We start from the raw sequence: 118,810 nt of genomic DNA, 5'->3' as shown, positions 1-118,810 counted from the left end.
GGGGGAGGAAGGAGAGGAGAGAAAGGGGAAGTACTGGGGGCTGAATTAGAGCCAATTATATTCCATGCTTTTATAATTACGTCAAAATGAATCCTAATGTTGTGCATAACTAATAAGAAACAATAGAAAAAGAGCAATCCTGGAGAACAGGAAGAGTTGATCAAAGGTCTATGTTTCTCAGTGACTCTCCAGTCCACTGATCTGTGCTACTGATGGGGACATGAAGATCCCAGGAGGAGATGTTAGTTTCCTGAAGATGAGGTGATTTTTCACTGCCAGGGTCAGAAGAAGCCAGTCCATCCTCCCTGATTTCCCTATTGCCCTTTATTTCCTACTCTCTCTCCTCAAATTGCAAATCCTGAAACTTAAGGGCAGAAAAACTGGGCTCAAGCCTTAGGTATGATTCTTCTTAGCCTTGTGATATTTAATTGCATTAAATTAGGCAACAGATACAAAGCATTTAGCCTGGTGTCTGATATCTATAAGGCATTCCACAAATGATAGCTAGCACCTTTGTTTCTTGATACATCCATGTTTCCCAGAATATAAACCCTATATATTAAGGGACATCTGAGATAATCAGAGGTGATAACTAACCAGAATAGCAATAGAAGATATATAATTAGGAAGCCATTTCCTCCACAGTCCTCTTTCCATTCCAATTTTGTAGAAGAGATAAACTCTGATTGGTGATAGTATCTCTTTTATATATGTCTAATGCTGGTTAATTTGACAAAAAGAAAACACCTAACCCCTCTGATTAATGGTAAATAATTACATCTAATTCAATCCAGTAAACTCAGTTCTATTCAGTAATTTAAACTGCCTACTAAGGAAGCACAATCTCTTTCAAATAAACCCACAGCCTCTCAGATTTGCTTCCTCCTCCACCAACTTTTCTTTCCAAGATGGCGTCTGGCTACCCAAGTTGGGGGTAGTTTATGTGTCCACATGAGTAGAAGAACAGAGGGCACCTGTATCACTTCTTGCAGAGGTTCTTCTATTGTTGTGGTCTCCATAGCAAGTTTTCCTCTAGCCTGGTGTTCCTGAAAACATGACGAATTCTAAAAAGATGGGATCCTGGTCTGTCTTCTTGTCTTGATCAAAGCCCACTGGCCCTCCGTACCCTAATTAGCTTTCAGCACAATGATCCACCCCAGGTCATGCTGTGGTTCCACTCTCTTCTGAAGCCCAAGAAGCGTATCCCCTCCTGGAGCCTGTACTCCGTATTCCCTCCTCCTCATCCAGCTCCCACCAGATCTGCAATCACTTCCAAGTTCCTTTCAAGGCCATGTGGTGATGTCTGAAAAATAGGGGACCCAAGGGAGGTGGGAACATCTTCTCAGATCTTTCTTTCTCCAACTACTTCTACCTTGCTGTGTCTGCCCCAGGTCATCTCAAAGATGACCCCCAAGAGATGACCCCAAGGTCAGCACCTTGGTGCTGCCTCCTCCTGGGTAACCAAGGCTTCCTTGTGCTCTATATAACTCCATTGCTCTATACCTGAGGTGAGGTAGGCCATCATGGGGGAAGAATGTGGTGGAGGAAATTAGCTCAGGAAAGAACACAGAAAGTAGAGAGAGAGCTCTGCTCAACAAGGGTAAAAGACAAGTTTTGAAGGCGCACCCCCAGTGACCCATTTCTTCTATTGACACCCTACCTGACTATAGTTACCACCCAGTTAATCCCAATCAGTGGATTGACATACCGATTATGTTAAAAGCTTTCATAATCCCATCCCTTTACCTCTAAACTTTCTTGTACTATCTCACACATGAGCTTTTGGGGACATCTCATATGTAAACCAAATCAGTTCCCTTCTCCTTTCTAAGATCCATAGTATAGAAGAGGCAGATTTTCAACCTTGTCTGTTTTGGGGATCCTCTCTCTATATACATGCCCTATCAATTCACCATAATGGTTGCCGGGGAATGGGGAATGACTTTGTGGTATAGAAATGTTGAACATATTTCTCTTCTCTTCAAAACACTATCCTCATTGCATTAGGTACATAAAGTCTTCCTTGATAATAGTTGCTTAAAATGTCAATTTTTAAAAAACACCAAGTAAATGGATAGTCAAGTTGGTAGGGAAAATGACATAAATTGTGAAGATAGGTCAATGACAAAGTTTTGGGAACCACCAGGATGCATGGGCAAAGCTGAGATGGACATTCAGATGAAACATTCTTAAATGGAACATTCCTAGGTGGAAGGAATCATATTCTTCTTTATAGCTTTTTAAAAGCCAGGATGTAGGTGGGTTTTAGTAGGCTAGATTAAGACTCCAGTCTAGCAAACACTATTAACCACCTGTGATCAGAAAATGAGCTGAGTGCTTTGATGTCTACAAAGCTATGAAGGAGGTTGGATTTGATCATTACACTGTATACATGTGTTAAAATATCACTGAATCCCATTAATTGCAATTAATACATGTTAAAAAATAAAATATTTTTAAAAAACTCTATTTGTCTTTGATCCTCTCAATGGCGAACATGTCTGTAAATATGCAGTGAAATATTTTTATGCTCAGTGCTGAATCTAAGCAAGGAAGCCCTGCCAGTAAACTGGAAACATTTCAGAAATTACCACACATCATCCAATCACCCCAAAAGATCCACAGTTACCTCAAAGGTGGATGGTTTGAACATCCAGACAGTTAATATAAACAATCCCTTTCTTTAGATCTAACGCATACATCCTTCATAGGGTCTGTCATCCACTGTTGGTCACTACGCTTCAGGGGAAATTTGAAAGATTTTCAAGGTTAATTAAAACTATAAATAATATTTTTTTGCCAAATTCAGAATCAAACTCTCCTGTAAGATAAGATTCCTCTGAAGTCGTCTTTCCATAATTTGTGGAACTTTCAGCAGTGTATGAAGAGCAGAGATGGAATGGGGAAAGGAGGATTATTTACCAGAGGACAAAGGTTTATGAAGTATCTGCCTTAGGAAAGTGCATTTGTATCCTCTTGTTTCTGGCCTTAAGGAACGTCTTCCCTGCTAGACGCACAGACTTCTATATCCAGTAGGCACAGAACGCCTTCTGTGGCTCCCCATATAAGATCTCATGAGATGATTCTTTTGAGAGATAGTCCCTTTATTTTATTGATGCTTTCCAACCTCATTATTGCCTTTGTTAAATTCTAGGACCCTGTCCCCAAATCTCCAGGGGGTAGGGCTTATGAGTGCATTTTCAACAAGTGTTCCTGATAATTAGGATCTGCCAGTCCAGCCCCCAAGCATTTGAAAGCCCTGTTGTGAGCCCTTTGCTAAGTGAGACAAGGAGCCTGTTGGGCTGCTGGGGGTAGAGTGGTAATGCTTCTGGGTCCTTCCTTGGATTCTCTATCACCCATCAAATCCTTCTGAGAGCATGAACTTATATTGGAAAGAACATCGTGATGCGATGAGTACCCAGAATGCTGAGTACAGATCCTGGCAGAACCAATTCTCTGGGCCGGTTCACTTCTCTGGGCCTAATTTCTGTATTCAAACTGGGAAACCTGGGTTTGATTCGAATTGCAGAGGGCTGACCCAAGACACAATGCAAGCCACTTGAAATGCTACGTTGAGCTCACATTGTGATTTTTTTTTTTTGTTTTGAAATTGAAGCTACATTTAAAAACCAAGAGATGTTACTGACTTCTAGTTTGACCCACCTACACTGTCACAGGACAAATGTTTACTGAAGCTGAGAAGTCACTGCCCCTTTAGACAAAGTATATATTATCAAGTATTCCACAGTCTCCACCATTCCCAATTGTTCCTCCCTAGGAAGCTTCATTCATTCACTGTTTTTCGGCCTTCCTGGCCCCTGGAAGTAGCCAAGTTTGAGGTCCCTGATTTACCAGATCCTAAAAGTCTAAAGCCTACCAAATGCTCTTCCCTAGTACAAGAGTTAATCATCAACTGCTTCTTATGTAAATCAGAACAGGAAAGTCTTGCTTGGTGAAAAATCCTTTGGAGATCTTGTTCTGGTACTATTCTTTATGTATTCTGTGTCCTCTGTTTGTCTGCTCAACATCTGCTTACTATCAAGAAGCCCTTTCTTGTCCAATCTGAAGCTCTCCAAGGCCAGCAGCGGAGTTCATGCAGGCCAGCCAGATGACTGGTGATTGGGTATATCCAGGTCAAGCCCTAATTTGGGCCATTTGGATCCTTGCAACCATCGTCAGGGGTGAGATGTTCAGTGGGAGAGGAAGGCTCGGAGAAGATGGGAGAGAGGGATGGTTTTCCATTGTAGAAATGAAATGATTTCTCAGGAGTCTCTGAGGGCCCATGTAAGTAAGCCCTCTGGGCCCCAAAGTCCTGGTGTTGCTGAAAGCCTGGAAGCCTCCATCCTAGGGGCAGGTAGAGTGTGAAAGACCCTGGTCCTGCCTTGGGCTGTTCACACTCTGAAAGGAGACACATCATTCTGGGAACTGGGGAGGGATGTGGTACGGGACCTGTGCTTCTGGAGTCTTGACTGTGAAGATGGGACTTTCATGAACATAATAACATCATAACAAGTAGTGTCAAGACACTCAGATCTTGCTCACTAAGTCCTGGGAAGTTTCCTTCCCATGGCTCCATAATTCTTGCAGAAAATGAGACACTTGCACACCCAGAGTCCCGAGGTGCCATGTTTAAGCACCTAGAACTGGATGAGTTGATTTCAGGGGGCATCCACATGAGGTATTTCTTATTCATTAGCAAATATTTATTTTCAACACGTATCTACAGCATCCACCTAACTCATCAAAACCACAGTCCTATAGATGTTATCTCCTAGGATTCCTCTAGGTTAAACTTTAAAAGGAGTTTTTAATTTTCAGAAAAATAAGCAGCCGTAGCTGTACAGGTGATGCATAGACATGCCAGCCACAATGCCCTGGGTGCAGACATGATGAAGGGGCGGGACCTTGGGCAGATGATTTGGCTGGGTCCTGGCATCTACAAAGCCCAGCTGGTGTCAGTCCTACAGAAAGGAAAAGCCTTGGTGCAGAAGGGGGACCCCTCCCAAATTTTGTGGCTTATTGATGGGCTTCCAGGGGAATCTGAGTCAGTGCTCTGGTGGGAAGGAAGAGAAGGATACGGATTCTTGGAGAGGGCATCCAGCTACTCCTGTTGCAGGCCTCTGGGTGGAGAAGGAGCATTCCCGAGGGGACCCTGGCTTCCACCGATTCCCTCTCTCTTCCCACCTAACCCCTCATTCTTTCCATCTGTTTCTCAGGGGCCATGGCTGAAATGCCAGAGAGGATCACCAGCATGGGATGGGTCAAGGGGAAGCAAGTCTCTGTGCTGGGAAGCCAAGTGCTTGTGAACGTGTTCCTTGGGATCCCTTATGCTGCACCCCCTGTGGGACCCCTGCGATTTACGGACCCTCAACCTGCAAGTCCCTGGGATGGCTTGCGTAATGCCACCTCCTACCCTCCATTGTAAGACTAGGCTTAGTTCTCTAGGTGGCCTGTGATTCTGGGATTTGGGGGCAGATCACTGACAGGGCAATGAAGGTCATGTAACCCAGGGGACAAGAAGGGAGAACACTGAGGATTAGGAAGATGAGAAGGAGGAAAAGAGGGCCACAGACCTGAACCTTTGCTTCAGCAATCTCGGGGCTTCCACACTGGGTGACCACCAGGACAGTGGAGGCATTGTTAAAAATGTATGTAATCCTGAGTCTCCCTTCCCAACTTCCTGAGTCAGAACATCCTGAACTGGACCCCAAAATATGTGCTATCTGAAAGCTCTCTAGGCATTCTGAGTACCAACCAGAACTTAGAAGTGCTACAGTGGGCTCCTTGAGTCTTTTGGTCAGAAGGAAACTGCCCACGTGTTTCCAAATGACCTCACCTCGTCTCTGGAGTCAGAGAAGAACTACACGAGAGGGATTTTAGCTCACATATTTAAAACTGTTCCCAATGCAATGCCTGGCCCATAGCGGAATCCATAAATACCTGTGGGATGATCAGAATCACATAAATGGCACTGATGCAAGGACTGGAAGGTGAGGAGCTCCCAGTCGCTGCAGGGTTTGAACTTGCATGGATAATCAGTCACCAGGTTAATGGTGGAGGAGATGAAACTTCTGGGTGGGGAGTCAAGACTTTAAAATCCCTAAGAATCTTCTGATTCTTCAGATTTTGTGAAGCCCTAGGTTGGACTACATTAATTCCTGGTATTAAGGTCACAGGCCAAAGGAATACGTTGGAGCTGGATGCTTCCTAAGCCACAGAAAATGACCTCATGTGGCCAGGGTCTGAGAACACTAAGACAAAAGTCATCTGTTCATTGGTTCATTGATTTAATATCCATTGAGAACCAACTCAGTAACTGGCTCTCCATTGCCCTGGGGATGTCAACAGAGAATTATAGATGTTCCTCAACTTATGGCGGGTTATGTTCTGGGAAGCCCACGTAAGTAAAAGGTACATTGAGTACATCTAACCTACAGGACGTCATAGCTCAGCCACACAGAACACTGAGGAGTATGGTTTGTTTCCACTGTGATTATATGGCTGACTGGGAGCTAAGGCTCACTGCCATGGCTGAACTGCAGATATCTAACTCAGGGAATGATCAATCTGAAGTATTTATTTATTTATTTATTTATTTATTTATTTATTTATTTATTTATTGGTACCAGGGATTGAACTCAGGGGCTGAGCCACATCTCCAGCCCTATTTTGTGTTTTATTTAGAGACAGGGTCTCACTGAGTTGCTTAGCACCTCACCTTTGCTGAGGCTGGCTTTGAACTCCTGATCCTCCTGCCTCAGCCTCCCGAGCTGCTGGCCACTGTGCCCGGCTCTGAAGTACGATTTCTATTGAATGCATATTACTCTTGCACTATTGTAAAGCAGAAAAATCATGGGTATGGAACTATTGTTAGTTTCCCTCAAGAAGGGTGGTCATGGAAAGATATAAATAACATTTTGTGGGGAGATGAAAGAAAAGGTGACAAAGCAACTACAGGGATTAGAGAAGGGTATGGAGGGAACATGGAAAACTCAGCTAAACTTTGAGGAAAGCTAGGAGGTAGCTTTGTTGAAAACTGTGAGGCCTGAATTTGTGATAAGCAACATACAAAAAGGCAAAGACACCTACCAGGGGTAGTCTGCAGTGATGGCTTCCCATCACCCATACTGTGGAGTATTCTATTAACAAAACAGCTAATATTAATTGAGCACTTAGTATAGTAGAAATAGTCACACTTGCAACACCACTAAACCTGTACAGAGGTGACTAATACAGAGTCCTGGGTTTTAGCTGCTCACAGTTGAGTTGGGAAAGATGATAATGTTCATGGACAACCCTGGGACAAGTTCTAAAGACAGAACACATAGAATGTGAATGTTTCCAAAGAAAAGTTATGGTCAAACTGGAGAAATCTCAGAAAGCTTCTCAGAGGAGGTGGTCCTTGGCCTGAATCTGAAAGGAAGGGAAGAATGTAAGCTGGCAGATATATCCAGGCAGAGAGAGCTTGAACAGAGCCTGGGTGCTGGGGTCCTCCTGCAAATCTACCTCAGCTGGTTCTTGGTAGGGGAGATATGGAAATATCCCTTTGCTCCTCTGGGGAATTAAAAGCAGCTGTGGAGCAAAGCCTTTGATAGCCAACCCACTGTCCTGCCTGCCACAATCTGGGAACTTGCTGAGCTAGTTTGAGTGTTTGTGTGTCCATATCACAGTGGTGGGTGTGTGCGGTCAATGGTACAATCACTTGGCGGAATGTGCTTTCCTATCTAGGGACCAGATCAAAGAGAATAATAGTTTGCTTTGAAAACTATGGGGGTTGAGGACCATTGGACCTTGTACCAATAGCTCCCAGGTACCTCCCTTGCTCAGAGAAGATGGCCAGGCCTCACTGCTGGTCCCTCCTAGGCAGGGTTTGCTGATAGTACACCTGGGGGCTTTTCTCTCCCTTTCTCCAAGGTGCTTCCAGAACACAGAGTGGCTGTTATCACATCAACACTTTCTCAAGGTGCATTATCCCAAATTTGGAGTGTCGGAAGACTGCCTGTACCTTAACATCTACGCGCCAGCACATGCTGATGGGGGCTCCAATCTCCCTGTAAGGCTCCCTGCTACACCTGGGGCTCCGGCTGGCAGGTCCTTGGTCTGGGATTCAGGCAGGTTGACGGGGCATCTGGAGTCAAACCTAGCCTCACGCTGTCTTGAAAAGTCATTGTATCGATAGATCCACTTCGTCATCTTTTCTGATTGCCAGTAGCTTGGCCTTGGATTTCTATTTCTTTTTCCTCTCCATTGAGTATTGAATGATCCATAAACCTTCTGGAAAGACACGTCTTGAAACCATTCTTTCTTTAATTTGAGAATTCCCACCCCACCCCTGAGGATTTTTTTTTTTTAAACAGAGGATTATAACATCTTCCAACTCTTATGTTTTCCATTAAGACAGTCAGGTTAAGTATATCATTTAAGAACGTAAAAGATCCCTGTAGAAGGGAGTAGGGTGGGAGGTTCAGGGTTATGTTTTTTAGCCACACCCACCCCTTAGCCACACCGTCCACACCCAGCACCGATTCTCCCCATAGCCATGGCTCTGCAATGGGAGACTCATTCTTCTGTGTAGTAACAGCAGCATCTAGTGAGAGCTCCCTATATGCTAGGCACCGATGGTGCTTTATGTCACTTCATTCCTACAATAACCCAGTGCATGAGGACAATCGGACCCATTTTATGTCGAGGAAGATGAGGCACAGGAAGTGAATAAGTGACTTAGTCTGGTGCACACACACTCATGGCAGGGCTGGGTCCTGGCATCAAGGTCCATGCTGTGTCTGGCTGTACTTTCCCTCCATGGCTTTCTTCTCTTTTCTTGCCCATGAGTTACAGTCTCGGACATGAACGGAAGAGAACGGAAGGGAGACTTCTAGAAATAGTGATAACACCATCTGAATAAGGTTTTATGCTCCCTGAGCCCAATTTTTCTCATCAAGATAAAAGGTCAGACCCTACTTAGAAGGAAAAGTGAGATCTTCATAATTCCCTAAGGAAAAAAAAATCCCAACTTTCATGGGAGGGGATGTGGGTGCCTGGTGGCTGAGCAGAGTGTTCCACTCTCTTCCTTAGGTCATGGTGTGGTTTCCGGGCGGTGGCTTCCAGAGCGGCTCAGCCTCCATCTTTGATGGGTCTGCCCTGGCTGCCTATGAGAATGTGCTGATCGTGACCGCCCAGTACCGGCTGGGAATATTTGGCTTCTTCAGGTGAGTCTCCCCAGGTGACTGACATTCCAGATCCTCAAGAGACAGTTGTGCAGTAGCCATGAGCAGTGTCCAAAAACCTAGAGGGAATGAACACATTTGGCCCTCATTAGTTCGGTAATTTTAGCAGCTATAACAGATAAACCTCCAAGCCTTTTAAAACATAAAAAATCTCAAGTAAAGTCCATGTGAATATTCATGATTGACAGACATCCTTCCACATGGGCAGTCAGGGACCACCTGGGTTCTTTCCTTCTTGTGGCTCTGATACAGATTCTCTAGGGCCCAGATCTGCACTTGGCCAGCAGATGGAGCAAGAGAATGGAGGATCGCCTGAGGGCGGCTTTCCTGGGTCAGCCTGAAGGTGGCGCTCATCACTTCTGTTCACATACCACTGGGCAGAACTCAGTCCTTTGGGGACCACAGCCAACTGCCAGGGAGATGTGGAATGTAGCTCAGCCCTGAGATGTGGAAGACAGACAAGTTGTGTGAGCAGTTAGTAGTGTCTACCATAAGACCCCACTTCAAGGCCTCCCTGAGACTAATTCCTCCATGGCACTGGCCTTCCTTCCCCGTGTATATACCTGTCATGTATTTGGACACTCCCTGTGAGTCAGGTAGGATACCATGCACCTGCCTTGTGTTATTTCAACTCACCCTTAAAATGATAGTACGAGGAAGGTTCTGATGTTATTGCCATTTGACAGCTGAAAAATGAAGGTACAGAGAAGTGATAGAACACGGCTGGTCTCTTGATTGCCTGTATTATCCTGCCTAAAACATAGCAGTCTAAATCCAGGATGCAATGTGAGCAAAGAGAGGTAGGGAGAGGTGGGGCCATGGTGCTGTTTGGAGGTGGCTGTCACCCACTGTGGAGAAGGCAGCAATGATTCACATAGGAATCCTATCCCCAGACACTCATAGGCAAGTCGGGGAGATGACGCAGGGATGCTCATATCCACATTTGCAAAACAGGAGTAATTGTCCAAGAGTGAGAGCAAGGGGGTGTGGAAATGAGGAAGGAGATTCCAGGGATCTGGGAGCTTCTGCAGAGAGGTGGCATTTAAGTTGTGCCTTAAAGATGGAGTTGGATTTGGGGAGGAGAGTTTGGGTGTCTGCTTAGCAAAGAGTTCCATAGAAGACTGAATCATAAAAATCACACTAAATACATTTATGACCCTGTGCACCTGTGTCACTGGCAATCTTCCCAATAACCATAGAGAGTGGGCACTGTTATTCTCCTTTCTATTAACCTGGGAACGTTGAGCTTCATCCAGTTAAGTGACTTGCCCAAGATCATCCAGATAACGAATGACCAGGCTCTGACTCCTGTGCTAAAGGCTGAGGTCTTAACCATTAAGTAAAATGCTTCTCAGGATACACAGAAAGGGAGGGATGGAGACCAATGTGGAGCCCACCAAAGAATGGAGGTAAAATTGCAGATCTTGGAGAGATCTGTGAGTGAGCAGGTGTAGGAAGAACCATCCCAGAGGTCATAGGCAGAGAAAGGAACCCAAGGGGGGATCAGTTCAGGGGAGAAAAAAGTGATCCTGAGATTGCTCAGGTTCCGGTGTGCACTGCATGGATGTTTTTGGTTCTGTGGCATATTCCCTTGTACCCTCAGAACAATCCCCTCGGAGTTGTTCATTCATTCTGGGAAACAGGCAGCAGGGGCAGCGACATGGGGCGTGGTTAGGAGCATGGACTCTGGGGCCAGACTCATTGGATCCCAACTCTCCAACGTTCTAGCTCTCTCTAGCAAGGGGATTTAACCTCGGTGCCTGAATTTCCTAGACTGTTTGAGAGAGATTATGTATCCATCAGTATCCTGATGGCAGGCTTCCATACTTCATTAAAGAAAATGAGCATGAGCTTTGGCTGTGGACAAATGTGGCCACTGCCCAAGGCACCCCCAGATGTGGAGGGAACAGAGTGGTGTGGTGAACGTTCAGATCTCTCCACTGCACCCTCAGGCACCTGTCAAAGCCTTCCACTGAGAGCACACAGCTTAAGCCTGGCCTGTGCAAGTCCTAGAGGGCCGCCTTTTAGGAACAGGGCAGAGAAGGCCCAGAGAGACAAAGAGGAAAAGATGCAGAACTACCTGCCTCTCAGATTGTGACCAGAATTAGCCACAAACCCCACAGAGCAGTGTCAGACATACCCTGCTTCTGTGGTGATTGCCATTATTGTTACTAACTTTGTCGTTCATTGGAATCTCTGTGCCCAGGAAGACCTTGAACAATTGGTACAGATCAATCTCAGCAGCGGGAATCTTCTGGATTCCAGGGATTCAGGGAACCTAGGAATTCTCTGGAATCATGTTTCAACATTGTATGTTTCTTTTTTCCTGGGGTGCATAGTTTTCACCAGGTTCTCACAGAAACCCAAATCCCAACAAAGGATAAGAACTAGGCCTGGTTTCCCCAGCTTCTCCCAGCTGACACCTGCCCACAGGCTCTCTGAGAACTTGGGGCTGCAAGAACCAGTGGCCGACTAAAAATTCTCACTCTGCCTCTTGCCCCCCCAGCACACAGGACCAGCATGCCTCAGGGAACTGGGCCTTCAAAGACCAGGTGGCTTCTCTATCCTGGATCCAGGAGAACATCATGTTCTTTGGTGGGAATCCTGGCTCTGTGACCATCTTTGGAGAGTCAGCTGGAGCCATAAGTGTTTCTGGCCTGGTGAGTTTTCTGCTTTGTGACTTGAGTGAACCTTGGTGGGGAAGGTTAGAAGAGTGAGGATGATGACTGACTTCAATTTAATTGGTGCCTTCACTTTGACAAACTACCCGAGACAGGCTCCTGTATAAAGTAAGAGGTTTATTTGGCTCACAGTTTCAGAGGCTCAAAATGAAGGATCAGGCAGCCCCCTTGGTTGGGCCTTTGGGAAGGGTGGTGGACAGCATCACATCATGGCGGAAGTGCACGTAGGAGGAAGTCTTACATCTCAAAACCAGGAAGCCAAGAGAGCTTGGTGGGGTCAGGCTTGCTCCATTATAGCAACCCTCTGGTGAGAACTGACTTAATCCCTTCCAAGGGCAGGGCTGCTAGTGACCTCCCACTGGCCCCACCTCTGAAAGCTTCCATATGATACCAGTTTTCTGATACTGCCACCCTGGGGACCAAGCTTCCAACACCATATCCACCCATAGTCCAAACCATAGCATTGTTCAGTAGAAAAACAGAGCTAAGCATGAAATTACAAAAGATGCGTATGAACATTTTGTTTTAATTGAAAAGACAAAAATGCACATCCCTCACCATGGTTTTATACAGAGTGCTGTTATTATTATTTATGATTTTGGTTGTTGTTGCAGAACTGGAGATTGAATCCATGGGAGCTCTATGACTGAACTACATCACTAGCCCTGTTTTATTTTTTATTTTGAGACAGGATCTCAATCAGTTGCTGAGGCTGGCCTTGATCTTGTGAACCTCCTGCCTCAGCCTCTCAAGTTGCTGGGCTTATGAGTGTGCACCATCATGCCTAGCTAGGGTATGATCTTTTCAGAGATGGTCTGCTCACTAGAGTTCCTCTTACATGAGCCATACAGGCTGGGCAAGTCCTTTGCCACTGAGCTACAACCCCCAGCCCTTCTTAAAATTTAATTTTGAGACAGGATCTTGATTAAACTTGCAATCTTCCTGCCTCAGTCTCCTGAATCTCCGGGATTATAGGTGTGTGCAGTTTTCATTTATTAACAATGAATGTAAGCTTAAAGATGTTGGCAAAGTAGTCTTGCAGCAGCACATTCGGGAGGTTTTTTTTAACTTCCTCCCATCTATTTTACTCTTCTCTCGTCTATACTTAGGGTGACAAAGATACTTTTTGGCCACTCATCTTTTTCAAGGTTTTCTTCCCAGACATAATGTCTTCTTTTTACTTGTATAGCCAAATGGTTTCCATAAGAGCTCAATAATTATGTATAATTAGAATAACAAGTGCAATTGACAAAACAAGTTTGGGAGCAAACACACCTGATGCTCAGCAAACAGAAACATACAGAGGTGCTAGAAGAAGGCCCATTGGCTCTGAGTGGCCAGCATTTCCTTGGCATAAATTAGCACGTCAGTTACAGAAATTGTTTACATGGCAGGGGGTTAAGAAAGCTTCTGCTGTATAGCCCTTGACAATATTTAAGTTATTTTTATATCGTCAAAGTTGCCTTTTAATGCAGACAAGATTAACCTAACTTTACCTATAGGACAACCACCACCTTCATGATTGAAATTGGACCAGGCACTGCGTGAAGACTTCTAAATTGTCTATTTCCCCTCCTCCTCACAACAGTTCTGTGATCTAGGCTGAGTTTCAACTCTAGTTCAACAGTGGAGTAAATTAGTACTTGGAAATATTCTTAACTTGTCTAAAATGACCCAGCTGAGAAGTGAAGGAGCTGGAACTCATGTACTAGAATGTTTGACTGAAATGTTTATGAGGAACCAGAGCCCAAGAGAGGTTAAAGAACTTGCCCAAAGCTTCACATCTATTCTTGAGTCTGACACCAGGGCTCTTTCTCCCACTCTGAGGTTAGAGCCCTTCAGGAGGGATGGATGGTGTGCAGGAAGGGTGGGGATCCCCAAGATAATGTTCCCTGCATGTCCTGTGTTCTCTCTCCAGATTCTGTCCCCCATGAGCAATGGCTTATTCCACAGAGCCATCATGGAGAGTGGAGTGGCCATCATCCCATACCTGAAGTCCCAGGATGTGGAGAGAAAGGAGGATGTAGGTATATGGTAAACGCTTCCTGCCCCCAGCTTAAGATCTGGTGTATGTCAAGCCACCTTCTCATTGTGCGCCTGGTTTTCCTCATGGGCCATGCCCAAGGACCTTGTGCTGGCCTCAGTGGGACCTGTTTCTCCATGGAAGACCTGGCTCAGCAGCAAAGGGATCCAGATACTGAATGCAACATCACTGTTGCACCTGAGTGTGTGTGTATGTGTATTACAGGTCTCACATCTTGTCCACTATTATCTCCCTGAGGACATAATTCAGTTTTGTGAGTCTATGCAGATCATCTTTTATACCTACTCTACTCTATAGGGAATGGCAATGTAGACTACTGTGTTAAGAAAGATTCTGAGGCTGTTTCCAACTCAATGGGAAATAACACTGTGACTGACCATTGGTGTTGGGCATGGGATTTTGAAGGGGGTGAGGTGGGGCGTATGTCCCCAATATTTGCTATCTGTCATCTTGTCTTAGCTCCCTACTTACAGTAAGGACCTGAAGAACAAGGTTTCTCTGTCCTTCATGCCTCAGGCATAATGCCTGGTATATACTAAGCAACCAAAAATGTTTGCTGAATGAACGAAGGGGTGATTGGATGAACTGGCCCATTCAACACACATTAATCAAACACCAGGCTACGGAGCTGTTCCCCGAGTAGTAATCATCTTAGAGGTGCCTGTCTCTTTTTATTTTTATATATATTTTTGAGATGAGATATTTCTGGTTTCCAACTCCTGAGCTCAATTGATCCTTATGTTTCAGCCTCCCAAGTAGCTGGGACTATGGGTGTGTACCACTATGCCTGACATATAGGATGCATTTTCTTAAATATCACATAACCAATAACAGTGAACTCAAAACACAGAAATGTGGAATCACAAAATTGTGAAAATACTCTTGACACAGTTACTTTCAGTTTTCACATGTATTTATTCATTTATGAAACATTGATTGAGTGCCTACTATTTTCCCAAGGCCCTGTGGGTTTATCAGTGGGGAAAGGATGTATAAAACTTGAGAAGACTGATATTTTTATCACAGGTTTCTTTTTTTTAACCTGGTGTCTGTGGGTAGGTGTGGGAGGTGGTCCTTGAATGCTTCAATAGCATGAAGACTCTAGACGCTGTGCACTCTCCCCTGCTAAAGTATTTGCAGCTTACCTTGAATTCTCAGAGTATCCATGACTCCTAGAAGAATAAGCAAGGACAAATTCTACCATTATGGAGGGTTCAATGACAGGGCAATGAGCTAGGCAAGGAAGTGGGGGGATCCCTGGGGTGACAGGAGGTTGTAGGAAGAAGGGGTTTGCGGGGGATGCAATGGTCTGACAGAAAAGCCATTTCAAGAGGAAGGACCTGGGCCTTGAAGAAAGAGAGTGGATAAAAGTAAATAGAAACAAACACAAAGTTTTAAATACAAAACATGGAAAAAAGTAAAAAAAAAAAAAAAAAAAAAAAAAGGAGAAGAAGAAGGAGGAGGAGGAGGAGGAGGAGTGACCCTGGTCTGTAGAGACAGGAAAAAGCCCGGGAGCTGCAGGCTGTGCGAGTAGCTGGGGCTTGAGCAGAATTGACAAGCCAAGCATTCATCTAGAATGGTGCCTCAGCTGATGAGGAAGGAGCTTTCAAAATCACGCATCAATCCTGGGGCTCCTGGCTCCATCTGGGGCCTGGTGCCCATGCAGCTGAGTTCACAAGACTGACTTCTCTGTGGACCAGGAACCTTGATTCCAGTCCACGGCCATGGGCTGTCAAATCCCAGTCTCCATCTCTGGTATTTGCTAAAGAGGACAGGAAGTGCAGGCCAGAGACTAAATATACACTTAATGATACCTTCCAAATAAATGTGTGGGGCTGGGGAAGGGCAGCAGGCTGCTCAGAAGACACTCTCCAACTTTCATTTTGGTCAATGCTTTCAGTGCCATACTCTGACCTGCTCCTTTTCTGGAAATAGATGCAGATCATTGCAGAAGCCTGTGGCTCCAATGCCTCGGACTCCCAGGCCCTACTGAAGTGCCTCAGGGCAAAATCCCCTGAGGAGTTGCTGAATCTCAGCCAGGTAATGAGGGAGGGGCGAGTTTCAGGGTAGGATTGTGCTTTGAATGGATTGATGGAAAATCCTACCCCTCTGTTATTTAGTTTGATTTGGGACTTGGAAAAAAAAAGTGGGGATTCGTGGTAATAACTGTAAAGAACAATGTGGGGTATAGAACATGTATAGGTGACTTAAAGAACTTGATGGGGCATGGATACTGCTTAGCCTGGAAAAGGTCCGGCAAAATACAAGGGTCATCATTAAGACATTGAAGGTGTCTGCCTGGGAAGATGGACAGCTCGTGTTCCACATGCTTCCAGAGGCCAAAGTTGACCTCAAGAGCTGGAGAGTCTATTACCAAGTCATTTTGGTTTCCTATAACTGAGAACTTTCTAAAAACCTCAGTTGTCTGTAAAAGGACCAGGCTGCTTTAAGAGGCAGGGAGGGGCCCACCTCTGAAAATGTTCAAGCCAGGTCTGGCTGACTGTTGGCAAACTCTCCATCACTAGATGGAAAAGTCTGGACTAGATGATGTTTTATGTCCCTTCCAGTTTTGATAATCTTTGCTAGTCCTTGAAAGATCAAGGCGATCATCTGTCAAATTCAAACATGTTAATTATTTGGCATGTGTTGAATATCTGCGTGCTAGAGCCCACGAATGGGTAATACATCCTTGACCTGATGCTGTCGGGCTCTTTTGTGTGTTCTTTTCTGCCTGACTCCCCAAAACAGAAACAAACAAACAAAGCTATGAACACAGTCAGCTGTTGCTTTCTGAGACCCCCCAAAATATCTGCCCTGTCCACAGTACGGTGCTTTGACGTCTCAGGAATTTGGCTGTACCAATCCCTACTGTCCAGGTTATTCCATTCCTCCCCATTTTGCCCACCGAATTTGGCTATGCCTCAGAATCACTGGGAGGATTTGCCACAAGAAGTTTGCTGGGCTGCACTTCCAAAGTGAGAGGCCCAGAGTGAGGCCTGCCAATTTGCATTTCTAACAAATTCCCAGATGATATCAGTACCGCTGGTCTAAGAACCACACTTTGAGAAATCCTGTACAAAGTCATTATTTGTCTTAAATACTATTATTATTCTATTTAGTAGATGAGAAAAAAAATAGAAAAGTTCAGCCTTTCTGCCCAGATAAGTGGCAGGGCTGATTGGAAACTAATACATTGGACTGGGCCAAAATTTTTCCTTTTCTTTTCATGCATTTTGACCACTCCTTGACTAGATCTGTTTGCTGTCCCCAAATCCTGTCTCAAAGGATTTGGGGACAGCAATTTTGGGAACATGAATAGATGCTGATTTTTCTTCTCTTATTGCAGAAAGCAAAACATTTCACTCGAGTGGTTGATGGTAAATTCTTTCCTGAAGACCCACTAGATGTACTGATTCACAAAACATATAAAGCAATTCCTTCTATCATTGGAGTCAATAACCACGAGTGTGGCTTCCTGCTGCCCATGGTGAGAATCCTGGCTGTTCTCCCTGCAGCCACCTCAGCAGTGGCTGGCATTTTCATAGATGACACACAGCGTTATGAGGGCTACAGCCCATCACCATGTACCTGGTGATAATCTGTCTGAAACAGGGCTTCTTTGTCTGTTTGGGTTGCTATGACAGAATACCAGGTACCAGGTAATATAAATGAGAGAGGTGTATGTGGTTTATAATTTCAGTGGATGAAAAGTCCAAACAGTATGGTGCTAGTATTTTGCATTAGTCTCCCTAGCTTTGATACAACAGGGTGGAGAAGTAGAAAGGGAAATTTTGGCTGCGTGCAGAAGGGCCAAGTAAATGAGGTGGACTTGCTTTGAGAGCCAACTGAGTCCTATAAGAACCCAGTGGTGAATCATTTTTATGCATGTAGGCCCCATCTTTAAATGCCAAGTTCTCTGCTTATCTGATTTGTGACATTAGGTGAGTAGCTCAGCCTCTTTAAACATTTGTTCTCTCATCTCTAGGGCTAATTTTAGGACTCACCTCACAGGTACACATCAAATAGCCTGGCATGTAGTAAGTGCTCAGTAAATGCTGGCTATTGGAATTTGTTCTGGTGATGGAATGGGAATTGGTACTCATATCTGCAGAGCTCAAGGGCCTACATGGGTATAAATATTCCATATAAACTTGCAGTTAAACCCATTCCTGGCTGATGGAGACCATAGGTAACCCTCCCAAACCAAATCTCAGATCCTTACTGTACACTGAGGAGTTTTAGTATATAAAATATGTTTGTGGATGTGTTGAATGACACACTGGGTGTTCCCTGAGTTTCCTGAACAAATATCTTCCTGGTGAATCATTCCCCCAAGATTTTCAACAGAAAAGGTACCAAGGAAATTCATTTGATCAGTCAACAGTATTTCTACCCCCTGATGTTTTAAGCTGTATTATTGCCAGGAAATGATCATTTAATAAACAATTACATGAAGCTCTTGCTACATACCAAACATCCTTGAAAATGCTTTATAAATATCAGCTTACTCAGTACTCAACACAGCTCTGTCCTGCGGGGACTTTGCTATCTCCATCTTTATAAACGAGGCATCTAAGGCAAGAAGAGTTAAGTTAGTCCCCAGGTTCACAGCAGGTACATGGCAAGGGAGGGATTCAAATCCAGGTTGTCTGGCTCCACAGCACTTGTGTTCTCAACCACGCTGACTACCTCCCACTGGTGGCTTCTCAGAGGCCCTGGTTGTACAGGTCTTTAGAAGGAGTATAACGAACCACTACCTTTGAGATTTTCTGACTCCTCTTGAAACTTGGTGTCAAAGCCAAATTGTGGCTTGTATTAGTCATCTCAGGCTGCTGTAACAAATAACCATAGACTCAGTAGCTTAGACAACAGAAATATATCTCATAGTTCCAAGATCAAGGTGTCAGTGGGCTTTGCTTTCTTCTGAGGTCGCTCTCCTTGGCTAGTAGATGGCTGCTTTCTAACTTTGTCCTCCCGTAGTCTTGTCCCATGTGTTCAATTTCCTTATCTCTGTGTGTCTGAATTTCACTTCTTATATAAGAACCTGGTCAGACTGTATGAGGTCCCACTGTTGCAGCCTTATTTTAACACAAGCACCTGTTTAAAGGTCCTATTTCCCAATATGGCCATGTACTGAGGTGTTGGCGGAATGGTACCATATGAATTTGAGGAGGGATAAAATAAACTCAGTTTGTAACAGGGACTTTTCTGACCCGTAAGGCCCTGGGTCAGACAGGGAATGGCCGTCAAATGTGAGGAGAAGAAGAAGTTATTAATTATATATCTCACCAAGGCTGCTACATAGCTCCTGGGGCTGAGAGGGTTCCTGCTCTTCCCACCCCATCAGCGTCAGGTGTTCAGGTCTTGAATAAACTGATTTACTTCTGGAAGACCCAATGGCTCACAGAAGATACTCTGCTTCTCTCCTCAGCTGGAGACTCCTGACATCCTCAAAGGCTCCAACAAGACTCATGCTTTTAACTTGCTACAGTCCTTCTTGGTAAGTGAACTGGGATGTGGTGGCTCTCCAGAAATCCATTTGGGAAGTTCATCCCAATTTGCACAAACATTCTTAGAGCATAGACACTGGCATATAGATATTCCTCATTCACTCATTGATTCAACAGAACTTTACTAAGTATATGCCCACAATCCCTTATCCACACTCTCCAAATCCAAAGGGCACCAAAAATCCAAAGGCTTTTTATAACTCAATGGCAGGTTATGGGCTAACCCTGACCTAGACTCATCAGTGGCCAAGCTTTTTTGTCCCAATATGTTCATTCACTGTATTTATCTTACTATTCATGTTTCTATGTGGGCATACTAATGTGGGTGTTGGGGTGTTGCTTCCCACCCCTGCATGTTACATAACACACTGCATAAGTACTGTATTATCTATCTAAAATTTAAAAGGTTCTGAATTCTGAAACCCACATGGGACTAGGGAACCATATTTACTGCATGCTCTCTAGGTATTATGCTATGTTCCAGCCATACCATCATCGAGTCATTCATTCATTTATTACTCAATCATTCACTCAAGTAAGACATGGAAGCATCACGTCTTACTTTAGACATTAGGGTGTAGAGACATATCTCCCTCCTTCCTCTCTTCTCTCCTTCCTTCCAACTTCCTTCTTTCTGTAAATATTTATTTAGCATGTACTCAGTGCTGATTCATTTCATTCACTGATTGAAATGAACGGAACAAATATTTATTGACATGTCCCGGGATTTCCCTAGGCACTGGGGTGCAATGTCAGGTGCACGGACATGACAGTGCATAAGAAGAGCAGAGCCTGAGCCTTTTAGTGCCCATAAGGGGTTCCACTGGAAAGAAGAATTTTAAAGGGTCCTGGGTAAGAGGAGCTTGGGAAGATCCCTGAGGACCACCCGGGAACTAAGGGATCTGCAGAGATCAGCTGAGGGCTGGACAGCAGCAGGCGAAGAGGCTTGAAGCTGTTGGCAGCTGAGAAGGAAGGTGAACTTCCTCCCAAGGTCTGGGAGCAGAATGAAAAGCAAATGATTCCATTTCCACTTTAGAAAGTGCCTTCCGGCCACTAAGTGGGCCCAACCCGGGGGGGGGGGGGGGGGGGGGCAGGAAATCCCTTAGGCCCTAATAAGGCTTGGCAAGGGATGTTTGAGGATTCTTGGCTGTCTGATAATGAGAATTGAGACTAAGTTTGGTTTGAGAGATATTTAAAATATAAGTTGGATGGTGAAATTTCTCTGGCCAGATGGCAGATGCCTCATGGAGGAGATGGTCATTTATCCATTTCTTAGAGCAGGGGAATGCTGGAGAAGGGTGACATTTCAAGCAGAGATGGTATCTTGAGCCAAGTCCCAGGGGCATGGAGTAGGTTGTGTGGGAAGGTGCACGAGGAAGGGAAGGGTGTGATGGCTCTCCTAAGCCTGCCAGAATGCAGGAGCTGCTTTGTAAATGGTAAATAGTTCTCTGATGCAGACCATATAGCCTTTGCTCAGAACCCTAGGGTTGGATGCTAGGTGTTTTAGTTTTTTCACTGCTGTGACTAAACCATCTGACCAGAACAACTGTAAGGAGGAGAAGTTTATTTGAGGGCTCACGGTGTCAGAGGTCTTCTATGGAGAAGGCTGGCTTCATTCCTCGGGGGGGCTCGAGGTGAGGCTGAACATCATGGTAGGAGAGTGTGGCGGAGGGAAGCAGCTCATGTCAGAAGGCAGAGAAAGACTCCACTCTCCACCTACAAAGTATATACCCCATGGCCACGGCCCCAATTTAAGCACTCCTCCAGCCACAACCCACCTGTGGCTAGTTACCACCCAGTTAATCCCATCAGGTATTAATTCACTGATCTGGTTAAAATTCTCATAATCCGATCATTTCTCCTCTCAACCTTCTTGCATTGTCTCACTTGTAAGCTTTGGAGGGACACCTCATACCCAAAGCATAACACTGTGAGAGTCTGTGGGGACTCCACTCCTCACAGCTTCTCTACCCGCTGTGGATGTCTCCAGTACCTCGAGGTCTGCTGGCTGTATGGTTCAAGTGGCCAGGTCCTTTCATGGTGGCCTACATCTGCTGCAGAGCCCACCCTCATTTTAGGCTAGATTAAAAACGATCATCTCTCTGAGGACCTGATAAATGATTCTGAGCAAAACTGCCAGATATGTTATATGTGGCCTCCTCCAAATTCCAAAGAAAACTACCAAGGGTCATGCCACTGAATTATTGGTAGCAGTGTAACTTGCAGCAAATTGTCCAGCATCTCATAGAGCACCAGGCCCCCCACCTAAAGCATCATCAATGAGGGAGACCCTTGAATCCTCAGAAAGTTTACTTTCCACCTTGTACTGTTTGTGCTTGGGGCAAGTTGACGGGGAGAAGACTGAGGCAGGCTGGTGTCAGGTCAAAGAAGGAGGCTCAGGGGAACCAGCAGATCTGAAGACCCACTTTGTGCCAGGAGCATGCTTTTGTCTTCACATCTCAGGCAAATCCTCCAAATACATTCAAGAGACTATCTAGCTCAGGTAAAATGGCAAAGGGCTAGTGGCAGTGCTGGTCCTAGGAGCAGGGCCAGTTTCCTGGATGTGTGGCAGGTGTAGTCATAAAAGGCTTTGCATTCAAAAGGGTCCTCCATGAGATATAGTGCTCCGCCGTTGCCACATTTTCATTTTTCACTAAGCCCCACAAATGATGTAGCTTGTTTTGCTCAGGAGTCACTCTTTCTGAAACATGGAAGAGAGGCATGTGTATTGTGGTTAGGAGCATGGTATTTGGGTGCAAATAGACTTCTAGAGGAATCACGGTTCCACCAACCACTTTGCCTAAGTGTCAGTCTTCTTCTCTGAAATGGAGCTAATTTTGATACTTGGATCATAGGAGGGCTACATGGATTCAATGAGGCAATGATTCTGAATGATGCCTGCCCAGGCTAATGCTTAATGTGTCAGCCATGTCTGTTGACCCGGATCTCCTCTAACCATGACTTTTTACAGAAAATCTCTACCCAATACTTGTACACTGTGTCTAAAGAATACTTCCATGACAAGAACTCCCTGATTGACATCCGAGACAGTCTCCTGGACTTGCTTGGAGATGTGTTCTTTGTGGTCCCTGCTATAGTTACGGCTCAATATCACAGAGGTGAGTCTCTGAACAGCACTCTCCAGGCACACAGCCCCATAAGACCTGTGGCCACAGGGCTCTGTGTTGTCTCCTGACCAGTTGCCTGCTCTGCCCCTCGGTTCCCTCACGGAGGGAAGTTCTCTGGTATGTCTGTGATGGAACCATACCTCCCTGACTTTTGCAATTCCCCTGCCTCACAGAGTCTGGTTACACTGATCAGTGCTTGTTCTATTCCTTCCCCTTCTTTATGATCATGTAGAAAATTTCCATCTCCTTATAAATGTTCTGGGTTTCTGAGTTTCCGCCCCAGGTTTTTGTTCTCTCTCTCTCTCTCTGGAATTGTTTTCACAAATATCTTAGCCATAAGGAGTAATGTAAAAATCAGAAAGATGATGGTATGGTGGGGGCAAACCTTCTCTGCTTCCCCTCCACCCTCCCTCTTTCCTTCCTTCCTTTCTTCCTTTTCTCCCTCCTTCCTTCCTTTTCTTTTCTGTTCCTTCCCTTTTTAAACAAATCTTTTCAAGGGCTTCTTATTTCCCTGGCCCTGTTCTATATCCTGGAGATTTAGTGCACAAAGCAAGGAGACTTGTAACAGATAGACGAGAACATGTGGAGTACGTTAGATGGTGATAAATGTTATGGAAGAAAAGCAGGTCAGGGGTCACCAGTGACACGGTGCTGTGGGAGGCCACTGTTGCACAGGGCTCTCTTAAGGTGACAAGTGAGATGAAGACTGAGAATTGACTGCTGAATGTGGAGACATGAGGGTCACTAGTAACCTGGAGGAGAACTACCTGGATGGAATGACAAGGGAGTAAAGACCTGGTTAAAATGGGCTCCAGAGGAAGTAGGGAAATTTATCTATAAACTCAATGTAATCCCAATATCAATCTAAGCCTCTCCAATAGTCGTAGAGAAATAATCTCATTCCAAAATTTATATGGCAACAAGGATGGTCAAGACAATCCTGAAAAAGAGTAATCCAGTTGAAGGACATATAATTCACCTGATTTTAGAACTTATCTTTGAACTACAGTAATTAAGAAAGTCTGGTACTGGTTGAAGGATAGACAAACAGGATGGAGTCTAGAAGACTCTCTCTTATACGACTAACTCTATACAGTTATGAATGAAGCTGAGGTTGGGTGCATGGCCCACACCTGCAATCTCAGAGTCTTGGGAGATTGAGGCAGGAGGATTGCCAAGTTCAAGGCCAGCCTCAGCAACTTAGTGAGACCCTGTCTCAAAATAAAAAATAAAAAGGTCTGGGAATGTGGCTAAGTGGTTCATGCCCCTGGATTCAATCCCTACCAAAAACAAAAAACAAAAACAAAATGAAGCTGGGATAACTTTATATACATGTGAAAGAAAGAGTGAATCACAGCTCCTAACTCACTCCATACATAAAAACTAATTGGAGATGAATTGTAAATCCAAATATATAAGCTAAAGTTTTACTAAACTAAAATAAAATTAGATTGCTTGTCCAAAGAACCTGTTAATGATGGCAGTAAAAATGGGGGAGTACAGAATTTCAAAAGCCCATTCCCCCACAAAATTAGTGAATAACAGGCAAGGACTGTCTGGGTTAATATTTTTTAGAACTCTACAAAGAGTTTATAGACAGCAGGTGAACATTTAATTAAGACACAAACCTATACATCTCGTTAATAGAGTTTTATGTCATTTTCACTTACTCTTGAAGCACCCCCTGCTACACAGCAAGGCAGTGGTCTTAAATAACCCATATTTAAGGTGTAATATGTTAGTATTGGAAGGAGAAAAATGGACTTTATTCTCAAATAATTGTGGCTGTTTGTTTTGACTTGTCTTGTAGTTCTGTAAATGACTATCTCAAAATTACTACCTAAGACTTTCCTTTATTACATTGAAATCAGGATGAGACAACTACCTGAAAGGTATCATTCAAAAGTTGTTAAAGGTAAGTGCATTTGTCACTGCCACTAGAGGCAAGGGACATTAATTGGTGCAAACAGTAAACAAACTGAAAAGCTTAGGAGAAAAGGCTCAGCAATGGGTAATAAAAGCTTGAACAGCTCCCAATTGTTCCTGGGAATCTAGAAACCTAGGAAAAAAAATCCTAGGAAAAAACCTCAGGAGGCCCTATGTTCTCTCCTCATCCCTGACCTTCAGGCTCTGTTCAAGCAGAAAGAAAAAGCTAATGTAGACTAAAGTTGACTTGGTTAAGGTAAACTACCCTGCCAAGTGTTAAAAGTGTCTTTGAACACACACACACACACACACACACACACACACACACACACTCAGCCTGGCTGAAAAGATATTTATTCATTTGTTTTTCTTTCTTAATTTCTTTCTTTTGTTGGTTGGCGTCAGGCATTTATGTAAATCTCAGCTGACCTGTTAAATCATTAGATTAAACACTACAATAACAGAATGCAGACTTCAATGGCCACACATGATAAAGAGTACAGGCTTTATAAAATTAGCGCAGAGAAACCATCAGTAAACAAATAAACAACAGCAACCATACTGATTAGTAGAAACCCTAGGGAGAAGGAAAAATCTGATGTTCAGAATTTTCATGTTATAATACTTAAAAATATCCAGTTTCTAGCAAAAAAAAAATTCAGGCAAAGAAATAAGAAAGTGTGATTCATATTCAGGGAGGAAAAGAAGAAATTAATAGAAACTGTCTTTGAGGAAGTCCAGACATTGTAATTACTGGGAAAAGACTTTAAATGAACTATTTTAAATATATTTAAATAGCTAAAGAAAACCAAGAAAAAAATACCAAAGGAAATTCTTGAGAATATCTTATCAACAATTAGGGAATATAAATAAAGTGACAGAATTTATAAAGATGTGAAAATAAACCAAAGAAAAATTTTGGAGTGGAAAAGTATAATAATTGAAATGAAATATTTGCTATAGGGAATAAATTGCAGATTTGAGCATACAAAGGAAGAATAATAAAATTGAAGATTGAAATTCTCCAATATGGGAATCACAAAGAAAAAATAACAAATAAAAACAAACAGATCCTAAGAATCCTCTGGAATAACACTGACTATCTCAATATGTCCATAATAGGAGCTCAAGAAGCAGAGGACAGAGAAAAAAGTCAGCAAGAAATGTAAAGGTCACAATACCCCAAATTTGATGAAAGACAGGAATATACATACCCCAAATTTTAGTAAAACCCAAATAAGAAAAACTCAAAGACTGCAAAGACACACATTATAAACAAACAATGAAAGGTCAAAACAAAGATCAACTCATGCAAGCAATAAGAGAGAAGATGCTTGCCATGTACAAAGTAACTTAAATAAGATTAACAGCTGTTTTTTTCACTAGAAACAATGGAGGTCATAAAGCAATGTAATGACATTTTAAAGTGGAGATAGAAAGAACAGAAGGAAGGAAAGAAGGAAGGAAGGAAAAACATCCACAAAGCCTTCCAACCAAGGAATCTATATGTGGCAAACTTATCCTTCACAGGTGAAGGAGAAATTATTATACTCCTGGTTAACACAAATTGACTTTGTAGGTAGTAAACCTACCTGAGAAGAAATACTAAAAAGAATTCTTAAATCTGAAACAAAAACATTGGAACATATCTCAAATCCACAAGAAAGAATAAAGAACACCCCTAAAAGTAACTATATAAGTAAATATAGAAGTCAGTATTAATATGTTTTTGATTTATAATTACTCTTTTTTCTTTATGATTAAAAGACTGCTGAATAAAACTATCATTATAAATCTATTTTAGTGGTACCCAATGTATAAAGATGTAGTTTCTGGATGTTAACAACATAAAGAGGATATGGATCTATATAAGTTTTTTGTGTACTAGTAGAACAAAGTTGATATTCATTTAAACTAGGTTAGTATAAGTTGGTAATTATAATACCCCACAACAATCACTTCAAAAACAAAAAAAAATACAGAAAAAGAAATAAAAAAGGAATCAAAATGATACACTAGAAAATCTCTAACACAAAATGGAGGAACTGAAAAACAAAAATGATGAAAGTTATATAGGAAACAAATAGCAAAATGACAGAAATAAATTCTCCTTATCAATCATTATAGTAAATGTAAATGGATTAACTTCTCAAGACAGAGATTGCAGAATGGACTAAAGAAAACATGATACATGGTGTCTGCAAGAGACTCATTTTAGAACCAAAGATATAAATTGTTCGAAAGTGAAAGAATCGAAGAGCATATTCTGTGCAAAGAGTAACCAAAGAGAGTTGGAGTGATTGCATAAGTCAGAAAAAAATAATTATGAAGGGAGAGGTTTACCTAGGATTGAACCCGGGGGCACTTAACCACTGAACCACATTTCCAATCTTTAAATTTTTAAAAATTTGAAACTTAAGTTGCTTAGGGTCTCTCTAAATTGCTGAAGCTGGCCTGAAACTTGCAATTATCCTGCCTGGCCCTCTGGAGTTGCTGGGATTACAGGCATGTGCCACCACACCCGGCTACACAAAATAGATTTTAAGACAAAAATTGTTATGGTAGAAGGGAAGGATGCTGTAAAAGGATAAAAGGTTGACTCTACTAAGAAGATATCACAATTATGAGCCCTCATGCACCTTACAATATAACCATAAAATCATGAAGTAAAAAGTGATAATGAAAATTTGAAGGGACAAACAGACATTTCTTTTTTTTAAAGAGAGAGTGAGAGAGAGAGGGAGAGAGAGAGAGAATTTTAATATTTATTTTTCAGTATTTGGCAGACACAACATCTTTGTTTGTATGTGGTGCTGAGGATCGAACCCGGGATGCACGCATGCCAGGCGAGCGCGCTACCACTAGAGCCACATCCCCAGACCACAAACAGACATTTTTAAAATAATGTTTTGAAAATGTCAAAATTTCACTTTCAATAGCAGCCCATCTAATATAAAGACCAAAACAGAAGACTTGAACAATACCATAAACTAACCAGAGCAAACAGGTAAAGAACATTGCACCAAAAAAATCAGACTCCATATTCTTCTCAAATGCACATGGAGTATCCTACAGAATAAGCTGTATATTAGGCCACAAAGCAAATTTCAATACATTTAGAAGGGTGAAAATTATACAGAATATCTTTGCTAGCCACAGTGGAATGAAGTTAGAAATAAACAACAAAAAGGCCTAGAAAATTCACCAAATTCACCAACATTGAGAAATTAAACAGCATATTGGTTTTCTTTTACATTAAAAATTGTGATAAAATATGCATAACAAAACATTTACCATTTTAACCATTTTAAAGTTTATTGTTCAGTAGAATCACATTCACATTATTGTGCATCCACCATCACAGTACTCCTCTAGATCTTTTTTATAATCCCAAACTGAAACTCTTATCTAGTTAAAAATATCTCCTCATCCCCTCTAGCTCTGCTTTCTGTACCTATGAGTTTGACTGTTTCAGTTACCTCATTTTTTTTGTTTTGTTTTATGTGACAAAATTTCCTTCCTTCTTAAGGCTGAATAATATTTCGTTTTATGCATACCCATCCATTGTTTGGTTTATTCATTCATTTATCAATGGGCATTTGGTTTATTTCCACCTTTTGGCTATTGTGAATAGTGCAGCTATGAACAGGAGTGTACAAATACCTATTCAAACCCTTCCTTCAATTCTTTCAGATGTATGCCACAGATGGAATTGCTGGATGCTATGGTAATTCTCTATTTTTTTTGAGGGCTACTATGTCATTTTCCACAGTGGCTGCACCCCTAATTTCTCCATATCTTTACCACATTTATTTTCTATAGTTTTTAAAGTAATAACTCTCCTAATGGATGTCAGATTATACCTCATTATGAGTTTTATTTGCATTTCCCTGATGATTGGAGATGTTGGGCATCTTCTCTCATGATTTTTAGATACCTGTATATCTTTCTTTGAAGCAATGTCTACTCAAGTCTTTTGCCCATGTTTAAACTGAGATGTTTTTGTTGTTGAGTTTAGGAATTCTTTATATATTATAGCTATTAATTCTTTATGAGATATATGATTTGCAAATATTTTCTCTCATTCTTTGGGTTGCCTTCTTTTCTGTTGATAATGTGCAATCACTGTGCAATAGTTTTTAGTTTCAAAAAAGTGCAACGTGGCTGTTTTTCCTTTTGTTGACTATGTGCTCAGTGTCAGATCTGAGACTCCATTGCCAAATACAAGACAAGGGAAATTCACCCCTGAGTTATCTTATAAGACTTTAGAAAATTCTAAAGTCTATAAAATTCACAAAATTCACCAGATCACATACATTTATGTCTTTATCTCCTACATTTATGTCTTGGTTCATTTTGACTTAGTTTTTATACATACTATGAGGGAAGAATCCACCTCCATTCTTTTATATGTGTTATCTGCTAAAGTGGCCATCATTTAAACAAAAAACAAATAATAATAATAATAATAATAATAATAATAATAATAAGAAGAAGAAGAAGAAGAAGAAGAAGAAGAAGAAGAAAACACAAAGATTGTTGTGTGAGTCAATTTTCTGTTATTGTAAAAAAAAATCTCTAAGGTAATCAACCTATAAAGTTGAAAGTTTCATTTTGGCTCATGGTTTTGGAGATTTCAGTCAATGATCTGAAAGGCTTGTGGGAACATGTCATGGAAGGAGTAAGGAGCTTAGCAAAACCGTTTACCTCATGTTCTGGAGGTGACAAGGAAGAAGAGGAAGAAACTGGGCCCCACTGTCCCCTTCCAGGGCACACCCTGGGGTCCTGAAGGCCTCTGGCTAGGCCCCACCTGTAAAGATTCCTCCAACTCCTGATAGCAACATGCTGAGGCCCAGCCTTTATCACATGAGTCTTTGTGGAACATTCCAGATCCCAATTATAGCAGCTGTGAAGGCTGTGGAACCCTCATATGCTCTGTGTGGGGACATATGGTGCAGCCACTCTGGAAAACAGTGTGGACATTCTTCAGAAAAGTTACCCAGCTGAGCCCATCCACCCCTAGGAAGCTACACAGGATAATTGAAAACAGGCATTCAAATAAAAATTGTACATGAATGTTCATAGCATCCTTATAATAGTCCCCAGTGGTAACCCAAGTTCCTATTGATGGATGAATAGATTTAAAAATGTTGTATAGTCCTACAATGAATTATTAATGGGCCAAGAAAATGAATGAAATATTGATACATGCTACAACATGGATGAACCTTTGGAACTGTGCTAATTGAAAGAAACCAGACACAAAAAGCTACATGTTGTATGATTCACATGAAATGTCCAGACTGAAAGAATTGTATTCTCCAAGGGCTGAGGAGAGGGGTGAATGGAGAAATTACTTAGTGGATCTGGGGCTTTTGTTTGGAGTGTTGGCAACTTTCCTGGCCTAAAATAGTGGTGATGGTTGAACAATATTCTGAATGGATTAAAAACCGCTGAATTATAGACTTTAAAACAGTTAAAGTGGTGAATTTTATGTTAAGTGTATTTTACCTAAAAACGGCAAGCCACAGACTGGAAGAAAATACTCACAGTACAATTATCTGACAAATAATTCATACCCAAAATAGAAAAAAAAAACGTTTACAGTTCAGTAATAAAAATGTCTTTCCTAATAATGGGTAATGGATTTGAAAAGACACCTCACAAAAGAGAATATGTGAAAGTCTCAAAACCCATGAAAAGGTGTTCAACATCATTAATCATCAGGGAAATGCAAAATAAACCCCAAATGAGGTAACTATGCTCATTAGAATACCTAAGATAAGAGACACCAACCATACCAAGAAGTATTCCCAGGACTGTGAAATGTTCATAGCTCTCAGATCTTTCTTGTGGAAAAGCAAAGTGGTACCACCACTCTGGAAAACTGGCATTTTAAAAATTAGGCTCAACACACCTACCCCATTATTCAACCTTTTTGCTTCTTGCAACTTACTGAAGAAAGGTGAAAGTATATGTCCATTAAAAAAGGACATGAACATGAATGTTCATAGCTGCTTTAATTGTAGTAGCCCCAACTTGGAAACAACCCAAATATCTATCATCAGATGATCGGATAAGCAAATTGTGGTATATCCATGCAATAGCGTAATACTCAGTGATAAAAAGAATCATAAAAAGAATCAATCTGTACGTACACAACATTCATGAAACTCAAAAACATTATGCTGAGCAAAAGAAGCCAGAGAATATATAATAGAGTACCTATTCTATTAACTCAATTATGAGAAGTTCATGAGCAGAAAATTATGTAAGAGGAATAAGACTGGTGGTCTCTCAAGTGCGTGACCAGAAGGAACCTTTCTGGGATGGAGGAAGTACTGGGCTGGAGGTTACTGGACTCCCTAACCATTCGAAAAAACTCACCAAACTCTCCACTTAAGATCTGTGCTTTTTATTATCCACAAATGATACTTCAATAAAAACAGAACCAGAGGAGGGGAAGTGGAGAAAAGTATAAGACAATTGTGTGGTGAGGTCTTGCTGGAAAAGATGCAGATACAAGCCAGTGACTAGAAGGGATAGTGAAACCAAGTGTGTGTGTGTGTGTGTGTGTGTGTGCATGTATGTTGGGAATTCCAGAGCAAGACCTTTAGTAGAAGAGAGGAATTTAGGATGCACGCTCATGGGTTGTCTAGGAAACCAGGAGGTAACCTTACTCTGTCTCCCGACATTTGAACCAGAGTCACTAAGAGGAAGCTGCATCAAGGTAGATCTTGGCTCAGTAGGAAGGAATCTTTTGAGGAGTAGAACTTTTGCCTTCTTAGGCTGCCTGGAGGGGTAGAGGGTTCTTTGTCATGAGGGCTGCTGTAGGAGCAAACTCTAACCTCAAATGTGAAGGGGGAACCTGGGCTAGTCACCTCCTGTCTGCGCTGTCCCACCTGTGGGTATGTAAATCAGGACTTGGTTGCAGGGATGCAGGGCCAGCCCCTTGCTCCACCTGATGCACTCCTGACCGTCCCCAACCTTCTCTCAGATGCTGGTGCCCCTGTGTACTTCTATGAGTTTCAGCACCGGCCTCAGGTCTTTGAAAACACGAAGCCAGCCTTTGTCAAAGCTGACCACACGGATGAAATCCGCTTTGTCTTCGGAGGTCCCTTTCTGAACAACGACATTGTCATGTTTGGTAAGAAACTGGCTGCAGGGGCTTCTGCTCTTGCAGGAAATGTGGAACTTAGGATGAGCTGGGGAGAAATCTGCTGGTGACATAAGACCCTGCTCATCCCAGCTCCGTGCAAGAGCCTGGGCGGGTCATGGGATACTGAGGGGCTGGTTTGCAGTCCTTTCTCTGGAAAAAGCCCACTTGGATTTTTAGAAAGCAAGATGAAAAAGAGCTGCCACCAGTGCTTCATGAGACTTCATGTGCTGAGGCCTGTGGGAAGTGAACTTTGGGACATTCAAATATAGAAAGCCAATTAGATCTGTTTTCTTCCTTTTCCGTGACCACTGGTCTCACCATCCCTATCCTTCCCGGGAAGTTCTCTGAGGAAACATCCAGGATTTTGGAAGGCAGGCTCTAGGCACCCCCTGCACCAGAGAGTAAACCCGGGTCTCCTCACTTGCTAGGCAAGCACTCTGTCACCAATACATCCCCAGCCCAGCACCCATGATTTTTATAGTATTTTTATAATTCCAGCTCCAGATACACTTGTGAACAGTTACCAACAATGTTCACTTATTTATTTTTGAATTTAGGATGTATTCAGTGCCTAAAATAAGCCAACCAGATATAGTCATCACTGAACAAAATCAACAGAAAAATGACACAGTAGGAACTATCACTAAAATATTTAGTTGAAAATATTGCATAATCCAGGCTCCTAACTAATACAAACAGGATGTATTTGTAGACTGTGGTTTATTCGTTGTTCCATTTATTCATCCTCATCTTGTAATTCAGATCATGATAGATCTCTTATGTTGTTAAGAGAATGAAATAATTGTCATAAAGCAAACAGGGAGTGCTTCTTTTTTTTTTGTGTGTGTGTGTGTGTGTGGTGCTGGGGTTTGAACCCCAGGGGCCTTGTGCATGTGAGGCAAGCACTCTACCAACTCAGCTACATCCCCAGTCCCAATGAGTGCTCACTGAACGTCACTGTTCTTACCCAGCAGTCATGACTGAACCTGTACTTTATGATGGCACATGGATCCTCCAAACTGGATAAAATAGCCACCTGTGTATCAAATGATTAAATTCCTAATATCTGGGGGGGGGCTCCTCAAGTTAATAAGAAAAAAAATCCCCAAACCCATCAATAACTGGGAAACACTCAAACAGATGGTTTCTGAAAGGGAAGTAAGTGGCTTTTAACCACGAAAATCCACTCAATCCCACTGCAGATTTGAGAGTTGTGGACTCCCCTTGGCTGAGAAGTCATTTTTCATCCATCAAGGTGGAATGAACAAAGTATTTTTGACAGTGTGTTTCAGCAGACAAAGGAAAAAGACATTTTCATGCATTAATAGAAAAATCTTATTGACCTTTAAAAGGCATGCAGTGTTTAGTGTGGCATTTCTAAGAATTTTTGTGTAATTATACCTCCTCATGTGCAAAAGTGCATGTGCACACTAAAGCATTACTTTAACAAACAAAAGATTGGAAACAAAACAAAGAACTTGAGCATTCTTGCAGGTGTGTCATGGAACAAGACCCTGGGCATACAAGAAACAGCTGTAATGAATTGTTTGTTGAAGTGTGTATATGTATGGGGACAGGGTGGGTAGGAGAGAGGTTTCTGTGTCCCCAAGTAACCTGCAGCCAGATGGAAGAGCGGGGGAGAGACAAGGCCGACTTTCATCACGATTCTTTGCACACATCCCAGTTGCTTCTGGTAGCTGCGTATATGAAATGGGTAGAGTAAGATGGTGAGATTGTTGGGATCTGGCAGGGCGGGAGGCATCATCCCATGGGAGGTGCACTGGGCTCCTGGTGAATCCAGGAGCAGCTAGATATGTGCTTATCTCTTGCAGAAGAACCCACCGAGAAGGAGAAAGTGCTAAGCAGGACCATGATGAAATACTGGGCTAACTTTGCTCGGACTGGGTAGGTGAACCTGCTAGCCTCCCCCACCCAAAGTCCTGGAAGATGAAAATGTCACCTGGCGTCTGTTGTCACTTCCAGGGACCCTAACAGTGATGACCTGCCCCACTGGCCAGCCTATGATGAGCAGGAGCAGTACTTGATGCTGGATTTGAACTTGAAGGTCGGAGAGAGATTGAAAGAGCCCAAAGTGGTGTTTTGGACACAGACCTTCCCCTTGATTATGTCTCCATCTGGAGATCTGCTCAGCCCTCATTCCTTTCTGATCTTCCTTTCTCTGCACATGGCTTTCTTGTTCTCGTTTCCTTCTTAGAAGTCATCTTTGTGTGATTCTGATTTTCCCACTTCTGAGATTCTTCCTCAGATGAGCTGCTTTCTGTGGAGATATTTGTGGAATAAGTGGCGTTAGCTGATGCTTGACGACTTAGGAATTGTCCTTTTGATATTCCTTTCAACACCACCCAATGTAATTGGCCTTGGAAGGCAACAGGATCTCTTCAGTAAGTCTGATGAACAGTGGGCCCCTTAGTTGTTATAATAATGATCTTGTGACTCCTATGAAATAAAATCAGAATGTGAAATATGCACAACAGAATGATTCTGTGCTGATAACTCTCTCTCTGCCCCCAGCATCCAAGATGAAGTAGTTTTTCTATTGTTGTCTGTGTGGTACATAAAATAGGAGTACCCAAAGCCAACCAGGGTAGCTTTTGCCACAAGCCAAAAATGGATATCCCGGATGTCCCTGGGTTTAAGTTGGGTCTCTTTGTCTAGCTGGGCAATCATATGGGGGAGATAGGGATGTTTTGGAGGACATCTTTCTCAGCCATGGAAATTAGACATCATCCAAGGTCAAGGACCAAGAAATAGAACCCTAGACAGCCGGGGCAAAGCAGGGATGCCAAGGAGAAATGAGGTTTCCCTGATGGGGTCAAGATGACGGACCATTCAGTAAACGTGCATCGAGTACTGCTGAGTGTTGGGAGCTGCCCTGGACGAACACACCCTTAACTCCTGATGCATGAGGCTCTGACCAGTCACTACATTTTGAAATGACTTGGGTATTGTTCCAGATGGGATATCAAGGCATGACTTCAGGAGTACCCATTGAGATTGAGTTATACTCAACTATTCCTTTATAATCCTACCCCTTTGCCCTGTTTGGGATAGAATTTTCCATGGAATCTCCCTTTGTGTGTCCCTTTTTCTTGCTCTGACTTTGATTCCCCACTCAGCACATGAGATGGGTGTGGCCGTCCTAGATGTCAATCAACCTGCTGACAGCAGAAATCACAAAGCTAGACTCAACTCCCTGAAACCTGACCCCTTGCCTCATTTGAGTGACTTCTCCCCAATAAAAGGGTTCAGCACATGCCTCTCTCTTTCCACAGACTCCTAAGGTCAGAGAAGCCATCACAAGACCCAAAGAAAAACATGTTTCTCTCTCTGTGTGTGATGATTTCATGCCAGCCCAGTTCACCTGGAGTGACCTTAAGTGTTTGACAAATGAGCATCAATTGTACCTCCAATGGGGATAAGATAGTGAGCAAAAGCTTGGCCTCCACTAATAACAAGCAGACAGCCATCAGCAAACAGCTGAATATCTTAGCATGTACATTTGTAAGTGCTATTCAGGAAAAGCATGATATTTTAAGAAAATATAACAGAGGGGACTTTATTGACATTGAAGTCTTGAGATGCTCTCTGGAGAAACAACATTTATATTAAGAAAGGAGGGATTGAAGTTAGCCACATGATGGGGGTGCAGAGAATATCATATATACCATACCTAAAGAATATACTCGTTCTTTGTGTATCCATATAATCCATATAATTCCTCAGGGTACCTGGTTTTTCTTTGATTACATCAAGATTACAGTGGAGGTGCATAGGAGGGTTTCAAAGATGCCAGGAACTTCTGCCTCAGCCATCTCTAACTCAGCCTGAATCCATCCAGTTAGAGATTAGATACAGACATAGATATTCAGAACAAACAAATAAAAAGAAGAACTACAAACCACCACTCAACTCATTTTGAAAACACCATTATATTAAAGAGCATTACACACATCATTTATATGCTGCCGGCAGTCTCTGCATCCTTGAATATATTTCTAATTTTGGTAGGTATCTTGAGGGGTGGGGTACATTTCCAGCTCACCTAGAAATGGGGCCCTTCCTCCTTCCTGTCCACATGCAATTGGATACTCTATGGAGTTAAAGTTGATATGTAAGTGACATCTTTTTTTTTTCCATTTTCCTTAAGGCTTTTCCATCTGTGGTATAAGTAGAAGAATCATTTGTAGGAATTTTTCACAATTCTCAAAGCTAATTTCCCAGTACAACTGAAATATAATCTTGATCAGGACCTGGACCTATTTTTTTTTTTGAGTTTGTAGGTATTGTGGCATCCACCTTTGATTCAAAACACTGAGTTTTAATCCTGTGGGATGTATATTTTCCAAGTTGCTAGAGTCTCTTAAAAAATTCTGCTTTAATATTCTGGATATTTATGGACAAAATTTGATAAGTGATTTTGGAAATGACTCCTTTTATTTAAAAATATTATTTATGGTGTCCAACTTTGCAGAAGATGGTCTGGGTCAAAGTCGAGGCCCTTTTAAAATTACTGTTCTTACGCTCTGTAAATTCCCTTTCCTCTTTAGGAAAGTATCACTTCATACTTTTCAGCAATCCTAGTACATATCATATGTTGCAGTCACCTCTGCTTTTCCATCATTGCAAAAATATAAAATATATAATAACTTTCTTATTGTAAAAATATGATTTAATTTTAAAAATATACACTCTCCCCTTTTGTCCGAATACAATCTTGGACCTGATTGATTAAATCAAACCAAAACCAAACAGGGACAAACCACATCCGTCTTCGCCTGTAAACTTCCCTATGTCCAGCAGAGGGCAGCACTAAGACAGGGAAACTGCTTCTCCTTCCTGGAGGCTCCAGGGTGGCTGGTGACAGGTGAAATGTTAAAGAAGGGGGACAAAATAGAAGAGAAACTAAAACAAATAGTTAAATCAGAAATCAATATCATATACCTTGTTGTCCCTTTCTCTCTGTGTGAGAACAGGGAGAAGATATCATCTATGACCTAAAAAGACTAAACTCATGGGCAGCACCGAGGTCAGGGTTGCAGCTGCAGTTTTATCTTTTCTAATCTTTGTGTCTCTGGGGCAAATTTCAAGGGAGGCTCAGATACAGGCATAAAGCAGTCCTTTCTCCTAGGGCTCTTGGGGCCTTCTCTTCCCTGAGAGCCTTTTAAATTCTGGACCTTTCGCCCAGTCCCATAGCCCACTCTGCCTGTCACCACCTCCATCCATTCCCTGGGGCAGAGGGGACCATGCACAGACCTTGCACTTGGGAAGCTGCCCCACCTGGTTCTGCACCGCAGCCCATCTAGATGAGCCTCTCTTCTTCCCTCTGCGGAGATGGGTTCCACTTGGTCACAACCTTGGGCTCTGCTCAAAGTTTGTTCAAAGAATGTGCCTCATTTCTTCCCTAGGAAGCTGGGCAAGGGGAAAAAAGGCAGCCCTAGTACTTGATTGTGTCAAACATAAGGGGACTCACCAAAGAAGTGCTTGCTGGGCTCCATAGGGGACTTAGGGGACAGCTTTTTATACTTTGACTTGTAGGAAACTTTAATCATTTTTTTTTTAAACTGGAGTGATCCTCCTAGTTCATTTTTTGTAGCTATAACAAAATCTCTGAGGTTGAGTACTATTTTAATGAAAAAAGGTTGAACTAACTCACAGTTCTGGGGGTTGGAGAGCATGAGGCTGGCCCCTACTTGACTATGGTGTAGACTTCATGGCAGGTGGCATCACAATGTTGAGAACATACACAGGAGAGATCACGTGGAAAGACAGGAAGCCAGAGATCTGGGAGGGGCTAGGCTCATTTATTATTTTTGTTTTTGTTTTTTAAATAACAACCTACTCTTACAGGAAGTATCCTGGTCCTGCAAGAACTATACCAATCTCTTCCAAGGCTGAGACCCCCAGTGTGACCTCATTACCTCCTAATAGGACTACCTCTAAAAGATACTGCCAACTTCTGTTAGAACAGACAATGAAATCTTTATTAAATAATTGCCACCTCTGACCATTTTATTCTACCCTAAAACTAATCTTTGCATGATCTACAGAAATTTTCTGTTTCATTATTGCCTCCTTTGTCAGATGCCACCCCTGACCAGCCTGGGCAGCTGAACTGAGGTCTCCCGTGTGAATTTGCAGGTACATAAAATAAAACACAGAAACAATTTAGACAATTTATCTTTACACAAGTTCAGGATGGCTTCTCTGGCCCTGGGCTTCAGGCTCCCCAAAAGGGAGAGCAAGAGAAAGTCACAAGAAGCTGGAGAGAGAGAGGGAGAGGGAGAGAGAGAGAGAGAGAGAGAGAGAGAGAGAGAGAGAGAGAGAGAGAGAGAGAGAGAGAGAGAGGGAGAACACATGATGTTCAGAAGTCAGCTTCTATTGGGGGACACAGTTCTTAGAAAGTTATATCCGTAAAAGGGCAGAAGGGGTAGGTTTACAGGAACAGGTGAGTGTAACTCAGCCCTAGGGTTACGCCCACAAAGAAGACCTCCTTGCTCGGGTCACTGCCCAAGCCACAAGGAATGCAGTGGTTGGTCAGAGCCTGAGGCATCCGGACTGGAAGGCATGGTCATTCAGTGTGGCTCTCCACACTCATTCTTAGTGCCTGGTACAAACTTGCAAGTTTTTAAATTAAATATAGTACACACGGAAGAAAGCATCCATGCACATACCCATGTGCGCAACATATTATGTCTTGATGAATGTGTACAAACTGGTTGCACTTGTGTATTTTGAGAAAAGGAATGCCATCAGCCAGAAGCCCTCCAAAGCCTAGCTGCAGGCCCTGCCTCTACCTGCTCATCTATCTTCAGTGGTCACCTCTGTCCTGAATTTCTATATTAGCAAAATACTAGTTTTTCGGGGTTTTGTGCTTTATAGTAACAGAACCATGTGCTCTTGCTTTTCTCCCCACAGGGTCCACATTCAATTGTGCTGTTGTGTGTGGTCATAGTTTGTCCCTTATCGGTGTTGTAAAGTCATCCATTGTGTGACCGTACCCTGGTTTATCCATTCTACTTTTCCTGGGCATTTGGATAGAATATTAGTCTGCTCAGATTGTCATATCGAAATACCACACACTGCTGGTGTAAAACACAGCATTGTTTTTCATCATAGTTCTGGTGACTTGAAGTTCCAGGTGAAAGTGTCGGCTGGATTCTTGTCCTGGTGGGGGATCTCTTCCTGCCTGGTAGACAGCTGCTTCCTCACTGTGCCTCGACATGGTCCTTCTTCTGGGCACATGGTGATGGTGGGGTAGAATAGTTTGGTGTCTCTTCTTATAAAGACACCAATTTTCCTTGACTAGAATCCCACATTTATGACCTATTTAACCTTACTGACCTCCATAAATGCTCTGTTTCCAAATACAGTCATGTAGGAGGTGGAGCATTCAACATAGGAAAGTTGGGGAGATGGGCAAAATTGAACCTATCACAGTGAGTCTCTAGTTAGAGGTCTACAAATGATTTTTGTAGGAATATTCTAGAACATGTCTTCCTATGAGAACATGCATGTATTTCTCTTGAATATATACCTAGGAATAACTTTGCCGGGTCATTAGAATTCCATATATTAACGTTAGTAGATACTCCAAAAAGTCTCCAGAAGGGGTTGCCCCAATTTGCAGGAGAGCCCCAGAGTAAACAGAGTTCCGTCTTGTTCTCGATACAGATTTTCAGAAGGTCGACTGCACTTTGTTTCTTACTTATGAGGGTGGATTTCCTGCTTCATTTTACTGTATGAAACAACTGATTTATAGAAGTGCATACCCCCAAAGGGGTCACTCACTGGGGAAAGAGGACCATGGATGGTTGGTTGGTAATTTATCATTAGAGTCACTATTAGGTGACCAGGCATGAACTACATCTGAGGCATAATTACTTCAGTCATGTCCTTGAGCGTCAGGAAATTCCTTCCTTTTGAAACTCAATTTGGAGAGTCCTTTGCTGTCTCCGTTTTATACACTGGTGTTTGCTCGAGGTCCGCCCTTCATACTTATTGATTTCCACTCTCTCCTCTAAAAGCAGTTCTTGTTGCCTGGTCAATCTTCCAGTTTCCAATGCTCTTGTCTCCTCATCTACTTGTCCATGTTGACTTCTCCCTTTAAGAATTTTAGTTTATCACCTTTTTGTAAAAAAAAAAAAAATTGAGCGGAGAATAGAAATTGCCAGATTCCCTTTTATTCACAGGAAATAGTAAATTGTTCTCTATAAAGCATGAACATTTTAAAATAATATTTCTTTGCTTTTTTGACAACTACATTACATTCCAAAGTATGAATGTTCAATAAAATATTTTTCCATTTTCTTTTGATGGTCATTCAGAATATTTCGATTATTTGCTATTGTCACCTTCATTGAGGGGAACATCTGATATCTCACTGGGCTCACTCAGAATAATTCCTCTCAACAGTGTTTTGAAATGTAGGTTTGATTATTTCTTTTAGGTATGACAAGGCCAAGGCCATCGGCTCAGGAGATGACTGCGGGAGTTTGCTACTCACAGTTCCCACATCACCAGGGCACTCTGTGCACGTGGGGAGGGGCCGCTGAGGAAGCACTGGGGTTACTCGTCACACGGGGGCGCTGTCATCCAGAGGCTCTGTTGTGAGGGAGGGGAGGGTAAGTGGGGAAAGCAGGGTCAGGATGGTCAGTGTGAGGAACCATGGTAGGCTCTGGGACATAGGAGCTGTTCCGGCCGGCACCTGGTCCTAGAGCCAGGTGTTGAGAGCCTCAGTAGTCGGAATGGCCCCTGGCATTTTGCCAGCAGTAATGGTTGAGAGGCGAGCCATTAAGATGATGCTGGATTGAAACAGGCTGTGTATTGAGTTGTATAGGGACCCTGCTGTCCGACAATAGGGCGGCTGCTGCCTCTGGCGCCTGCTACTTTGGAGTTCCCAGTGGAGTTCTCGGGGTTCCCGGGTTTCCCGTGGAGCCTGGTGGAGGGTGAGAGAGTTCCTGGGAAGTGCACATGAAGTCCTGGTGGAGTCCGGGCAATAAAGGAGTTCCTGTTTGAACCTACAAGTGTCTCGTGGCGGCTTGGTTATTTTTGTGCCCAGCCAGACTGCGGCAGCCAGGTGGGCAACCAGTTGGTGGTCCCAAGGATAAGAGTAAGAACAAGATTTGGTTGGATTGTAGGTTCTGGAGTAGTTAGTAGGAAGGGAAGGCGCGTAGGTAAGGGATTGCCTGTCTCTAGGAATAAGCCAGGGGTTTAGATGTCAAAGTGTCAGAACAGAGGAAAACAACCAACATGGCTAATACAAGAAACTAAGGAAGAGAAGATGCCCCTTTTGAGTGTTAGGAGAGATTTTCCCAAGTCACCCCACACTCTTGCTGATTCAGTGGCTACAGACTAGGTTGAATTCGCATGCCTTGCTGGGTCTGCTAGTGGTTTGTTGATGTGACATTTTAATTGAGTCCCGTGATGCAGGCTGCAGTCCTAGCTCTTTGGGAGACTGGGGCAGGAGGACAGCTTGAGCCCAGAAGATCAAGGCCAACCTTGGCAACATAGAGAGACCCCATCTCTCATCCTCTTCCTCCACCCTGATCCCCTCTTCTCTCTCTCTCTCTCTCTCTCTCTCTCACACACACACACACACACACACACACACACACACACACACACACAAACACACCCAAAGACATTTTGTATGTGAACAGCTTGGAGATCCATTGGAGGCTCCCATGATTGATAGGATGAAAGGGGTCAGTGTAGTGACCCATCCTAACCTCCACCTACACTGAAGTGCTCATGGCCTGTGTCCATAGAAGAAAAAGAAGGAACAGACAACAATTCAGAGACTCTGACAAGAACCATGATTCTCCCCTACCTGTCAATCAGCCTTGGAAGCCTTAGAGAGATTCCATCACACCCGTGACCTGCCAGAGTGAAAAAAGGGCCAGAGGCAATAGTACCTGGGATTGGGGTAAACCTTTGTGCATCCCAGCTTTTGGAGAAGGGCATGTATCTATTCTTGTTGAATCTTATGCAAGCCCCAAAAGCCAAGCTTTCCCACGCAGAGGACTTAACTGTTTGAAAAGGAGGGCCTATCTTCACCTCCCATTGAGTGTCTTGTGTTTCTCTTAATCACTCTGATGGTGCCTCCAAATGGCTCACCTGCTTCCGTCAGACTCTACTTCCAGATACACCCTTTTTACTTTGTAGTTTCCTGGATTAATGCCGTTCAGTGATTTCCCATTGTCTGGGCATGCAGTGTGTTCAAATTCTTTCCAACTTTCCAGTTGGACTGGACCTCCCAGGGAGCACCCAAGCCTGCCTGGCACCAGTGCTAATGTCCTCTCTTCTCTTCTTCTCCAAATCCTGCCCATCTCTCAATACCCAGGACCGTCATCAGACATCACTGATTATTTTTAGTTTAATAGATATAAAAACAAAGAATTCTCAAAGGATGAAAGCACAAAAAACATCTTTCTGTTTTGAGGGAGGTCACTATTTACTCAGGTGTTTATAATATCATCTATGGCTTGATTTTTTTTTGCAGAACACTTTCTGGGCTATAGTTCAATCTTAATTTTCTGCATCAAATTTTTTTTTTTACATTTCTTTCTGAATTTCCTTTTCTTTCTTTCTGATTAAAAGGCTAAAGAAAACCTTTAGAGAATATCCCTAGCAAACAAGGACTGGTTTTGCAGTCAGGCTCTCATGATTTGATTCAAACACCACAAAAGTGCAGTGTATTTATTCTTGGAGGTCTTTCTGATGGTGCACAGACTAAATTATTAATATAAGGGATATGCATTTCTTTTGTCGTGTATTAGAAAAACAATTCCTAATATAAAGTTCATGATTTAATGTATGTTATTTGTGGCAGGGATTCCTGGGAGTTCACTAAATCTGTCCCGATTTCTTGGGCCACCTCCCTTCCCAGCCTCTTTTGGACTGATCAGGTGACTGAGTCCCTCCCAGGAGATGTGCCTGGCAGACAGGAGCGCCTCTCCAGGCTGGACCCTGGAGCCCTGTGGTCACTCCTCCATGCTCCTCCGCCTCCAGCTGACTGTAGCCACCACTCATGACAACAGAGGAAACAACAAGTGAAAGCCACCAGAGTTGAGCCTGGGGTCAGCACACTACAGCCCAAGGCCAAATCTGGCCCAGTGTCTGTTTATAGAAACAAGTTGTATTGGAACCCAGCCCTGCCGTGTGCTCATGTAACATCTAGGGCTGCTGTCCCTTCAGCAGCAGAGCTGGGTGATGGCCAAAGTGAATGTCTGGCCCACAAAACCTCCATATTCACCATCTACCATCTACAGAAAGCCTGCTGGCACCCTGGTCAAGATCCATAGGTGACCACGTGGAGGGCACCACATCGTTGACCAGAACAGCGCTCTAGCTCTTCACGTAAGCAAAATAAGCCATTGAACTTTGGGCCCATTGGCTACTGTAGCTGACTCACTCTCATTCCTTCTTTCTCAGCAGTCCTAGAGGGATGGCCTCCTGTGGACGGCCAGAATGCCAGGAGCTTGTGCCGTTTATGTTCATGGGACATATAGCTCTCCTCTCTGGGAGGCCCCTGGAGTGCTTTCAGACACTCTGACTCAGTCAGCCTTCGTACTGGACTCGTCATGGAGAAGAGATTTCTCTGAAGAAGGGTCGGAGGAGTTCCCAGAGAGAAGCAGGGATTTGAGCCAGGACCAGGGGTGTCCTTGGCATATGTGACAGTAAAGAATTTCAGCACATGCCGGTCAAAGGCATAGTCAGAGCTTTGCCTAGGAAGTAGGTCCACACTCAAGGACAGTGTGGGCTCCCTTGAAGTGAGCGGACCCACCTTGGGTTGGGGCTCCAATATTTATAAAGGGGCAGTAATGAGGGGCTGGACGAGAGGGCCCGCCAGGGTGAGCTGCACGTTGCAAGCCACTTCTCTTTGCCTTTTCACATTTCCTCGTTTTGCACGGGGCGAGCCGAGCATGTTGCTCAGGAGTGACAGTTGTTACAGTTGCTCCTGAGTGCTTTTGCATCTTGATGGCTCATGGGTGTTTCCTTTGATCAGCGCATTTCTCTCTTTATCCTGAATCCCTACCCCAGATTGAGCCCAGGGAGTCTGACCCTCTTGTCACAACGCAGCATCAAGAGCATTGGGAGATGTAAATGCCCTACAGTTTCCACCTGATGATCTGCATGGCAACGGGAAGAAGTTCCCCAAACCTCAAGGAAATGACTGCAGTGGTGAGGACCCTCGATAAAGCCAGGCTTGTTATCTAACAGGGGCCACAATAGTGGTCAAGGTTGTCATTATCTTTATATTGCTAAATGACCATTAGCCATCAACAGTGCAATTTCCACATTGAGTGACTCACTTTGGGGTGTACATGTTTGTAAAGCAGATGTGTTATTAGTTAGGATTACCCATTTACTTTTTTATTTTTGCTATTTCTTTAATTAAAAAGCAGAGTGACACATTTCTCACGCTTATCTTTAATTAGTCACAAGTTATAAAGATCTTCTGCCTAGGACTCGATACAAAAATCTCTTTTTGAATGAGTGTGTTAAAGTAAGAAGTGCTAATCTATTTTGTAAAAATTACTCCTAATAATGCAGATAGTATGCTGATATGGAGTCAAACTTTGATTGAAGAACACAGAGAGAGATTTTTAAAGGGATCCTGATGCCTACCTGGGTTCAGTGGGAGCAGCGCAGTGGGGAGCCAGCACCTCGTGGAGAGCAGGGCATATTGAAGGCTGGTGAAGGGGAGAGTCAAAGGCCCAACGAGGAGGATTGCACAACCTATTTCAAAGCAATGATCTTTGGCCACAGCGTTAGTAACAGAGGTTTCAAGGGCCAATGGCAAGGTGTCACAGTGCAGGGCTGAACAGGCAGTAGCAGGATGGCATCCTGTAGCAGATTCTTTGCATGCGGTGGTGGTGGCCTTTGTGCATCTTGTGGTCCCGGAAGATCTTTTGTCACCCCTGGTTATCAGGCATACTTGTGTGAGATCCTTTCCTCTGTAACTAACCTCCCAGGCTTATTTATTTCATTTACTTTTGTTATTGGCACCAATGACTGCATTTTGATTTTGGCAACTTGAACAATGGCAAGAACAACCAAACCCTGTGACATTAGGATGAGAATAACAGAGTTTCCAGAAACATGGCCTGTGTCCAGGCTGCTGGGGAAGAGGCCAAGGATTCTGGAGTCACAGAGCTTGAGCCGTGGTGGAAGGCGTATGAGAGAGCAGCTCGTGCAGAGACACCCTCCCCTAAGCTCCTGCTTACAAAGGGTCCTCAAGTGTCAGTTGGTGGGTTCCCTGTCTTCTGGTTTCCCAGTACAATGGTCTCCACCTCACTGACCACAACTAACAGAATGATGGTGAAGGGCCCCGTAGGATGTGGCTGGCCTGCTCTGATGTGTGCGCTCCTATATCTGTTGAGTTGAGGGGTGAATGTGAGTGGTTTGGGGATTCATTTGTTCTGCCGGCTACTCAGGACTTCAGGCCCATTCCTAGGGTTTTACTCTCCTGATCAGAGAGCTCCGCGAGGGAAACCTCAGAGATCCCCCAAAGGGAAAGCAATGACCCGGCCACCTGCCACTTTCACACAAGGGGTGAGTCAGCTGTAGCCCAAGTGACACAGGGAAACCAGGCCTGTGGAGAGACTGTGAGCTCTGGCGTGAGGCTTGGGAGACTCCAGCGTCACCTGTCATTTCAGCAGAGTCATCATGAGCTTGCACCCGAGGCTGTGGCCAGGGCGGGCAGGGCTGGGAGCGGCTGCCTCTGTTTGCAAATGAGCCGCTATCACAAGCAGGCTGGGATTCCACAGGAGACTGGGATAATCCATTCCTTCCTCTCATGTTTGGCTAAGAAAGCACCATGTGATCTTCACAGGCTGAGGGTCAAGGGGTTTGCCAGGTTTCAAAGTCCACTGAGCTAGAAAGAAAGGTAAGATGATGGTAAGTGTGTGTGTGTGTGTGTGTGTGTGTGTGTGTGTGTGCAGACCCAAGTGCTTTTTAGTATGTGTTCTGTGTGGTGTATATGTGTGTATGTGGTGTGTATAGTGTATGTGTGTGGCATATGTGTATGTGTGTGGTGTGTGGTGTGTGTAGTGTGTGTATAGTGTATGTGTTTTGTGTGTTTTCTATGTGTGTTATGTGTGTGTGCACATGTGTGTGTAGTATGTGTGCAAGTGTGTTATGTGTGTAGTGTGTGTGCATATGTGTTGTGTGTGTGGTGTGTATGCATGTGTGTAGGGGGTGCATGTGTGTATGTGTGCGTAGTTTGTGTGTTGTATGTGGGGTGTGTGTTGTGTAAATGTGTGGGTGTGTTATATATGTGGGGTGTATGTGTAGTGTGTGGTGTGTGTGTGTGTTGTATGTGAGGTGTGTATATGTAGTGTGTGTGTAGTGTGTGTGTTGAAGTGTGGAGAGTGTGTGTGTGTGTGTGTGTGTGTGTGTGTGTGTTGTGCTTGGTAACTGGAAACAGCCTTGTTGTTTACTTAGGAAGACCAATCAGATCACCCCATGTGGACGGTGTTGTAGGGTATTTTTATGACCTGGGTTTCTTCCCCAGATAAAAACAAGAGAGGAACCCCAATACAAGTCAACCTCAGTCACTTCTAGGGACACATCCTAGTGTCACAAAGCCCTCACCCCCTGCAGAAGTCCTCCCCCACCTTTGGCCACAGGAGCGGAATGAGAGCCTCTTTTTGAATTTCCGTCTCCAGGAGCTGCTTCAGCTGGGCCTGTGGTCTTGGCAGGAACCCATGAGCGTATTCAGGGCTGGTTGGTGCTTTCTGGCTGTGGTTACTGGGTGCCTCTTATGTCAATATTGTTCTTGCCTGGGCAAGGGTAGGCTTGCCAAGCGACCTTGGGAAAACAGAAGACCTCTGCCCAGGTCCTGCTCTGGCCTTTCATCACCTTTCAACCCTGCCCTCCTTATCCTGGGCTAATGAACTGTTAAGGCCACTCTGTACAAAATCCAAGTGTTTTGCCTTGTGATTAGGCTGTTAGTTTAACACTTCCCTGATGTATTAAACACAAGGAGCAGTTATGGCCGCCATAGGGAAGAAGCGAAAGGCCTGAGCGCTTGTGCAGACTTTCATGTTGGTTGCTGTGTGAACTCAGGCACCTGGACCCACCTGTGGACCTGCACTTCCTGTGAGCAAGAAGGAAAGAGTTAGGTCCGGACCTGCTGCAGTCTGCTTTGGCTGCTGCAATAGTCCTCACAGGCTGGGTGACCTAAGTGGATGGCTTAAACAAGTTTATTTTCTCTGGGTTCTGGACACTGACAGGTGCGGGCAGGGCGGCTTTCTCTGAAGTTTTCTTCTGTGGCTCGAAGAAGCCTGTCCCCCCTTGTTGCCGCCCCTTGGCCCCCTGTGGATAATTCCCTTAGTGTCTGTCTGTGTGTCCTAATTTCCTCTTCGTATGAGGACACCACACATGTTAGATCAGGGTTCACCTTAATGGCTTCATTTCAGGGTCATTTCCCCTGACTCTCTCATTCTGAAGGTTAGAGTTTCACTAATGAAATCCTGTCCCTTACAGTACACCACTCAACTCACGACATGGACATGGGTCATTTGGAAGCAGACCCAAGACTAGGAATTCAAAACTTGGGGAGATGCAGGAAATAGCGAGGGGTGAGACTGTGAGGTAGGGAAGGCACAGCTGCCCACAAGGGGTCCTTATGCGGCCACTTCTCACTGTGGCTCCTTGGAGCTCAAGCCTGGGAGAAAACTGGCGGGAGGGGTGGGGAGAATTTGGTTTTGAAAGCTAGTCCATCTAACAGGCGAGGGCGCTGGGTTATTTGGACACCAAGTCCATTCAGCTGTTGACTGACAGCTACTCCCAGGGGTGGGAGGGTCCTGGGGCCCTGGTGTCATTGTCCTGCCATGCACAGAATGGCCTTGCTCCACTTCAGGACATCCTTCAAGCAGGAAGGAGCTCCTGGCAGGTGGGAGTCGTTGGAAGTCACCTGAGGCCACTGAGCTGTGCTGTGAGGCCCAAGGGGAACGGCCAGCCATTGACAGTGGCTACTGTACACTCTGGTTCTGAAGGCCACGCTCAGGGCTGGGTGAGTGTGCGCACACCTGCTTGGGGAAGAAATAGAGACCCAACTGGCAAAGTCCCCGTGTCACAGATTACAAATTAATGACAACCTTCCTGCATCTGTCCCAAAGCTGTGCAGGGGCTCAGACATGATAGGAATGGGTTTCTTACTCATGTGACATCCAGGACTCTGCTATAGATCAGGGAGAAGCTGTCACCCAAGTACAAATCAGAGTGTGTACCTTCCTAGTCCCTGAGGGCCTCCAAACCTTGCCTCCTCGCTGAGCTGACCCGACCCAACCCCGCCTGATGCCGCTCCTATGCCATTGGCCAAATACCAGGGCAACTGGGCCACTCAGTCATTTCTGGCTGGGCACTGCTTTGGCAACAGGAAGACTCCACCTGGGAAGGGAGATTGTGGAGTCTGAGTGGTCTGCAAGTACCTCTCCCTCCAGCCTCTGCCTCCTCTCTGGACCCTGGAACTCTTGCTTCCAGCCACCTGCCACCTTCAGGACAGCTGCACAATCAGCCACTGCCCATCCTCCCCAGCAGCCAGGAGGATCCAGAGGGATCAGCAGGAAGTTCTGAGTACTTCAAAGGCATCAACGTGTGGAAGATCCCTGGAGAGAAAGGCTACCCCGGATCTCCCACAGGCCTGGCAAATGGGTTCTTGATGCCCCACAACATTGATTGGTCAAAAACGTTTGGCACCACAGCAGAATGGTTAAGAGCAAGGGCTGGTCAGCACACAGGTTCCGTCCAGCCCTCAGTGGTTCTCTTTGTGATGTGTGATCTTGCCCTACCTCCTCAACCACACTGAGTGACACTGGACCCTCCATTCTTGTCCTCAGAGCCCATCTAATAACAAGAACAAGGTTTTGAGAGAAAAGAAAATGAAGTGTTATTGATTTGCTAGCAAAGGAGAATGCAGCAGATGTGGGTCTCAAAGCATGTGAATCTCACTGGCAGGGAACACAGGGTCCTCAAAAGAGTCATACAAGGGCTGGCATCCAAATATTATCAGTAGATAGATCCAGCTATTGTCCTTGAGTTCCCAGGTTTGGAGTTTTTATTTTTGTGGGCGGTGAAGGGCAAGATAGCTTGGCCTGGCATGGGAAAAAGGTTCATCTTGTCTTCCTGCTGTTAGGGAGGAGAAGAGGGGAAGGAGTTTTAAGATAAGCCACCTGATGCTGAGCAGCAAGTTTGTACTCAAATCATAAAGTAGACCTCAGTTACATCAGGAGCTATGAGTACCCACCTCCAGGGTTATCCTGAGTGTCAAATGCACAGTTCCCTGAGCCCAGTGCATGCCTCACAGTAAGCGCTCAAGAATGAATGTGTGAACAAATGTAAGTGGAAAATACTAGCAAGTGAACACTCAATATCACAGCCAAGAAATTGCTATTGTAATACCAATTAGAAGTCAATCTTCTAGCTTTATTCCTATGCAAATAAAGACGTATATTATTTCTAAAATGGGATCACTTTATATATAACTGGAATTAAAAATCTTATTTTATTAAACTACATTGAAAAAATAAAAGCTAGTCAATCCTCACCAGGGAATGCTATTTCACCAAGAGAACACATGGGCTGTCATGCATGAGGCCCTGTGTTCCACTCCTAGCACTGCAAACAAACAAACAAATATTCAACAGTAACAGAACTGCATGCTACTGTGTACATGAAGCATCCAACAGCAGGTGCAATCAAAGATGCCAGGCACAAAAAGCCACAGGTTGCATGATTCTATTTATATGAAATTTCCAGAGTAGGCAAAATCCACAGATACAAAAGTAGACTCATGATCACTTGGGGGCAGGGAAGAGGGAATGAGGAGACAGGGAATGAGTGTGAACGTGAAGAGGTTTCCTTTTGGAGCGATGAAAATGTTCTAGGATTGGAGAGCGGTGATGTTTGCATGGCGTTTTAGCATACTCAAAACTGCTGAACGGTAATTTTAGCCCATGTTTTCAGTTTTCTTGGGTACCCACCTAGGAGTGCAATCCCGGTGCCACGTGGGAAGTCTGTCTCAATGTAGGAGAAACTGGCAAACAGGCTCTGAAGCAGCCTTCAGTTTTATAACGTGTGCTTTCTCCCTTCACAATGTATTCTGACGTCTTTCCATGTGTGTCAACACATAGAGATAGAATATGGAGCGATTCCTTAGCCAGCTGTACCCCAGTGCATTTACATAAATCCCTAACATTGGGCGCTCAGTGATCCAAGAAAGAGGCCTTGAGCATGTTCCTTGTGTCCCCAGCAGTTTCTAAACAACGTTCCCAGGTGCACCCAAAGCCTTTTGTATCCTCCTAATTCAGTGTTTTCCCATGTGTTGCAATGATTGCTCCCCTTCCCTGCCCCACATCTGTCTTGCCTGTTACCTGGCCAGAAGATGGACCATGTGTTCATTCATCTTTGTATCTACAATACGTAGGCAAGGGCCAGGCATCTTAGTAAATGTTAGAAGAGTGAAAAAACAAGTAAATGGATGGATTTACTATCAGAACATTCTGCCCCAAATCCCTGCTCTGAAAGGTAGTAAATTCCCTGGTCTTGGTTTTGTGTGACAGGAGGCTGGGAAGAAATATTGGCAGAAATATTGTAAGCTAATTTAGGCATCAGAAAGAGATTGGATAAAGTGTTGGACCACTTCTAAAGTTGAAAGCCTAGAACTCTAGGAAATATAAGCCTAGCAAAGCCAAGGGATCTGTGCTGATTTCCCAGCTGAGCAAATCTGGGGCTGTGAGTTGCTCTGTGTGTTGCTCTATAATGTCCCAGCTTGTTCTGAAGACCTCAGACCAGATCTTTGCCCTGTCGGAAAATCTCTGCCTGCTGTGTCTGACCATGGGAATCTCCTAGTACCTGAGGTTAGAAGTCTATAAGGGAGAAATTCTCCAGTGAGAGATTATTGGACAAATTTGTTGCTCTGTGTAATCTGAGGGTTGGGTAGGGAGTGTTAGATAAGAGAGGACCAACTCCAAGTGGGAGTGGCTGGGAGGTCTCAATGGATGCCCTAGTGGCTTTTTGTCATTTTAGACTATGCAATTGGGCTGGGTAGGCGGGATTAGGGCAGGTCTTAAGTGCATTGCCTCCAAATGTCACAGAGACCTCCTTGGCCCCAGAGCTGTCCTTCCACGATGTGGCTTTATACTTTGGTGTTAGCCTTTTCATCTGCTTGCACAACTTGGGGTGAGTCCTTCTGAAATACAGATACCAAGGGCCACAGTTGGAAATCCCTTTCCTGCATGGAGGTGGGTGGAGGTGCACTGGGGAAAAGGCATGATAGTTCCCGTCCCGCAGTGGTGCTCACACTCTGGACTTGGAATTAGACTTGGAGCAGCTGAGCCCAGCCAGCCTGGGCCAGCCAGCTGCAGACATAGGCATGGGGAGGCAATGGCCAACCTCAGGCCTCACACATGAGGAATGGAGAGAACCTTTGTCTTGATTATTGGTCCACAGCTGGATAAATTGTGACGCATGACTTCACACAGTATTAAAAATGTCAACTCAGGGATGGAGTCAGGGTCTGAATCCCAGCTCAGCACTTTCAACTGGGTGTCCTTGGGCTAGGTACTTAACTTAGCTGTGCCTGGGTTACCCTGTCTCTAAAATAGGAATGAAATTGTCCCCACCTTTTCAGGCTCTAGTGAGGATAAAATGGATAGTTCTTTCTGAAGCACTTAGGATGGTGCCTGGTCTAGAAGGCGTACAGAAAAAGGATTGATAAATAGAGGGGATGCTTTGAAATGCAGTGTTAAGAGGAAACTGGACATAGGGTAAAAATCAGACCAGGAGCTCTTGACCATTGCAAAGATAGTTTGTCACTCTTAGTTCCCAGGGGGTTGGCCACACCACTGAGCTCAGTCAGGAGGCAGAGGGCAGCGGGGGATGCAGGTGAGGCCTTTGTTGTGATTTCCCTGGAAAGAAGAGATGAGGCAGGGTAATCAGGGTAGGGTTGGTTCCTTGGGGTTCTTTGGGGGATTTGGGGACACAGGGGCTATCTTTGGTTATCTGGAACCTGGCTCGTGGTGATTTGGGAAGGTGGATTCTAGCCCACGGTACGAGATATAGGAGGTGATTGAGATGTGGGGACTGGATTGGTTGGAACCTAAGAGTTCCTCTAAGATGAGCAAGGCCTCTCATTAGAGGCACCAGGTACAGAAAATAAATCCATGGTTAATACAGAAGTTCAATGAGGGATTTCACTGAACTACAACAGTGCCAAAGAAACTGAGATTCAGAGGGCATTGTACTCTCCCAAAATCACCTGAAAAATCATGCACTGGTCTATCTCTGGCTCCTGAATCCAATGCCAGTGCTCTGGAAACCAGTGCTCTGACAGCCCAGGTATGTCTGGATTTTATCTTCTCTCTGGCCTGGGACTGAGTGTAAGGCAGAGGAAGGAAGGAACTGAATTTGTGATAGAATATTCCTTTATGCTGGAATTACCTATTTCCATCTTTAGAAAGTTCACAGAGGCCTCTTTTGCACATCTGTTTAGTGGGAGTATGAACACTTACCGGCAAGATTTATTTATTTTTTGTGTGTGGGGGAGAATAATGTAAAGGAACTGGAATGTACATCTGGAACACAGTAAGTGCTCAATATCTGCACACTGCATAGAAAGTAACTTTCCATCCTGGGTAATCTGGCGTCTAGCCACTATATCTGGGTTGAAGGTCATCATTGAGGTGACAGATCACACGCAGCAATTTCTGCTCAGACTTCACCCTCCTTCACTTTCTTGAAGCAACCATCCAGTCCCTCCTCCCTGGGCTCCTGACACTCCACCCTCCTCCTGCCACCTCTCCGGGGTGGGTGCTCCCAATCTCAGCTGAAGCTGCCTCTGTGCTTCACCTCAGCTCCTGCTCTCCTCTCACCCTGGTCCCTGCAGTGAGTCACACACATCCATGGTGTGCACTCTCGCCTTCAGGGGGACGATCCTCCGCCACTCACCTACCTCCTTCTAGTCTGGAGGTGCCCTGGTCTTGTGGCCTCTTGCCAGGACATCTTACTGACGTCCCCAGGGACCCTGCCTAACACAGAGCCATGTTCACATACCTGCTCTTCAATCTTCTTTTCTCTACAAACACCCACATTTGGTTAACGACCAAGTCCTCCCACAAATTCCTCATTTATATCTCCATCAAAATTTTCTCCTAATTATAAAAAAAGGATCTATCTTCAGTGTAGAATTCTTAGAATGCACCAAGAAAAAAGAAATGTGTACTGCACATCCATGGACATTTCCGTGGACAAGCTTCCTGAGGGAAGAGACAGCTCCCTAATAATTAGTGAAAGAAGCATGGGGTCAGCTGTCAATAACGTGAGGCATGGACGTGGTTTTGTAATGTGGTTTCCATAACAGTTTCCAGTGGTTTGGGCTACTACTCTAAGATGCTCTTTCACTTATGGGGAAGGGATTATGTTCTGATAAACTCATGATCTTAAATGTAAAAGAATCATAAGTCAAAATATCATAAGTTGGGGACTAAATGTCCATGTCCTCACTGATTTCACCCTGGTCCTATTGATAATGCTTAGCCACAAGAACAAGAACGGCCCAATTGTGAGATATGGATACCGTCTTGGAAATTGATTTCCCATAAAGACTTTACAAGGCCATTAATTCTGCTTCTGTTACAACAAGTCTGGATTATTCTTTTCTTTTCTGGCCACAAACTTTGCGGGGATTGTAGACATATTGTCTGTATCCAAAGAGGAGCATGCTGGGGGACAGGAGGATAGTAACCATGTCCTATGAAGGGTGCCCTTAGAAACAGAGATTATTGAGGACAGACAAGAGAGGACTTCAGAGTGGCCATGGTGGGGTGTCTGAAATCCACCTGCCTCAGGGAGGAAGATCAGGTTAGTGCACTCTGGTTCCACAGCAGGTGGAACCAGGTCAGGTGGGAAGTCGCAGGGAGACGAGGAGCACAGGTCTCCTCCATAAGAATAGAGCAAGTGGAGAAGACAGGAGACTGATGCTCAATCTTTCCTTATATATGGCCCTGATAAGAACTAGAAGAATATTCTAGAAGAGTTTTGTGTCCTTTACTCCAGAATTGTTCTTGCTGCTTTTTGTCCACTAAATAAAACCCAATCTTTGAGCCTGGCATTCAAGGCCCTCCATGACATGCACCTGCTCATTTCGGAGTTTCATCCCCTCCTCCTGGGCTCCAGCTGTCACATGCCTAGAATGTGGCCAACCAACCAGGTCTGGCCTTTCCCCTCTATTGTCCTCATTGCTCCCCATGTCCATCAGGACACCCGTCCTCGCCCCCCGTGGTGGACACGGTGCACGGCAAAGTCCTGGGGCAGTACGTCAGCCTGGAAGGATCTGCGCAGCCCGTGGCCGTCTTCCTGGGCGTCCCCTTTGCCAAGCCCCCTCTTGGGCCCCTGAGGTTTGCTCCACCGCAGCCGGCAGAGCCCTGGAGCTCTGTGAAGAACGCCACCTCCTACCCTCCTATGTAAGTGGTGGCCTGTCCCAGGGGGTTTGTCCCTCGGCGCTGCAGGAAGGGGTGGAGGCTGTCCTGGGCTTGGTTTTGCTTTCTTCTGGAATCTTCTAGAACACTGTAGAGCCTTGAAACAGTCCGGACCTCTCAGGGACCTAGAGTCTTTTATTCAACACTAGTTCTTGAGATTTAATCTGTGCCCAGCTTGCCCTTGGTTCTTAGAATCCATCGGTAAGCCAAAGAAAGATCCTGGCTCTATGGAGCTTTCAGTCCTGCAGGGAGAGTGTGTGAGATAACGAAAACGCTGAGGTAAACAATGAATTATGTCATGTTGCCACGATCCAGAAGGAACTGCTGTTTGACTTTGGAGATCCTTCTGCAGCCTTCCTGCCTTGAAAATGGATGGTCCAGACAGGCAGTTGGAATGACCATTTTACTCATGGATCAGTGTATCATCAACTTTGTCCTGTGCCTTTAAATATCCCAACCTGGCACTGAATAGCTGCATTGAATTTGGTATTGAGATGTAATTGATTTCCTCCATGTCTCACTTGAGTTCATTAAGTTGATTTTGATGTTTTTGACATCATCATCGACACTCAGAGGAACATCATGTAGCTAAATCATGACACCCATTTATGGATATTTTTTAGGGTAAGTTCCAAGAAATGGAATTTCCAAGTCAAAGAGTGTGTGCTTTTTGTTAAATTTCCCTCAAGAAATATTCTGTGAATTTTCCTACCAACAATAGATGAAAACCTCCATGCAGCAGACCCTTGGCAATGCTTGAGGTTATTAAAAGAATGCTTTTGGGCAATCAGGTAAACAAAACAGTAATACAACAATCAAACAATAATAACTATCATTTGGGTCTTTATACTGCACTTATCTAAATACTAGTGAAGTGGAACTCTTTTCCCGCTTTTAACATTTGCATTCTAGTTTTTGAGTCATATTCCTGTTGTGCTTGGAAATCTGGGAACAACTCCTAAGAGAGAACAACTGGAAGACATGCTTTCTGGCTCCACTCTGCCACTTGATAATTGTGTCTTCCTGGTACCTGTTTGCCTCGGTTATGTCTTCTACATACTGGGGACAGCAATGCTTGTCTTGTGTGTCTATTGAGATCCAGATATATTACTTAGATCACACTTGGGGACACCAATATTATAAAGCATGGGTCTTCTTGGCTGTGTGAGCTGGGGCAGGTTGTGGAACCTCTCTGTGACACAGTTTTATGATCTGTAAAATGGAAATAATAACAGATTCCCATATCCTAGGGCTCATCTGAAGCTTAAAGCAATTAGTGCATGAAAATAATTTAAATCAGGACCTGGCACATTGAGAGAACTCAACAATGTTATCAATTCCTTTCTAAGTTGGATCTTGGAGACCTTTCCTCAGGGCAGCCAAGAGTGGTTGCCTGGGATAGATAGGTTCACGATAGAATTTTAACGTGCCAGGGCTATAAGACCCTTAGGAAAAGCACTCCTCTGATTTACACCTGGTGCATTGAGACCCAGAGCAGATGGCAATTCACCTAAGGTCACCCAGCACATATGACTTTAGCAGGACTAGACTGTGGTTATGCTGAGGTTGTCCCACAGGATGTCACCCGTAGCCTGCTTCAGGATAAATGTATTCCATCTTGGTTGCTGAAGTCTCCCATGGTTACCTGGTGGAAGAACACAGTCATCCTATAGGCCAAACATTATTGGGACCTTGTCCTGGGAATGCTGGAAATGTCAGCTCTCAGGGCAGGCCAGTGTGTGGGCAGCCTCCTTTCCTTGACCCAGGGCATCCCATAGGCTCCAGGAAAGGAAAAAGGGTGAAGTCCCTGTCATTCTGCATGATCTGGGGAGAGTTCCCTGGTCCCCACCAAACTCCCAGTGAGCTTCTCACTCACTCCAGTGTCTCAAGTCCATGATAGCAGATCCCCTGAGAAGCTTAAGGTCTGGCTCCAAATGATCCTTCCAGCCTCCATCTGCCTGCACCTCAAAGCTCCTTCTTTCTCCTCTCCCAGGTGTTCCCAAGATGCTTTGCGGGGGCAGAAGGTCTCCGATCTCCTTACCAACAGGAAAGAGAACATTCCCCTCCAGTTCTCTGAAGACTGCCTTTACCTGAACATTTACACTCCTGCAGACCTGACCAGGAGAAACAGGCTGCCGGTGAGCGCGGGCCCCACTTGTCAAGACTTGGGAGTTTCAGTGTCTGGGATCTCTAGGTCTGAAGGCCACGAAGGCAGCTTGGGTGAGGGGCACCACAGGCCATCGTGACTCAGGACCCAGAGGTTCCCATGGCCACAGGAAATACAGGTGGCTCTTACCTCGGTTTGCCCTGGGGACTTCAGCCTCTGGGGGGGGGGGACTGTGCTCCATCTAGAATGCACATTTCAGGTTTTTCATGTTCTCTCACAGGAACAGAAGGACCAGAACTATTACTGTTGGTTTCTAGATTAAGAATCTGATCTCAGAGCAGTGTACTAGAGCTGGAAAGATTTTAGACAAACTGAGACCCAGATGGGGGAAAGGAGGCCACACAGAAGGGTGACAGAATCAGAGCTTGGGGCTTCTCATCTTTAAACCAATGTCCCTGAGCAGGCTAGGAAGTGGAGCACGTGTGTCACCTTTCTGTAGCACATACCCTGTGACCACTTCCACTGTCTCCTGAACACTGTCACTGTCCCTTGGCAGAGGTGTGGGTGGGCAGGAGCAGGGCTGGGACAACCTTAGAAGTGCTGTCCCTGCTCAGGCCAAGCATCTGAGGTCTTATGGGAGATGGTTTTCCTCACTAACTGCTGCTGGCTCAGGCTGATGCCCAGTGAGTCAGCATTTTCCAAGAAGGAGGAGCCAGAGGTGGGCTGGGTGCCAGGAGCAGGCCAGAGGGTGAGGGATCTAATGGGAAAGATGTCATACCTGAACTGGAATAGAGAGGGGTCAGCTCCCAGCTAGTCCCCCAGGAGCACTCTGGCAGGGTTCCCAAGAGTTGGGGAGGTGGTTTGAACTAGGGACTTTTTGAAGTTGGTCCTGCATGTGCTTGTTAGGCACAAGGCAGTGGGACAGGGTCCCTCAGTCACACAGTTTTCCCACTCATCCTGCTGTGGTGTGCTCAGTGACCCATCTGCCCAGCTGACCTCTGGGCTTAGGGGGAGCAGGGGCACTGCGCCTTGCCCAGCAGCCCCTGCCCTCCAGGTCTTGCCATCTGGTGGCACACACGTCCTGGCCTCTCCAGCCTGTCTGTGCTGACCTGTCCTTGAGCTCACCTTCACTCAGGTGACCCCGACTCAGTCCCTCCCTGGGGACAGCAGGATCAGAGGTGCAGGAGAAACAGGGCTCTGGGAGCCTGGAGGCAGGAGACCCCCAGCTGTGGACACAGGGTCTAGATCTCCAGGGTCTGGGTTTGGATCCTGGGTCTGCCTTGGCCTGGCTGAGAGTCATGGGCAAGTTCTCCACCTCCCTCAGCCTCTGCTTCCTCTCATGGGAAGAATCTCGTGTGAGTGTCTAATGATGGTGGTCGGGCTTCATCTCAGGGCTGGCTGAGTATGCAGACCGAGCCCTCCTGAAACTCAAGTTAGAGCTACAGTGGGACCTTCTTCCTGCCTCCAGTGGACTCAATGTGCTAGGGCTGTGGCCCTGGGTGGCAGGGATTTGGGCAACTCAGACCGTGGACTCTGGGACCACTCAGTCTGGGTCAAGCCTTGCTTCAACACTTATTAGCTGTGGAACTTTGGACAGGAGAATCCTCACATTTCTTGTTAAATGAGACAATATTAGTATTTCCCTATAGATAGTTTATTTCAAAGTACTTAAACAGTACTTGGTACTTAGTTCATGTTATGATTCTTTTTTTTATTACAACTATTATTATAATAATTCCCTGCTATGTGTACTCTTTAAATGCAAGAGCTATGAATTTCAGATTATAGTACCCACTCTTACCCTCTGGTCATATCACAGTCCCTGGCATACAGCTAACCTTTGGATAATGTTAGTCAAGGGACTGAGGCTTCCAGGATTGGTGATGTGAGGTGTTCTTAGGGGGGTGGGTAACATCTGGATGTGCAGGGGAGGCATGACCTCTTAGAAGGTGCATAGGAAGGGTCACCTCGGGGGTGGGGTTGTGATTCCTGAGGAAATCATTCCTGCACAGGGGAGTTTATTTCTCACTGGAGTTAATGCAGGTGCAGCTGAAGTGCAAGAGCTGCCCCTTGCTTAGGTCCAACTGGTTGACTGGTCCAGGCATGAGGACCATGGAGCATTGGGGAGAACACAGTGTCCTTGGTTATCGCTGTTCCTCTGGTGACATTGCAGTTTTAAGGGCTTTGGGAGGACATGGGTCTGGCATAAAGGTGGGTGCACTGAGTCGGGGGTTCCTGGGTCCTGATATGGGGGTGTTGGGGAGGAGAGAGACTGCCTTTGCAACCTTGCTGGACTCGGGGTGTTTCAGTCAGCTTTTTTGCTGCTGGGACTAAAGGATCAGTCAGCACAACTCTAGGGCAGGAAAAGTTTATTTGAGGGCTCACGGTTTAGAGTCTTAGTCCAGAGAAGGCCAGCTCCATTCCTCAGGGCTGGAGGTGAGGCAGAACATCATGGTGGAGAGTGTGGCAGAGGTGATCCTGAAGCAGAGAGAGACTCCAGCTCCAGATTCAAAAGATATACCCCATAGCCAGGCCCCAATTAATCACTTCCTCCAGCCACACCCCACCTCCCTCTAGTTACCACTCTGCTAATTCCATAAGGGATTAATTTACTGATTGTGGTAAGACCTCAACAATCCAGTCATTTCTCCTCTGAACCTTTTTGCATTGTCCCACACGTGAGCTTTTGGGGGACACCTCATATCCAACGTTAACACTGGTGGGTGTTGCTACTGGCCTCTGTGAGTCACAGTCAAGATGCAGGTGACAGACCTCTGAGGTCTTCTCCACTTCTGCTTCCTATAATTAGTGTCTGTGTTGCCCAGGTGATGGTGTGGATCCATGGAGGTGGTCTGGTGGTGGGCGGGGCATCCACCTATGATGGACTGCCCCTCTCTGCCCTGGAAAACGTGGTGGTTGTGACCATCCAGTACCGCCTAGGCATCTGGGGGTTTTTCAGATAAGGCGCTGGACTCTCCTCTCTGCACAGTAGCCCCCGCATTGGTAAATATAAAGAAAAAGTTTTATCTCACAGTTTTGATTGGCTTCAATGGATTTCCCTTTGTGGAAGGCCTGTTATTCTGTATCACAATATGGTAGAGACATAAAGGGAAACTGTACATGCAGAACTCACCACAGTGAGATGGGGAGCCAGAAAGTGGGGTGTGGGGTGGTCTTGCTCTTTTTGGAACAACTTACTCCAGATCCCATGAGCTCTAGGTTAACCCCTCTCAGGGTGGCACCCCAATGACCCGATCACCTTCCACCAGACCTCATCTTGCATAGGTTCCATAGCTGCTTAATATTGCCACAAAAGTGAGCAAAAGCTCCAGCACATGATCCCTTGGGAGACAAACCACACCCAAACCATAGAAGCCACAAAAGCAAAAAGATGATGTCCTTCCTCATGAAGTGCTCTGCTAAGGTCCTTCCTAACGTACCCTTCGACCTTCTCATGCTTGGCCACTTGCTTCCAAGCTTCTGCATGTGCTGTGCCCTCCGCTGGCATGGCTCCCCCAGCTGACACTCTCCTAATCACCCTTCGAGGCATGGGCCTCGTGGTTGAGAGTCTCTGAAATGCTCCTGCTCCTTCACCTGGGCTGCTCAGGCACACGCAGTCCTCTGATGTTGGTCACTATGCAGCCCCGGGGTGCAATGCCACATTCTGCTCTGGGAAAGGAAGCAAGGGCAGAGCCAAGGAGGGAGCTCAGCGAATGGTGGGCTGGCATGGTTCTAGGGCCTTGCCACCAGGCTGTCCGGAAGAGGCCAATCATTACCACAGGGCTCAGCACAGACCACATGACCTCTCAGCAGCAGCCAAGCAGGTGCCTCTCACACACCTGAAATGCTCCTTCTCCTGGGCCCAGGTCACCGCCCACTCCCAGCTGGCTGCTCCCTCTCAGCTGCCTCGCTGGCCCCTCCTGCTCCCCTTGCTCAGGCCTCTGGGTCTCCCTCTCCCTCCACTGATTCCCTGAGTGAGCCCAGCAGCACTTGGAACTCAGGTGCCACCTTAGCTGCCTCCTCCTGCTGCCCTGGCTGTGCACAGGGCACCTCCACTTCACAGAGACAGACCCCCCCCCCCCGCCTCAGCTCAGGCTCTCCTGCTGCCCCACAGCCCCTGTGCCTCTGCTGCAGCTGCCCCCTCCTGGGTGGTCAGGGTGAAGGCCTGGGGCAGCCTGGAGGCTCCTCTGTCCTCGCTCCCCACCTTGGTGGGCCAGCAGAATCCAGGGCTCCTCTTGTAAAAGAGCTCAGAATCCAGCCCCTCCCCGCACCTCGCTTCATGGCCGCGTCTCTGGCTGGATTATGGTTGTAATCATATTCATAAACCTGTGACTTGGACATGGTGGCGGTCCACAGTGGCCAGTGATTACCAGAGGCACAGGGTGAGTCTCGACCTGCCTCTGTTGTGGGCTCCCATGTCACTCATGGTGACAGAGAAGTTCCCTCCCAAGGTCCCCAGCGTGCTATCTAGTGCCTCTCACTCTATCTACACTCACATTTTGGTGCCCTTGGCCTGGGGCCTTCGCACCTGCTGCTTCTCCTCCCTGGAATTTCTCCTTTGGACATTTACAAGACCTGTGCTCCTTTCATGCTGGTCTGTACCCAATGCCACTGCCCCTCAGAGGCCTTCCCTGGTGCTGAGAATTGAAATCCCCCCTACTGCCCCCACCCTGCCTCTGTCATTACCTGTCATTACCTCAGATCACCTTCACTCATGAACACTGTGTTCTCTTTTCATCTGTTTGTGCTCTGTAGTGTGAGCTGAGTGTAGTCAGGTTTGCTGTTTGGTTCCTAAGGATGCTGTAACTCTTAGACTGGTGTAGGGTGCATAGTAGGTACTCACTCAGTACATCAGAATGAATGGAGATTCCTTGCAGAGCAGTGCTACAGGGATGACAGTCAGGTGGTGACCACTGAGTCCCCAGCTCATCTCTGGTCCTGAGAGCTCTGCCATGACATCTCTAGTCCCCCCCCCACCTTATTATCTTGCAGCACTGGGGATGAGCACAGCCCAGGGAACTGGGGTCACTTGGACCAGGTAGCTGCTCTGCGCTGGGTGCAGGACAACATTGCCAACTTTGGAGGGAACCCAATCTCTGACCATTTTTGGAGAGTCGGCAGGAGGACAAGGTGTCTCTGTTCTTGTGAGTGCTTCTGCCCCTGCCCCACCCCTGGACCTCTTGGAGACCAGTGAATCCAGCCACAGGCACCTTTGTTTACATGTCTGGATTCAGGGTAGAAGCTGCCCACTGCCTGGCTTTAGGTGGTGGAGAGTCAAGACCCAGACCCTCTTGGCCTCCAGGAAGCTCAGAGCTCAGCTTCATGGCCTGGGGCCAGCAACATCTCTAGCTCAGCCTGCATCGGTGACTTTTCTCCTCCTTTGATTTGATTTAGTTCTATTTCCTCTTCTTATAATTTTGACATTAGGGCTCACCTCACTTCTCTTGGGAAACGGGGGTGGTTATAAATTACACTGAGAAGGCTCAAAGATATAATTTAGATAAAGGATCCTTGGCTGCAAGGCAGATCTCCGTGTTGAGAGGACTGGAGCACCGAGAGCAGGCAGGGCCCTCCTCTAAGGTGGCCTGATGACATGTCCATGCCCACGATGAGGGCAGCAAACTCTGGGACAATTTGCACTGAGGGAGGTGGGTGTGAGGATGCAGGGATGGGAGGTGGGGGAATGGATGTGGGTCACAGACGTCACTTGGGTCCTGAGATTTCCTGCTAGTGAGGGGAATGGGGCTGGAGGACACTGAGGGAAATAAGGGTGGTGCTGGGAGCATGGGCAACCCCTCCGTACCTCCGGGTGGAGCAGAGCGTCAGCCAAATTACGTATTTTCCAGCTGGGTATTGTCCTCATAGGTGAATAATCAGGGGAAATCTTTATACATTTTTAAAGAAGAGGATAAGGAAACATACAAATAATAATAAGAAGAAAATAATCATCCACAATCACACACCTCAAGGATAGTGACTGGGCATTTGGACCTGTTTTTTTCTGTCTGTCTATCCATCTATCCATCTATCCATCCATCATCTTTCCCCATTCTCCCTTTCTGTTCTGTATCCATGTTGCATTTTTTCCCACAAAATTTCCCTTAGCATACTAGCATAATGTAAACATTTCCTTAATGTAAACATTCTTATGCAATATTATTATTATTATTTTAGAGAGAGAGGAAGGGGGGATAGAAAGAGAAAGAGAGAGAGAGAGAATTTTTTAATATTTATTTTTCAGTTTTCAGTGGATACAACATCTTTATTTTATTTTATGTGCTGCTGAGGATCGAACCCAGCACCCTTGCATGCCAGGAGAGCATGCTACTGCTTGAGCTACATCTCCAGCCCTGCAATATTATTTTTATAATTGTATAACATTCTGTTGCAAGAATGAAAAATTGTTTAGCCAATTTCTCAATATTGGATCTTGGATTACTCTCAGCTTTTTTTTTTTTTTTTTTTACCATGCTAATAGCGTGAACATTTTTAGATATCTCTGTGCACCTCCAGGATCTTTTTCTTCTTTCTTTTTTGCAATGCCCTCGACTTGGCAGCACATGCTCTGCCATTGAGTTACATCCCCAGCTCTTTTTTTGGGGAGGGGTACTGGGATTGAACTCAGGGTCACTCCACTACTGAGCCACATCCCCAGCCATTTTTTGTATTTTATTTACAGACAGAGTCTCACTGAGTTGCTTAGCACCTTGCATTTTGCTGAGTCTGGCTTTGAACTCATCATTCTCTTGCCTCAGCCTCCCGAGTGGCTGGAATTACAGAAGTGGGCCACCCCACCTGGTCCCGCCTTGTTTTTATGTGATAATTTTTTTTAGGATAAATTTTGAATACTGCAATGTACTCTGGGGCTAGAAATTGCCTAGCTGGTTTCCCAATACTTTTGATTATCACGATGAGCATGTGCCACACGCTTCCTGTCCTGTTCTTAACCCTGGGATCTGGCCTCGTCATATTGAGTTTCTCTTAGGAAAGGTGGGCCCCACATGGAGCTGGGAAGCAGGCCAGCATAGGTGAGGAAGTGTCATATCCACAGGGTGCCAGAGTCTCAGGGTGAATGGGCCCAGGCAGCGGGGGCAGTTGGAGGGAGGCTGAAAGACAAGTGAATCACTGATCTTCACCTTGTGAACATAATCCTCCTCCTCTCCATGTCTCTGCAAGGTGGTTATCTCCTCTTGCCAAGAACCTCTTCCACAGGGCCATTTCTGAGAGTGGCGTGGCCCTGAGTTCTTTTCTGGTCAGGAAGAACACCAAACTTCTAGCTGAGGTAAGTCTCTCCCTGGACAGTTCCCAAGCCCTTTCCTGTGTTCTCCTGGAATCCTCAAGGGGCTTTTTTCTTATAGAACTCAGTCTTCATGCTCAAAGGATACCATACATGTGAATGGCTTGGTGGAAGAGGCTCTTTTAAGGCCCACATTTAAATGATATTCTTACTTTCTGAAGTGCAAATTATCTCATGCAGGTCTTTGGCAATTCTGCACAAGTTTTAGTGTGTGGAGACATGATACACTTTTAAGAATGTCAAACGTATTAATTCTCCTCATGGGACAGGTGCAACCTTGGGTTATCTATGGATAGAGAAACTGAGTCCAAATGATTTGTATGTGGTGGAGATGGGAGTTAAATCAGAGAGTGGTATTCTGGATTCCATGCTCTTCACCACAACTCCACACAGCCTCAATCAATTTAGACATAATTTTGAGAACATTATGCCCATTTTAGCAAAGATAAAGTAATGGAGACACAGATATATAAAGATATACTCATATCACAATTCCAGTTAGTAACAGAGGTAACACTCATAACCCATACCAGCTGGTCTAGGGGATTTTCAGCTGCTCCCTGCTGCCTTCAGAAGTTGACTTGCCATAGAACACCTTGTCTATATGGAGACATTGCCCTTGAACTCTGCTGTTGACTGTGATCTCTGCAGAAAGTTGCTATTACTGCTGGGTGTAAAACCACCACGTCTGCAGTCATGGTTCACTGCTTGCGCCAGAAGACAGAGGAGGAGCTCTTGGAGGCCACGCTGAAAATGGTAGGTGCCGCCATCCCATGGCCCTTCTCGTAGGCTTGACCCTGGGCTTCTCTCTCCACTCATCTTGGTCCAAGTTTGAAATTTCTCTTTTTATCTCTTATTATGAAATACTTCAAATGTAACAACCACTCTGATTGTAGGGGTTTTCAGAAAAGAGTCACAATTTTTCTTGGTTGATTTAGAAGCTGTCTTAATTATAACACAGTAGTAGTCAAGTTTTCTAGATTTTCTGAGACTCTGTCTCATTTAGTATTCAAAACAATTATCTGTCATCTCTCCAATTATATTGATATTATTTCACTAATCTAGTGTGAATCCATCCTTAACTTTTCATCCATCTATTTTTTTAAACTTTTTTTAGTTTTTTATAATTTTATTTTATTTGTATTTATTTATTTACACTTTTATGGTGCTGAGGATCTAACCCAGTGCCTCACAGGTGCCAGGCAAGTGCTCTCCACTGAGCCACAGCCCCAGCCCTCATTCTTCTTTGTTTACTCTGTCCATCGTCCATGAATCATCGGTCCCACATAAATCCACACTCCATTATCCAGTCCTCCAAAAGCAATGATCCACCCTTCACCTATTTGGTAGTTTTCACCTTTTGTCCTTGTGTCCATCCAACTTCCCAATAGTGCTTGCATTAACCAACTCACTTCCTCCTTCTGTCCCTCCCTCCCTCCCTCCATGCTAAGTGTGTGGGAGAGCAATGTCAGGAGAGGTGATGCAGACATAAATTGAACATTGTCCCTGCTCAAAAGGGACAATACAAGGATGAATGTGTGGTGGGAGGATAGAGAGGAGACACAGTCATTTCAGCCATTAGGAGTGCTTCTTAGGGAAAGTGACATTTGAGGATTGATGGATTGTCAAGACAGTCTGTCACCACAGGGAACTTAGTAGGACAAACATCCAGAGGAAAGAACATGCAGGGCTAATGGGAGCTACTTCCTAAGGGGGGGGAGGTCTGACTGTATGCTTGGGGTCACTTGAGCCCCTTGTCTATCTTGACCTTGAACACCAGACAATACATCTGGGCCCACAGGGCAGACTGCTAACATAGTGCTCTGTATGTCCATAGATTGGGTTCAGTTTGTCCTTGGGAGTTGGAGCTTGGTTTACCGACTTAAATAAGGTGATTAAAGTTCTCAAAGAATTAAGACACAGCTGTTTTGTGATACCTGGAAGGAAGCAAATACTTTAGCTATCCTCTATGTGACAAAAGAGCAAGGTTGTATGGAAATAGATGGTGACCTTGGGGAAACCAAGAGACCTAAAATCTTGGAATCCCAGGACATATTTCTGAGATCTTTTGAATTTTTGTGGAACTTTTTACATGATTAAACTTTTGGAAACTTTTTTAAATTTTTGGAACTTTTTACATGGTCCAGTACAAACACACACACATGTACACACACACACACACACACACACACATACACACACACACACACACACCACCCCTGGCTTGTGGGGCTACAACCCAGAATGGAGGAACCCCAGTGGTCCCTCTACATGCAGGGCAGGAAGTGAGGTATGATGTAACATTTAAATCACTGCAATCTAAACACATGGCAAAGGAAAGCATCTGTTGGAATGTACTTCAAAGAGCTATCTTAAATCATGGTTTTCTAACCCCCAATAAGAAAACTCTTTCCAAGGTGGCTTGAACAAAAAGAAGAATACCTCTTATAATGGAATCTCCAGGTAAGTGAGGAGTTCATGAGCAGATGGCTTAGGGCATGGCTGGATCCAGGTGCTGTTAGAATAGTGTTGAAGAATGTGCCTGTCTCTATCCCTCTGCTTGACAATCTTCTTTGTTGGCTTCTTTCTGAAGTATATTTGTCCCCTGGGGAGGTTAAAGATAATAGCACTCTAGATACATGTCCTATCTGCTTAGAAACTGTCTATCTCAAAAGCTTCAGCAATAGGTTGGGTTAAACTCTGTTGGAGTGACTCTGGTTTGTACCCATCCTTGTATTCATCTGTATGTTCAGGGACTTGGAATACCCCAGGTCACAGAGAGATGCCTGAGGACATGCAGAGGAAGCGGGGTAGAGGGAAGCAGGGAGAGAGTAATGCCCTCTCCATCTGGGGCATCCCACCTGCAGCGCCATTTCCCCAGAAGCTGCTTCATCCACACCAATGCCCAGGGACCAATGTGTATGTTCCCTCCAGAGGAAAATGGGGTTCGATGCCACTAAGAAGAAGTAGGGGGAAGGATGACGAGGACAGGCAGCAAGAGGAGAGGTCCTCCCAGCAGCTCCAGGGAGCCTGACTCTGGTCCCCAGGTCTCCTTCCCTGGCTGCTGCCTGCCCCTCCTCCACCCTACGACTCTACTCTGGGCTCATGCCCAGTGGGGTCTGTGTAGGGTCCTCTGCCTCTGATTGGGAGAACAGCTCAAAGGATCAGCTTTTATACCAGGAAGCTTCTCACTCACATCCTCTGCCTTTGTCTTCACAGAAACTTTTTACTCTGGATATGCTTGGAGACCCCAGAGAGGTAAGGACCATTGGTTTCTTAATTACAGGTTTCAAATCTTATTAATACATTTAAGCTTTAATATGCTTTGAATGAACGGATTCTCTTTTGTGGACTCATATTGCTGAGGCCCAGAGAGGAGAAGTAACTAGCCAGGGTAACATAGCTTAGAGGTCAGGAGGCAGGATTGGAACTCACCGCCATGGCTCTCAGTGCAGTGCTCCCAGTCACAAATTATATATCTCCCAGGATGAGCTATCCTCTTCTCATTTACATTCCCTGTGGGATAAGTCTGCTCTAGAACACCCTCAGGAGGCTAGAGAAATGCATTAGAGGCTCAGAATCCTTCATTAAGGAGGACAGATGTTCTAGGAGGCCACAGGGCAAATTAGCTGTGCAGAAGGGGAGCCTGGGATCTCAGGCCTTAGGACACCACCCTCCTCCTAGGATCCAGGAAACTCCAAAAGTATCCTCCCATCTGCTTCCTCTTCCTCTCCCACCTCTCCACAGTTGCCAGGGTCTGGAGACCTTAGCATAGTCCATCTTGCAATCCCTTCCTCTGCTCCCTCCCTGGGGATATCTGACATTTCTTGATCTTATGAGGATGATATGAGATCTATCTATTCAGACATTCATTAAAGTGTTAAGAAGCACTTACTCTGTTGTAGGAGATGGTTTAGCAACAGGGATATGGCAGTGATTCCGACAAGATACCCTGGTTTCTGATGGAGATTGCAATAGAAAAGCAAAAAAACCATGTAGCATGCTGGCTGATGGTCAGAGTCAAGAGAAAAAAAAAGATATTGGGAAATGGGGACCAAATCAGCCAATGGTTCAAATGTAAGCATTAGGATCAAGGGGTGGCCTGATGAGCAGTGACCTTGGGGTGGAACTCTGGGGGCAGGGGAGGAAGCCAGCTGTCAAGAGGACTGGAGGAGGCGGGTTTCTGGCAGAGGAAACAGCAACGGCAAAGACCCTGATGCAGGAGGCCCTGTGTGTGGAATGAAGGCTGAATGGGGAAGCAGGGTGGAGGCTGGGGGTGTCCTGAGGTGGGGGTGGGGTGGTGGTCACTGGAAAGACTTGGACTGTGATTCTGTGGTATATAGGAGGTGCTCAGAGGGCGCTGAACAGAGTATGGACATGATCTGTGGTTTTACAAAGGTGACTGCAGTAGTCAGTAGGAGAAGGGGCAGGGCAGGGGCAGGGACAGCCCTGGAAGCTCAGTCCTCTGTAGCGGCACAGCAAGGGATCCTTGTAGCTCAGACCAGTGGAGGGGCAAGAAGTCTGCCGTTCAGAACTTTCTGAAGGAAAAGATGCAGAACTTGCTGATATATGGTGTGTGAGGAGCCAAGGAAGAAGAGGAGAAGGAAGCCCGGAGTCCTTGACCCCCACACCCCGTTGTGTCCAGTATTAAGCAGCTTTCTGGTACTATAATGGATATTTGAGATGATCAAGTTATAAAGAGGAGAAGGTCAATTGAGCTCACATTTCTGGAGGATTTATTCCATGATTGGTGAACCTGTTTCTTTGGGCCTATGGCAGCACATCACCCCAGGACGGGGAGAAGAACAAAACCACTCACTTCTATCTGGGGCTCTGGGGTAGAGAGATGGACAGAGAGAAGGAGGGAGGAAGGGGGAGAGGGGGAGAATTGGGAATTTCTATATGATGAGGGCATGTGCCCAGTGACCTGAAGACCTCCCACTAGGCCCCATATCTTCAGGTCTCTGCCCCTCCCACTACTACCACATGCTGCAGATTAAGCCTCAACACATGGGCCTCAGCAGCCCCATTGAATTAGTTCTTCATATCTGAGTGCCAGGGATGTGCCAGGGATTGTGCAGAAAGTGTGCTCTATCCTCTGAGCCTCTCTCTTGTTCCTGCTCTAAGGCCCTCCTTCAAGCCCAGGCCTCTGTGACATTGCTGGAATTAGTCCTGCTCACCTCTGTCCCTTGCTTATGCTATTTCTACTGCCAAGAGCGTTCATAACAAAAGCCCATGCAGATGCCAAACACCTGATCCAGGTGCCCTGCAGACTCTTCCTTCAGAGGAGCTGCTCCTGCTGCTGGCCTCTGGGCAGGCCTCTCAGAGCCTCACAGCTTTGCTAAGGCACCCAAACCAAGCCCTCTACTGTCAGCTCATAGGAGCAGGATCTGGCCCTTGTCTTGATCTATTACTCCCCCAAACAGGGAGTCAAGTCTCAATGTAGGCACCTCGAGTGGTGAGCTCGATACTGCCTCAAAACTAATCGTTTGTCTAAAAGAGCTCAAGTTTAAATACAGATTCAATAGATACTCCTCAGTTACAGTTTTAGTATTTGTGAATTCACTTCTTTGCTAACACATTTTTGTATGCACCAGGGATACCTTGATGCATTTGTGGTCATTTGAAACATTAAATGCAAAGCAGCAAGAAATTGAGTTTCTGTGAGGTCCATATTCCCCTCTGAGGTCACACAAGGAAATACTCAGTGTCTTGCTTCATCTCTCTTGCTAACAAGTACCCTTCTTGTGGTCTATATAGCACTGCTTCTTTTGCAGTATTTGCTTTTGTTGGTGATTTCTCTGTTTATAATGACTAAGGCATAGTGAAGAAGTGCTGTTTAGTGTCCCTAAGCATGAGAGGCTGTGCTGTGCCTTGAAGAGAAAGTACATGTGATAGTAAGCTTTGTTCATGGTGTGTACGGTGCTCTTGGCCATGAATTCAATATTAATGAATCAAGATACAATCCATCCAAAGAAGAAGTGGAGATTTGCCTGTCTGTAAGTGAGGTCAGTCTGGAAAGCTGTCATGCAACATCTTTGTGGAGACACAACCATGGGAAAGATGGAGAAGCAGCTCCATGTTTAAAAAGCAGAGTGGACAGCAGTGTTGTAAGGCAGGAGCTGTAGAAATCTGCAGTGATGTTACCCAAGGTTGAGAAAATGTTGAGTGAGTCCCAGCTGGTGTTTTATTATAAACTTCTGCATGTAACGAATTCTTTGTAAGAGATCTATATCATATGACATGTCTAAAGAGCAACCCACATGGAGACGAGAGTCTCACAGGGCCTTGATTCTGGACTTCCCTTTGGACCAATGACCCAGCTATTTGCTATTTCAGCACTCACTGCGATCTGACAAACACAACTATGACAGTGAGAATCGAGTGCCTGTGTGTGCGTTTAAAACTGAGATGGATATTATCATTATTTATATGTAATATATAATTTGGGTGATATATTTTCCATTCCCGGACCTCTATCACGTTGCCATCCCTAGCTTCCTAGGTAAAATTCTCTCCTCACTGTGTGACAGAACTAGCTCCCTTCTGAGTTTTGTGGCCCTGCCCAGTCATGGAAGTCTGTGGTGCTGGCGTGTTGACTGCTCTGCTCTCTTTCCCCAGAGCACTCCCATGATACCCACTGTAATGGATGGTGTCGTGCTGCCCAAGACACCAGAGGAGATTCTGGCTGATAAGAAGTTCAACACTGTCCCCTACATTGTGGGAATCAACAAAGAAGAGTTTGGCTGGATTTTGCCCATGGTGAGAATGTACAGACCTCTTACGCAGACTCCTCCTCCTCCCCCATCTTCCCTCTGACATCTGGACCCAGAATGTGTCTTTTCTCCAAGGCCCACTCTGAGTCTGGGAAACTTCACCACTGGTCTGAGTGGACACTGGACATTTCTTTGTAAATCTTTCTGGGATGGTACAGCTCTCTTGAATCTTATATCCCTGTGGACCCTTCTCCCCAAGCACTCATTGATTGTCTTCCTAATAACCAATACTGACATGATCAGGATGGGAGGGTCTGCAGAAACCATAATAGTGCAGACTGATGAGGTCTAGAGGAAAAGGAGCAGGAGAGCTAGGTCTGGGCATAGCAACTTCTTCCTTGGGCTTGGACTCACAGGTCCTAGGGGTTCCCATGGGTGCTCCCAGGCACTTCTCTGGAAAGAGTTAGAGGAAGTTGCTTATATGTTAGTTACATTGGCTCCAAAAAGCCAGGTTTTGGCTGGAGAAGATCCCATTTTGACTGGAAAGCATTGAGATTTCTCATGTAGGTGTTTCAAGAGGGCCTAGGGTCATCCTCGTCCATGGCTTTAGGCTAAAAAAGCCAGGCTAGAGTGGGATAGAGTGCAGAGGATCAACAGGATCTTCAGAGGGTTGGAGTTCTGCAGTTCTTACTTCAGAAGTGAGAACTTCAGGTTATGCCAAAGGAAAAAAATTCATCGTAATGGATTTTGACTTCATGAGACATTGGAGTGTGCGGGGTAATGGCCTGTGCTCTCTTGTTCTGAGCTCTCTGCTTCAGCACTACCCTGGATTCAATTTCCCTCAGTGCCCGGATGACCACGGTGCCCCCTAGCCTGGTGTTTATATATATGTTCAAGTCATCCCTTTTTATGCCTTGAGTTTCTATGTACAAGTCCATTTACTTGATATTTTTTCAAACTAATGAATGCACCTGCACATCAAGACCCCAAGAAAACCTTCACAGGCATTGGCTTGCTTGGTTCTTCTTGTTAATTCCTGATGATTCAGAAATGCTTAACCCCCTTTTTAATAGATGATGGGATTTCCCATCTCTGAAGGCAAGCTGGACCAGAAGACGGCCACATCACTCCTGCAGAAGACTGGCTCTCTTCTGGTAAGAAGTCGAAAGAGTTATGGGAATTGACTGAGAAACCAAGAACAGCTGGCCTTGCCCTGAGTCCCAGACCAACTCAATGGCAGAAGAAAACCTGACACCTGTGTTCCTTCCCCATCTGTCTGCCTTTCCCTCCCCGCCACCCCAGGAGGGATTTGCACAGGGCCCAGGAGGTTCACATCCAAGGAGCCTTCTGCATGGCTCTCCAGGTGGGGGATCTCTTTCTTGATGCATTTTAGGAGGTCCAAGACGAACTGACTCAAATGGCCACTGAGAAGAATTTTAGAGGGATAGACGACCCTGTCAAAATCAAAGACCTCTACCTGGAGTTGGTTGGAGATGTGTTTTTTGTATCCCATCTGTGACTGTGGCCCGTGGTCACAGAGGTAAGTCACAGAGGTTGCATAGGAGAGGGACACTGCCACCTCCCAATATCCAGTCACTTATGGGCAAAGAAAGTGGAGGGTGAGCACATACAGTGCAATAAGATTTTCAGAGAGGGGAGACAGAGAAAGAGAGGGAACACAATGATAGAGCTTTGTAAAATCACAAATTGACAAACAATATTTGTATAAACTTATGGAGTGCAGTGTGGTTATGATTTATGAACACATTGTTCGATAATTCCATCAAACTGGTTAACAGACCCATCTCCTCAAATACTTGGCACTTTTTGCAGGGAGAACACTTGACATTTTCTTTCAGTAACTATTCAGTGCAAAACACTCTATTATCAACTGTGTTTACCACACTGTCCGGTAGAACAACATCAAAAGAGAAGACCAACATTTCCCCAATGGGTATTTTGTACTCTTTTAACATCACCCTTCTTTACTCCTCATCTCTTGCCTGTTACCAAAATTTTATTCTTTCTTCTATGACTTCTAATTGAGCTATAAGTTGTCACATGTGGTACTTGTCTTTCTAAGCCTTATCTCCCTCAGCATGTTGGTCCCCATTTCAACATGTAATCTAAAATGGTATCATTCTTTTCTTTTTAAAAACTAAATAGAATTCCATTGTTTTCTCTCCCACATTTTCTTTATCTTTTCATCTGTTAATGTACATAGGTAATTTCATGATTTGGCTCTTGTGAGTCGTTCTACTGTGAACATGGGGTTGAAGAGATCTCTCCCACAAACTACTTTCAAATCTTTTGGGTAGATACTCAGAAGTGGGGTTGCTGGATTACATGGTAATTCTGTTTTTAGTTTTTCAACAACCAATCATCTTGTTTGACATCTGTACTAACAGTATTAAAGTGTTCTCTTTTCTTTTCATCTTGGTTAATATTTTTCCCTTTTATTTTGGTACCTGGAATTGAGCCCAGGGGTACTCCACCACTGAACTACATCCCCAGCCCTTTTTGTTTCGAGAAAGGACCTTGCTAAGTTGCCAATGATGGCTTTGAACTTACAATCCTCCTGCCTCAGCCTCCTGAGCTGTTGGGATCACACATGTGCCCCCACAGTGCCAGATCACCCTTTTTCCTTTTCCATTCTTTTTGATAAAAATTATTTGGACTGGGTGGGTGATACCTCATTGTAGCTATAGTTTGTGTTTTCCCAGTGATTAGTGATGTTGAGCAAGTTCTCATCTACCTGTTGTCCATTAATATGATTTCTTTTCAGAAACGTTTGTGCAGGGCCCCTACCCACTTTTAAATTGGTTGTTTTGTTTTTTTTGCTGTTGTCCAAAGGCCCTGCAGAGCTTATATTTAACTCTTTAATGCATTATGGCTTGCAAACCTTTTCTCCTGGTTTGCAGGTTGTTTTTGCACACTGTTCCTTGTTTTCCTTTCTTGAAGGAGCTTACAGTTCGATGAAATCTCATTTTCAGTTTTCACTGGGTTGTCCTCAATTTGGGAATCAAATCCAGAGTCATTGCCCAGACTAGTGGGCAATGTTTTTTTTTTCCCTCTGTTTTCTTCTATCAGTCTTTGAAAATTCATGTTATTTCTAAGTCTTTCACCCATATTCTTTAGTAATTTTTGTTTATGGTGTGATATGAGTTTCAATTTCCTATTTCTTCAGGTCAAAAATCCACTTTCTTAATATTCTTTATCCAAGAGACTGTCTTTTCCCATTTTCTATTCTTAGCATCTTTGTCAAAAATCAGTTGACTTCACATGCCTGGGTTCACATCTGGGCTCTCTAGTGTGTTCATTGATGGATGTGTTGATTCTTTTCTTCCAATAGTGTGTTATTTTAATTACCATAGCTGTTAGTGTACTTTGAAGAAGACGGAGGTTACATCTCCAGCTTTTTTTATTTCCACTCATGATTACGTTGAACCAGTTTTTTGTTTGTTTTATGTGAATTTTACAATTTTTTCCCTATCTGTCTGAAGAATGATGTTGGAATTTTGATAGTGATTTCACTGAACCAGTAGATCACTTTGATTAGCATAGATATTTTGACGATATTACTTCTTCCAAACTGTGATCATTGGGTATCTTTTTTTGCATTTGTGTCATCTTCAATTTCTTTCATCAGTGTCTTATAGATTTTAGTGTCCTGGAAACAACACTTTAGTTAAATTTATTCTCATGGGTTTTACCTTGTTATAACTACTATCCATGGGTTGTTTTCTTGATTTCTTTTTTTTTTTTTTGGCCAGTTCAGTGTGAGTGTATAGAGAATTTTGCATGTTGATTTGTATCCTGCAATTCTACCATATATGTTTGCTAGTTCTAACCATCTTGCAGGAAAATCTGTGGGGTTTTCTACTCATAAGATCATGTCATCATTGAACAGACTGTTTCATATCTGCCTCTCCTAGTAGGATGTCTCTTTTATAGTTTTTTAATTTAAATTCTGTTTTCTGATATAATGAGAGCTGCCTCTGTTCTCTTGGTTTTCATTTGTGTACAATATCTGTTTCCGTCCCTTCACCTTTAATCTACATACATCTTTAAAAACAAGATGAGTCTCCTGTGGGAAACATATATATGTGGCTCTTGTTTTCTAATCTGGTCACTGTCCTTTTTGTTGGAGGATTTAATCCATTTATATTCAAGACAATTACTGATAGCAAGGTATTTACTGATGCCATTTTAACAGTTGTTTTCTGGTTGTTTTAAAAATACCTTCTTTATTCTTCCCCTCTTTATGTCTTCCTTTGTGCTTTGATGGTTTTCTGTCATGGTTTGCTTTGAATTCTTTCTATTGTCATTTTGTGCTTCTATTAAAGATTTTTGCTATGTTGTTACCATAAAGTATACTTATAACATTTTACACTTATACCAGCCTATTAATAACTTTAATCACATATAAAAATTCTGTACTATATCCTCATGCATTATTTTTTTGATATCAGAATTCAAGCATGAATTTTATGTTTGAATTTGTCATGAAAATTTATTTCAGTTGTAGTTTTATTTATATCATTGACTTTTGTACTTTAACATGTTTTATTTTATTAGTGTCTTTGTTTCAGATTAAAGACCTCTCTTTCACAAAACCTGTAGGGTGTGTCCAGAGGTAATTGATTTCATAAGCTTTTGTCTGGGAAAGTTGTTATTTCTTCCTCATTTCTGAAAGATGACTTTCTTGGATGAAGTATTCCTGAGATACAAGAAACAGATTGTTCCATCTCTACATATATGTTCATTTAAATATCCTCATTTTTAGACAAGCAGCTTGGATTTGCTTCACTCTTGTCTGAATGGGTGAGAACAGCCCTGGAAATGCTCAAAACTGGGCTGAATAGAAGACACCTACCAGGTTGTAGGTTATGCTTGAAATGAATGAGCTCTAGTGTATTTTCAATGAACACACCCAGCGTCTTTAGTTGATACATTGTGTACTTCCATTATGTAAAACAACAAACCAAATTCTTTAGTAGAAAAGCAAAGTAAAAATACAAAGACTTCAAGCATACAGAAATATCTGACCCAAGTCCCATTTCCTCCTCAACCAGCTTTGAGGCAAGTGACTGTGCTTTCCCCAAACTGTCTCTCTCCCATTCAGATAGCCAGGGGCTTCCTGCACAGCCAGAGACCTTGAGACCATCCAGCTGGTGATGTGAACTGTGCACAATCCATGTCTTCACAGACGCTGGAGCCCCAACCTACATGTATGAGTTTCAGTATCGCCCGAGCTTCGTATCAGACATGAGACCCAAGACGGTGATAGGAGACCATGGGGATGAACTCTACTCAGTCTTTGGGGCCCCAGTTTTAAAAGGTAACAGCTCTGTGCTTGGCTGTGAGCTTGCAGTCAGGAGGTCATATCTGTGTGTGCACATAACATCATTTGTTTAATCTCATTCCCTAATACCTTCCCTTTCCCTCACCTCTTCCCTACAAGCTGCCTGTCCTGCAAACTCTCAGGTGGTGCTGCTGGCCCACACAGCCCTCTTTGAGTAGCAAAGCATTTTTTTCCTTCTGCCCCAACAGGGGGCACCTCAGAAGAGGAGACCAAGCTCAGCAGGATGGTGATGAAACTCTGGGCCAACTTTGCTCGCCATGGGTGAGGCTGGTGGCAAAGAGGTAGCAGGGCGGGTGGCTGGGGTGGCCAGTGGTGGGGCCTACCTGTTGGGAAAGAGGGGCTTCTAAAGTTTGACCAGGTCCCTGACCCTGTGACCACAGCATGGTGACAGTTAGTGCACATGCTGCTCCAGGAGATGGAGAGCTCCCTCCCTGTCTCTGGAGGTGCATGTGCCTCTTGGCAGAAGCTCCAGGCAAGTCTCAGAATGTTGTTGGGACCACTAGCAGCTCTGTGCAATTTCTGTTTGATTTTGATCCTAGGAACCCAAATGGGGAGGGGCTGCCCCATTGGCCAGAGTATGACCAGAAGGAAGGGTACCTAAAGATTGGAGCCAACACCCAGGCCGCCCAGGGGCTGAAAGAGAAGGAGATGGCTTTGTGGACTAAGCTCAGAGCCAAGAAGCCTCCTCAGAGAGAACACGTGGAATTGTGAATGGGAGGCCGAGCCAGCCTCAGGAGACCAGAGGCCCCCCAACGGGGTGTTGTACATGAGGTTTTTGTAAACCTTGGAGACATCTTATTGTGGAAGCTGGAGAATTGTGTGGTATAGGTGGAGACAGTCCAGGAGGGGAAGTTTTTATACTTGTCGCCTTGATTTGCACAATGAATGATCATTTGGAGACCAAATCAGAGTCTGTGTCTTACACTATAGCTGAGTCCATTCTCTCAGAGAGATGTCATCATACATGTAAGAAGAATCACTATCGAGAGTTTAGTACAGTGCTAAAGGCCAAATGTGGGCTAATGGGGGAATATAAAATCCCGGGGAACCACAGACCCACAGGGGAGCTCAAACCCACAGACTCATCTCCAAGGATGTCTCTTGGGTGCTCATGAGAAAGACGGGGGGCAGCTTGTAAAACCAGGCTGGAAGGCCTTTCTCTAGGGGTGTAGACATGAAGTCCTGCTCAGACCACCCTCCTTCCATATCCCAAGTCCTACAACCATTAGGGAGAAAAGCTATGAATTTTCCCTCGGGACCCTGGTGATTCTGCTGAGATTGAAGAAAAGGGAAATTTAGAAACTCTGTGGGAGAACCCACAGGAAACTGTCCTGGGTTGAGATCATTAGAGATCCTTTCTGACTGGGAAGTGTCCGTGAAAGAACAAACAAGGCTCATCGTCGGAGAATATGCCCGTTTATTGAGGAACAGTTCTGCATATTTATAGATCCGGGAGTTATGAGAGTTAAACAGTTTAATGGTTTGACAGTTGGCATGGGGTGCTTTCTGATTGGTGGGTAAGGATCATGTGAGCCAGCAGGGCTAGTCTGATTGGTCGGTAAGGATCATGTGAGCCAGCAGGGCTCACCATTGGATGGCTCTTCTGGGGGGGATGGGGAAATTAGTCTTTGGAGCCGGGGTGACTCCCAACATTCCCCCCTCTTATTAAATGAGAGTAGGCGTGGACTCATTATGGCTGCTTCTTGTTGAGATGGGGTGGTGTGGGAGAAAGAGAGGAGGAAAGTAAGGAGCCCCCACAGGAAGGCAGAAAAGACCGGTATAACTTCAGGAACCAGATCAAAGAAGGTTCCTTGCCACCACAGATCCATGATGATGTCAGTCCATTCGGCATAGGTCTCGACTGGAGGTAGCCAGGAGTTGGTAATTCCTGAGGAGAAGCTGGTTAAAAGCTTGATTCGAATTTTTTTACCCACCTGAGTCTGAATGAACTTTAAAGGGAAGGAACAGGCACAGGGAGTTTTTATAGCCCAAATCTAATGGAGTCTCTGGGTCTGCAAGCTGCCTTGTTGGCGCAAGGGGGGTTAAGTGTTCAGCCTTGGACGTTTGGGCTTGAAGCAAACAGGTGATAAAGAACCAGACAGAGAGTTTGAGAAGCTAGGTCATCCTGCAGCTAACTTTGTTTGGCATGCCCTGCAGACCAGCCTGTCCTGCACCTAACACCCCCAATTCCACTCTTCATTCCTAGTCCAATCTAGTTTCCCTCCCCTCTCTATTAAGGCTGCTCTTCAAACTTTCTCCTACCTGGGTGTACCAGCTTGCTACTCTTGTTACCTTTCTCAAAGGTGGCCAAGGGAGGACAGTGGCCCATTGTTACCATATTTGCCTTTGAGAGCAGTCAGATCTCTTCAGGTTTTATGTGAAACACCTCAATTTTGAAATTCTTATGAAACTGGAGGGTAAACAAAACACACATGTTCCTCCTTAGGCCCAGAAGGCAACTGATAAAGTGCTCTCTTATGATAAAGGTAGCTCACACTTATTCAGGGGTCACCATGCTCCAGACACCCAAGTGGTTTGTCAGAAGGACAACACACAATGGTCCCACTACCGGCCAAATCCAAGCAAGAAGGGAGGGTCTGTAGTAAGGAAGAAAAGGGGGTCTGGCTGGAGGGAGCCCTTAGGATCACTTGCCCAGACATAGGGTGAAGAGAGGACCCAAGAGGGGCCAGAAATGAGGGGGAGCATTGACAAGAGTACTTAATGACAGGTGACGATCGTTGGCTCTTCTGATGAAGGTGTAGGAGCGCTGGGCTTAAGCCTGGAAATGTGAATCCATGGGGTAAGTTGGTTATTGGACAGCTTGAGTTTGGCCACCAAGGGAGTGCACATAATCACCTGAGCAGGACCCTCCCAGTTTGGTTTTAGAGGGGTTTTTCCCCTGGTGGGCAATAGTAAACAAGTTGACCAGGTGTTGAAGAGGTAGGGTTTTTAAAGAGACTGTGGTCAGGAAGGAGCCAGTCTTGATAGCGACCGAGTTCAGAGCGTAGATGGAAGAGGAGGGGGAGGGCATAGGTTTCAGAGACGGGTAGGGGTTTTGTAGGCAATCAGGGAGGAACGAGGGGACGTCCATACATGACTTCGAAAGGTGAGAGATTAGAAGGCTTTTTGGCAAGGCCCTAATGCACAATAAAGCCAAGGGGAGCACCTTGACCCAGTCCAGTCTTAATTCCATGGTGAGCTTGGTGAGGGTCTCTTTCAACCTTTCAACCTTTCTGGAAGCCTGGGGGCTGTAAGGGCAATGGAAATGCCAAGGGAGTGATAGTGCGTGAGCCAGTCCCTGAGTTACCTGCCATTGTCTGAATTCTGGGCCATTGTCTGATTGGTTACAAGTGGGCATCCTGAAACGGGGGATTATGTGTGTAAACAACAGATCAACTACCATAGAGGCCCGTTTGTTAGAAGTGGGAAAGGCTTCAACCCATCCCGAAAAAGTATCTACCAATACAAGAAGATTTTTATGTTTTTTACTTGGGGCATATTGATGAAATCAATCTGCCAGTCTGCAGCTAGGTATGACCTAAGGCCAGATAAAAAGGGAAAGGTTTAGGTTTTAATGGAGTATTGGTATTGGTTTTCTGGCAGATCTGACAAGCGGAAGTGATCTGTTGTAGGAGGGTCTTATTGCGTGGGGAAAGGGTGAAAAAGGAGTGAAAGAAAGTAGTGAGACTCTGTGGACTAGAATGGAATAGAGAGTGAAAAAACTGGAAGAGTCGCTGGGGATCTTTGGGCCGATCCCCGGTGGTAATGAAGAGTAACGGAGAGGAGTTAAAGCTCTGTAGGGCGGCTGATGGAGCCACTTGATCGGCCTTGGAATTCCCCATAGTAGTAAGGGAGGAGTCAGTTTGGTGGGCCTTGCAATGGATTATTCCCAGTTGGGAAGGCAGCCTGGAGGCTTGTAGTAGGCCAGAAATAAGTGTGGAATTAATGACTGCCTTCCCTATGGTGGTCAATAGCCCCCTTTCTTTCCAAATGGCTGCGTGGGAGATCAGGATATGGAAGACGTATTTGGAATCTGTATATAGGGAGAGGGTTTTTCCTCTGCTAGCTCGCATGCCCTTGTGGCAGCTATGAGTTCAGCTTGGTGGATGGTGGTATTGGGTGGGAGAAGTTTTGCCTTACAATGGATGAGAGGGAAACGACAGCATACCCCACCACTTTAACCCTTCGTGTATAAGAGGGCAGTGGTCCCTCAGAAATGGTGGTAGGGCAGGGTAAAATTGTCTTTAATACCTCCAGGCATTTGTGGATGGGATCTTGTGAGGGAGAAGATGGGAGGAGGGAGGCAGGGTTTAATGGAGAGCAGGGCTGAAAAGAGATGGAGGGATTTTCAAGGAATGAGACAAGGAGGGATAGAACCCTGGAAGGAGGAAGTGACTGTAGCCCCTTGTAAGTGAGGAAATCCTTTAGATGGTGAGGAGATGAGGTGGTTAGTGGGGAGCCAAAGGTAAGCTTGTGTGCTTCTTTCTGGAGGTCATGGGCCACTGCTAGGGCTCTGAGACATGGGGCCAGCCCCGATGGTGGGGTGGAGCTGTTTGAATAGGTAGGCCACTGGTGCAAATGTGGGGCCATATTCTTAACCCAGAATGCCCAGACTTTGTCCCTGTTTTTCATGTACATAGAGGGTGAAGGGTCCGGAGAGGTCAGGAGATACAGGATGGGTGCCTGGAAGAGGGCCTTTTTAAGGATTGTAAAGGGCTTCCATACCCCTGATGGTAGGGTTCATCTTAGGGGCCCTTGGCCAGATTATATAGTGGCCTGGTGAGGAGGGAGAAATTAGGAATCCAGGCCCTGAAGTACCCAGCCAAACCCAAGAAGGAGAGTATGTCATTTTTGGTCTTTAGTGTGGGTATAGACACAAAAAGCTGTTTTCTGTCTACTGTAAAGGCCTTTTTCCCTTGAGAGATAGAGAACCCCAGATATGTGACCTCTTTACATGCTATTAGAACCTTTTGTGGAGAGGCCCAATATCCCTTTAAGGCCAAGAAAGTAAGTAGGAGAACTGTGTCATCTGTTGAGTGCCCTTTGGATGGGCTAGAAGAATTTGTTGCAAGAGAGCAGGACTGGATCAGAGCAAGAAGAAAGCCTGGAAGAGATCCCTTAGAATGGAGGGATCCAGGGATAAGTGGGCCAGGCCTAGGTGCCAAAGAGGTGTGGACTATCTTGAGATCCCTGAGGAAGGACAGTCCAGGTTAAAGGCAAAAAGATATCCTTTAAATCTATGACTGAGAAGTGGGTGGCAGTGTGGGGGATCTGAGACAGCAGGATGTATGGGCTGGGAACCAAAGGATGTATGGGCCTAATGGAGGTGTTGATGAGTCATAGGTCCTGAACTAAGCGATAGGACCCGTTGGGCTTTTTTACAGCTAGTATGGGAATAAGGGGAAGGAACAGAACAGAGGTTCTCCTTGCAAAGAAGGTCCTGAATAATAGGTTGTACAATCGGGTCGACCAGGTTGGTAGTAAGGGGTCTTTTTTAGTATGGTGTTTTATATCAGCCTCACAAGTGGAGAAGAATGGCCAGTCTGCCAAAAGGGCCAGAAAAGATTAACAGGCCGATTCTGGGACCTGATTCATCAGTCAGGAGCCTGGATGTTGATTGTTGTATTGAATTTAGAGAGAATATCTCAGCTGAGCAAAGGAACTGGACTTTGGGGCATAACTAGGAATGGGAAGTTCTGTATGGAACAGAGTAATAGGGGAGTCTTTTTTGAATAGATCGTCTTTCCTCCTACCCCGACAATAGGAGAGGTGAACAGTACTGTTTGTCTCCAAAATTCTGTCAGGACTGAGAAGGTAGCCCTAGTGTCAAGGAGAAAGTCAACCTTGCACTTATCCACCTGAATCCACACCCTGGGTCCCTGTCTATTGATTGTTACTGCCGGGGACAAGGACCCAAGGTACAATCAATCTTCAATTGCCATGCCCAGAGGTTGAAGGGTTCCCTGGCCATAGGCCTCCTACAGGATCTAGGACAGTCAGAGCCCCAATGACCTTGTTGTTGATATTTAGGGCATGGGGTATGTGGAGTGCATGGTGTGGGGCATGCTCTGGCCCAATGTCCCTCCTTGCCACCCTTGAAGCAGGCATCCGAGGGGGTTTTGACCTGCGTTGATGGGCAGCAACTCGAGGAAGCAACCTGCAGGGCCTGGGCAAGCATCTAAAATTTCTCAGTCTGGGGGGTGACAGGGCCTTGTTCGAGCTTTTTTAGTTTGGTCCGGATGTTGGGGTAGCTCTGCGAGAGGAAATATGTCATAAGGACATGACGGCCATCTGGGGTTTCAGGATCTAGGTTACTGCTGAAGGGCTTTTGTAAGCTGATCCAGAAATTCTGATGGGGTCTCTTGACATTTTTGGAAATTTACAGCCTTACGTGCTGCTTTAATACATGTGGAGAATCTGCCCCTACTCTGTATGCCAGCTTGTGTATTATAATCCCAGTCGGGAGTTTGATCTGGGGCAGCAATTGGCCCCAGAGGGTGATTGGGATTAACTCGGTGAGTTTCATTCTCATGGGCTCTGGCAAGTTCCCAGACTCTGGTACGTTCCTCAAGAAGGAGAGTATTAGCCAATAACATATAAGTGAGGCTATAAACCTGGAGGACCCATTGAAACTCTTGGGACCTAGTTTGGGGGGGGATTAAAGGTGTCGACTGAGTCAGGGGGAGCACGTGAGGGGCTGAACGGAGCTGGCAGGGGAGATTGGTAGGGAGGGGGTTCATCTATATGGATAGGTCTGGGTAAAAACAAAGAAGATAAAAAGCCTCAACATAAGGGATCTCCTTCCACTTTTTCGATCGCTCACAGAAGTTAAACAGATCTCTGAGAATTTCGGAATCTAGGGATCCTCCTGGAGGCCATTGACTTTGATTGTCTAATTGATAGTAAGGCCAATCTTGTGTGCAGAATTTAATAAGGGGGAGTCTACAGGGAGGGAAGATGAGGCCCCCATAGTTTGGGAGAGGGACAAGGGTGGTAGAGAGAGAGAGAGAGAGAGAGAGAGAGAGAGAGAGAGAGAGGAATGCCTGTTCTCCACCCCTCAGGACATCTCACTCATGAACCGGGTTCCAGAGAGTCCACTATAACCATGACCGTAAAGGTGGTGGGGGGGTGCATTCTCTCCTCCAGATTGGGCATCAGAGGTTTGCCGGACGATCACGGTCAAAGCCCCTGCATAGCCCTCCTGAAGTTGGATACCCGTTAGGGGAACTCATCTGCTGAAGAGCCGGGTTGTGTGAGTAGCAACAGGGCTCGAGAGAGGGTGCCCTTGAGCGGCGAGGCATTCCCCCTCCCGGGTTTCAGCACCAATGAAAGAATGAACAAGGCTCATCTTCAGAGAAAATGCTGATTAATGAGGAACAGTTCTGCATATTTATAGATCCAGGGGTTATGACAGGTATGATAGTCTAACAGTTTAATGGTTTGACGGTTGGCACAGGATGCTTTCTGATTGGTGGATAAGGATCATGTGAGCCAGCAGGGCTAGTCTGATTGGTGGGTAAGGATCATGTGAGCCAGCAGGGCTCACCATTGGACAGCTATTCTCGGGGTGTGGGGAAGTTAGTCTTTGGAGCATTGGACCATTGGACAGCTATTCTTGGGGTGTGGGGAAGTTAGTCTTTGGAGCTGGGGTGACTCCCAACAGTCAGGATCACTGAGAATACCCCATTTTCACATCTGAGGATCACAAGGTCCCTGGGCATGGAGGCAGGACCAGGACTAGAGGAGCCACTCCAGGATGCCTCCTGAGTCAGCAGATACCAGGTACCAAATACCAGAAATCTGTTGGAGGAGAGCAGAGGTGTGGAGGTCCCCTACGAAGGGCAGCTGAGCCTAAAGCTGAGGTTGGGATTGGATATCAAAAAAAAAAAAAAAAAAAAGGAGAAGCCTGCTCACTGTGTGCAGCCACCAGAGACATGAGAGGAACATGGTGCCACGCATGTTTGGCTCCTTATTCACCAACAGGTGGCTCCACCCAAACCTACTCCACCTTGGGCCATTGCAGCTGAAAGAACAAAGAAGGATCGTCATCAGAGAAAATGCCCGTTTATTGAGGAACAGCTCTGTATATTTATAGAGCGGGGGCAGGGAGGGTGTTTGACAGTTATGACAGTTTAACAGTTTAATGATTTGACAGTTGCCATGGGGTGCTTTCTGATTGGTGGGTAAGGATCATGTGAGTCAGCAGGGTTAGTCTGATTGGTGGGTAAGGATCTTGTGAGCCAGCAGGGCTCACCATTGGATGGCTCTACTTGGCCTTGGGGAAGTTACTCTTTGGAGCCAGGGCTACTCCCAACAGCAGCCATCGCCATAGCCCTCCCTATGTGGTAATCTCTACTGTGGGACATTGGTCAGGGCAAGGGCAGCTGCCCCTTGCAGCACTGCAGACAACACTGCAGCATCACCGAATAGGCCACCCAATGCCATTGCACAGCCTATCCTCCCAGTCCCATCCCTGAAAGCAGTTGCTTCCATCTTGGGACATCTTGGGTTACAACCTCCACTGCTGCCTCCGCTATCTTTAGCTGGGGCAGCTTCCACCTTGGGACGCTGACGGGGGCCTGGAATCCCAATGTTAAGGTACTTACAGGCTTGAAACTACTACTGCCATCAACCAGTGACATGGGTGCTTCCATCTAGAGACAACAACCAGGACCTGGAAGACCATCACCAAGGTTCCTGTGAGCCCCTATGCACCACAGAGATACCCCTACTAGGAGTGCTAACCATCTTTTGCAGAGGCAACAGGGAAACTTGCATGGGGTCGCCATACTCTCTTTTTTCTCCTGATAACAGCCAACACTTTTGATTACTTCTTTGTTCAACTTCTCTAGTAATTAGAGAAATGCAAATCAAAACTAAGATTTCATCTCACTCCAGTCAGAATGGCAGCTATCAAGAATACAAAAATCAATAAGTGTTGGTGAGGATGTGGGGGAAAAGGCACACTCGGACTTTGCTGGGAGTTCTAGAACACTAGCTGCAAGCACTGGCCTAGTGATACCTATTGGCCAAGGTTGGTCTTAAAGTCTGGCTCTTAGCTGGATCATGCCTGTGTCTCACAACTGTGGGAGGTTCTTGAGAGGAAGGAAGTGGGGCCAAAGTGTGGGTCTGGTGCACATGTCTCCACCTGATGGTAGAGCCAGCCTAGAGGCTCTGTGAGCTCTGTCCTCTGTATGGGAACTTTGGTTTCTATAGGGTGGCAGGCCTGGAACTGGATCCAAGATAAAGCTCTGTGCTAGCTGCCCTACTCTCTGTTCTACCCTCAAGATTAAAGGAGGGGTGATGGAGGTGAGACAGACTGGAAAGTCCAATTCTTCCTTAAAAGGGTATTTTTTTGTTATCACTCTGTTTATGCTTTCTGCACATAAATTAGTGCTTTTTGCTCATGGCTGAAGCTTCCTGGGGCTGGGGGAATGGGTATTAGTGTCCTGGCCTGGTCAGCCTCCAGACCCCTCCTCAACATCTGGGCACTTGGATGCAGTCCCTGTCCTGAAGCATAGTGAGGTAATTGATTCTTTAGCTGTCCAGCCAGGCGGCCATCACAACAGCTACAGCCTCATCACATGCTCCGTAAATGTTCTGGGAGACTTTGCTTTGGCTGCACTAGCTTTGGAGGCTCTAAAGCTTCTCTGAATGATTCTTCCCCTCTGTAGCCCATTCAGATGTCTCCACTTTGGTCTGTGAGGAGCCCGTCCCCTATCTATGACAGCCAGGTGGGCCCAATACAGCTAGGAAGACTGGCACGACTATGCAAAACTTGTGAAGTTAGCAGACAGGAGACTGTGACTGCATGGGGCTGCCTTTTGGTCTGTATAAGCATCCCTCCTCATCAGATCACTCGGCATAAGTCTCCCATGTACCGTTCCCTTCCTGCTGCAGCATTAAGTTCTAATAAAGCCCCTTTCAGAGGGTTTTACTTTTTCTGTAATTTCTTTTTTTCTTCTTTTTTTGGGGGGATGGGTGGGTATCAGGGATTGAGCCTAGGGGCACTCAACCACTGAGCCACATCCAGCCTTATTTTGTATTTTATTTAGAGAGTGAATCGGTTTAATGCCTCACTGTTGCTGAGGCTGGCTTTGAACTCACAATCCTCCTGTCTCAAGCCTCCTAAGCTGCTAGGATTACAGGTGGGCACCACCACACCCAGCTTTTTTCCTGTAATTTCTATCTCAAGCAGAGCAAGGTAAGTTGGTCATATTAACAGCTGGTAACACTAAGGGGTGGTAGGCCTGAGGATGGCTACAAGCCAGAGAGCTGCCAGGAGCTATAGAAAAGCTGCTGAGAGAGCTGCTTGGCCTGACTGGAAGACAAGCTAGAGAGCTGTTAGCTCTGTCTGCTGGGAGACTTACAAGAAGAGTTATCAGTTCTGGCTGCAGCATGATCAGCAGGAAGAGTTCCCAACCCAATGAGCTGAGAGCTGCTAGCCCTCAAAGCTTAGAGCTGTCAATGTGATGGGAGCTTCACTTTGCCTGTTGGTGATTTGTCTGAATTTAAGGAAAGAACCCTAAATTGATTGGTTGCAGAGGTAGTAAATTGCTTGGATCAACAGCTTTGGAAGTTCAATCTGAGTTTCGGCCCAGTGATAGGAGTTGTGGGGCTTTGCCCACTGCCGAATTTCACAATGGCAGACCTGGTCCTGGGCTTCTAGACTTCCCCAAATGACAGCCACTTGTCTCCACACTGGGCTACTTGGAGTTGGAACAAAGTGATGCAGGTATTACAATCCTTTTTGCTTTTTCAATCCTTTTATTTTATCATACTAAAAGTGAGAATTATGATCTTTCACCTGATTTTCTTGGCTTTAGGAGGAGGTACTTGGTGTGCCTCTGGGAGGAGACTGCCCATCATAGTCAAGGATCTTGCCTCCATCTTACTTGCCAATTTTTGAATATTAATTATGGCCTCAAGATTTTAAAAAGAATGAACATCCATATTGCTTTCCATAGTGGTTGCACCAATTTGCAGTCCCACCAGCATTGCATAAGTGTGCCTTGCCACAGCCCGGCTGCAGCAGAATAGCGGGGGGGGGGGGGGTGACCAATAACTTGTGTACATTGATACAGCAGGAGTAGGAGCCGTTTATTGTAGGACAACAGAGGTATTTATACATTTTGCACAGCTTATCTTAATTAGCATAAACTAGATACATCAGTCAACCAATAAGGAATCTCTACACTTAATGGCTCACTTTTGTTACTTCTCAAACCACTCCCTCTGGCATTTTGCCAGGCACCATCCAGACTTGTTTAGGAACTCTAACATTCCTCTGGCAAAATACCAGGTGTTATTTTGACTTGTTTATAGAACTTAACATTTCCCCCTTTTGTTTAATTTAAATAACGACCATAGTGGTTTTTACAGAAACACCATAAATAACCTGCTACAAACAGAAAGGGAGGATACAAAATGTAACAATACCAAGCCACTTGATGGCTCCATGCAAGAAGCCCTTGGAAAAATTATGCCAGCAATAACACCGTTTGCAAAGATACCAAGTTACAATTTGTTGTAGATTACAGTTTGTTGTCTCAGTCCAGGTAAAGCAGTGTCTCAATAGATTAACTCACAGTCCCAGTAAATCACAGTCCAGGTAAGTTCTGCAGGCAGCTAGCTTAAATCACAGTCCAGGTAAGTTCTGCAGGCAGCTAGCTTGATCCGAAATCTCCTCCGGTTCTCAGCCGAAGTCTCCTCCAGTTTTCAGCAACACTGGAAATTCTTCCACCTTCGTCTTTACTGGCACTGGGATGAAGACAGGAACTCCGGATGGCTAAGAAAATCTTGTAGCATTCTACTAAGAAAACATCCTTCTGAACAATTTAGTACATTATCTCAAGGTTTTTTACATTTGAAATAAGCCTTAATAGTGCTCATTACTCATTAGCTTCCAGGTGTGGGAGAACCATTGTAGTTTAGTTATTGGCTTTGAAAATGACCAAACATCAGGGACGCTGGTAGCGTCTTCTGCCAGCTGTAGCATCCTGGGCAGCCCCAGATGGCCCCGGGAAGAGTCCGGGGAGTGTCCAGACTCAAACTGCCACCGGGCACAGGGAGCAAGAGCCTGCGAGACTGTGTCTCTGGGTCAGGTCTAGATTTGGGCTCGAGGCACTGGAAGAGCCGGCTGCCACCACTTGGAAAGTACTTGCTGCACCGTGACCCAGTTGTGCACATGGCAGCCACTGCACAGATTCACGCACCCTCCGGTAATGAAAAGCATTTAGTAATAGCCTTTTGCTGCAACTTTTTTTCTGATAATCCTTCTTCTTCTGAACTTTCTTTTTCTTTCTGACTAGAGTTCCTGGGCTTTTATCAACACATGCCCTAATTATTCTTTGTTCCATTGGGGTGTTTCCTTCCCTTACTAATTTACTTCTCACCCCTTCCATATTTTCATCACAAAGACAATACAATACACTGAGACAAAACAAGACACAAACATACTGTATCAATCTTCTCCATTTTCTCGAAATGGCCATTTTTCCTCTTGCCCTATCTGCCTAGGGACGAGCAGATTGCTCCCGTCCTATCTATGGATGGGCAGCTTTTTTTCCTCACTTACCCCCGAGTGTCCCGGGGCTCCCCGTAACGGGCCACCATCTGCTGCAGTCCGGCTGCAGCAGAATAGCCGGGGGGTGACCAATAACTTGTGTACATTGATACAGCAGGAGTAGGAGCCGTTTATTGTAGGACAACAGAGGTATTTATACATTTTGCACAGCTTATCTTAATTAGCATAAACTAGATACATCAGTCAACCAATAAGGAATCTCCACACTTAATGGCTCACTTTTGTTACTTCTCAAACCACCCCCTCTGGCATTTTTCCAGGCACCATCCAGACTTGTTTAGGAACTCTAACATTCCTCTGGCAAAATACCAGGTGTTATTCTGACTTGTTTACAGACCTTAACAGTGCCTTTTCCCCCACATCCTCGCCAACACTTATTGTTGCTTGTATTCTTGATAATTGCCATTCTGACTGGAGTGAGATGAAATCTTAGAGTAGTTTTCATTTGCATTTCTCTAATTGCTAGAGTTGATGAACATTTTTTTCATATATTTATTGTTCAATTGTATTTCTTCTTCTGTGAAGTGTCTGATCAGTTCCTTAGCTCATTTCTTGATGGGGTTATTTGGTTTTTTGGTGATAAGTTTTTTGAGTTCTTTCTATATCCTGGAGAAGACTGCTCTGTCTGACGTGTGAGTGATAAAGATTTTCTCTCATTCTTTAGGCTCTCTATTCATGTTATTGATTGTTTCCTTTGCTGATAAAAAGCTTTTTAGTTCAAATGCATCCCATTTATTGATTCTTGATTTTATTTCTTGCACTTTAGGAGTCTTGTTAAGGAAGTCATCTCCTAAGCTGACGTGATGAAGATTTGGTCCTACTTTTTCTTCTGTTAGGTTCAAGGTCTCTGTTTTAATTGATTTTTGTGCATGGTGAGAGATAAAGGTTGATCTTCATTTTGCTGCATATGGATTACCAGTTTTCCAGCAACATTTGTTGAAGCGACTAACTTTTCTCTAAGGTATGTTTCTGGCACCTTTGTCTAGTATGAGATTACCTTATTTATGTGGGTGTGTCTCTGTCCTCTATTCTGTACTATTGGTCTACATGTCTATTTTGATGCCAATATCATACTGTTTAATGAAACCACCATTTTAATAGAACCAGTTATCCCACTCCTCTGTCTATACTCAGAAGACTTAAAATCAGCATACTACAGTGATGCAGACACATGAATGTTTCTAGCAGCTCTATTCACAATAGGTAAACTATGAACTTTGGATTGGGCAGAGGGGAATAAGGGGAGGGGACACAGTGTGGGGATAGGAAGGATGGTGGAATTAGACAGTCATTATTACCCTATATACACATATTATTATACTACCAGTGTGATTCTGCACCACATACAGCCAGAGAAAAGAGAAGTTGTGCTCCATTTGTATACAATGTGTCCAAATGCACTCTACTGTCATGTCTAATTCAAACACACTTTAAAAATATTTTCAGAAGGAGGTGGACTTGGATGAAAACAAGGCCCTTTATGAATTGACTCCTTTTATGTTTAAAAAATTTTCTCTCCTGAACAGCCATGTCACTTCAGATACATCAGTAATACAAGTACCTGTCAGAGTTTGAAATCATCTTTGCCTTTCCATTATTGTAATACTCTCAAATATCTAATCATTACTTTCACTGTAAACAATTTTAATATTTTACAGAAAATGTCTTTCCTAGCTCCAATCTTTGATTAAATTAAATCAAAGCAAAAAACTAGAGACAACCAGACCCGTCTTCACCTGTGTACTTACCAGTGTCCAGCAGGGGGCAGCACTGTAACAGGGATAACATGCTGAGCTCTCCACTCAAGAAGCTGGTCAAGAGAGACCTTAGACTTTAGAGAGAAACCGAAAAGTTAAATTAGAAACCAATATTATATACGTTTTCCTTTTTCTATATAACCTCTGATAAAGCATCCATAACCTGAAAATGCTAAAATTTCACACAGACTAGAGGTTGGGGCCTGAAGATTTTTTCTTCTCAGTTTTTGTACTTACCTGCATTTACCAGGTATTTGGGTAAATGTTTGAAGAAGGAATGGATAAAATGGATGGAGGTATAATGAGAGCCAAGAATTTGAGGTATATGGAATTCATTTACTGGAAGAATATTACATCCAAATATTGCTGCACCAAAATATAGTGAGTTTCCTGACCACAGTTGTGTGTGGGAGCCTGGGTCACTACGCAGACACAAAGCAAAGCTAATTTAGACCTCAGAAGAGGACTGGATGATCACTTCCAAATATCAGAGCCTGGTTTCTAGGAAACAGCAGCCCGAGGAGGCTAATAGATGTCCCTAATCTCTCAGCTGAGCAGCCTTGGAGCTGGGAGTTGCTCTTCGATGTCCCAGCTTGTTCTGAGGACCCCGGACCAAAGTTTTGCCTTGTTTCAGGGTTCAGTTTCCTGGTGCCCACTTTGGGAAGCTCAGAGTGCACTGAGGTTAGAGTTCTACCAGGGAGAAATTCTTTTTTTTTAAATTTATTTATTTACTTTAATATTTATTTTTCAGTTTTTGGCGGACACAACATCTTTCTTTGTATGTGGTGCTGAGGATCGAACCAGGGCTGCACACATGCCAGGTGAGCGCGCTACCACTTGAGCCACATCCCCAGCCCAAGGTAGAAATTCTTATGTAAGAAGTTGTTGGACGAGCTTGTGGCCCTCTGTAATCTAAGAGTTTGATACCGACTGTTCAGATACAAAAGAGGAGTTATGGGCGTGACTTGGAGGTCCAAAAGATGCCAGAGGGAGGGAGAGCTTTCCTGTCATTTTAGGTTATGCAATTGGCCTGGGTAGGCAGGATTCAGGGGCAGGTCATGAGTTTAGGTGCATTGCCTCTGAGCAGCACAGAGACTCACTGACCCCAGACCGGCTGTCCTTCCAGGATGTGGCTCTATACTTTGGTCTTGACTTCTCTCTCTGCTTGTACTGCATGGGGTGAGTCCTTCTGAAATATAAATACCAGGGGACACAGGGGAAATCCTTGTCCTGGGCTGAGATGGGTGGTGATTAAACTAGACGGCAAAGGCATGCAGCTCCAGTTCCACAATCTCGCTCTCCCTCTAGACTTGGAACTGGACTTGAACTTGAAAACAGACTTGGAGTAGTGAAGCTCAGCCAGCCTTGGCCACAACAAGACTCAGGGTACGATTAACATCTGGCCCTCCTGCTTTATGCGTCAGGGTCAGGAGGGCAATGAGATAAACTCAAACTTCACTCATGAGGAACTAAGAGAGGTCCTCCCTCCCACTTCCGCAATTGATTATTAGAGCAGATCTGGCCCATGGAGAATGGCTTAGCAGAATATTAAAGGCATAATCTCAGGAACCCGACTAAGTGAATCTCAGCTCAGCACTTTCAAGCTGGGTGTCCTTGGGCCAGATACTTAATTTAGCTGTGCCTGGATTGCCTGTCCCTAAAATACGCATGAAGTAGTGCCCACCTTATCAGGTTGTAGTGAGCATGATGCGGGTAGTGCTTTTTGAAGCACTTAGAATGGTGCCTGTTCTAGAGGAGGTGGAAAAAGGATAAAGGTATTGATCTAAAGTGGAGTGTGTTATTAGGAAACTTGACATATGGTAATATCAGACCAGAAGACTTTGACTGTTGAAAAGATAGTTTGTCACTCCAGTTCCCAAGAGGTTGGGGACACCATTGGGGTGGACCAGACACAAAGGGACCTACTGAGGTCAGTCAGGAGGCAGAGGGAGAGGAGGCCAACAGGTACAAAACGGTTGTTTTGGTTTTGCCCAGAAGGGGAGAGGCAGAGGAAGCTGGTGTAGGGTTGGCCAGTTGGAATTATTTGAGTGGACTTTGTTCTGGCTCCTAGTTCTGGGTGGTTTGGGCAGGAGGATACTGGCCCAGGTTATGAGACCATAATAAAGGAGGTGGCTGGGGTGTGGACCCAAGGAGCAGTAGTTCCTCAAAGATCAGAAGACTTCACAAGCCAAGGCATTAGAGACAGAAAATAAATGCACGGTTAACACAGGGGTTCAGCAAAATGGACCACAGCACACACCTGTGCCACTTTATGGACAGAGAAACTGAGACTCCAAGAAATGTCTTTTCCCCAGTTCTTGTGCTGGTCTGTTTCTGCTAAGAACTAGCAGACTATTCTAGAAGAGTTTTGTGTCCTTTACTCCAGAATTGTTCTTGCTGCTTTTTGTCCACTAAATAAAACCCAATCCTTTAGCCTGGCATTCAAGGCCCTCCCTGACATGCACCTGCTCATTTCAGAGTTATCATCCCCTCCACCTGGGCTCCAGCTGTATCCACAGCCCACTCTGGTGGGCTCTAAGCCAGGCCCCATGTTTTCCTGTCTCTGATTTTCTGAACCTCTGCACTTTCTTTGCTTCCTGCTTCAGCCCCTAATTCTCTTCCTTCTTTCTCTTCTCTCCTCAGCAAGTCCCACCTCCTGTGATCAGAAGGTCTCGCTCCCTCTTCTACCTCCTGCAGCCCCTCCCTGGACCCTTGCCTAGGACACCCAGCCTATTTCTTCCCAGAATGAAGTCCAGAATGTGTGCGACTCCTTTTTCCCAAAAGGTCAGCCAGCCTGAGAATAGGGCCTCCTCTTGTTCATGCTCTTAACCAGTAAGCAGCTCAGTAGCAGGGGGATATTACTTCTAGAAGCTTCTAAGAGGGAAACGAAAGGCCCTGTTCACTCCCAGAAGCTCTTCTTTTGTCATTGACTTTGGACAGATTTATACCTAAATTCTAATTGACCTCATCTATCAGCCCTTTCATTAGGCTGGACATTCTCCTCATCTCTATTTCACATAAAAAATACTCTGAGACCTTAAAATTTTAGGTCACTTATTCAGTGTCACATGCCTAGAATGTGGCCAACCCCCCTGGAACCCAGGTCTGGCCTTTCCCCTCTAATGTCCTCATTGCTCTCCGTGTCCAGCAGGACACCCGTCCTCGCCTCCCGTGGTGGACACGGTGCACGGCAAAGTCCTGGGGCAGTACGTCAGCCTGGAAGGATCTGCGCAGCCCGTGGCCGTCTTCCTGGGCGTCCCCTTTGCCAAGCCCCCTCTTGGGCCCCTGAGGTTTGCTCCACCGCAGCCGGCAGAGCCCTGGAGCTCTGTGAAGAACGCCACCTCCTACCCTCCTATGTAAGTGGTGGCCTGTCCCAGGGGGTTTGTCCCTCGGTGCTGCAGGAGGGGGTGGAGGCTGTCCTGGGCTTGGCTCTGCTTTCTTCTGGAATCTTCTGGAATCTTCTAGAACACTGCAGAGTCCTGAGTCCTTGTGGACCTCTCAGAGACCTAGAGCCCTTTATTCAACACTAGTTCTTGAGCATTTAATCGGTGCCCTGCTTGCCCTTGGTTCTTAGAATCCATCGGTAAGCCAAAGAAAGATCCTGGCTCTATGGAGCTTCCAGTCTTGCAGGGAGAGTGCATGAGATAACGAAAAACACTGAAGGTAAAGAATGAATTATGTCATGCTGTGTTAGAACATGCTTGGTGATTAGTCCTTTGGAGAAAGAGCTGTTGAGCAGGTGAGAGACATAAGAAGTAGTCATCTTAACTTTTTTTTATTGAACCTTGGTGAGCTGAGAGTGGGGTGGATGAAGGTATGTGTCTAGGTGCACTGGAGGGTCACCTGGGTGAGTTCTCACCACCCATGTGTGTCTAGATATAGTCATAGGCAAAGCAAAGGTTGTTGAGCCCAGGAATCCTGGCCAGTGGGGTACAAGCCCAAAGATACCAGATGTTCTCACGATCACACTAGAGCCCCTCAGACACATACAGGTGTCATTTCGGCTTTCATCTTTTCCTCATTGGGTATTTCTGGAATGTCCAGAATCCCACTTTGGCTACCTTCTTTCCAGTCCTTTCTTTAAATAATTAATATTCAGTTTTTAAATTTCTGATTGCGAGTGCCATTCATACATATTGCAAATATGTTAGGGGATACAGAGAAGCATAGGTAAGAAAATGAAAATCACATGCAGTCCCACGATCCAGGAGGAACTGCTGTTGACTTTGAAGATCCTGCTGAGGCCTTCCTGCCTTGAAATTGGATGGTACATACGGGTAGTTGGAATGACCACCTTACTCATGGATCAGTGTATCATCAACTGTGCCTTTAAATATCCCAACCTGGCATTAAATAGCTGCATTGAATTTGATATTGAGATGCAATTGATTTCCTCCATGTCTCGCTTGAGTTCATTAAGTTGGTTTTGATGTTTTTGACATCATCATCGACACTCTGAGGAACATCATGTAGCTAAATCATGATACCCATTTATGGATATTTTAGGGTAAGTTCCAAGAAATGGAATTTCCAAGTCAAAGAGTGTGTGCTTTTTGTTAAATTTCCCTCAAGAAATATTCTGTGAATATTCCTGCCAACAATAGATGAAAACCTCCATGCGGCAGACCCTTGGCAATGCTTGAGGTTATTAAAAGAATGCTTTTGGGCAATCAGGTAAACAAAACAGTAATACAACAATCAAACAATAATAACTATCATTTGGGTCTTTATACTGCATTTACCTAAATACTAGTGAAGTGGAACTCTTGTCCCGCTTTTAACATTTGCATTCTAGTTTTTGAGTCATATTCCTGTTGTGCTTGGAAATCTGGGAACAACTCCTAAGAGAGAACAACTGGAAGACATGCTTTCTGGCTCCACTCTGCCACTTGATAATTGTGTCTTCCTGGTACCTGTTTGCCTCGGTTATGTCTTCTACATATTGGGGACAGCAATGCTTGTCTTCTGTGTCTATTGAGATCCAGATATATTACTTAGATCACACTTGGGGACACCAATATTATAAAGCATGGGTCTTCTTGGCTGTGTGAACTGGGGCAGGTTGTGGAACCTCTCTGTGACACAGTTTTATGATCTGAAAAATGGAAATAATAACAGATTCCTATATCCTGGGGCTGATCTGAAGCTTAAAACAATTAGTGCATGAAAATAATTTAAATCAGGACCTGGCACATTGAGAGAGCTCAACAATGCTATCAATTCCTTTCTAAGTTGGATCTTGGAGACCTTTCCTCAGGGCAGCCAAGAGTGGTTGCCTGGGATAGATGGGTTCACGATAGAATTTTAACGTGCCAGGGCTATAAGACCCTTAGGAAAAGCACTCCTCTGATTTACACCTGGTGCATTGAGACCCAGAGCAGATGGCAATTTACCTAAGGTCACCCAGCACATATGACTTTAGCAGGACTAGACTGTGGTTATGCTGAGGTTGTCCCACAGGATGTCACCCGTAGCCTGCTTCAGGATAAATGTATTCCATCTTGGTTGCTGAAGTCTCCCATGGTTACCTGGTGGAAGAACACAGTCATCCTATAGGCCAAACATTATTGGGACCTTGTCCTGGGAATGCTGGAAATGTCAGCTCTCAGGGCAGGCCAGTGTGTGGGCAGCCTCCTTTCCTTGACCCAGGGCATCCCATAGGCTCCAGGAAAGGAAAAAGGGTGAAGTCCCTGTCATTCTGCATGATCTGGGGAGAGTTCCCTGGTCCCCACCAAACTCCCAGTGAGCTTCTCACTCACTCCAGTGTCTCAAGTCCATGATAGCAGATCCCCTGAGAAGCTTAAGGTCTGGCTCCAGACCTCCAGCCTCCATCTGCCTGCACCTCAAAGCTCCTTCTTTCTCCTCTCCCAGGTGTTCCCAAGATGCTTTGCGGGGGCAGAAGGTCTCCGATCTCCTTACCAACAGGAAAGAGAACATTCCCCTCCAGTTCTCTGAAGACTGCCTTTACCTGAACATTTACACTCCTGCAGACCTGACCAGGAGAAACAGGCTGCCGGTGAGCGCGGGCCCCACTTGTCAAGACTTGGGAGTTTCAGTGTCTGGGATCTCTGGGTCTGAAGGCCACGAAGGCAGCTTGGGTGAGGGGCACCACAGGCCATCGTGACTCAGGACCCAGAGGTTCCCATGGCCACAGGAAATACAGGTGGCTCTTACCTCGGTTTGCCCTGGGGACTTCAGCATCTTGGCAGCGGGGTGTGTGTGTGTGTGTGTGTGTGTGTGTGTGTGTGTGTGTGTGTGTGTGTTGGGGATTGTGCTCTATCTGGAATGCACATTTCAGGTTTTTCATGTTCTCTCACACGAACAGAAGCAACAGAAGGACCAGAATGATTACTGTTGGTTTCTAGATTAAGAATCTGATCTCAGAGCAGTGTACTAGAGCTGGAAAGATTTTAGACAAACTGAGACCCAGATGGGGGAAAGGAGGCCACACAGAAGGGTGACAGGACCAGAGCTTGGGGCTTCTCATCTTTAAACCAATGTCCCTGAGTAGGCTAGGAAGTGGAGCACGTGTGTCACCTTTCTGTAGCACATACCCTCTGAGCACTTCCACTGTCTCCTGAACACTGTCACTGTCCCTTGGCAGAGGTGTGGGTGGGCAGGAGCAGGGCTGGGACAACCTTAGAAGTGCTGTCCCTGCTCAGGCCAAGCATCTGAGGTCTTATGGGAGATTGTTTTCCTCACTAACTGCTGCTGGCTCAGGCTGATGCCCAGTGAGTCAGCATTTTCCAAGAAGGAGGAGCCAGAGGTGGGCCGGCTGCCAGGAGCAGGCCAGGGGTGAGGGATCTGCTGGGAAAGACGTCATACCTGAACTGGAATAGAGAGGGGTCAGCTCCCAGCTAGTCCCCCAGGAGCACTCTGGCACCGTTCCCAAGAGTTGGGGAGGAGGTTTGAACTAGGGACTTTTTGAAGTTGGTCCTGCATGTGCTTGTTAGGCACAAGGCAGTGGGACAGGGTCCCTCAGTCACACACTTTTCCCACTCATCCTGCTGTGGTGTGCTCAGTGACCCATGTGCCCAGCTGACCTCTGGGCTTAGGGGGAGCAGGGGCACTGTGCCTTGCCCAGCAGCCCCTGCCCTCCAGGTCTTGCCATCTGGTGGCACACACATCCTGGCCTCTTCAGCCTGTCTGTGCTGACCTGTCCTTGAGCTCACCTTCACTCAGGTGACCCAGACTCAGTCCCTCCCTGGGGGCAGCAGGGACCAGAGGTGCAGGAGAAACAGGGCTCTGGGAGCCTGGAGGCAGGAGACCCCCAGCTGTGGACACAGGGTCTAGATCTCCAGGGTCTGGGTTTGGATCCTGGGTCTGCCTTGGCCTGGCTGAGAGTCATGGGCAAGTCCTCCACCTCCCTCAGCCTCTGCTTCCTCTCGTGGGAAGAATCCCGCGTGAGTGTCTAATGATGGTGGTCGGGCTTCATCTCGGGCTGGCTGAGTGCGCAGAGCGAGCCTCCTGAAACTCAAGTTAGAGCTACAGTGGGACCTTCTTCCTGCCTCCAGTGGACTCAATGTGCTAGGGCTGTGGCCCTGGGTGGCAGGGATTTGGGCAACTCAGACCGTGGACTCTGGGACCACTCAGTCTGGGTCAAGCCTTGCTTCAACACTTATTAGCTGTGGAACTTTGGACAGGAGAATCCTCACATTTCTTGTCAAATGAGACAATATTAGTGTTTAACTTGTAGATAGTTAATTTCAAAGTACTTAAACAGTACTTGGTACTTAGTTCATGTTATGATTCTTTTTTAATTACAAATATTATTATAATAATTCTCTGCTATGTGAAGTCTTTAAATGCAAGGACTATGAATTTTAGACTATAGTACCCACTCTTACCCTCTGGTCATATCACAGTCCCTGGCATACAGCTAACCTTTGGATAATGTTAGTCAAGGGACTGAGGCTTCCAGGACTGGTGGATGTGAGGTGTTCTTAGGGGGGTGGGTAACATCTGGATGTGCAGGCGAGGCAGAGGCGGGTGCATAGGAAGGGTCACCTCGGGGGTGGGGTTGTGCTTCCTGGGGAAATCATTCCTGCACAGGGGAGTTCATTCCTCACTGGAGTTAATGCAGGTGCAGCTGAAGTGCAAGAGCTGCCCCTTGCTTATGTCCAACTGGTTGGTCCAGGCATGAGGACCATGGAGCATTGGGGAGAACACAGTGTCCTTGGTTATTGCTGTTCCTCTGGTGACATTGCAGTTTTAAGGGCTTTGGGAGGACATGGGTCTGGCATAAAGGTGGGTGCACTGAGTCGGGGGTTCCTGGGCCCTGATCTGGGGGAGGTGGGGAGGAGAGAGACTGCCTTTGCAACCTTGCTGGACTCGGGGTGTTTCAGTCAGCTTTTTCGCTGCTGGGACTAAAGGATCAGTCAGCACAACTCTAGGGCAGGAAAAGTTTATTTGAGGGCTCACGGTTTAGAGTCTTAGTCCAGAGAAGGCCAGCTCCATTCCTCAGGGCTGGAGGTGAGGCAGAACATCATGGTGGAGAGTGTGGCAGAGGTGATTCTGAAGCAGAGAGAGACTCCAGCTCCAGATTCAAAAGATATACCCCACAGCCAGGCCCCAATTAATCACTTCCTCCAGCCACACCCCACCTCCCTCTAGTTACCACTCTGCTAATTCCATAAGGGATTAATTTACTGATTGTGGTAAGACCTCAACAATCCAGTCATTTCTCCTCTGAACCTTTTTGCATTGTCCCACACGTGAGCTTTTGGGGGACACCTCATATCCAACGTTAACACTGGTGGGTGTTGCTACTGGCCTCTGTGAGTCACAGTCAAGATGCAGGTGACAGACCTCTGAGGTCTTCTCCACTTCTGCTTCCTATAATTAGTGTCTGTGTTGCCCAGGTGATGGTGTGGATCCACGGAGGTGGTCTGGTGGTGGGCGGGGCATCCACCTATGATGGACTGCCCCTCTCTGCCCTGGAAAACGTGGTGGTTGTGACCATCCAGTACCGCCTGGGCATCTGGGGATTCTTCAGGTAAGGTGCTGGACTCTCCTCTCTGCACAGTAGCCCCTGCATTGGTAAATATAAAGAAAAGAGGTTTATCTCACAGTTTTGATTGGATTCAATGGATTTCCTTTGTGGAAGGCCTGTTATTCTGTATCACAATATGGTAGAGACATAAAGGGAAACTGTACATGCAGAACTCACCACAGTGAGATGGGGAGCCAGAAAGTGGGGTGTGGGGTGGTCTTGCTCTTTTTGGAACAACTCACTCCAGATCCCATGAGCTCTAGGTTAACCCCTCTCAGGGTGGCATCCCAATGACCCGATCACCTTCCACCAGACCTCATCTTGCATAGGTTCCATAGCTGCTTAACACTGCCACAAAATTGAGCAAAAGCTTCATCACATGTGGGAGACAAACCACACTCAAACCATAGAAGCCACAAAAGCAAAAGGGTGATGTCCTTGCTCATGAAGTGCTCTGCTAAGGGCCTTCCTAACTCACCCTTCAACCTTCTCACTCCCAGTCACACTTGGCCACTTGCTTCCAAGCTTTTGCATGTGCTGTGCCCTCTGATGGCATGGCTCCCCCAGCTGTCACCCTCCTAATCACCCTGCAAGGCATGGGCCTCGTGGTTGAGAGTCTCTGAAATGCTCCTCCTCCTTCACCTGGGCTGCTCAGGCACACGCAGTCCTCTGATGTCGGTCACCGTGCAGCCCTGGGCTGCAATTCCACATTCTGCTCTGGGAAAGGAAGCAAGGGCAGAGCCAAGGAGGGAGGTCAGCAAATGCTGGGCTGGCAGGGTTCAGAGGGCCTTGCCACCAGGCTGTCCGGAAGAGGCCAATCATTACCACAGGGCTCAGCACAGACCACATGACCTCTCAGCAGCAGCCAAGCAGGTGCCTCTCACACCTGAAATGCCTCCTTCTCCTGGGCCCAGGTCACCGCCCACTCCCAGCTGGCTGCTCCCTCTCAGCTGCCTCGCTGGCCCCTCCTGCTCCCCTTGCTCAGGCCTCTGGGTCTCCCTCTCCCTCCACTGATTCCCTGAGTGAGCCCAGCAGCACTTGGAACCCACGTGCCACCTTAGCTGCCTCCTCCTACTGCCCTGGCTGTGCACAGGGCACCTCCACTTCACAGGGAGAGACCCCCCCGCCCCCAGCTCAGGCTCTCCTGCTGTCCCACAGCCCCTGTGCCTCTGCTGCATCTGCCCCCTCCTGGGTGGTCAGGGTGAAGGCCTGAGGCAGCCTGGAGGCTCTTCTGTCCTCACTCCCCACCTCGGTGGGCCAGTGGATCTGCAGGGCTCCTCCTATAAATGCGCTCAGAATCCAACCCCTCCCCCACCTTGCTTTTTGGCTGTGTCTCTGGCTGGATTATAGTTATGATCATATTCAAAATCCTGTGACTTGGACAGGGTGGTTGTTCCACAGTGGCCAGAGATCACAAGAAGAACAGGTTGAGTCTCGTCCTGCCTCTGTTGAGGGCTCCTAGGTCTCTGGTGGTGACACAAAAGTCCCCTCCAAGTCCCCAGCGCCCTCTCTAGTGCCTCTCACTCTAGCTACACTCACACTTTGGTGCCCTTGGTCCTGGGGCCTTCACACCTGCTGCTTTTCCTCCCCGGAATTTCTCCTTTGGACATTTACAAGACCTGTGCTCCTTTCATGCTGGTCTGTACCCAATGCCACTGCCCCTCAGAGGCCTTCCCTGGTGCTGAGAATTGAAATCCCCCCTACTGCCCCCACCCTGCCTCTGTCATTACCTGTCATTACCTTGAATCACGTTCACTCATGAACATTGTGTTCTCATTTCATCTGTTTGTCTGTGCTCTGGAGTGTGAGCTGAGTGTAGTCAGGTTTTGCCTGACTGGTTCCTGGGGATGCTGTAACTCTTAGACTGGTGTAGGGCACATAGTAGGTGCTCACTCAGCCCATCATTGCTGGAAGAATGAATGTAGACTCCATGCAGAGCAATGCTACAGAGATGAGAGTCAGGTAGAGACACCTGTGTCATGGATGCAGAGTCCCCTCCTCATCTCTGGTCCTGAGAGCTCTGCCGTGACATCTCTAGTCCCCCCCCCACCCTGTTATCTTCCAGCACTGGGGATGAGCACAGCCCAGGGAACTGGGGTCACTTGGACCAGGTAGCTGCTCTGCGCTGGGTGCAGGACAACATTGCCAACTTTGGAGGGAACCCAGGCTCTGTGACCATCTTTGGAGAGTCAGCAGGAGGAGAAAGTGTCTCTGTTCTTGTAAGTGCTCCTGTCCCCGCTCACCCCTGGGCCTCTTGGAGACCACTAAAATTCAACTACATCCTCCTTAGTTTACAAGATGGGATTCAGGGAGACTCTGCCCACTGCCTGGCTTTAGGTGGTGGAGAGTCAAGACCCCGACTCTCTTGGCCTCCAGGAAGCTCAGAGCTCAGCTCCATGTCCTGGGGCCAGCAACATCTCTAGCTCAGCCTGCAACGGTGACTTTTCTCCTCCTTTGATTTGATTTAGTTCTATTTCCTCTTCTTATAATTTTGACATTGGGGCTCACCTCACTTCTCTTGGGAAACGGGAGTGGTTATAAATTACACTGAGAAGGGGCAAAGATGCAATTTAGATAAACGATCCTTGGCTGCAAGGCAGATCTCCGTGTTGAGAGAACTGGAGCATCGAGAGCAGGCAGGGCCCTCCTCTAAGGTGGCCTGATGACATGTCCATGCCCACGATGAGGGCAGCAAACTCTGGGACAATTTGCACTGAGGGAGGTGGGTGTGAGGATGCAGGGATGGAAGGATGGGGGATGGATGTGGGTCACAGACGTCCCTTGGGTCCTGAGATTTCCTGCTAGTGAGGGGAATGGGGCTGGAGGACACTGAGGGAAAATAAGGGTGGTGCTGGGAGCATGGGCAACCCCTCCGTACCTCCGGGTGGAGCAGAGCGTCAGCCAAATTACGTGTTTTCCAGCTGGGTATTGTCCTCATAGCTGAATAATCAGGGGAAATCTTTATACATTTTTAAAGAAGAGGATAAGCAAACATACAAATAAAATGAAGAAGAAAATGATCATCCACAATCACACACCTCAAGGATAGTGACTGGGCATTTGGACCAGTGTTTTTCTGTCTGTCCATCCATCCATTATCCATCATCTTTACCCATCCTCCCTTTCTGTTCTGTATCCATATTGCATTTTTTCCCCCAAAATTTCCCTTAGCATACTAGCATACCGTAAAAATTTCTTTAACGTTAAACATTTTTATGCAATATTATTTTTATGATTGTATAATATTCTGTTGCAAGAATGAAAAATTGTTTAGCCAATTTCTCAATATTGGATCTTGGATTACTCTCAGCTTTTTTTTTTTTACCATGCTAATAGTGTGAACATTTTTAGATATCTCTGTGCACCTCCAGGATCTTTTTCTTCTTTCTTTTTTGCAATGCCCTTGGCTTGGCAGCACATGCTCTGCCATTGAGTTACACCCCCAGCTCTTTTTTTTTTTTTTTTTTTTTTTTTAGGTACTGGGATTGAACTCAGGATTACTCCACTACTGAGCCACATCCCCAGCCCTTTTTTGTATTTTATTTAGAGACAGAGTCTCACTGAGTTGCTTAGCACCTTGCTTTTTGCTGAGTTTGGCTTTGAACTCATAATCCTCCTGCCTCAGCCTCCCGAGCGGCTGGGATTATAGGTGTGTGCCACCCCACCTGATCCCACCTTGTTTTTATGTGATAATTTTTCTTAGGATAAATTTTGCATACTGCAATGTAATCTGGGGCTAGGAATTGCCTAGCTGGTTTCCCAATACTTTTGATTGACATGATAAGCATGTGTCACATGCTTCCTGTCCTGTTCTTAACTCTGGGATCTGGTCTTGTCCTATTCAGTCTCTCTTGGGAAAGGTGGGCCCCACATGGAGCTGGGAAGCAGGCCAGCATAAGTGAGGAAGTGTCATATCCACAGGGTGCCAGAATCTCAGGGTGAATGGGCCCAGGGAGGCTGAAAGATAAGTGAGTGACTGATCTTCACCTTGTGAACATAATCCTCCTCCTCTCCATGTCCCTGCCAGGTGTTATCTCCTCTGGCCAAGAACCTCTTCCACAGGGCCATTTCTGAGAGTGGTGTGGCTCTCACTTCTCTTCTGGTCAGGAAGAATGCCAAACCGCTAGCTGAGGTAAGTCTCACCCTGGACAGTTCCCAAGCCGTGTTCTCCTGGAATCCTCAAGGGTTTTTTTTTCTCATAGAACTCAGTCTTCATGCTCAAAGGATACGACACATGTGAATGGCTTGGTGGAAGAGGCTCCTTTAGGGCCCACATTCAAATGACATTCTCTACTTTCCAAAGTGCAAATCGTCTCATGCAGGCCTTTGGCAATTCTGCATAAGTTTTAGTGTCTGGAGACATGGTACACTTTTAAGAAGGTCACATGTATTAATTCTTCTCATGAGACAGGTGCAACCATTAGCTTATCTATGGGTAGGGAAACTGAGTCCAAATGATTCGTATGCCGTGGAGACGGGAATTAAATCAGAGAGTGGTATTCTGGATTCCATGCTCTTCACCCCAACTCTACACAGCCTCACTTTAGACATAATTTTGAGAACATTATGCCCATTTTAGCAAAGATAAGGTAATGGAAACACAGATATATAAAGATATACTCATATCACAATTCCAGTTAGCAACAGAGGCAACACTCAGTGGGGCCCAGAACCCACTCCAGCTGGTCTAGAGGATCTTAGCTGCTCCCTGCTGCCTTCAGAAGTTGACTTGCCATAGAACACCTTGTCTGTATGGAGACATTGCCCTTGAACTCTGCTGTTGACTGTGATCTCTGCAGAAGGTTGCTATTACTGCTGGGTGTAAAACCACCACGTCTGCAATCATGGTTCACTGCTTGCGCCAGAAGACAGAGGAGGAGCTCTTGGAGACCACGCTGAAAATGGTAGGTGCCGCCATCCCATGGCCCTTCTCGTAGGCTTGACCCTGGGCTTCTCTCTCCACTCATCTTGGTCCAAGTTGGAAATTTCTCTTTTTATCTCTTATTATGAAATACTTCAAATGTAACAACCACTCTGATTGTAGGGGTTTTCAGAAAAGAGTCACAATTTTTCTTGGTTGATTTAGAAGCTGTCTTAATTATAACACAGTAGTAGTCAAGTTTTCTAGATTTTCTGAGACTCTGTCTCATTTAGTATTCAAAACAATTATCTGTCATCTCTCCAATTATATTGATATTATTTCACTAATCTAGTGTGAATCCATCCTTAACTTTTCATCCATCTATTTTTTAAGACTTTTTTTAGTTTTTTATAATTTTATTTTATTTGTATTTATTTATTTACACTTTTATGGTGCTGAGGATCTAACCCAGTGCCTCACAGGTGCCAGGCAAGTGCTCTCCACTGGCCACAGCCCCAGCTCTCATTCTTCTTTGTTCAATCTGTCCATCATCCGTGAATCATCGGTCCCACATACATCCACACTCCATTATCCTGTCCTCCAAAAGCAATGGTCTCCCCTTCACCTATTTGGTAGTTTTCACCTTTTGTCCATGTGTCCCTCCAACTTCCCAATAGTGCTTGCATTAACCAACTCACTTCCTCCTTCTGTCCTTCCCTCCCTCCCTCCATGCTAAGTGTGTGGGAGAGCAATGTCAGGAGAGGTGATGCAGACATAAATTGAATATTGTCCCTGCTCAAAAGGGACAATACAAAGATGAATGTAGCAATATACTTAGTGATTTTGTGTAGTGGGAGTATAGAGAGGAGACACAGTCATTATAGCCATTAAGAGTGCTTCTTAGGGAAAGTGACATTTGAGGATTGATAGATTGTCAAGACAGTCTGTCACCACAGGGAACTTACTAGGACAAACATCCAGAGGAAAGAACATGCAGGGCTAATGGGAGCTACTTCCTAAGGAGGGGAAGGTCTGACTGTATGCTTAGGGTCACTTGAGCCCCTGGTCTATCTTGACCTTGAACAATACATCTGGACCTACAGGGAAGACTGCTAGCATAGTGCTCTGTATGTCAATGGATTGAGTTCAGTATGGCCTTGGGAGTAGTAGATTGGATAACTGACTTAAATAAGGTGATTAAAGTTTTCAAAGAATTAAGACACAGCTGTTTGTGATACCTGGAAGGAAGCAAATAGTTTAGCTATCCTCTATGTGGCAAAAAGGAGCAAGGTTATATGGAAATAGATGGTGACCTTGGGGAAACCAAGAGACCTAAAATCTTGGAATCCCAGGACATATTTCTGAGATATTTTGAATTTTTGTGGAATTTTTTACATGATTAACTACTGGCCCAGTACACACACACACACACACACACACACACATACACACACACACACACACACCACCCCTGGCTTGTGGGGCTACAACTCAGAATGGAGGAACCCCAGTGGTCCCTCTACATGCAGGGCAGGAAGTGAGGTATGATGTAACATTTCAATCACTGCAATCTAAACACATAGCAAAGTAAAGCATCTGTTGGAATGTGCTTCAAAGAGCTATCTTAAATCATAGTTTTCTAACCCCCAATGAGAAAACTCTTTCCAGGGTGGCTTGAACAAAAAGAAGAATACCTTTTATAATGGAATCTCCAGGTAAGTGAGGAGTTCATGAGCAGATGGCTTAGGGCATGGCTGGATCCAGGTGCTATTAAAATAGTGTTGAAGAATGTGCCTGTCTCTATCCCTCTGCTTGACAATCTTCTTTGTTGGCTTCTCTCTGAAGTAGATTTGTCCCCTGGGGAGGTTAAAGATAATAGCACTCTAGATACATGTCCTATCTGCTTAGAAACTGTCTATCTCAAAAGCTTCAGCAATAGGTTTGGGGTAAACTCTGTTGGAGTGACGCTGGTTTGTACCCATCCTTGTATTCATCTGTATGTTCAGGGACTTGGAACACCCCAGGTCACAGAGAGATGCCTGAAGACATGCAGAGGACAGGGGGAAGAGGGAAGCAGGGAGAGAGTAATGCCATCTCCATCTGGGGCATCCACCTGCAGCGCCATTTCCCACCCCCCAGTTGCCTCAACCACACCAATGCCCAGGGACCAATATGTATGTTCCCTCCAGAGGAAAATGGGGTTTGATGCCAGTAAGAAGAAGTAGGGGGAAGGATGATGAGGACAGGCAGCAAGAACAGAGGTCCTCCCAGCAGCTCCAGGGCGCCTGACTCTGGTCCCCAGGTCTCCTTCCCTGGCTGCTGCCTGCCCCTCCTCCATCCTACCACTCTACTCTGGGCTCATGCCCAGTGGGGTCTGTGTAGGGTCCTCTGCCTCCAATTGGGAGAACCTGGTAGCTCTGGGGCACAGATCAAAGGATCAGCTTTTATACCAGGAAGCTTCTCACTCACATCCTCTGCCTTTGTCTTCACAGAAACTTTTTACTCTGGATATGCTTGGAGACCCCAGAGAGGTAAGGACCGTTGGTTTCTTAATTACAGGTTTCAAATCTTATTAATACATTTAAGCTCTAATATGCTTTGAATGAACGGATTCTCTTTTGTGGACTCATATTGCTGAGGCCCAGAGAGCAGAAGTAACTAGCCAGGGTAACATAGCTTAGAGGTCAGGAGGCAGGATTGGAACTCACCGCCATGGCTCTCAGTGCAGTGCTCCCAGTCACAAATTATATATCTCCCAGGATGAGCTATCCTCTTCTCATTTACATTCCCTGTGGGATAAGTCTGCTCTAGAACACCCTCAGGAGGCTAGAGAAATGCATTAGAGGCTCAGAATCCTTCATTAAGGAGGACAGATGTTCTAGGAGGCCACAGGGCAAATTAGCTGTGCAGAAGGGGAGCCTGGGATCTCAGGCCTTAGGACACCACCCTCCTCCTAGGATCCAGGAAACTCCAAAAGTATCCTCCCATCTGCTTCCTGTACCTCTCCCACCTCTCCACAGTTGCCAGGGTCTGGAGACTTAGCTTAGTGCCATCTTGCAATCCTGTCCTCTGCTCCCTCCCTGGGGATCCTCTGACATTTCTTGATCTTATGAGAATGAAATGAGATCTATCTACTCAGACATTCATTAAAGTGTTAAGAAGCACTTACTCTCTTGTAGGAGATGGTTTAGCAACAGGGATACTGCAGTGACAGGGACAAGATTCCCTGCCTTCTGATGGAGGGAGATTGCAATAGAAAAGTAAAGAAACCATGTAGCATGCTGGCTGATGGTCAGAGTCAAGAGAGAAAAAGATATTGGGAAATGGGGACCAAATCAGCCAATGGTTTAAATGTAAGCGTTAGGATCAAGGGGTGGCCTGATGGGCAGTGACCTTGGGGTGGATCTCTGGGGGGGAAGGAAGCGAGCTGTCAAGAGGACTGGAGGAGGCGAGTTTGTGGCAGAGGGAACAGCAACGGCAAAGACCCTGATGCAGGAGGTCCTGTGTGTGGAGTGGAGGCTGAATGGGGAAGCAGGGTGGAGGCTGGGGGTGTCCTGAGGTGGGGGTGGAGTGGTCACTGGAAGGGCTTGGACTGTGATTCTGTGGGATATGGGAGGTGCTCAGAGGGCTTCGAACAGAGTGTGGACATGATCTGAGGTTTCACAAAGGTCTGGTGATTGCAATAGTCAGTAGGGGAAGGGGCAGGGCAGGGGCAGGGACAGCCCTGGGAGCTCAGTGCTCTGTAGCTGCACAGCAAGGGATCCTTGTAGCTCAGACCAGTGGAGGGGCAAGAAGTCTGCCGTCCAGATCTTTCTGAAGGAAAAGATGCAGAACTTGCTGATATATGGTGTGTGAGGAGTCAAGGAAGAAGAGGAGAAGGAAGCCCGGAGTCCTTGACCCCTGCACTGCAGTCCTGACAGGCAACCTCCAGCGTCCACGGGGTGGACAGCGGCAGTTATTCTCCTTCTCAGCTTCTTGATGCCGGTCTTCTCCCTGCGGGTGCTGCCCCACTCCGGCCCTCCCGGGCTCTCTCCAGGACTATTACTCTTACCCTCCCCTTTCCTTTCCCCATTCTCATACCCCAGACTCACCTGGATGAACACAGTTAGAACTGTCACTTTCTTCTTGGAAGCCATTTCTTGTTGACAGGACAAAACCCTTGCTTCCTGTATTATCAGCTTTCTGGTACTATAATGGATATTTGAGATGATCAAGTTATAAAGAGGAGAAGGTCAATTGAGCTCACATTTCTGGAGGATTTATTCCATGATTGGTGAACCTGTTTCTTTGGGCCTATGGCAGCACATCACCCCAGGACGGGGAGAAGAACAAAACCACTCACTTCTATCTGGGGCTCTGGGGTAGAGAGATGGACAGAGAGAAGGAGGGAGGGAGGGGGAGAGGGGGAGAATTGGGAATTTTCTATATGATGAGGGCATGTGCCCAGTGACCTGAAGAACTCCCTCTAGGCCCCATATCTTCAGGTCTCTGCCCCTCCCACTACTACCACATGCTGCAGATTAAGCCTCAACACATGGGCCTCAGCAGCCTCATTGAATTAGTTCTTCATATCTGAGTGCCAGGGATGTGCCAGGGATTGTGCAGAAAGTGTGCTCTATCCTCTGAGCCTCTCTCTTGTTCCTGCTCTAAGGCCCTCATTCAAGCCCAGGCCTCTGTGACATTGCTGGAATTAGTCCTGCTCACCTCTGTCCCTTGCTTATGCTATTTCTACTGCCAAGAGCTTTCATAACAAAAGCCCATGCAGATGCCAAACACCTGATCCAGGTGCCCTGCAGACTCTTCCTTCAGAGGAGCTGCTCCTCCTGCTGGCCTCTGGGCAGGCCTCTCAGAGCCTCACAGCTTTGCTAAGGCACCCAAACCAAGCCCTCTACTGTCAGCTCATAGGAGCAGGATCTGGCCCTTGTCTTGATCTATTACTCCCCCAAATAGGGAGTCAAGTTTCAATGTAGGCACCTCGAGTGGTGAGCTTGATACTGCCTCAAAACTAATCGTTTGTCTAAAAGAGCTCAAGTTTAAATACAGAAGCAATAGATACTCCTCAGTTACAGTTTTAGTATTTGTGAATTCACTTCTTTGCTAGCACATTTTTGTATGCACCAGGGATACCTTGAGATGCATTTGTGGTCATTTGAAACATTAAATGCAAAGCAGTAAGGAGTTGAGTTGCTGTGAGGTCCATATTCCCCTCTGAGGTCACACAAGGAAATACTCAGTGTCTTGCTTCATCTCTCTTGCTAACAAGTACCCTTCTTGTGGTCTATATAGCACTGCTTCTTTTGCAGTATTTGCTTTTGTTGGTGATTTCTCTGTTTATAATGACTCTAAGGCACAGTGAAGAAGTGCTGTCAAGTGTCCCTAAATATGAGGGACTGTGCTGTGCCTTGAAGAGAAAATACATGTGATAGTAAGCTTTGTTCATGGTGTGTACGGTGCTCTTGGCCATGAATTCAATATTAATGAATCAAGATACAGTCCATCCAAAGAAGAAGCGGAGATTTGCCTGTCTATAAGTGAGGTCAGTCTGGAAAGCTGTCATGCAACATCTTTGTGGAGACACAACCATGGGAAAGATGGAGAAGCAGCTCCATGTTTAAAAAGCAGAGTGGACAGCAGTGTTGTAAGGCAGGAGCTGTAGAAATCTGCAGTGATGTTACCCAAGGTTGAGAAAATGTTGAGTGAGTCCCAGTTAGTGTTTTATTATAAACGGATTCTGCATGTAACGAATTCTTTGTAAGAGATCTATATCATACGACATGTCTAAAGAGCAACCCACATGGAGACGAGAGTTTCACAGGGCCTTGATTCTGGACTTCCCTTTGGACCAATGGCCCAGCTATTTGCTATTTCACCACTCACTTAGATCTGTCAAACACGACTAAGACAGTGAGAATCGAGTGCCTGTGTGTGCATTTAAAATTGAGATGGGTATTATAATTATTTACATATAATATATACTTTGGGTGATATATTTTCCATTCCCGGACCTCTATCACATTGCCATCCCTAGCTTCCTAGGTAAAATTCTCTCCTCACTGTGTGACAGAACTAGCTCCCTTCTGAGTTTTGTGGCCCTGCCCATAGTCATGGAAGTCTGTGGTGCTGGCCTGTTGACTGCTCTGCTCTCTTTCCCCAGAGCACTCCCATGATACCCACTGTAATAGATGGTGTCGTGCTGCCCAAGACACCAGAGGAGATTCTGGCTGATAAGAAGTTCAACACTGTCCCCTACATTGTGGGAATCAACAAAGAAGAGTTTGGCTGGATTTTGCCCATGGTGAGACTGTACAGACCTCTTACACAGACTCCTCCTCCTCCCCCATCTTCCCTCTGACATCTGGACCCAGAATGTCTCTTTTCTCCAAGGCCCACTCTGAGTCTGGGAAACTTCACCACTGGTCTTAGTGGACACTGGACATTTCTTTGTAAATCTTTCTGGGATGGTACAGCTCTCTTGAATGGTACAGCCCTGTGGACCCTTCTCCCCAAGCACTCGTTGATTGTCTTCCTAATAACGAATGCTGACATGTGCAGGATGGGAGGGTCTGCAGAAACCATAATAGTGCAGACAGATGAGGTCTAGAGGAAAAGAAGCAGGAGAGCTAGATCTGGGCACAGCAACTTCTTCCTTGGGCTTAGACTTACAGGTCCTAGGGGTTCCCATGGGTGCTCCCTGGCACTTCTCTGGAAAGATTTAGAGGAAGTTGCTTATATGTTAGTTACATTGGCTCCAAAAAGCCAGGTTTTGGCTGGAGAAGATCCCATTTTGACTGGAAAGCATTGAGATTTCTCATGTAGGTGTTTCAAGAGGGCCTAGGGTCATCCTTGGCCATGGACTTAGGCTAAAAAAGCCAGGCTAGAGTGCGATAGAGTGCAGAGTGCAGAGGTTGAACAGGATCTTCACAGGGTGGGAGTTCTGCAGTTCTCACTTCAGAAGTGAGAACTTCAGGTTATGCCAAAGGAAAAAATTCATCGTGATGGTGCTCTCTTGTTCTGAGCTCTCTGCTTCAGCACTACCCTGGATTCCATTTCCCGCACTGCCCGGATGACCACGGTGCCCCCTAGACTGGTGTTTATATATATGTTCAAGTTATCCCTTTTTATGCCTTGAGTTTCTATGTACAAGTCCATTTACTTGATTTTTTTCAAACTAATGAATGCACCTGCACATCAAGACCCCAAGAGGACCTTCACAGGCATTGGCTTGCTTGGTTCTTCTTGTTAATTCCTGATGATTCAGAAATGCTTAACCCCCTTTTTAATAGATGATGGGATTTCCCATCTCTGAAGGCAAGCTGGACCAGAAGACGGCCACATCACTCCTGCAGAAGACTGGCTCTCTTCTGGTAAGAAGTCGAAAGAGTTATGGGAATTGACTGAGAAACCAAGAACAGCTGGCCTTGCTCTGTGTCCCAGACCAACTCAATGGCAGAAGAAAACCCGACACCTGTGTTCCTTCCCCATCTGTCTGCCTTTCCCTCCCCGCCACCCCAGGAGGGATTTGCACAGGGCCCAGGAGGTTCACATCCAAGGAGCCTTCTGCATGGCTCTCCAGGTGGGGGATCTCTTTCTTGATGCATTTTAGGAGGTCCAAGACGAACTGACTCAAATGGCTACTGAGAAGAATTTTAGAGGGACAGATGACCCTGTCAAAATCAAAGACCTCTACCTGGAGTTGATTGGAGATGTGATATTTTGTATCCCATCTGTGACTGTGGCCCGTGGTCACAGAGGTAAGTCATAGAGGTTGCATAGGAGAGGGACACTGCCACCTCCCAATATACAGTCACCTATGGCAAAGAAAGTGGAGGGTGAGCACATACAGTGCAATAAGATGTTCAGAGAGGGGAGACAGAGAAAGAGAGGGAACACATTCACAGAACTTTGTAAAATCACAGATTGACAAAGAATATTTGTATAAACTTATGGAGTGCAGTGTGGTTATGATTTATGAATACATTGTTCAATAATTCCATCAAACTGGTTAACAGACCCATCTCCTCAAATACTTGGCACTTTTTGCAGGGAGAACCCTTGACATTTTCTTTCAGTAACTATTCAGTGCAAAACACTCTATTATCAACTGTGTTTACCACACTGTCCAGTAGAACAACATCAAAAGAGAAGATCAACATTTCCCCAACTGGTATTTTGTACTCTTTTACCATCACTCTCCTTTCCTCCTCATCTCTCGCCTGTTACTACCATTTTATTTGAGCTATAATTTGTCACATGTGGTACTTATCTTTCTGAGCCTTATCTCCCGCAGCATATTGGACCCCATTTCAACAGGTAATCTCAAATGGTATCATTCTTTTCTTTTTAAAGACTAAATAGTGTTCCATGTGTTTCTCTGCCACATTTTCTTTATCTTTTCATCTGTTAATGTACATAGGTAATTTCATGATTTGGCTCTTGTGAGTCGTTCTACTGTGAACATGGGGTTGAAGAGATCTCTCCAACAAACTGCTTTCAAATCTTTTGGGTAGATAACTCAGAAGTGGGGTTGCTGGATTACTTGGTGATTCTGTTTTTAGTTTTTCAACAACCCCAATCTTGTTTGACATCTGTACCAACTGTATTAAAGTGTTCCTTTTCTTTTCATTTTTGTTAATATTTTTCCCTTTTATTTTGGTACCTGGAATTGAGCCCAGGGGTACTCCACCACTGAACTACATCCCTAGCCCTTTTTTTTCGAGACAGGATCTTGCTCAGTTGCCAAGGATGGCTTTGAACTTACAATCCTCCTGCCTCAGCTTCCTGAGCTGTTGGGATTACACATGTGCCCCAAGGTGCCAGGTCACCCTTTTTCCTTTTCCATTCTTTTTAATAAAAATCATTTGGACTGGGGTGGGTGATACCTCATTGTAGCTATAGTGTGTTTTCCCAGTGATTAGTGACCTTGAGCACGTTCTCCTCTACTTGTTGTCATTTATATGTCTTCTTTTTAGAAACGTTTATGCAGGGCCCCTACCCACTTTTAAATTGGCTGTTTTGTTTTGTTGCTGTTGCCCAAAAGCCCTGCAGAGCTTATATTTAATTCTTTAATGCATTATGGGTTGCAAACCTTTTCTCCCGGTTTGCAGGTTGTTTTTGCACACTGTTCCTTGTTTTCCTTGTTTGAAGGAGCTTACAGTTCGATGAAATCTCATTTGTCAGTTTTCACTTGTGTTCTCCCCACTTTGGGAATCAAATCCAGAGTCATTGCCCAGACTAGTGTCACATGGTTTTTCTTCTGTTTTTTTCTATAAGTCTTTGAGTTTCTCATGTTACTTCTAAGTCTTTCATCCATTTTTTTAGTAATTTTTGTTTATGGTGTGATATGAGTTTCAATTTCCTATTTCTTTATGTCAAAAATCCAGTTTTCTTAATATTCTTTATCCAAGAGACTGTCTTTTCCCATTTTGTATTCTTAGCACCTTTGTCAAAAATCAGTTGACTTCACATGTTTGGGTTCATATCTGAGCTCTCTAGTGTGTTCCATTGATAGATGTGTTGATTCTTTTCTTCCAATAGTGTGTTATTTACCTACCATAGTTTTTAGTGTACTTTGAAGAAGACGGGGGTTACATCTCCAGCTTTTTTTCTTTCCACTCATGATTACGTTGATCCAGTTTTTGTTTGTTTTATGTGAATTTTACAATTTTTCCCTATCTGTCTGAAGAATGATGTTGGAATTTTGATAGTGATTTCACTGAACCAGTATATCACTTTGATTAGCATGGATATTTTGACGATATTACTTCTTCCAAACTGTGACCATTGGGTATCTTTTTTTGCATTTGTGTCATCTTCAATTTCTTTCATCAGTGTCTTATAGATTTTAGTGTCCTGGAAACAACACTTTAGTTAAATTTATTCTCATGGGTTTTACCTTGTTATAACTACTATCCATGGGTTGTTGTCTTGATTTCTTTTTTTTTTTTTTTGGCCAGTTCAGTGTGAGTGTATAGAGAATTTTGCATGTTGATTTGTATCCTGCAATTCTACCATATATGTTTGCTAGTTCTAACCATCTTGCAGGAAAATCTGTGGGGTTTTCTACTCATAAGATCATGTCATCATTGAAGACTGTTTCATATCTGCCTCTCCTAGTAGGATGTCTCTTTTATAGTTTTTTAATTTAAATTCTGTTTTCTGATATAATGAGAGCTGCCTCTGTTCTCTTGGTTTTCATTTGTGTACAATATCTATTTCCATCCCTTCACCTTCAGGCTACATACATCTTTAAAAACAAGATGAGTCTCCTGTGGGAAACATATATACGTGGCTCTTGTTTTCTAATCTGGTCACTGTCCTTTTTGTTGGTTGATTTAATCCATTTATATTCAAGACAATTACTGATAGCGAGGTATTTACTGATGCCATTTTGTCAGTTGTTTTCTAGTTGTTTTTAAAATACCTTCTTTATTCTTCCCCTCTTTATGTTTTCCTTTCTGTTTTGATGGGTTTCTGTCATGGTTTGCTTTGAATTCTTTCTATTTTTGTTTTGTGCTTCTATTAAAAATTTTTCCTGTATTGTTACCATAAAGTGTACTTACAAAGTTTTACACTTATACCAGCCTATTAATAACTTTAATCACATATAACAATTCTGTATTATATCCCCATGCATTATATTTTTGATATCAGAATTCATGTATGAATTTTGTGTTTGAATTTGTCGTGATAATTTCTTTCAGTTGTAGTTTTATTTATATCATTGACTTTTGTACTTTAACATGTTTTATTTTATTAGTGTCTTTGTTTCAGATTAAAGACCTCTCTTTCACAAAACCTGTAGGGTGTGTCCAGAGGTAATTGATTTCATAAGCTTTTGTCTGGGAAAGTTGTTATTTCTTCCTCATTTCTGAAACATGACTTTCTTGAATGCAGTATTCCTGAGATACAAGAAACAGATTGTTCCATCTCTACATATATGTTCATTTAAATATCCTCATTTTTAGACAAGCAGCTTGGATTTGCTTCACTCTTGTCTGAATGGGTGGGAACAGCCCTGGAAATGCTCAAAACTGGGCTGAATAGAAGACACCTACCAGGTTGTAGGTTATGCTTGAAATGAATGAGCTCTAGTGTATTTTCAATGAACACACCCAGCGTCTTTAGTTGATACATTGTGTACTTCCATTATGTAAAACAACAAACCAAATTCTTTAGTAGAAAAGCAAAGTAAAAATACAAAGACTTCAAGCATACAGAAATATCTGACCCAAGTCCCATTTCCTCCTCAACCAGCTTTGAGGCAAGTGACTGTGCTTTCCCCAAACTGTCTCTCTCCCATTCAGATAGCCAGGGGCTTCCTGCACAGCCAGAGACCTTGAGACCATCCAGCTGGTGATGTGAACTGTGCACAATCCATGTCTTCTCAGATGCTGGAGCCCCCACCTACATGTATGAGTTTCAGTATCGCCCGAGCTTCGTATCAGACATGAGACCCAAGACGGTGATAGGAGACCATGGGGATGAACTCTACTCAGTCTTTGGGGCCCCAATTTTAAAAGGTAACAGCTCTGTGCTTGGCTGTGAGCTTGCAATCAGGAGGTCTGGGTTCCAGTCTTGCTTTGGTGGCCTTGAGCAAGTTCTCCTGCTGTCCCAGGCTTAGCTTCTGACTCAGTGTAATGGGCCTGAGCTACACGGGGCAGTTCCCAGCCTCTCTACTATGCAAGGAGGAGGCGGATCCATGTGCCCTGAGCCAGAGTCACTCTCAGAATCCTGAACTGTGATATCAATAAGAGAAGCGGTGGGCCACCTGCAGGGCACTGTTCTAGGTCAAGAATGCCGCTCTTGATTTTTCATTCAAAGAAGTATATTAGGATGTGGGGGGAGGGGGCTAAGGTTAGAATTGTGCTCAACTTGAATCCAGTTTCATATGTGTCTTGTCACTCAGTCTTCTCATATATCTAAATTTGCATATTACCATCTATGTTTGATAATATACTTTTTCAAAACTTTCCATAAGTGTCTTAAATTAGTGAACTCTCAGCAGTTGCACATGACTTTTGAGCCCCTTTATGACCATTCAGGACACACCTGCACCTCTGGGTGCCTCCCAGTTGGGTAGCTCCTTAGTGTCATTGCAGTCTGATCTTTCTCAGACTCCGTGAAAATGTGGCTGTGTTTCAAAAACCCAAGAGCCACTAATCCCTCAAAGTAGAGGAAGCTTCTTATGTGGCCTTTGGACCCTGAGTGGAGAATGACCAGCAGGTAGGCGCAGAAGACAAAGGCAGTCAGCTTCCTAGTGGACTGCATGCCGTGGCCAATTACTAGACCAGCTGTTCTCAAGCTGAAAGTGCACACCAAAGGACAGGGTCTTCCTGAAATACACAATGTCAAGGAGGCACAGAGTTAGGTCCAAGAGTCAGTCCTCCTTCCTCCCTTCCTTTCTTTTTTTCTCATTATAATCATACATAATGGTGGGATTCATTAGCCATTTCTGTGGGTGCACATAACATCATTTGTTTAACCTCATTCCCTAATACCTTCCCTTTCCCTCCCCTCTTCCCTACAAGCTGCCTGTCCTGCAAACTCTCAGGTGGTGCTACTGGCCCACACAGCCCTCTTTGAGTAGCAAAGCATTTTTTTTCTTCTGCCCCAACAGGGGGCACCTCAGAAGAGGAGACCAAGCTCAGCAGGATGGTGATGAAATTCTGGGCCAACTTTGCTCGCCATGGGTGAGGCTGGTGGCAAAGAGGTAGCAGGGCGGGTGGCTGGGGTGGCCAGTGGTGGAGCCTACCTGTTGGGAAAGAGGGGCTTCTAAAGTTTGACTGACCAGACCCCTGACCCTGTGACCACAGCATGGTGACAGTTAGTGCACATGCTGCTCCAGGAGATGGAGAGCTCCCTATCTCTGGAGGTGCATGTGCCTCTTGGCAGAAGCTCCTGGCAACTCTCAGAATGTTGTTGGGACCACTAGCAGCTCTGTGCAATTTCTGTTTGATTTTGTTTCTAGGAACCCAAATGGGGAGGGGCTGCCCCATTGGCCAGAGTATGACCAGAAGGAAGGGTACCTGAAGATTGGAGCCAACACCCAGGCCGCCCAGGGGCTGAAAGAGAAGGAGATGGCTCTGTGGACTAAGCTCAGAGCCAAGAAGCCTCCTCAGAGAGAACACGTGGAATTGTGAATGGGAGGCCGAGCCAGCCTCAGGAGACCAGAGGCCCCCCAACGGGGGTGTTCTTCAGGGGGTGTTTGTAGACCAAGGAGACATCTTTTGTGGAAGCTGGAGAATTGTGTGGTGTAGGTGGGGACAGTCCAGGAGGGGAAGTTTCTGTACTTGTGGCTTTGATTTGCAGAATGAATGTTCATTTGGAGACCAAATCAGAGTCTGTGTCTTGAACTATAGCTGAGTCCATTCTCCCACATAGATGTCATCATACATGTAAGAAGAATCACTATCGAGAGTGATTCTTAGTACAGTGGTAAAGGCCAAATGTGGTCTAATATGGGAATATAAGATTCCGGGGAGCCACAGACCCACGGGGGAGCTCAAACCCATATAGACTCATCTCCAAGGATGCCTCTTGGGTGCTCATGAGAAAGACGGGGGGCAGCTTGTAAAACCAGACTGGAAGGCCTTTCTCTAGGGGTGTAGACATGAAGTCCTGCTCAGACCACCCTCCTTCCATATCCTAAGTCCTACAACCATTAGGGAGAAAAGCTATGAATTTTCCCTCAGGTTGACCATGTTCATAGGTAAGGTGTCTTTTTTAGTATGGTGTTTCATGTCAGCCTCACAAGTGGAGCAGAATGGCCAGTCTGCCAAAAGGGTCAGAAAAGATTAACAGGCCAATTCTGGGGCCTGACTGATGCAAGGTGCCCGGATGTTGATTGTTGTATTGAATTTAGAGATAATATCTCCGCTGAGCAAAGGAACTGGACTTTGGGGCATAACTAGGAATGGGAAGTTCTGTATGGTACAGAGTAATAGGGGAGTCTGTTTTGGATAGATGGTCTTTCCTCCTACCCTGACAATAGGAGAGGTGGATGGTATTGTTTGCCCCCCAGAATTCTTTCAGGACTGAGAACTTAGCCCCAGTGTCAAGGAGAAAGTCAACCTCGTACCTATCCACCTGAATCCGCACCCTGGGTCCCTGTCTATTGATCATTACGGCCGGGGAGAAAGACCCAAGGATCCATCAATCTTTGATTGCCATGCCCAGAAGGTCAGAGGGTTCCCTGGCCATAGGCCTCCTATGGGATCTAGGACAGTCAGAGCCCCAATGACCTTGTTGTTGACATTTAGGGCATGGGGTACGTGGTGTGTGTGGTACGGGGCATGCCCTGGCCCAATGTCCCTCCTTGCCACACTTGAAGCAGGCATCCGAGGGGGTTTTGACCTGTGGTGATGGGCAGCGACCCGAGGAAGCAACCTGCAGAGCCTGGGCGAACATCTGAAATTTCTCAGTCTGAGGGGTGACAGGGCCTTGTTCGAGCTTTTTTAGTTTGGTCTGGATGTTGGGGTAGCTCTGTGAGAGGAAATATGTCATAAGGACATGACGACCATCTGGGGTTTCGGGATCTAGGTTACTGCTGAAGGGCTTTCATAAGCCAATCCAGAAATTCTGATGGGGTGTCTTGTAATTTTTGGAAATTGACAGCCTTATGTGCTGCTTTTTTGAGCCCAGCAATAATATATGCGGAGAATCTGCCCCTACTCTGTATGCCAGCTTGTGTATTATAATCCCAGTTGGGAGTTTGATCTGGAGCAGCAAGTGGCCCCAGAGGGTGATTGGGATTAACTCGGTGAGTTTCATCCACATGGGCTCTGGCAAGTTCCCAGACTCTGGTACGTTCTTCAAGAAGGAGTGTATTAGCCAATAACATATAAGTGAAGCTATAAACCTGGAGGACCCATTGAAACTCTTGGGACCTAGTTTGCGGGGGGACTAAAGGTGTCCACCGAGTTAAGGGGCACCTGAGGGGCTGGATGGAGC

The 118,810-nt window shown here is 45.4% G+C and overlaps 3 protein-coding genes and 3 long non-coding RNA genes across 7 annotated transcripts; 4 read left to right on the top strand and 2 right to left on the bottom strand.

Annotated features, from left to right (window-relative positions):
• The first annotated feature begins 548 nt into the window (after positions 1-548).
• On the top strand, positions 549-33,890 carry Ces5a (carboxylesterase 5A). Its single transcript, XM_040279582.2, has 13 exons — positions 549-4,193; positions 5,217-5,421; positions 7,915-8,053; positions 9,076-9,209; positions 11,734-11,887; positions 13,827-13,931; positions 15,888-15,992; positions 17,299-17,439; positions 19,384-19,452; positions 22,434-22,581; positions 31,514-31,663; positions 33,508-33,580; positions 33,659-33,890. The coding sequence occupies exons 1-13, from the start codon at positions 4,094-4,096 to the stop codon at positions 33,888-33,890; spliced, it is 1,755 nt and encodes a 584-aa protein (XP_040135516.2). The 5' UTR covers positions 549-4,093.
• Positions 32,987-44,512, bottom strand: LOC144370866 (uncharacterized). Its single transcript, XR_013430899.1, has 3 exons — positions 44,327-44,512; positions 33,788-33,953; positions 32,987-33,372 (listed from the first exon to the last, which is right to left on the bottom strand). It is a non-coding gene; the product is annotated as an uncharacterized LOC144370866 (long non-coding RNA).
• On the top strand, positions 42,609-44,115 carry LOC144370867 (uncharacterized). The gene is made up of 2 exons (XR_013430900.1): positions 42,609-43,054; positions 43,739-44,115. It is a non-coding gene; the product is annotated as an uncharacterized LOC144370867 (long non-coding RNA).
• A 7,071-nt stretch (positions 44,513-51,583) lies between the features above and the next one.
• Positions 51,584-76,442, top strand: LOC101972727 (liver carboxylesterase 1-like). Its single transcript, XM_078032910.1, is given in 16 exon segments — positions 51,584-51,589; positions 53,894-54,165; positions 56,174-56,318; positions 59,113-59,243; positions 61,277-61,378; positions 61,380-61,433; positions 63,467-63,569; positions 64,236-64,340; positions 66,804-66,842; positions 70,206-70,346; positions 71,374-71,454; positions 71,694-71,802; positions 71,805-71,840; positions 75,510-75,641; positions 75,854-75,926; positions 76,205-76,442. Coding segments are annotated over 16 exon segments (1,701 nt in total). The 3' UTR covers positions 76,377-76,442.
• A 14,603-nt stretch (positions 76,443-91,045) lies between these two features.
• LOC144364687 (liver carboxylesterase 1-like) lies at positions 91,046-117,194 on the top strand. Of its 2 annotated transcripts, none has more exons than XM_078032336.1 (14): positions 91,046-91,187; positions 93,157-93,364; positions 95,880-96,024; positions 98,870-99,003; positions 101,066-101,219; positions 103,028-103,132; positions 103,800-103,904; positions 106,354-106,392; positions 110,016-110,156; positions 111,145-111,225; positions 111,465-111,612; positions 115,249-115,380; positions 116,478-116,550; positions 116,829-117,194. In XM_078032336.1, exons 1-14 carry the CDS (start codon positions 91,136-91,138, stop codon positions 116,998-117,000), a joined length of 1,689 nt encoding a protein of 562 aa, XP_077888462.1. In that variant the 5' UTR covers positions 91,046-91,135; the 3' UTR covers positions 117,001-117,194. The 2 variants fall into 2 exon arrangements, with proteins under 2 accessions (XP_077888462.1, XP_077888464.1); XM_078032338.1 differs by having other exon boundaries at positions 91,095-91,187; positions 93,160-93,364.
• On the bottom strand, positions 98,582-99,753 carry LOC144370865 (uncharacterized). The gene is made up of 3 exons (XR_013430898.1): positions 99,479-99,753; positions 99,243-99,348; positions 98,582-99,039 (listed from the first exon to the last, which is right to left on the bottom strand). It is a non-coding gene; the product is annotated as an uncharacterized LOC144370865 (long non-coding RNA).
• Positions 117,195-118,810: the final 1,616 nt, after the last annotated feature.

Source organism: Ictidomys tridecemlineatus, chromosome 15, assembly GCF_052094955.1.
Source record: "Ictidomys tridecemlineatus isolate mIctTri1 chromosome 15, mIctTri1.hap1, whole genome shotgun sequence".
In the NCBI taxonomy this organism is placed as follows: Eukaryota; Metazoa; Chordata; class Mammalia; order Rodentia; family Sciuridae; genus Ictidomys; species Ictidomys tridecemlineatus.
The sequence above is the reverse complement of the archived record's forward strand: the minus strand, read 5'-3'. Positions and strand labels throughout refer to the sequence as shown.

Coding starts and splice junctions, on each gene's coding strand:
- Ces5a (XM_040279582.2), top strand. CDS start 4,094: ATGCAGGCCAGCCAGATGACTGGTGATTGGGTATATCCAGGTCAAGCC. Junction 17,440..19,383: donor GTGGCTTCCTGCTGCCCATG/GTGAGAATCCTG, acceptor TTCTCTCCTCAG/CTGGAGACTCCTGACATCCT. Junction 31,664..33,507: donor CAACGACATTGTCATGTTTG/GTAAGAAACTGG, acceptor TATCTCTTGCAG/AAGAACCCACCGAGAAGGAG.
- LOC144364687 (XM_078032336.1), top strand. CDS start 91,136: ATGTGGCTCTATACTTTGGTCTTGACTTCTCTCTCTGCTTGTACTGCA. Junction 103,133..103,799: donor ATGCCAAACCGCTAGCTGAG/GTAAGTCTCACC, acceptor TGATCTCTGCAG/AAGGTTGCTATTACTGCTGG. Junction 111,226..111,464: donor AGAAGACTGGCTCTCTTCTG/GTAAGAAGTCGA, acceptor GATGCATTTTAG/GAGGTCCAAGACGAACTGAC.